Below are 102,642 nucleotides of genomic sequence, written 5' to 3' on the forward strand. Positions count from 1 at the left end.
TTTTATGCGGACAGTAAGTCAATTGCACACCACTTGTGCTTTTGTCACAGGATAACTATCATCTGTTCTGAAACAATATGCTGGTACAGTAGTTGGACAGGTTTAGATGATCCTTTCTTCCTGTTGGGATATGCTCGAATGACCAGTTTCTCTGAAACTTGTTAAGGGAAGACCATTTACATAAAGTCACATAAAGTCTTCATACAGGAAAACAGCACCCATCCAAAAAAAAAAAAAAATAGTTCATTTATTTTTAAACATCACAAAGATGCTTAGCACTTCAGACTGAACATAAACAAAGAGCAATATGAGAACTCCAAACCTGTTTTTTCGGGGTTGAATATTTTCACAGATAACCGGTAATCTAGTAATTCCACCACAAGAATAAGAAAATGACTGTTTATTTAAGTTAGAATGATTCTAAATACACAAGCATATAAAGTTAACAAACAGCATACATAGCTTATACATAGTAAAATACATAAACTGATTTTATTTTTATTTTTAAATGGTAATTACACTACCATTCAAAAGATTGAGGTCGCAAAGATTTTTTTCATGTTTTTGAAAGAAGTCTCTTATGTTTGCCAATTGCATTTTTTGATGACAAATGCAGTAATATTGTGAAATATTACATTTTAAAATTACTGTTTCCATTCCCCCCCCCGCCCCCAAATTAATTTATTCATGTTATGCAAAGCTGAATTCTCATCAACCATTACTCCAGTCTTCAGTGTCACATAATACTTTAAGAATCATTCTAATATGCTGATTTGATGCTAAAAAACATATTATTAATGTTGAAAAAGTTGTGCAGCTTAATATTTTGTAGAAGCCATGATACATATTTTTAAGAATATAGAAATTTCAAAACTACAGCTTCTATTTGACAGAAATCTTTTGTAACATTTTAATTGTCTTTACTGACACTTTTGATCAATTAAAAAAAAAAAAGAAAAAGAAATACTGACCCCAAACCTTTGAACAGCATTGTACATTGCTAAAATGGGAACTTTCCAGGAGTCTGATTATATTGTGAAAACTGTGTGTAATATTCATTTATGTACCTGGAACTCTACACAGTGTCACAACCTGGAATAAACTTGTTTCTTAGATGTTTCACAGTTAAGTGAAATTAAAAAAAAAAACATAGATTTACAGTTTACTTGTCTTGCACAATAACATTCTATGGCAGATTCATTTTTAGATATTTCACATTCAAAAGAGTCTCTGTTTATTATTTAAACAAACAAACAAAAATTATTCATCTAAACACCTCCTTAACTTATTCTTCCCTATGATGAAATACACAATAAATAACAATCCAGCTCTGTGTTCTGTATCATGTTTGGTGTTTGGATTTACAAATGTGTTCCCTGCATAACCTGTAAAAGTAGAAAGGCAAGAAATTAGGTTTATTCAGTCATGTTTGTTTCAAAATACTGTCTTGGCCACCAACACTCAACATATGTCTAATTAAGATTAGGAAACCTCTATGCGTGTATGTGTATATGAGATAAGAATGTACTGTACCTCCTCACTGTTTCCTTGTTGACAGTAAAGAACGGCATCATGTACCGATGAGAAGAGAATCGATTTAGTTACTTTCTCGTTGAAGAAATCGCCCTTCTCCATACTCTCTACAACACCTCCTGAAATAGAAAGAGAAATTACAAATATGATGACAAACAGGTCTGTTTTGACTGCATGCGCAAATGGAAATCCAGATGTCATCTAGACAACAAAAGGAATACACTCCTAAAAATAAACATCCTTTAACATCCATGCAACCTTTCCATTACATTCCATTCTTTATAGTGGAAAAGGTTTCTTTAGATCATTGAAATGTTTTTCACATGAAGAAATAAAGGTTCTTTTAAGCACTGTTCATAGAGAGATTGTTTAGGGAACCCAGAATGGTTCTACTATACTAGAATCAAACCCTTTTGAAACTACTGGTTTGTATTGGTCACTTACTCTGGCAGCCACATAAGTACACCTGTACACCAGCCTCTCCATAATCTTTATAGATCTGCCATTAAACAAAGGGTTTCAACAAGGTTAAAACATGTTACATATTTAATAAGTCGCTAATGTACAGTACGGATTGTGTCTCACATTGCGTAGAGTCTTCACACCAACTGTATCCAGGAAGTTGACAGGGCTCAGGTCAAGAATGATTGCCCGTGGCAGTGGGCTGTCAGTGTCAGGGTCAGGCCCCACCTCCACAGCAGTGACATCCTTTGGATCTTTGACTGACAACGTATGCACATCCCCATTTCCCTCTGCTTCTTCCCCACTTTCATCTGTGTCTGAAAACTGTGGTTCCTCACCCTGGTTAAAACAAGAGACCGCTGACTCAATCAGAAAACACAAACACTTATTTTCTCACTTATTGTCATGCATACACACAATGTCTTCAAATGCAAACCTTAGCAGCTTTAACAGCTTCTTTAGCTCTTTTCTTGGCTTCTTTCTTTGCTTTCTTTGCAGCTTTCTTTTCTTTTCTGAGTCTCTTTGCTTCCAGTTTTTTCTTGTGTGAGAGAAGTTTAGCCACGTCTACCCCAGTCTGCACACAAACATTTATTTTTACTGACCTATGCACGTGTTGTATGTAGCTTCTTTGGGCTAATCACACAGTGAATGTTTATGTTAGAGCTATGTTTGGGATAATTGCCTGTTGTGAGTAGTGTTTTGTAATTGCTCTTTATGTAGATGTGTATGAATGAATATGCTTGAGAGTATATGTGTGTATGGTGTTTGTGTGTGTCTACCTTCTCATAGAGTGCATCAATGTACATTTCAGCATTGGCAAAGTACAATGTTGCAGATGAACGGAAAATCATTATACCAGGAATCTCCTTCACCTGTAAGTGTGTAAAAAATGCAGAGAAATTATAATCAAAGTAACAAAATAATAAAAAAAAAAAAAACATTATTATGATGAAATCAAGAATTTGTAAATATTTTTTTCAAAATAATTGCACAAATTTTGTAAAGCAGTATTTGCAATTACAGTTTTCTCAGTGCTCAAATTATCAAAGTTATTCACAAATGCAAAAACAAATGAACTAAATTAAATGTAATGTGTTTTGACTAAGGCTCTAGAAGACAAATCCTGAAAATAGTAACCAAACTTCAAATTTATCAGAAGAAAGTTGTGAATAGTTGTCTATTAACTGAATGTTCATCATTTGAGTCATTTTTATACGTCTTGAACATGGTCATTACTAAAACATTTTGTTAAAGGTCAAAGGTCACAAATAGTGTGGCCAATTATATTTTTCAGGCCTAGATTCAGTACACTAGTTTCAACAGTACTACAACAAACTACTACTTTTTGCCTGATCACCTGCACACATATTAGATACTTCATAAATATAATTTACAACTAGCTCTCGCTTACAGCACAGTAAATGAAACTACAACACCCACTCATTCAAATGAACTCTCGAACTATAAAACAAATAGGAACCAACACAATAACACCAAAACAAGTAAAACACTCGTCATACCCTTGAAAAGCTACGTGACACTGATTCATCAGATTATCTAAATTTACACGAAGGTGTTTCTGGAAAAATGCTGTAATTCAGGTTTTTAACCATGAGAGACAGGCTGTTTCAACAGAAATTTAAAGAGGAATTATGCCTTTCAAGGCAATTTACTCATTTGATTCGGTCAATTGTGTAACACCTCTGATGTGCAAAATATAACTAGACCAACAAAACTAAAGAATCATTTAAGTACAGTGAACATAGTTGCATAAATTGCTATAATGGTGGTCATGGTCACCTGATTGTAGTCCTCTACTGGTTTGTAGATGTCAGTGCCAGGAACCTGGCCAAGAATAGAGTATTTTGGTCTGTTATAAAGAGAAAAAACAGGTAGAGAAGAAGAAAGGAGTCAACACACGGAGGGACAGATGGTGAATTCTTATGCAAACGGTTTATGATGCTGTCAATAACACCAATGGCACATATGGCCAATCTAAGGGAGCTCAGATCTGACGTTCATCAGCAGTGTAAAGTAAAACAGGAGACCGCATGCAGAACCAGCTTTACATTCTCATTTAAGTATGTAAACGGTGCACATGTATGTGGTTATCATTTAGGGCTCAAGCCTATGGAAACATGTTGCATGTGCCACAGTTTAATGTACATTTGTGGATTATTTAGTCTTGTGTATGTGGTTTCTGTCACTCACAGCTGAGTTCTGAAGACGACAGTGAGGATGGAGAAGGCAATAGATGCAGCAAGTCCCATATCAGGATTAAACAACACTGTCAAGATCATAGTCATCACCCACACTACCTAAACACAAACAACAGAGAGAATAACAGCTAAACTGTGTATTCAGATCTTTCCTTTTTACCTTTTTTTCTGTGTCACTCTATTCACTCCCCTCATTCTCAGTCATATTTTGTTTATGTATAAGTCTATTTTTAATGTGTTGCATAAGCTTTGCTTTTGAAACCCCTCCCCTCCTTCTTGTTCTCTCTCACCATATCCACTTTGTTGGTCCTCCAGAGAGAGCAGATGTCTCCAAACTGCTTCATCATGCCTTGAAGGTTTACATAGATTATAGCAGCCAGCACAGCCTAAAGAAACCAGCCCACACATGTACAATATGTCTGTATAAATGGACACATTATCATATTCATGAATTAAAGGGATAGTTCACCCAAAAATTTTAATTTTGTCATCATTTACATATCTTTCCAAACCTATCTTGTGTTTCTTTCTTATGTTGAACATAAAAGAAGATATTTTGAAGAATGCTCGTAAACAAACAGTTGATGGTCCCCGTTAACTTCCGTAGTATTTCTTACTCTTCAAAATCTCTTCTTTTGTGTTCAAGATAAGAAAGAAACAGGTTTGGAACAACATGAGGGTGAGTAAATGATGACAACATTTTCACTTTTGGGTGACCTATTCCTTTAAGCACAGATACTTTTGAATATTAATGCCAGGCCCACAAGAGGGCTGATTCAAGGTACTAACCTTTGGCAGCTCCTCAAATAGTTCGCCAATCTTTAACAAGATCACTAGAATAACCACAGCAGAAATCGCTCCAGCCACCTGAGAGAATGACAGAGACAGGTTTCAGTGTGAACTTTCACCCAAAAAACAGTCATCTAAAGAACTCACCATCTATCTCTCCAGCACTAGCTAGTCAAAGATATATAAAGTTATGTATGTCAGATCGCAGGTTGCTGAAGTTCTCACCTGTGACTTCCCCCCTGTGCTGACCTGCACCATGCTGCGAGACATAGAGCAGCTGATAGCAAAACAATTGAATAAGCCTCCAATGGAGTTAGACAGACCCAACGCTATGAGCTCCTGATCCAGAGAACAGACAATAGAAGAAAAACACAAGATGTTCAAACAAAAATGTTTTTCCAAACTTTTGGAATTCAGACTTTTTTGATTTGGATCAATGACTTTCAACAAAAAACATAAACTGCCAGATGTGCCTCAGTGGAAAAACTGGGTTTAACAGGCCTATTGTAAACCTTTAACCGTATTTTAAGTGCAGATTTACTGTGCAGTTTGTTTTATGTTGACACTAAATTTGTCATTAAAAGTGAAAAATATATTATATATTAGACATTACTCCAGTCTTCTATGTCGCATGATCCTTTAGAAATCATTCTAACATGGTACATTTGTGCTGCTTAATATTTTTGTGGAAACTATGATTTTTTTTCAGGATTTTTTGATGAATATAAAGAATGCCATTCATCTGAAATTCTTTCATATATACAGTCTTTTCTGGTAAATTACTGGTAAATTACCGTTAAGAGATCATGTGTGAACAGGACCTTTTCAAAAATGAGAAGTTGTAACATTACGAGTGAATTACCAGTATCTCTGTATGAATGCAGAACAAGATTAATGGTACAAGCAAGAACAAGTTCAGGACACGCTGACATAAGATGTTTACTCTGGGCCAATTATAACATTCTGACGCAGATGAAGTCGAAGAATCATCTAAATACGTCTAACACAATGTCTCTGGGCCAAAATCAGCTGCATAAATGTGAACGTTTGACACAAGAAAAAAAAATTAAACAAAACAAAAACATTGACCGCGTATACCTCTCCATGTTTACAAACACAACACCAGGAGGCGCAGCCATTTAGAGGTTAATGATGGCACAGAATTTACTGGTATTTTGAAACTGATGTGTGAATGGTGCTTTACCGGTAAAAAGAAGAAATGTTGTTGCATGTTTACTGTGTGAAAGGGGCTAGAACTGTCACTGTTGATCAATTTAATGTGTGCATATAAATTTGTGTGTATACAAATATATATATATATATATATATATATATATATATATACACACACACACACATTTAATACAAATAATCTTTTACAGGCATTTGAAGTCTATTACCTGGTTACTGTCGACTTTGTAGGCATATTTGAGGGCGAAAATTCTACCCAGTGAGATAGCAATACCATAACCAACAACAGCCAGTGCAAAAGCATCACCGACCATTGAACCCAACAGTGAGACAGCGGGCACCACAGGAGCCTGCAGACTAAAATGTCAAGAAGAGATGCATTTGAGCTTGAAGATGTACTATGATGCTGTTGGCTGTGTTTTATAGCTGTAACCATTTTATACACATACTATGCTGAACAGTTGTATTTGTGTTTCATACTTGTGTGTCGGACTCACCCTGATGGGATTTCTCCAACCACTTCAACACCATATTTAGTCTTCAAATTCATTTGCCACGACACCACAGTAGCGATAACAATCTATACACACAAATGAGATGAAAGCTTTAGGAAGCAATATGTTATTTTACCTCAGAAAGAGCAAGCAAAACTGATGACATTTTTGATAGAATAAAAAAATATAATTACATTTTATTGTAAATAAATAAAAAATATGAATATAAATAAGTCTATGTATGTCCACAGTTAGCTAAGTAAACGTGTATGTGCATGTGTGTGTTTCACTGAATGAAGTAACTCACAGTCATCAGCTCAACAGGAATCGGAATAGGGATTTTGCGTGCCGCCAAGGCACTAAGTTCCTTTGCACCAATCAGACCTATGATGGTTACAATGCTAACTACCAGAGTACCAATATTAGTCTGTCCAAGCAATGCACAAACCTCTATGACTGTCTGGAGAGAGAAAGAAAAATAAATAGAGAAAACAGTATTAAATGAGTGCAAATCATAACCCCAACCGCTAGGGGGCACTACACACAAATTACACATAGGTGTGTTTATTTGTCCTTGTCTGTGGGCTTTCGCATACCAGTTATGGATAGTCCTTAATTAAGTGTTTGGGACTGTGTATGTTCATACTCACATATATAAGAGACAAAGGTCCACTATACCGCTGTGGATTGATGCCAAAGGAATATTTGAGCTGGGAGACGATAACGTGAATGGCGGCCGCTGTTGTATAAGCTCTCACCAATGGCTCTGAGAGATACGTTACCACAAAACCAAACCGAACCAAGCCGAGGAGCAACTACACACACAGACACCACACAAACACTTAGTCACATACACAACTTCAAAGCCACAAACACTTACAACTGAGACTACCTGGAAAATGCCAGATAAGAAAGTCACAGTGGCCGCGATCTTGACCCTCTCTGCATCACGGCTGACAATGTCCAAGCTGGTGCCGTTGGTGTCATTGCCTGGTATCAGGAAGTCTGAGTCTGGAGCCAAACGCTCTGTCACGCTGCCAATCATGACACTCATAACTGCATATGTACCTGTAGACAGAGAGATTAGAAAATAGTCTATTTTTTGCTACAGTAGGGGCCAAATGTCTAGGGGGATTTAATTTGATAGTTTACTCAAAAATGAAAAATCTATCATTATTTTCTCACTCATCCTGTAACAACAAGGTGAGTTGTGAGAAAATGTTGTCAATCACTTAAAAAAGCTTTATACAAGCATCATAACAGTAGTCCATACAACTATACTGATCTATATTTCAAGTCATAAAACAGCTTCATTTGCAAAAAGACTGAAATGTATGTCATTATTTGCCCATAATGTTTACCAAACAGCTCTCAAATCAACACTGGTTTGAAGCATCCACGTGGCATTAAACTTGTACCATAAGTGCCATATTTGATTCAAATGGAAAGTCCACCAAAAAATTTAAATCCTGTCTTCCTTTACTCACCCGCATGTCATTCCGTATGCATTTTTGAGACTATTTTTATGGTGCTTTTTGGAGCATGAACTGCTGTTGTATAGAAAAGATTGATGTGAATATATATTTTTTTGTGTTCCAAGGAAACAGCATTCAGATTTAGAAAGAAATGAGGGTGAGTAAATGATGACAGAATTGTCATTTTTCGGTGAACTATGCCTTTAGGAAAAATAGAAATAAAAAAAGGTGTATGTACTTACCCACAGAAATGTGTTTAGATGTTCCAAATATGAAGTAGATGAGAATGGGGTAGAAGGAGGAATACAGACCAAAAACAGGAGGGACCGCAGCCAGCAAAGCATATGCCATACCTAGACACACAAAACACACTGCATGTTACATGTGTGTGTTTGTGTGTGTTTATGTTTATGTTTAGTTTTAAGTAAAAAATGTGCTTTGGTAATACAGGTGTGCATGTGCTTGTGTTGGACCTTGCGGCAGGTGCATGATTCCCACACTGATTCCTGAAATTAGATCTCCAATAGCATTTTCTCGAAATGGGTATCGTGGCAGCCAAGCCAGGAGAGGAACAAATGATAGAAAACAGCTCTTAAACCTTGGGCCTGTACACCTGAGAAAAAGAGAAAATTATGAAACACAGAGAAGAACAAGATAACTGCCTTAATTAATGCTACATTTTTTATAAAGACTGAGACTTCTCTGAGATGTTGTTGCATCCATTAAAGCACAAGATGCTATTTTCTCAATTCATGCTGGACAACATGATCATTAGATTTGACATAAAATTGTGGAGTTCATGTTTTTAAGTTCAAGATAATTGGAGTATGTTTTACAAGAAAATTTTGTTGTTTTTCTACAATAATTTCACATTTAATTTAGTTTTATTTGCCATTTCTTTGGAATAATTAGTGAAATTTACAAGCCAAAAACAAAATAAATTTGTTTCTTAGTAATTCCTTCACCATTTTTTCAGCTATAGCAACAGTACTGCTTCAATTAAAGCAAAATGAGGGCAAACAAAATACTGAGATTTTTTTTCAATTAACTCTTCTTTTAAACTATGAGGCACATACAAATTGTAAAAAAAAAAAAAAAAAGTTCTCACAGTGAAATATTCAAATCAAATAAAGGCCACACACCTGACAGCATCTTTGAGTTTTTCTTTTGCTGAAATTTTGAAATCCGATTTCTCAGCAACTTGGTCAACACCGAGCTCATCCAGTACCTCTCTCTGAATGTGATATGGCACCCTTTTCCTGAGATCTTTGTCTTTCATCTCTTCTTCCATTTCGAATCCTCTCTCTATCTTAAATGTGATCCTTAAAATCTTTCTTCTCAAAACCACTGTTCAGATCACATATAGTGAATAGATCCCAAAATGTATGTGCTCACAATGAAAATTAAATTCTTAATGTCCATGCAAACAGACCCAGAACAATTCTGATGGATGTTCTCCAGTGATTTTAAGTGAGAGATCCACAGGTCTGCTGCTCGTGCAGTGAAGCTCTGGACAGCAATGGATTGATTAACGTCCCTGGCCCCGCTCTTCTATCACAGTTTGTGTTAATGTGTATCCTGCCCTTTCTGATACCCGTCTGATCCATTCACACACACTGATAGAATTCTAATGTGTCCACATGGGGAGCAAAGTCCCAAAAAGAGAGAGAGAGGAGGGGTGGGGGTTCTACAGAGTCAGTGTTGGAAACTTCACACTAGAGACCTATACCACCTTATCACAGCCTGATTAGATAGAATACATGTTCATTCCGCAAAACCATGTGCTTTTGTATGAGTGAATTGTGAACAGTAGATCTTTGAAAACACATCTCTGCTATAAGAGGTGTTTGTTTTGATCCAGTGAAGTAGATATATCTTCATCTGAGAATACAGAGACTTGTATATGAAATTGCAATTATGTCACGTAAATATGGCTGTTTGTATTTTTAACATAGTATTAGGTAATAATACTGACAAAACATTCCTTTGGTGAAATTTGGGATGTCCTCAATTTGAGTACCATTTTATTTAACCAAAAATGCTTCTGTTTCTGTAGAGTTAGGGTTAGTCTGTCATTATGATCAGCTTTATAAAATAGAGGGTTATAGTATGTCTTTTGTAAACGCCTGAGGGAAATGAGCTTAATTAAATATTAATGTGGCCTCTCCCCAACACCTGCCCAGAGAACAAAGTCTATTCTAATAACAGTTATGGTTCAATTCACTGGGGGTACAAGAACATTTCAGCAATGCACATGTGTGGACTTCATGTACGCAGATATGATTCTGTTAAATTCTATGTTTGTTTGTGTTGACCAGAGTGTTAATAATTATTTTCCATACATGTTTCTATGTTGTTATTTGTACATATTTTATTTTACAGTCTTATTTATTTTACTACATATTTTATTTTACAATATCACCAAACCAAATTGGTCTGTAACATGAAATATATATTAAAAATCTAGGAGATTTCATATGCACAGACCTGCATTACAATGTTTTAAAGAAACTTTATATTTGAGCATTTTTTTAAACGATTTCAAGCATCCATCTAATCTAAAAGTAGAATAATGATGAAAATTTTGATTTAAAAGCAGAACAAATCAACAAGTAAATAAAAAAGCAAAACCAAAAAGGTAAATGCAAGTCAATAGCCATAAGAAAATTCTGACCACAGTGTTCCAACATTCAATAGCCGATAAATAAGCATCTGTTGCAGCACTTCACCTTAAATCCAGATAAATGCACACAGTTGCTCCAAATCATTAAATCAAAATCGGAAGTTCTTGTATTCCTTTTCCAATCTTTCTAGAAGTGTCACTTCTAAAGCTCAGTAGTGAGGGATTCTTTGAGGTTTGCAGGTTCGTGCATTAGCTGAGCTCATCGTTCAGGAAGGGAGGTCACTAAAGGTCACAGCTCTGTAACATCTGTGCCTGTGTTCTGTAAATAGATGCATAATTGAATCAGAACAGAAAAGGCTATTGAATTGCAGTGAACTCAACACCACACAAAGCAAAAATAGCGCGCACACACACACCTGTAGCCCCTGGTAGTGCAGGATTGCATGATGAACTGAAGGAAAAAATGAAGAAAGAGACAGAAAATCTGGAACAAAACCATGATTCTTCATCTGAGATAGTAAACCATCTAGAGACAAACACACAAAAAATACAGTAAATAAATGAATGCATTAAATGTATTAAATACCAGTTCTTGAGAATGAACTCTCTCTTTAAATGTCATGTTACATATTAATATAAAACACTCCATATCATGACACTATATTTGTGACTGAGACTGTGGCTGTACATGCGAGATGGGTAACCTGGACATGAAGCACAGAAAAACAAGGTCTGCGTGTTCTCAAAATCCTGAAGCACCTGTGACCCAGAGAGAGTGGTAAGACACGTAAGTTTGCATTTAAACACGGATCACAGTGACAAGCAGAATTTAAACTGAGATTTATTGGTTAGGAGTTAATGAGAGCCAGAAACAGGTAATCTATTTCTGTTCGTCCCTGGTAATATATCAACACTTCTACGTGTGGGTACATGTGTTACGTGTGTTCAGTGCCACTGACTGATTTGAATGAGCCAATGGCCACCGAGTCCATGAAGGTGACTCCACTGAGCTCCAGAATAACGCAGTGCTGTGCGCTCTGAGCCCCCTGCTGGTCTGGAGGTCTTACTTCAGGATTCTCATTAACGTCATTGCTAATTGTCTGCATATACAAAAAGAATAATTAAATTTTACTCAATGAATGGAAAGCAGACAGCTATAATATAGGTTGTACCTGTTTGAGTGATGTGAAGGTCTGGTCTGCATTGGCGTAGTAAAGTGGATTACAGCAGGAAAACACAGTCACTCCAGGGATCTGGTGTGCCTGAACCAACAAATTCAGGGATTTATATATATATATATATATATATATATATATATATTAGGGCTGCAACTAACGATTATTTTAATAATCGATTAATCTGACGATTATTTTTTCGATTAATCGATGAATCGGATTAAAAAAAAAAAAGCATTCATTTCCAACCCTTTATTCAAAAACAGAACTAAAATCTTTAGAAAGTGCACAAACATGTTGCTCCTTGAACATCCCTGAGCTGTTATAATAATAATAAAATAAAATAAAATGGACTAACACAAAAACATACACATGTATGCTTTACATCTGGGGAGAGCAAAAATTAAATAATTTAACAACACTGCGTCGTTAGCGTTGGTATTGTATCAGACACCTGCACTTAACATTATATGAAAATCAAGCTCAAATGGAGTTAATAATGTTTTTGACCAGAGAATGACGGAGATGGAGTGTTTTGTCTGTCGTTAGAACGGCTGTAACTGTTATGCAGTGCATAAGTGCATTAGGTGCATTATGCTTTCATCAACTTTTACAGGTTATATAACTTTGATTGTAGCTATATGGGCGCTTAGTTTTTTCTTGTTGTTTAATACACTTGGCCAAAATCTCAAATTAAGCGCTTATGCACATAATGCACAGGATATTTAAAACGTATATAGACAGCAAATAACTAATTCTTCTCCACTCTTCAAACACACAAAAACATTATCCTTTACTGACATAGTGTTTGAGTAAAGAAAACGCTGTACTATTCAAACACCAATTATTTATTCACCCTTGCATTGCGAAAAAGCAGAGATCTCATCTTCTCCAGGCTGTGCGCGGCGCGTCAATCTGAACGGAGGCGGGGTGAAGGAATGGCGTTACGAAGTTTTACTGACAAGTTATTTTAATGCTTATAATTGGTTTACTATTTTTAAAACTCTCTGATTTAAAGTAATAAAAACGAATTATAAGCGACTCAAATTTGGATAATTTTTCACAGCACCTGACTGGGCTAGGGTATGGCAACTGCCATACTCTGCCATACGCAAACGCCGCCCCTGCTCCCACACCTTGGATGACTTGGGTCGCACGGATTTCTCTGCCTCCGCCATGTATCTTTCCTCTACCTCCGCTCGTTTTTTTTTTTTTTTACTTTTTGTTTTTTATTTATGAGGCGCCAAACTCTGCTAGCATCCGTGCGCGAGAGACCGAGTGTGTTCACTCCGCTCCGCGCTCAACTAAAGTTTTTTTTTTTTTTTTTTTATAATCAAACGTCTCCGCGTCGCGCGACACAACGAATCGATTATGAAATTCGTTGCCAACGCTTTTAGTAATCGATTTTTATCGATTTAATCGATTCGTCGTTGCAGCCCTAATATATATTAGTGGTGGGCATAGATTAATTTTTTAAATCTAGATTAATCTCACTGTAATCTTGGAATTAATCTAGATTAATTCCTAAATCTAGATTAAAGGGCTTCTGTATGAGTAGTGAACAAACCCGTGCGTCTGCGCCATACATTAACACAGAGACACACAGAAGTCATATTTAGATAGACGTTTTGCGGCTTAATATTTACAAATAGGAGTGGGAGTGTGCTCACTTGTGTGTGCGTTTACGTTTGTTTGTGTGTGTGTGTGTGTGTGTGCGAACAGGGGCGGAACTCCGCTGTGCGCGCGATACAGAGAGCGCGACCATGTAACGTAGAGACAGAAATGACTTGCTGATTTCCATTGGGAAGCTTCTTAAAAATAAATTTTCCCTGAAGCAAACCCGGCGGCTTCATAGCTGCATCCATTTTAGCACGCATACACAGGTTCGAAGACTCGTTCTCGCCCCCTACAGTGCAATTCGGCTAGGTATACATCCGCGCTAAAATATCAAGGTGAAAGTCATCATAGTTTGCGTAGTATAGATCCAGCTCCCAGCCCAACTTTGAGAATAGATTAACGGCGATATTTTTTTTATCGCCCGATAAGAGTCTCACGTTAACGCAGCACGTTAACGTCGATAACGGCCCACCACTAATATATATATATATATATATATATATATATGATATATGTATATAGTAGAAGGAACGCTTCTACTATCTATGTAATATTAATAAATAATACAATTATCTTTAAAATATGTAATTGTTACATATAATTCATGTTGATTAATACATTAATAAATTAAGCTTCACCATCACAGGAAAAAAATACAATTCAAATTGTATTAAAATATAAAAATAGTTATTTTAAATGATCATATTTCACTATAGCTGTATTTTTGATCAAATAAATGCAGCCTTGGTGAACATAAGAGACTTTGGTTAAGCTACTGCTTAAGATGATTAACCACATTTCAAAACATAGCTTAGGCTGGTTTCTAGCTGGATTGTGTGTAAATATTACCTTTGAGTATTTCTCCAGATCCCTGTAACAGTCTGTGCCAGCAATATGCCCAAGAACAGCAGATCTGGGCCTGAGACATTTAGAAAGAGGACGAATAAGAGTTAATATAAGAAAGATGAAAAATCCAAAGGGAAATCGACAGAGATGCTGTAGAAAAATGTTAGACAATGCAGATGACTCACTGCTGTGTCCTGAAGACGATGGTAAACATAGAGAAAACAATTGCAATGCCAAGCCCCAGGTCCAGATTAAACACCAGGGCACTGAGCAGTGTCACTACCCACACTACCTGCAGTCTCAGTGGGAAACACACACAGGAAACACCCTGGATGAGAGGCCTACATGGAACTGGATTTTAGGTCAGTTGTGTTAGGATGAATGGACTGGTTGCCCTTACCAGGTCCAAGCGGTCTGTATTCCAAAGTTTAGGCACATCTTTGACTTGTGCAAAAACCCCTTGCAGATTCACTAAAATAACGACAGCCAAAACTGTCTGAAACGCACAAATGCAAACTTTATAAAACCACCTCATTATGCTATATCCATATAAAATTTACTTGGTTATTGAAGATTGTATAAGGACCTTTGGTAACTGCTGAAAAAGGGGGCCAAACTTTAACAAGATCAAAAGAATTATCAGAGCAGACACCAGACAAGAAACCTGAGAGAAAGAGAGAGGTCATGTCCATAGAGTAAAAACTGCAGTGCTTCCACACCGAAACATACATTATTTTGAAAAATAATTTTCTTTTGTGCATGTGGTTTACATTTGATCAGTTTGCTTTATCACTTTTATGATAAGAATGACAAAGATGTTAATGACCTGTGCCTTAATAACAGAGTCACATGTGGCATGTTCTTACAGCACAATTCAGTTTCAATTCAACCATAACAGCTGTTTTATTTGAAATAATTAATACAAATAGTTTATATATATACATATCTATATCATAGGCCGTTTTGAATTTCAGTATATACATGTAAATACATTTAAATGTATTGTACATGAAAATATTTTAGTTACTGTAAATGTCTTTTCTTCTTGTGGCCACTGCCTGAATAACAGTGTAACTATTTTCTGAGAAAACATTCACTGTAATCCTCCCAGGTTATGTGATTCACATGTAAACAGGGAGTGAATTGTTATGCATATACCACATGTTGTGCATGTACATATAACTGTAACATGAGATTGTTTTATTAACAAAAAATAGCAAGTGTTCACACTTGAGTTTGTCCGCCTGTACTCTCCTGTACTGTGCTGCGAGATATGGATCCGCTCACTGGAAAACACTGGAACATCCCACCGATGGAGTTACACAGACCCATAGCCAACAGCTCCTACAGGAAAGAGAGCCCATTTATGTTCAGATTAGTGCTGTCAAATGTGACCCTGGACCACAAAACCAGTCTTAAGTGTCAATTTTTTAATAAATCTGAATAAATAAGCTGAATAAATAAGCTTTCCATTGATGTATGGTTTGATAGGATCGGACAATATTTGACAGAGATACAACTATTTGAAAATCTGGAATCTGAGGGTCCAAATATTGAGAAAATTGCCTTTAAATTTGTCCAAATGAATTCTTAGCAATGCATATTACTAATCAAAAACGACGTTTTAATATATTTACAGTAGGAAATTTACAAAATATCTTCATGGAATATGATCTTTACTTAATATACTAATGATTTTTGGCATAAAAGAAAAATCTATAATTTTGACCCATACAGTGTATTTTTGGCTATTGCGACTTAAGACTGGTTTTGTGGTCCTGGGTCACAAATGATTAATTGTGATTAATCGCATCCAAAATAAAAGTTGTTGTTTACATAATATATGTGTGTGTGCTGTGTATATTTATTATATATTATATATATAAATAAATACAAACACATGAATGTATATATATTTAAGAAAAATGTTGTTGTACATAATAAATACACAGTACACACACACATACAGTATATTATGTGAACAAAAACTTTTATTTTAGATGCGATTAATCCCAATTAATCATTTGACAGCACTTGATCAGATGAAGGGAATGCTGCAAAATGGGTATTTATTGAGAACATATTGTTAAAGTTACAGAAATTGCTTGTTACCTGGTTGCTGTGAAAGGGGTACCCATGTTTATGAGCAAACATCATGCCCAGTGAAGCTTGGAAACCATAGCCCACCACTGCCAACGCAAGAGCTGTCAATAACAGCTCCTGAGAGACAGAAAACGATGGAAGGGAGGGAGGTGAGAGACTTGGAGGTAAACAAAGAGAGAGAAAATGAGACAAAAGGACAGAGAGAATTAGTTTTAGCACCTAAATACTTCCTGCTAATTGGTTTTGTAAAGAAAATCCAACACTCTGCTGACCCGGTTGGTATGGGCCCAACAATCTGTATTCCATACTGACCGGACAGATCAAACTGCACTGACGACACCGTGGCAAAGATAATCTACAAAGTTACATGAAGAATTTATTAGTTGCACAGAAATACCTTCAAAAACTGAAACCATGATTTATAAGTCAGCTAACACAACAGGCAAAACTAAACTAAATTACATTTTTAAACGACAAAACAAAAATTAAAATTGCTTAAAGAAATTAAATAAAAACACCACAAATGTTAGTTTTTGACCTGCCTGTATTAAATGTAACGTATCAAAATTTAATACACATAAATTAGAGCTAAATAAAAAAATAAAAACCCTTTGCGCACCAGTACCAACTCCCATGGAATAGGAAATCGAGTGCTCCAGCGTGAATTCACCATCTTTCCACCAACAAGTATCACCAGGGAGACAAGGGACACTACCAGTGTCGCCAGTAACACTCTCCTGATTCCAGTCACAATGTTTGAAAACATCTGGTGGACACAGATATGTACATTTAACATCTGAGATGAACACAGAGATAAAACACACAGTGCTTATTCTCACCCAGAACACAGCAAAGACACCTCTGTGTCTGACTATGGAGATGCCCATCAGTAAAGGCAGCTGGTGAACAGTCACATGGATAGCAGCTGCCATAGTGTAACCACTGACCAACGGCTGAGACAACCACCGACACACCCCTCCACAACGTAGCACATACAGCACAATCTATAGGGAGAGAGATTCATACACAACCACACACACCAATACAGAATTAATACATCTTGTGTGTGTATTACCTGTATCAATCCACACAGAATGGTCAACTGAGCTGCAAAGGCAACTCTTGCACTTTCAGCCTCAATCTCATCACTCTCTGCTCCGCTGCCTGCCAACACAACATCACCGGCCACCGTACCGACCATGATGGAAAGGACAGAAAAAGTACCTGTGGGTCAGAAAGATCATCAGCCAATCAGATTGAACTGAACGTCAAATCAAATAAGGACAAAGCCATTATCATATATTAAATAATGTTTAATATATGTTCTAAGTTTTCTATTGTTTTTTTGTATTATATATTTTAGCATTTTATTTTAATTATTTATTTTATATGTATATTTCATTTTATTATATATTTATTATTTATTATATAATTTATACTTTATTTTATGTAACTGTAGATTTTATTTTATAATTCAGTTTATTTTGATGATTTATTTATTTCATTTTATTATATACTTTATTTTAGAGTTACTGTATAATTGTATATATTATTTATTTTATACTTCATTTTGTTTTATATTTTATGCTATAAAACAAAATGAAGTATTAAATTATATATTTTATACACACACACACACACACACACACACACACACATACATATTGTTATATATTTTATACTTCATTCTATTTATATTTTAATTATTTATTTATTATTACATTGTATTTATTATACATATACATACATACATACATACATGTATATATACCTGCAGAGAGAGAGTTTGTGTGTGTACCTACCCACAGAGATGTGTCTGGATGTTCCAAACATGAAGTAGATGAGAACAGGGTAGAAGGATGAATACAGACCAAACACTGGAGGAACTGCAGCCAACAAAGCATTAGCCATCCCTACGGGAAGCAAAAAGTCAGAAAATGAGTAATTTGTGTGCAGAAGAGTGTGTGCAGTTCTGTACAATAGAATTAGTCATTACATCCACTGTATCTGCCTGGTTTGAATCACAGTGCATTGTGAAGAAAATGATCAGCTGCCAGCTGATAATACAGATCTGTAGGTGTCTAAGATGAGAAACAGGATGATGAAAATCATAACAGACCTCTCACATCACAGCCACTTCAAGTGTCTACTCTCTCAGGGAACCCTAAAAATCTATTTCGATCGATGTTGACACCAGCATCAACATAAATTCTTTATACTTTATAATACAGTTGTCATATAGCAGTTTGTAGCTCAAATAACACAGAAGAGTGTGTGCAAGTCTTAAACCTTGTGGCAGATGCATGATTCCCACACTGATTCCTGATATCAAATCTCCAATAGCATTTTTCCTGAGCGAGTACTGTGGCAGCCATGACAAGAGAGGTGCAATAGACAGGAAGCAGCTCTTCAGCCTTGGACCTGAACACCTGAAGCACAACAACAGAGACATATGGGGGTTAGCATGTATATTTAGCGTGGACAGTGTTTATTTTACGATCACAATTATGCTTCTTAAATAAGCTCCCACACTCACCAGCGCTCCTCCTTCAGCTTTGCCCAAATTGTCCGATGCGCCTTCCACCTGCGCTGTCCCAGGATATCTAGCTGTGCTTCATTCAAACCATAAACAGGATTGGGATTGAAATTCTCACTCTCTGAACATCTTTGATTGTCCATCTGTAAAAAAAAAAAAGAAGAAGAAGAAAAAAAAAGGAGAAAATGTGGCTAAAACAGGAACAAGTGTATGATATGATTATGTTTCCCAAATGTGAGGTTGTTGTGACTTGGCTTTGAACTCGGAGCTAACCTTATATTATCATCTCACAGTAGCTAAACCAATTAAACTGGACATTTATAACTGAATAGAGACAGATTCGTTATTCACTTTTCCTCCTACAGGCTACTAAAGGGTTATTTATTGTCTCAGATGTTCACCAACAACATTTATCGTCGGATCAGTGAAGGAAGTCTGTCATGGTTTTCGCTCTGACCAAAGGTTAGAAGACTTTAATCTACCACTCCTGAGAACAGAGATCATATTACACAACATCACATGAGTGACGGCTTGTACTGAACAGACCTGTGTCTATTTTTACTGTACATTTAATAATGTTCTCCAGATAACGATTAAGCAATTATGCAACTTTCTTATAGGAGGCAAGGCTGTTTTATCCAATGAGATGATGCGCTGCTTTATAACAAATAATACTAGAAACTGACCTTTGACCCTATATAGTACAAGCTGAAGCTATAGAAGACATACATCAGTCTATATGCAATGTTTTATTTATATATTTAACCTGTACATGAATAGAACTCAACACAAACAGATGGTAAAACACCACAATGTGTTTTCCACTATTTTTGAAGCCACATTTAAATATAAAGGACATACATTTTCTAACACACAGTAGTACACAAGTTAAAAAGTATACCAATTTCAACATTTGGTAAAACATCTGATCCAGACTAAAGGATTCAGTTTCTTAAGGGTGAAAATACATCAGCAGCCAAAACTAAACTGATAACACAATAAAGCTCATCTGCGTCTGTCAGCACTCTTTGATAGGAGCACACGTGAGGACAGGTGACTGCACAGGTGAGTGTGCAATAAAACTGGAAATAAGCTTATCATCAATTAGTTATCTTACCTTGTGTAGAGAATTCACCAACATCTGAAACGTGTGTCCAGAGGAAACCACTTTATTATCCCTGTGCACATGACATAAATAGTTCAACAAAACCGCAGGCCACCTGTGGGACGTTTCTCAGCTGAATTTCTCTCCTTAAATATTTTCATTGCTTTCTGTTGTTTAAAGGTCAGATTTATAATGTTACCTCATATATAATTCATCACAAATGCTGTCTCCATCCTACATAATAAACACCATGGCTTTTCTCTCCAACTCTGTGTTCCATTGGTTTATATAAGTGTCAAACGTGCTTAAGATCAGAAGGCAAAAAAGGTTGTACAATATCACACCCACACACACTCTAAATATACATTTAACAGCCTTAAAAAAAGTAACAAAAACAACAAACACAAGTTGGGGAATTTCCATTACTTCATTGGTCAGTATATATAGTATACAGTATATATATACGTTTTTACATTTTACATAATTACAAAAATGTGTGCAATTTGTTAAAAATATCACGGTTTGCACAAAAATATTAAGCAGAACAACTGTTTTCTACACTTATAATAAATGCTTCTTGTGCACCAAATCAGCCTATTAGAATGATTTCTGAAGGTTCATGTGACACTGAAGAGTAATTTAGCTTTGCAATCACAGATATAAAGTACATTTTAAAGTCTATCTCTCTATACATATCTATCTATCTATCTATCTATTTATCATTAATAAAACAAAAATAAAATTAAGCATATACATGAAACACTGATGTGAAGCCACAGACAATCTGATGTACTTGTGCTTACATTGTTTTTCCACATGATGCATTTCTGCCCTAGATGTGAACTCACAGTACCATGTTTTTCCTCAGTACTGAAACTGCCTCAGCAACACAGTGAGATCTCTGAGGCGCTCTGCTCTGCTCCGTGCAGACTGGTGAACCGGCAGCTCAAAAAACGAAAACGTGAAACTACGAGAGAAGCTAAGATTTGTGACTTGCCTCAGAGGGGGTAAACGGGGAGGTCTAGGGGGGTGTCTTGGTGGGAGCGGCTTGCGTTTTACCCTGGCACTCTGGCCATTCTCAGGTTCAGTCTTTGTGATTTGAGGAGGGGTGGTGGGGGTGGAGGATCTGGTGCTGTGATTGGCTTCGAGTGGGCAAGGGGAAGGGGTGAAACTGGAGGGGGAAAACTGGTAAAGGAGGACTCAGAGTGGGAGGAGCCTTCCCAGGGTGTCATGCTGTCAGGGGCCCCAGATGAGATGGGAGGATGGACACGTTTCCTCGCTTCGGCATGAGGAGTGGAAAGAGAGGGCCTCGCTAAAAATACAAGATATGAAAAATCTAAGAATCTGAATTTTTTTGAAGGTCTGTTTCTGCCATTGATTTAAAAAAAAAAAAAAAACTTTAATTCTCATTAAAATTAAAGTTATATTTTGTCTATTTCTCGTAATTGCAATGTGACTTTCTATTTTATTACTGTGATTTTATTTCCGCAACTGCAACCTTATGTCTTATAATTGCAACTATTTCTTATTATTGTGATTTAATATTTCACAACTATTTCTTTATTTTGTATTTGCGATTTTATATCTCATAATTAGTTAAAGATACAATATAGTGATTCTATATCTTGTTTTTGCAAATATTTCTCACAATTGCAACTTTCTTGGATTTGTGACTTTATATCTTCTATCTTTATAAACATAATCAATTACCTGTTTTGTTGTAGGAAACAGGATCTCATACATTTCTAAATCCCCCTGTAATTAACTTCATCTCACACACATGTTCAGTTCCCATTATTCTCTCGCCTAACAAGTCACATTACAAAGATGAATGTTTGGACAATAGCAGTTAATTAATTTAATACCTCCTAAATTTCTATTGTCTATTGATGAGCTCAGGTAACATTGTGTAGACAGGAGGAACAAAGATCAATGTAAACACACAGTTTATATGTCACACATCACATTGCTTCACATATAATGAGCCCTTAAGTCCGGTTTATGAAAACATCTGATTTCCAGTTAAATCAGCTAATATCTGACAACAACCTGTCATATAAGAATACACTATTGATTAGACAACTATAAAAGCACCTGCAGATTTATTTCTTGATGAACCAATCAGAGGGAGCCTATCCTTCGATATCACTGCATCGTCCTGTATAGTGAAACCACACACATTATTATGACTGTATAAACGATATATTAAATAATTTTCTGTATATTCACTTGTATATTCAATCCATTTACTGTAGGTAATTTTTGCGGAACAGCCATACCTTATTTTCAGCCTCTTTTTTCTTTTGTTTTTGAGGCATCTTAGGGTTCTTCTTTCCAGATTCATCCTCTTTAAGGGTTTCCCTGAATCGTGACATCTTTTTTCCCAAGATCAGGACACACACACTGTGCCTCCTTTCAAACAAAATGACACATCAGCCTCACAACACACAAATTCACACTTTTACAATTGCAGAAAAGTTTTTTATACTCACATTAATTTTTCATCCTCTTCTTTTCACATTTTGTCTCCTCTTTACATCACATAATACGATTTTAAAAAGAATATATTCTCATTCCTTTCTTTCACATTCTGCAAACCTTAATGGGGCTTTTATATCTGTCTCTCCTTCACGTGCTCTTCCTTTCCTCTCTCGCTTTCATTCGTTCAGCTGTGGATTAAAGGGGTTGGCCATCGAGCCACTGATGATGATGAACAAAAGGGAACTGGAGAAGGGGGTGAAATATTTATACTTAGTTGCACAGCCAAAGCCCCCCAACACACTGTGTACCCTCTCTCTCTCTCTCTCTCTCTCACTCACCCACCCACATACACCTGCTGGACTGTAGCCCAGGAAAACACTGATACATTATACGCTCATGACTCTATCTCAAGCCATGAGCCACTCGCACACATGCACGCATAAATAGCTGCAAAAAATTATACTTATAATATATATATATATATATATATACATAGAGTATTGAAGTTTACATCTATGCTGGGCACTTCACTATTTGACCCAACTAATCCATTTTATGATTTTCATTAAATTTTTTGTTTTGTAAAGAAATGTACAATTACTGTAGGTATATTTTGTATTTGATATATAATTTAGATTATTTTTAGCATTTAAAATAGTGTTATTCATTATTATCATATTTATTAATATTTTGAATGAGCTTTTATTATGATATTTTCAATTTTGGTACTTTCGTAATTTTTCTTATTTTTAAAAAATATTTCTATATAGTTTTACGCTATTTTTTATTTAAGTTTTAGTTTAAATCGTTTTAGTACTTCAGTTTTTTCAGTCAGCTGCCAGGGCAACATCTCAATTTTTCATTGACGATTTTATTTTATTTCAGCTTTTTTTCAATTACCTTAAATGATTAAACAATTTTTCATAGTTTTAATTTTAGTGAACTATAAAAACACTGGCCTTTATATCTAAAAAATCTCTAGGATCTAGGGGTGTGCGATATATATCGTCTGCGATAATATCGTAATTGTTGTTTTAACGATGTGTAATTTGACATTATCGAGTATTTTGCAAAAACCAAACAAAATACCTACGGAGTGCACGCATACATTACGTGATGAAGTCTAAACAGTGAACAGTGAGTCTAAACATGCGCATTTAGAGTGTGTTTTTTCCTTTTCACTGCATGATTCAGTCTATTAAAATGCATTAAGAATGATGATCACAAAATTCAAGATATGGGGGCAGAAAATTTATATATATCATTTCATATAGTTAAAATCACACGAAGAGTGCCGTTTTTTCTTAAAAAAAATAGGCATGATTACAAATGTGATATTGATTTTATACAACAGTTCAAAAACCAATACGTTTATATTAAGAGACTTACGTTTTAGACACCATATTGCCTGTTTTTGCTCCATTTCGCCAACAAAAAAATAATTCCAACAGCTACAGAACTGTTTTGTGTCTCTGTGCAACATGACGGTGTTTCGTTCCTGAATGAATCAACCATTTAAAATGATTTGGTTCATTCGCAATGACTCGCTTGTTAACAGTGACTTGCTGCCACCTACTGGCGATTTTAATTTCACATTTAAAGGTGCCATAGAATAGCCTGACTACGTCAGACTTCGTATTTCCGCTCAATTTCATTTCGCTTCTGTACTCAGTCTGATATAGCAGACCATCTTCCAGTTTATCTCCGGCTCCGCAGCAGCCGGGCCAACCAACGAACAGAGGGCGGGCTGAGAGCCGTTGACGTAGACGCTAAGCGCCGAATTTAAGATTGTAGTTTAGGTTTGAGGAAATCTAAAATGACAGCGGACATGGAGACACGGGATGCTATTTGCTCTGTTGTGGATAAAATTCCAGGGATTTGCCAACTGAAGCCCGAACAGGAAGAGTGTTTGGTTCACATTTTGAATGGAGGTGATGTTGTGGCCCTACTCCCGATAGGTTTTGGGAAAAGTTTAATTTATCAACTGTTACCGATCGTCAGCGAGAAACTGGGGAGGCCAAAGTTCGGCAAGGAGATAATTGTGGATGCGTAGATTTACTTCACATAATCTGCAAAAGTCGTTCACAGCCATCTTCACTCCGGTATTTCGCTCAATGGTTTTGTTTTCACCGCATACCTGTGTTTACAGCGGAAGTTCGAGGCGGTCGAGCCGGCGAATAACATACGTCATAACCAACCGCTATGTGATTGGCTTACGGGTACACCAATGATTTTAAACTTCAGACAAGCGTTATTTTATTAGAACGCGTTATTTGCTTTCCGTGCCTTTGTGAATACAGACACCAACCCATCCCCTGCACAGCCTGGAACATAACATTCAATTCCATGATCTGCCATTTTCGCTGTTGTCCTTGCTTGTTTCTTCACAATATCTGCAGAACTTCTGATGGTTCGGCTGGCGTCTGGCATAGGACATGGGCTGGTATACGTTATGCAAATGTTGGGCGCGTAACTATTAGTGATCCCGACTGTTACGTCACAGTCGGTGTTATGTTCTGATTCGCCTATTTTTCAGTGGTCTTTTTTATTCACGAGATTTACATAAGGAGGAGGAAACAATCGTGTTTGAGGCTCACGGTATGTCATTTCCATGTACAGAACTCTTATTAATCAACTATGCCAAGGTAAATACAGTTTTCCATTCTATGGCACCTTTAAAGTACCTTTTCATTTTTAAAATGTCAAATATCAGTATTCAGCATTTTGTTTAAATTATCAAAACATTATGCATTTGTAACTGGTTAAAGCACTCCATGTCCCTCTGAGCTGCATTAAAGAGTGTGTAAATGCATCTAAATGCCACTTCAGATGCAACTTCTGCAAAGATTAATTTTGTTGATACTGGTTTCATTTGTTTGGTAACAGCCTAAATGTCTTATTATTCTAATTGACTGATTAAATGTAACAATTTGACTCTTTATGCACATTTTTAGAAAAAAATGGCTTTATTAAAGGTAAAATTGCCCATAAAAGGTAAAAATCAATTTAAACTTATATGAAAAGATTAATTTCTATCACTGATGTGAACTGACCACACAGAATATGAAGAATATCAAAAACTGCAGCTGTCCGTCAGATATCAGCACAACACACCGGGCAAAATATCGTCTATTTATCGTTATTGAAAAAAAATCCCAAAAAATATCGAGATATACATTTTTTTTTCAATATCGCACACCCCTAGTAGGATCATAAGAAACATAAACATCAAAATGTCTAATGTGTTCAAACTTTTGATTGGTTCTGTAGATCTGTATTGACTTTCATTGTTAAGCCATACTGAAAATAAAGGTACTTTACCTGACACAGAAAAAAACGTTACATATTTGAAAATCTCAAACTTTACAACTAAAAATCTTAAGCATCCTAATTTAGAAATCACAAATTAAAGTCAGTGTTTTGTCCTTGAAACATGATGTGGAAATATCACTTTCTTTCTCTCTTCTTTTACTGTCCTGTTAACAGTTTCATGCAGTTCATCCATCTTTCTTTCCGTTAAATGAAACAACTGTAAGCCCTGCCCACAAACAACCACCCAGGCTCCTCCCTCGTGTCCAAACCACGCCCACAACCCAGCTGCATCAGCAGTGTGTGAGAACAGCACCTTCAGTGGGCGGAGTCCGTCACTGTTCACACTCCACAAACACAAGCGCTGGTCCGGTGAGGTGGACACCAGTAGTGTGGGGCTTAGTAAACATAACCCTGTGAGAGGGGAAGAGTGTGCCAAGGGCACTGACCAATGGGCAAGCAGCTGTAGAGACACGTCTCCATTTTCTTGCTTTTTCTGATCTATCTTAATATGTAGTAGAGACAGCTGTCCATCATCTCCACCACTGGCCAATGAGATTACATTTTCCTCCATTTGCCTCATTTCTCTCCTAGGTGATATGGTAAGCGCATTGATTCCACTTTGATGGACAGGTATGGAAAAGAACGGAGCTGATGGACCTGAAGCACAGACAGGGTAAATTGTTATTAGTATATACACATTTTAGAGTTCTATAACCAGATTAAAGCCCGATGGCATCTAGCATTGATTCAGTCAGTTTTTTATGCTCTTGGGCTTGTAATGAATGAAAAATTATACATTTTATACAGACGCACATACTCCAACTTTAAGTCAGAGCAAATGCACTGTAGACCTTAATAACTGTGGTCTCAATGAGATGTTGTATGAAGAACAACTGCAAGATTCTTAAATAAAATAATAAGCACATCTTTGGGGAAAGGTCTGGAACAATGTAAGTACATAAAGACAGATTTTTTTTTATTTATTTCTGATTGAACATTCCCTTTCAACATATATAACAAATGCACACAAATAACATAAATCATTTAAGTTCTTAACTACAGCATAACAAGCACACAGTTATTCAAACATAAAAAAAATCAGCACGTTATTAAGTGTTTATGTTCTGGTGTATGTATGACTCACCCTGCCAGCTGACACTAGCCTTACTGTTCAAAACTGCTGTTAAATCCCACACAGATATACAACCATCTGTAGTGGCACTGAACAGCAACAAAAGCCTGAGACAGAAAGACGACAAAGGAAAATAAGTTTAAGAAATTTTACAATATGGAATAAGTGTTTGAAATGTACATCATGTACTTACTTTCTGTCCTGGGAGTCCTCCAGCTTGTAGGTGGCGACGCTGAGCACACACCTCTGATGGTAAAAACACTCCCAAAGCATGTCAGCACTCCTACTGCTCTCAGTCACTCTGAAAAGCCTACAAATGGAACCAATACATTAATCATAGAATGTTAAAACATAAAACATTACATGAAACTCTTTTAAATTCATATGTTCATAATCTTTAATCAAGTTACCTTACTGCACCATCGCTACAGCCCAGGGCCAGTAGGACACATTCAGTCCCATTATGCACAACAGCCATAGACATGTACCTGAAAACATGAGAAAGCATTTGCACAACAAAATCATAATGTAATCTCTGACAATTACCCCCTGTACATTGTATTGTCCGCCCTCTGGTGGTTAGAAATCTTTATCTGCAACCAACCATTGAACAACATTGGACCCAATTGATTTTCATCGTATAGGCAAGAAAAAACAACACTGAAACATTTTCCAAATGATCTTCTTCTGTGTTCTACAGAAGTCATACAGATTTGGAACATCATCAAGGTGAGTAAATGATGACAGAATTTTTCTTTTTGGGTGAACTATCCCTTTAAGCTAATAGTAGTAGTGGTATATTTTTAGTTAATGCCATGTCAGCATCTTAGGCTATTTTCATGGCAAAAACCCCTTTAAGCCAATAAAAATGACTTGAACTATAGATCCAAACTTGGAAAGGATAGAGTATTTTAACATATACATTCACAAGCATGCACGCACCTTGTCTCTGGGTCCATTTTGACAGTCTTGTGTCGGTTCCGCTTCCGTTCCCACTGTTCATCCAATCGATGGCCAGCTATCTGAGTGACCTGACAGATTGGCTGGCCCTGCTGCTCATCCAAACGAATCAAGAGCCGGTAACACTGCAGCTGAGCCCGGCCACCCGCAGAAAACACCAAAGAAGAGACAGAGGAGTTATCCGTCTCGTCATCTCCCCATTTTTCATTAGTTTCTCTTCTTCTGATTGCAGCCAGCACACGAACATTTGAGATATGGTCTGTTAGAACTGAAAGCACTTTAACAGTTCCACTCTTTGGACTGATGGCGAGTACACCTACTGTGGTATCCTCCCCTCCGGTAGCAAAAACTTCCCAAAGTTCTGAAAATTGTCCAGTCTTGGTCAGACTACCAAGGTGACAAACACAGCTGATGCCTCGTCCATGTAGCCCCTCTTTCAGTGTGCGTCCATTCACATCGGTTTCTGTGGATGCTAATGAACGTGATGCCATGACGGCTCCGTGCTTGATGAACACAAGGGTACCTTGTCCAAGTGTATGTGCCTTAGGATCTGTGTCGGCGTATATCAGGCATTTATAGGCCCAGGATCGATGGCCGCCTCCACAGACAACTGAAAAAAGCTTCTCTTGTCTGTGAGGGTCCCATATAACGAAGTGGACCGAATGGAAGCCAACCATTACAAATCGAGTTTCGGCTATGCTTGCACTCTCTTGATCGATCGTCCTCTTCTCAATTCCCTCATTCAGCAACTTTCCCTGTACCTCAGGTCCATCCGAGCCCAGAAACAGAACTTTCTCTATCCACTCCATGCCTCTGCAGGCCCGTTGAACTCTACGCACCTTCAGGACGTTTTTTTCAACAGTTAGTATTCTTACAGATCCATCTCGACCTGTACTGTAACATAAGTCTTGATACTCACACACGGAAGTCACACCTTGCTTTCCATGCACTCCATAAAGGGTGCTAATGGGAGACAGAGGACTACCATGGTCTGTTTGCTTGTTTTCAGTTTCTTGGCCTTGTAAGTCCATTCTTCCTTCATTTCTTCTGTCATTCTCTTCTCTTTCAGTGTAGAGCAGTAGTGACCCTCTCCGATCACCACACAGGTACAACCCCTTTCTCTGGGACAAGGTAACTGCAGCAGTCAACCAGCGTTTGGCACAGGGTGGCAGCAGGAAAGGAAGAAGAGTTTTCTCTTGCATATGCAACCCTGATTCATCCTCTGTCACTTTTATTGTCCATCGGTAAACCAGTCCCTCGGAGCCTGATGCAAGAAGACACCAACTCCTGGACCCTTCAAACAGTCCTTTGACCCAAAGTACAGAGTGAACCTTACCCTCGCCAGCTCTTAGCAAGACTCCCACACCTGGCTGCCCTACAAGAAACACCTGGACACCTCCATTCAGATTACCCACTGCACAAACCCACACAATGCAATCTGAATTCTGGACTTGGATGCTTGTGATCTCCATCACACAATAGGACTGGAATTCTGCTCCCCCTCGCCAAATGACATCCCAGGAATCACCCTGACTAAGGCACACCTCTCCTTGATCAGTACAGACCAGAATTGTATTCGATTCACCCTCACCCACTAATCGGACCGCTTTGGGACAACCCTGTCCTTTAAACCCCAGATCCAACTGAGTCTCTGCCTGAGTTTCCTCACAGTCTTTCTTCTCCTCTGCCACTCTCCATACTCTTACCCCACCATCTGCACCTCCAGTAGCCATCCATCCTTCCTTACAGCCTATACTTCCCTCGCTGACAGCCAGAGCCCTCACTCCACCTAACCTATGCCCTCTAAACGTACGTCCCACCTTTCCTTCACCTCCCCATTCCCAGAGTAGGCACGCTCCATCTTCTCCTGCACTGAATACACGGTTTGGTGCAAGCCTGACACAGAAGACCCGTGCCTGGTGCCCATAAAGCACACGAAGACATGTTGGCGATTCCTCTCCACAGCCTGCATCTCCACCCAATGTGCCGACACTCCACAAACGAACACTGCGGTCATCTGAGGCAGATGCCAGCCACCCAGATTTCTGAAGGTAGCAAAGGCTGAAAATGACTCCAGTGTGGCCCAACAGGCGTCTCTCTACCTGGGACTGGCCATCAGGTTTGTTCCCTGTAGGCCTCCATAGCACAAGCTGATTGAAAACAGTCCCACCTACCAGCACTAAAGAATCCCAATTTGGACCAATCATAAGTGCTGAGTAGAGAAGACATGTCTCTACACAGGAGTAGAAGGAAAGAACGTTACCAGATTCTGCATCTAAAAGCAACACAGCATTGTGAGCCAAGGATATGCCTAACAGTGGGTGTGGTTGTTCTTTCAGCCAATGAATGTCCAGAACCCAGTCTTGAAGCTCCAAGAGAGGACCAATGAACTTTAGGCATCGTCTTCCAGTATTGAAGCTGACAAGCCGAACTCCTTTTCCTCCAAAAACAATGATGTCCTCCTTGTCGTTGTCCAAAACAGAACTTTCAGATGAGATTACATTGTTGAACTGTCTCTCTCCAAACTGATATGTTTTACTAGGTCGTATCCCATGTATACGGTTATTATGAAGAACATTTAAGGATGCACATTCTTTAGGAGATGCCTGAAGACTATACACAGAGAGGACAGGTCCCTCACCTACAAAATGACACAATAAATAAATTAAAAATTTATCCGGAAACGGATAAATACACACAATGGATATTGAGACACATTTGAGCACATTTTCCTATTAGTACAAGATGAAATTTAGCAGAGAAAGTAAAAAAGTAAGATCATCTTTGCCAGGATACAGAATTCAGCAGAAAAAGCACCTCAAAAATGCCCCATGAGTCATAGTCTGCATATTTTAATCCAATATGGATTTTTAGTGATGTTTTGCTACATGTTCATTAAATGAGTGAATGTCAGTCACCTGTCAGCAGGAAATTCTCCCCCAGGAATTCCAGTGCAGTCACTGGAGCAACAAGCACAGTGCTCTTCATCACAGCAGACTCTACAGGAGATGCCATCTCAAGCGGTGGGAACAGCAGGCTGAAGACTTCTGGAGCACAACAGAAACATTACAGCATTATTCACTATTGTCCAGTAAATGAAACTGAATTAAATGCATACTGTTTGCAATGGCTTTTACTATCCACTTTTTTCCTAATAAGCCTCCTGGGGATAAGTTCCACTCAAAAAGACTGAAATTAATCATAAAGTTGTGCTACAAATAATTAAATTACAAATAATCTCTTTCCAGGTTTGTTTTCACATGGATGGTTTAAAATGCAATTGTGTCCCCATTTTACTTCTAATAATGTTACTAAAGAAGGTAAATGCAATATTTGTTAGCTATCAAAAATATGAAAATCACTTTGAAATATTATCACTCAATGTTAATGTGAACGAACATTTTTGTATGTTGCATATAATATATACAGATATCACCACAGTGATTAGCATCTCTGTAATATTGCCACAGAAATAATTGCTTTTGAAGGTATTTGTGCTATGCTGAAAGTAAATTGTTAACGCTTTTACACTTTTAAATAGCCTCCTAATTTTCGATGCTAGGGTTCACAAAAGAACTGTTTGTGAGCTATTAATTAATTAAACATTAAAATGTCGTTAAAATAAAAGCATCCTAATAAATATATCAAATGCTGTGCACACCTGAATCATTTGTATTTCTGTGGGATGAAAATACAACATAAACTAGAAAAAATATTTTAGAAAAATAATCCCACACACTACTTAAACTTGAATTCATTAGTACTGTATTTGATTAAAATATATATTTGAAAAGTATATATTACATTTTTATATATTATATAAAATAAAACAAGAATATTTTGTGATTAAGTGCTGGGGATTAAAAACAACAATGAAAACAATAATAATTAAACCTTGAATAAAAAAAGATTACATTTTATTATGTTTACCAGCATGTCATTCATACACATGTGAATGTATGGTTAAAAAAAAAATCTCAAAAGGAACTTCAAATAAATACTTAGTTTTAGGTCAAACAACATTAATTGTATCATTTAGCCCAGGACTAATCTCACCCTGTTGGAAATTCATATTAAGCTGGTTGTTGTGTTTTGGAACATAACATAACAGGTTGGTTCCTAACTTTTCTGAGACAATTATAAAATGCCCCAATCTGGTCATTACCTGCTCTAAACACTATTGAAATAACCAGCTATCCAAAGGGCAACTACTATAAAGTGTGTTTTTCTACAAAGGATCGACCGAGGATCTACCCATTTACTGAAAGAATGAATGTCAGTCATCAGGACAGTTACCATAAAATGAATTTTCTAGCAGGGATCTGTCTGCATGTTTGTCATCTTAACAACAACCCTGTCGAGTTCAGTATGACTTACGCGTCCCCTGTAGAGATCGTGTCTTTATTTTGCGAGGAGATGAAATGGACAAGTGAGGTATTTTCTTTCATACTTATTCCAGCATATTTTGTGTTGTATGCATGTGTTCTCGCTTCCTCGTTGACATCGCGCAGCGTCCAATCGCGCTCTTCGATACTGCACAGACCGCTCCATGCTCGCCGTCAATTGGATGAAACGAGTCCTGCGCTTTCTACTGTTAAAACGCGTAGATTTGTGCATTTTGCCTGATGCACAAACCATATGTATTGAGTGGATCTCATGAGAATGGTATACAAATCATATAAAATGCACAAACCAGTGAACTGAACTGCCTTTTTTTTTTAATGCCCGGAGCGTCATTTTGCGCATGTGTCTCCAGTCTGTTGTTTAAATTTCTTACGGACCGCTTAAACCCAGGGGGTGGGGACAAAGTGTAATATTTTCGGGATAAAATCGTCAGACTGATGATTGCATGTAAGTAGGGTCAATATAAATAATATAAAATCAGTTTGTCATAAGCTATTGTGTGAATGCATGAGAGATTAATTAAGAACAGTGAGGTCTAGCTGTAGTCTTAAATCGCAGCTCAGGTTCACTTCTGTAACGTTAGTGCGATGCTCTGGTTTAGCGCTGTGGCTAACGAGACCAGCGGATCCATACTAATAGTAGTAATATTAAAATTCAGCCTGTTCCACCTGCTCCTGAATTATATGGCGAATCGGTGATTTTGAAGGCTTGTTTCTTCTTTGTTCATTCTTGCATTTAATAGCGATACGATTCCTGAACGAATTGTTGAGTCTGATCGTTGCAATGAGTCGGTTGAACTAGTTCACAAAAATGGACTGAACGATTCGTTTTCGAAACAACCTGAATGAGCCGAGGATACACGAGTGAGTTGATAATGAAAACATTTGGAGTGAACCGAACATTTTGGATAAATTACTTCAACAAGTAAATAGAATTGAATTGTAACAAATAAAATTAATTGGAAATGTATTTCGACAGTTTTTTCAACTTACAAAACAGTTGGTTTTAATAAATATAATTTATCAAGTGTAATAATTTATAATTTATATTTTATCAATCTTTTCACCAAGAGATGGAATGTTATAACAATGTAAATACACATTATATTTACATAATAAATACTTAAAAATATATATTAGCTGCATGGCTGTAAAACCGGAGACAAATTACAATAATCGCTTTTATCAACAAAACGACGACGTCGGTAGAATAATTGTTGAACTATTTTTTTTTTTTTCAACCGGCTCTTTGAAACGAACTGTTCAAAAGAACCGATTCTCAGAAATCAATTCTTGGAGCACATAAGGCTTTTTCCCCGAAGACCAAATGTTTAATTAATTCTTCAAAGAGGAGGAGCAGATATTAAGATTCTAAAACAGCAATTATTCCTTTTCATTTTGTTTTCTGTCTGCTGAATTACAGACTCCACATGTGTACCTGGTGACCCCTTGCGCATCAGGTGGATCCCGGATGCATTCCCGCTGAACACTGAAGCAGTTTACCTGTGGCATCCAGAGTTTAATATATCACTGCAACTGAAACTCTGGAAGTGTACTGCACATGACGACACCAAACCAACCTCACCTTCCTGTAATGCTGGAATGTAAAACTCAAAAACTGACACTGTGATACTGCAAATGTTACCATGTAAATGTTTTCAAACTAGAATGTTCTGTTGAAAATAAAACCAGTGCGATACTTTGTAGAATTTCTACAAATGAAGTAACACACAGTACCTCAATATAAGCCTTCTTACCCAGTTACACACAAATACACTCATGCTGACCACCATGACGTACCGTATGCCAAACTTCACTCTGGAGCAGAAGCTTTTCCTGCTTCGGAGAATCCATGCGGTGGTGGACACAGTCCAGGACTTTCGGAAAGACACCAACACTACTGTGCACCGGAACGCTGTATGGGCAGAGCTGGCTCAGGCCTTCAATGCGGCGTTCCCGAGTCGACCCCCCAGCAGCATCGGCTCTCTGAAGACGCTGTGGAAACGGCTGAAGGTGGAATGTCGTGTTGCACTGCAGAAGCGACAGGAACAGCAGGCAGCTGGGCTTCCTGTGTCTGCCCTCACTCAGGTAAATTGAAGTCTTATGTTTCTATAATTGAGTTACATGCTTTGGAAATTCTAGTAACACACAGTGTGGTTGTGTGTGGTTCTTGTCAGGTGCAGAGAGAAGTGATTGCTCTGGTGCCGAACCTCATCTCCTGTCTGGAGGAGGTAGACGGAGATGGCAGCTATGCTTCGGTTAGGGGTAGCTCACCTGGAGCAGGTAATTAATAGTCATGTCATCTCTATTACAGGATGAAATACTACCAGTCTTCCCAGCTGTCAGCTCTGTAATTATACAAGGAAGAAGATTAATTGAGTCATTCTCTCTCTTGTAGTGATGGGGCTTTCAGGCACTAATGGGAGTGAGCATGAAGATGCTGACCACAGTCAAAATGATGTAAGACTGAAATCAGCCTTGAAAGTATTACTAAAGTACCTCTTAAGCTAAGCGTTTTCTTTTATATTGCTGATTTTATTATAAAAATATGATTAACTCTCTTATGGCATGGAAAGTGTTCTTGCTTGCACCATTATTTTATAATGTGAAATGTTAACATTTTACATGGAGTAAACACAGGAAATGTGGTGAAAATGTAATATTAATGTATTTATTCATTTATAATTACATAAACTACATTCACTACCATTCAGAGGTTTTGGATAAGATTTTTTTAAAGGAATTGACAGTAAAGACATTTATAATAAATAAATACGGTTTTGTTGAACTTTCTATTCATCAAAGAATCCTGAAAAAAATGTAACAGTTTCCACAAAACATATTAATCTGCGCAACTGTTTCTAACATTGATACTAATAAGAGATGTTGCTTGAGCAGCGAATCAGCATATTAAAATGATTTTTGAAAGAACATATGACACTGGAATCTGAAGTAATACTGTAGCTGGTAAAAATTCAGATTTGCCATCACAGTAATAAATGACATTGTAAACTATATTAAAATAAAAAATATTATTTTAAATTGTAATAATATTTCACAATACCGTTTTACTGTATTTTTGCTCAAATAAATGCAGCTTTGGTGAACATAAATGACCTTTTTTTTTTAAAAACAAACATGAAAAATCTTGCTTTTTATTATAAAGCTGATATATACTATATATAAATAATTGTATATTATATGAATAAATATTAATATAACATTTTTAAAAGGGTAATTTTTGTAATATTCTGTGTTCCATACACTAGGCATATACATTTTCACCAGTGTTGCATTCATTGCAAATGTCCTGTGCTTACTACATGTACAATGCATGCATGTTATACTCTCAATATAGCATGCCGTTTTGAGCCTTGTTACATAAATGTACAGCAATTATGATGCTATTAAACTTCCTTTTTTACAGGAAGTAGACAGCAAGGAGAACTTAGCCATTGAGCTTGGATTGGTCTCACCCTCTCACCAACCTGTTAACTCTGGGATTCCTCCTGGCACTGCCTCCTCTCCTCTCCACTCACATTCAGTCTCTTCCAGGTCCAGCCGTCTCTCCCTCATCTACCCAACCCATGCAGGAAGCACCTCAGGGCTGGGATCAGGGACTAGGGGTGCAAACTTTGATACCCCACACAGAGAGTCGGTGGTGCCACGTGCTCCTGCTGGAGGAGCAGTTGAGAATTCATTACCGCCAATGGACTCTTATACCTCAAACTCGAAATGGGAGGCACGTCGACAGGAACTGTTTGAGCTGGAGCATCAGCAGACAATGAGTCTGTTACTGCTGCAGCAGTGTGTGTGGGAGGAGAAGAGGAAAGCAGTGAGACAAAAAGAGAAGGCTGCACGAGCCAAGAAGAGATATTATCAAGCCAAACTACGGAAGATCGGCGCAGATCCTCCACCTTCCAGTAGTGACAGCGAGGATAACGAATATCTACAGACTTGAACTCAGATGTTTATGACGTCTTAGCTATTTTTGCTTTCTTTTTGAAAGTCTTTTTTTTTATTCTAGCAATGCTGTTTATTTACAAAACAATATATTTTTTATTGTGGACTAAACTTACTTGGTGTTTAGGAAAGTACCATGTGTATCATATGGAGGGGGGAATTCACTCGAGCAGGCTTTGTTCCAATAGCCGATTCAAATCTGATTTCCTTTCATACTCTCTCTCGTCAACACTGATGCTGCATTCCATTCAATCAAAAGTGGGATAGTTAAAGGGATAATTCACCTGAAAAGTGAAATTCCTAATTTACTCACCCTCATATCACTTCAAACTCTTTCTTCTGTTATTTTGAAAAATGCCTCAGTGTTTATTTTGTCCATACAATAGAAGTAAATGAGTTCAGTGTTGTTAAAAACAGCTGAAATATTTCTCAAAATATCTTCTTTTGTGTTCTGCAGAAGAAAGGAAGTCATACATGTTTGGAGCGACATAAGGAGAAGTAAATGACAACAGAATTTTCTCTTTAAAGGCACTCCATAGTCCGACAGACTTAGATTATAACATATAAAGAATCAAATCATAATGTTAATGTTAGCTTCGCAATTGTCAACAAAGAAGCTTCTAGCATCTAATTTGCAGAGGATAAACAATGCTATGCAATGCTACCATTTGTTTTACATGGGTAAAATTATTAACATAAAATTAACATTTACCATTTTTTACAAGCCTGTAAGGTTTTAGTATAATGTAAATGTAATTACTTTGATCTGTTATTTAATTTAATTTGTTTAAGAGAGTGAATGTTTATCATGCACTGTGTCTCTGTGGGTCTCATGTTTAAGTGATATCATATAACAAAAACAACTGAAAATCTTATTTTAGGGAAGTATTCCAAATGGGAATTTGGAAATTGGAGTGCAATAGTCGAACACGTCCATCTAGTGCACGTTTACAATGGAAAAGCAGCGCGGTGGAATGCAAAAACATGTTCTTTGTGAACGGCCCAAAACCCTCGCACAGTCAGGCCAGAACTGAGCAGTGAGATGTTTAGTCCTGATACTTGTGCTTGATGAGAAGAGGAAATGAACTGAAATGAGATTTCTAATGTTACTGTATAGCATTTTAATTTAATGCTTGTGGATCAAACCAAGGATTGATTAAGGATTGATTCTCCAAGGCCCCTGTTTGATGCTCTATAGGATACATTACATTACAAACATTAAAAATGACTGTGGTAAGAAATTACACTGCAAGTATGAGGTGAGAAAACATCATTTTAAGATACAATATTGCAACATCCATTTGTGGAAAACATTTCAGGGGTCATTGCCAGTCCATAATCTATCCTTGGATACAACTCATCTGACTGTTTTAGGACAGCGTCTTCAGGACCAACCTTTAGATTCAGTTCACTGTAGCTCATTTATACTATGCAGGTTTTTTCAGGTAAATAAGTGCTTCTTTTAAAGTGACTTCCTACTCATGGAGTGCTTGAAGTTAATTCAGTGTTGTTGAATTACTTGTCTTAGTATACAGTGTTTGGGAACAGAGCCCTTTGTTCTTTTTCAAAATATGAAAACCTTAAAGGTCTGAAATGGAAATTCTGTCATCATTTTCTTACCCTCATTATGTTCCAAACCTTCATGTTCTATGTTGTATGAAAGTCACACAGGTTTGAAACAACATGAGGGTGAGTAAATGATACTTTCATTTTAGATGAGCTGTCTTTTAAGGAATGTTACAACAGTAGACTGGAAATTGAGTGTGTAAACCAGTGAAACAGAATGTTAGACTGAATTAAACTAGTGACAACCTTCCACTGTAAAAGCAGATATAAAATTTACATTTAGATGTAATTTCATTTGATTTGACTGAAATTCAGAAAAATGTGTAATGTGATAAACAAGTTACATTTTTTAACCATAGAAGTGTTTGTCTTGAATATTCAAAAAAACCCAAAAAAAAAACATACAGAAGCATGGTAGCAATAACTCTTTTATTGACGCCCAACGGGTCTCACTTTCATCTCCCATTGGTAGCAGATTTTTTTTCTGAAAACCCCTGTAAGTAAAAGGGATACAACATGTCCCACGATAAACATGTTGAGCCATTATACATTCCCCTTTTCTCTCTCCCACCCAATCATTGTCTTCTACCGCTCTCTCTCTCTCTGATGGACAGAGGATATTTCTTTTCCCAGAATGCATTGTGAACAGAAGAGAAGGGGGACATATCAGACGATACATGTACAAAAGTTTCACACATAAAACATTTGAAACAGATGAAATCGCTCTTATAAAAAAACAAAACTCCCATACGCACTTCTTTATAAACACTCCAGCAACGATTATGGTAGAGAAATGAATTTCAATAAATATTAATAAATAAAATAAATTAATTTAATGTCTGTACAAGATAAAGTTATGCAGTAATAAATAAAATATAAAACCATGAATAGAAAAAGTACTGGAGCACTTTATGACAGGTAAGAGGTATAAAAGGAATGATATAGGGCACTCTTTTTGGCAAAACTCAAGGTAATACTGCAAATGACTAAAGAGATAAAGTCATATGATGAATCACAATTTTCCTTTTAAACAGGAGCTTGATATTTTGAAGTCATCTCACCTTAATGACTGTATTTAGCTCATTTTACAATGTTCCTTCCTCTGAAGCACCAAGATTATTCAATACTCCACAGAGACAATAATGACTGATATCTAGATATGCTCTCTTTGTTAGAAAAGAATTAAATATCTTCTCCTGAATAGCTGACTTGGGATCTTTGAGTAACATTTCCTTAAGCGATGTTTGAATTATGATAATTCTGGATATGAAAGACGTCTTAATTATGCTACGAAGTCTTGTAGGCTAGTTATATGAATGATTAAAAGGTCTCTGCAACAAACTTCAACACATGCTTCAATATTATTTCAGAGCAGTTTGGCCAAAAATAGGCATTTCATACAAACATGAGTTTATTGGGGTTTGTTGAAGAAATGTGTTTAGATCGAGCTAAAATCTTCCAATCAAGTCACCTGTCTGAAAACAATCCATTGATTGACAATCATTACGGTCCAAACATATCTTCTGTTTCATAATTCTTTATAATTACAATCACTGTCTCTGGAGTTTTCCACCAATCCCATGTTTGGGCCAATAAGTTCTGCATTTACACGGACCAGTCCTTTTCTTCATAGACTCGCTCCGGTTTATCAGTGGGCGTGGCTTGTTGCATAAACACATGTTGGAGTGGAAAGATTGGAGTGGGAATGTTTGGGACTGTTTTGGCTTGGAATGGGTTTGAAAATGTTTTTTTTCGATCCTACCCACTTAAACACATATCCACACATCTTCAAAAACATCACTAGAGATTTTTCTTCTTTGATCTTTGATGAAAAAGATACAAAAAGTATAAAAATGTTCTGTACAGTTTTTTTCTCTCTCTCTTTGTCTCTGACCAGTCCTCTCAGCTGTTGGACTGAAATCTGAGGTTTGTAGTTTGGATTAATTGAAAATCATAGAAATCATCACCTTCTCTGGTCTGATTTCCTGTCTGTTCTCAGGAGGGTGATATCTCAAGCCCTTGATGAACAACTTCACTCTCACATCCTACGCTTTTCCCAGGGTGAAGTAGGAGTCCTGAACGCTCTGGTCGGCTATGTCCTGTGATTCTTGAGCCCATCTGCAGAGGTGCATTATGGGACTGTGAAGGAATCATCAAGATTGTCCATCACTTCTGTTAACTCTACAAAGAGAAAAAAGAAAAAGACAGAACAGGATAATGTCATCCTGTACATTTTTTTTGAAGGGGCACCAGTGGTAGCTCACTTAGTGCTATTTATATTACATATTTAAATCTTTCATTTATATACAGCGGTGGCCAAAATAATTAGGACACTAGGGTTTTCACCTGCTAAAAAATGGTTTTAAGTCAGTTATGTCTATTTATCCAGAAGAACTGTGGCAACGTCTCCAAGATGCTTCAAGTAAAATGTAAATAATATAAAATATTTTTTTATATTTTATAATGTTAAATAAAAATATAATTATTATTATTATCATTATTCATTAATTAGGACTATTTTAATAAAAACTTTTACATTTTTAATAACAACATTCATATTTTCTAATTTATATATTTAAATTGTTTAGGATATTTTTATTTTTAATAGAATTTTTCATATTTCATGTTTTTCACTTGTATTTATTTATTTTTTATTTTTTAAATAAAGAGCTGAAGAGTAAACCACACAAAATTTGTAACGGATCACCATGCATTTTTCTGTATGGAAAAGAGCAGTTTTGACATTTTGTAACTGAACAGAACCAAGGATGACCATGAAACAAATGAGGAACACAAAAGGAGACAAAACAGGGGCTGGACTTACTCAGAGTCAGGTGACACTTCAGAGACACTTTGAGAGGTTGCAGAGAGAGGAGGTGGGGAAGGGGAGGGGCCTGCCGAGGCAGCGACAGGGTTAGGGGGCGGGGTTAAGACAGAGGAGCTGAAGGAGGCAAGTATGGAGGAGAGGATATCCAGGTGTTCACTAGAGGGCGGGCGACTGGACGGAGCTCCGGGTGCAGCTGCAGATGGCGGGTACCTACATGGGGGAGCGGAGTCTAGGCGACCACGGCGAGAGGGCAGGGTTTCCTGGGGTTCCTCTGTGATTGGTGGAGGGGTGAGGAGGGTGGGTGTGGCTCAGGGTGTGAGAGCTGTCGGGGCGGCAGGGTTCTCAGCCACTCCCTGCAGGGCTGCGCTCCGCCGTTAGATTCCAACTGCTCCCGGGACCGACTGCTCATAAGAGCCCCTCCAAGGTGTTCCCGAGAGGCCTGTTGCCTTGTTAGAGTGTTAAGCTGCGTTCTCGAACCGCTTAACGAACCCTCTGCCCCCAATAATCCCACCATACCACCCCTGCCCACCAGATCCTCCCTGGAGGCATGGATACTGTGAACTGGGCCCAGCCTCTCTCTGGACCCACCCAGGTGTTCGGCACCAAGCTCGCGTCGTCTCGGCAACAGGTCGAGGTTATCACGAGAACGCTGGCGTCGTGCAAGTGAATCCAGGTGTTCGCGGGAAGAGTATCGGGAAGCAGGTTGGGACAGTGAGCCGGTGCCGGAGTACATACGACCATAGGAGGCGGCTGGGACGCCTCTGTGACCCAATGTGGAGGTCCTGTACCAAGACATCTCGCTGGGAGCGCGACCCACGGCAGACAGGCCCTGCAGAGCAGGAGGGCAGCCCAGACGATTCTTCAGGATTCCTGAGAAACGGATGCAGAGGGGTTTAGTATGGCTTCCTATGCTCCGATATTAAAATTCTGTCAATACATGAACATAGCAATAAGCCAATAACTATTTTCATGTAAAAGCAGATAACCAATTATATAAAGAATTATAATTTATTCTATTTTTATTAATATTTCATTTCTAAAATATTTTCTTAATAAAAGTTAAATGAAAATACAATCCTTATTTATTTATTTTTTTTTTTTAAAAATATTGTAAAATGCTACAATATAATAATGTACATATAAAGTACAGTATGCAAAATGGATACTGAGATTAAATTTTAAATACTAACTTAGTAAGTAAGTTGTAAGTGATAAATGATGGAAAGGTAATCTAAAAATAAAAATAGGGGAAATAAGTCAATAAATGAAAAAAATTATAACAATATTTAATATCAGCCAGTGTTATTTTAGCGTCATTGAGCTACTGTTATAGCTTTTATTCATATTTTGAATTAGGTTTTGTTTTTATATTCCCTGTTTTTATTTTAATTTTAATTAAAGTTTTAGTAATTGAGTTGTGTATTTTTGCCATTTTTATAATTTTTTTTTAACATGACAGCATAGTTTTATTAACAATTTTAGTTATTTTAGTACATCAAGCTAAACCAATGAAAATGAGAAACGTAGTCTTGGCAACTAGCTGAATAATAAGTTAGATGAAAAAATAAGTTTAATATTTTAAAATATTTTATTTTACTTCTGTTAATTTTAAGTTAATTATGTTAAATTAATATTTTATTTTATTTCAGTTAATTACTTACTATGACTTCAGTTTTAGTTAACTATAATAATATCAATAACAACCCAGATAACAGCCAGTAGCCAGTACAGTGTAGTGTTGGTGAAGTTGTTTTTAAGGTTCTTTAAGATTAACTTTACGTAAGCATTAGACGACAGCAGAGGTCATCTAAATTTTAAAAAAAAGAAGAAGGAATAAGTATCGTTATTGGCCAATATTGGATAATATGAATGTGTGCCTCACCCTTGCGGTGTCTGTGTGTGAGTCCGTTCTCATCTCCGCTGGTCAGTGCTGCTTCTGGCTGGTTGTTATTAGCTGCGTCCTTGCTGTAGTCGCCCCCTAGGCGGCGCTCTGAGCCCCATTTCTGCAGTGAATGTGCCTCGCAGCCTTCCAGCGCTGGCCAATAGGAGAGCAGGTCATTGCCATCCAGATCTGACACATAAACAATTCCATACACTAACAGTTGGGTATCACAAACTAAGTTTCTGCACTCCTTTGGCTTCAGTAACAATAACTCATAGACAACTGCAACAATAATATTGGTACCTTTTCCACCGTTGTGGGTGGGCTCTGTGAGTAAACGTTCGCCATGACCAGTCCGCTTGAAGCGTCGTTGGATGCGTCCACGCAGGCGCACATTGTCCTCGCTCTCTGATGATGGGATGGACAAACTCCGCTCCTCTTCCAGTGAGAGATCAGAATCTGAGTCTGAGTCCTCACCTGACAGACAAACAGAAAAATAGATAAACTAAATGACACTAATTCTGACATGACATGGTCACAAACACTAGAATTAAAGAATGATGAATAAAGAATAAAGAATGACCAGCGAGCAGTTAAGGAGTGTGTGTAAGTGTGAATACGTACATGCATGCAGGTTATTGTGTGTTAGTGTACCTCCGTTGCGGTGAAACATTGCCACGTCCAGGTCAGTGGCCCCTGTGTGACCAAGAGTGTGTTCTAGAGTCTGCCGTGCCAAGAGATTCTCCCTGAGAAAAACATATATGCCAACTTCACTCAGGCTTTCAGTTTGCTACATACAGATACATACAGTAGGTAGTCAACAAAAATGTTCAGCTTACAAATGATGTATAATGTACAATATTAAAATATGAAAGTGATATACAGTCTACAGTTATTTATTTTTATTTTGCATTTGTTTTATTACAAAATACACTGCACAAAAGTATGTGGTCTCTAGTTATTTATTTATTTATTTTAATGTTGTTGAAAGAACTCTTATGCTTATCAAGGCTGCATTTATTTGGTCAAAAATATGGTAAATACAGGAATATTGTAAAATATTATTACAACTGTTTTCTATTTGAACATATTTTAAAATGTAATTTTTTTCTTGTGATGCAACGCTGAATTTTCAGCAGCCATTGCTCCTGTCTTCAGTGTCACGTGATATATATATATATATATATATATATATATATATATATAATAGCATAGCATAGTAAAAAAAATACAGTACAATACATAGTTCATTGTTAGTTCATCACACACATTTATTTTAATATATCACCAATATTGTCAAATGTGCTTATTTTTTGGTATACATCATTTTAAGAATTGTGAATCTGAAATTGATGTGTTGATGTGTTGACAGACCTGGCACTGCTGACTGATGAGATGGTTGAAGTTCCGAGTGTGATCCGGTGTAATCCGCTCTGCTCCAGCAGGGAGGCGCTGTTGTATGGATTTTGGCCCTGCACACATACAGCAGGTTACAAATCCACATGCTTATTTTCACTCCATGAGGTCAAATACGGGTTTGTGTTAAAGATGCGTGTGTAAAGCTGTGAATGTGTTGGGGGTCATATGATAATATGTATGTTTGTGTTCACTAACTGTAATCTGTGGAGGTCTGGGAGGTTCTTCACTGGGGCTTTTCTTGCCCAGACAGGCCAGTTTCCAGGCCTCCTGCACCTCAGAGTTCAGGATAGTAAAAACCAACAGTACAGCCAATCCCTGAGACACAGGAGTAGGAGAATGACATTATACTACATTATGTAGAACACAACTGTCAAAGTGTACAGGGTAAATAATGCAAAAATGACAATGACAAATTCAAGCACACAAACACACAAAAGAAGAGATGAGTAAGAGCCAGTGCACACTTACCTGTACGCAACAGAGGACAATGAACAGGTAGTGGAACGCCAGGACACTGTTATTAACAGCCATAAGACCAAACAACCAAACACATGTACTCAATAATAACAGGAGGAAGGCACTGCGGATAGTAGAACTGAGAGATAGAGAGAGAGAAATAGAATAAAAGGAATTAATGTAGAATAAAGAGGCGAAAAGTCATAAATTCTGTGCAAGAAATTTAGCACATATGCAGGGAAGAAGCACCAGTATAACTTTCACAATTTTTGGAAAAAATGTATAATATAATATAATATAATAATTTTTGGTTGGGGTGTAAAGAAAAAAATGCTCACTTTGGTTTCAAACATCTTCTTTTGTTTTTAGCATAAGAAAGAAATTCATACAGGTTTCAATTTGAAGGTGAGTAAATGATGACAAAATTTTCATTTTTTGGGGTCACACAAATAATATTCATGATGATAAATTTATAAATTTCCCCTCCAACATTCCATATTGATTGTTCCTGAACACATGCATGTTGTACTCACATCACGGGCAGCTTCTTTATCTCCTTCTGAGTGGGGTTGCATGTCATACGCAGGACCATTAAAAACATTCCACCATTCATCTGCAAACAGAGAGATTTGTCAATATAGACGATCATTACAGTACTTCACACATCCAGAGGGAGAATTACAGAGACACATAAAAACCATTAAATGGCACAAACAACACAAACACACTGAAGAGCACAGTACCAGGATGACGACGCTAACTGGTCCTGCAAAGCTCCACATGAGCTTATCGTACATGGAGATCCAGCAGAAATCTGGGTTGCCATACCCCTCTGGATCCAACCCGACTGCCAGCCCTGCAGCACACACACATGTCACAGAGCATATCTGCATGAAAGTACACGTGTGTGTGTGTGTGTGTGTGTTTACACACCTGTAATGATAGCAGGGACTCCCCAGCCAATAGCATAGTAGAATCTCATGGCTCCATAGTTGATGTTTCTCGCTTCTGTTTGCATACGGTAAATATGAAGAGCTTCCACGAACAGCCATGCAAATGCCGACATAAAGAAGTAATGGAGCAGAATTGCAACCACCGTACACAGGAACTGCACCAATCAGAGAGAATCAGACAGAATAAACCAATTAGACCAGAGAAAAGACAATAACAGCATATTTCATGTGTAAAAAACATTAGTTTTATACTACATTAAAACATACATATTTCTTTCTATTGAGTTATTGGCCTGATAAAAGTGGGAGATGCTGTGGCTTTGTTGTTTGCACATAGGTTCTGACTTATTGAGATGTGGTGCTCAGTTGGGTGTTTTGAGTTCAAATCCAGCTTAAACCATTTCCGGATCTCATTCCCACCACTTCCTGAATGCTCTCTGCAGCACATGTCCAAAAAACAGAATCTAAGGTCTAAAATCAATATATGCCAGCAAAGTCGATGTTCGTGAGAGAAGATGAATTATGAATGAACACATACTCTATCACATACACACCCACATCCCAGTACAATGGTTGAAATTAATGAACTCAGCAGTAACAGGCTTTTAGTGTGAGTGGTTTGCACTCCTGAGAATAACGTCTGTTAAAAATGGTGTTAACCTGCTTTAGAAAGAGAACTAATGTGTGAGTGTCTGTCTGAGGACGAGAGAGATACAGAGAGAGCGTCTGTGTCAAGAAAAGTGTTAAATAATGTCTGGTTCCCAGCTCACTGTGTAGTGTAAGTGGCTTTTGTACCATATTGCTCTAATGGCTGAAATGTCAGTTTCTGAATGACAAATCATATTCAAGCTGCCAAGTGCTTTATCCTGACAATCAGCTTGCTTTCTACTGAACTATTCATGATGTTTAATACCTGCTGTTACACTCGCCTTTATAAAAGCTTTAAAACATAAAGTGGCTCTAAATGTCTGAGACCACGTTAAAAATCTGGGACTTTTTTTATTCAAAATGGAAAATAAACAAAGCTGAATGAAACAAAGAAAAATAACTGATCATATGATGAACTTTATTTACTATATATGTGTGTGTGTGTGTGTGTGTGTAATATTTACTGTATATATTTAACATCATATACATTATTTAAATATAAAAAATATATATATTTATTTAATTTTTTACAAATTTGTGATTTATATATTGTTTGAACCAACACTGTATTGTATCAACATAATATTGTGAAATATTATTACAATTTAAAATAACTGTTTTCTATTACAATATAATTAAAAATGTAATTTATTTCTGATGGCAAAGCTGAATTTTCAGCAGTCATTACTCCAGTCTTCAGCGTCACATATCAATAACAATGTACGTTCAGCACAAAGGAGACTACACAGATTGCGTTTGTCTCTTACAGTGTTCTTGTCTTCGAGCCCACCCAAACTTTCTTTGTCTGTCTCACTAACCCACATTTAGATTCAGACACACACAGACATCTCTCCTCTCTGACCTGTTGTTCCGTCTGGTTGATGCCCAGCAGGTATGTGAGGTGGGAGAGGAGCGTAGCGGCAGCCATGTTGGAATGAATGCTGCGTGTGTTTGATTTCAGTCCCCTCAGGCACGATAAAACCACCACTGTTAGCAACAACGCCGCCATGGAAACTGAGAGCGAGGAGTATGTTACTATGGCGAGGGTCTCCAGGTCACCCTCTAACTGCTGCTTAGCAAACAGAGAGAGAGAGAGAAGGGAAAAGATATCAGCAACGGTGCTTGTGCTGAAGGAGAAGTCACTATGGAACATCCTGTTGCTATGTAGTATTAGATTCTTGAAAAACATGAATATTTCTTGTAAAGAATAGTTTTTCAGTGACGTGGCCTTGATCGTTCTTTGTTCTGTGTGTGTGTGCGCATGTACATCACCTCTCTCTGTGAGCTGTCCATAAGGACTCCAAAAGTTCCCAGTCTGTGGCACTGACAGCGAACATGTGACGTGTTCCTATATACCACACTACAGTCCCTCACCGTCCAGCAGCCTCCTGCTGATACACTGAACACACATTCAGAGCATTTACTGGTTATTCCTTACAAGAAGAATACAGACTACCATTCAAAGGTCTGCCGTCTGTAAGATTTTTTAATGTTTTTGAACATTAGAAGTCAAATACACTCAACAAAGCTGCATTAATTTGATCAAATATAAAACAGTAATATTGTGAAATATTTTTTACAATTTAAAATAACTGTTTTCTGATTTAATATATTTTAAAAGACGACAAAGCTGAATTTTCAGCAGCCATTACTGCAGGCTTCAGTGTCACATGATCCTTCTTAATTGATTTTGCTGTTTAATATTTTGTGGAAACCATGACAGATGAATTATCATTAATGTATCATGGTAAGGGAGATTTAAAAGAAAGAAAGAAAGAAAGAAAGGCATGTTTATTCAGCAAGGACCCATTAAACTGATCAAAAGCGACAGTACAGATTTCAATGTCAAATAAATGCTGTTTTTTCTTCTTTATCAAAGAATCCTGAAAAAAGGTATCATGGTTTCAACGAAAACATTAAACAGTTGTATTAACTGTTTAAAAAAATTGGTAATAATAAGAACCATTTTTAATAATTGATGTTGTTCATGTCGTTCCAAACCTGTATATCTTTTTGTTATGTTGAACATAAAAGAAGATATTTTGAGGAATGATGGTAATCAAACAGTTGATGGTCCCCATTGACTTCCATAGTATTTCTTTCCATAGTATTTCTATTTAACTGTTTGATTACCAGCAAAATCTTCTTTTGTGTTCAGCATAAGAAAGAAACTTACACAGGTTTAGAACGACATGAGGGTGAGTAAATGATGACAGAATTTTCCATTTTTGAGGTGAACTATTCCTATAATAGTGGTTTTGTTTGTCCTTGAGACATGAAATTGAGTAAACAAAGACAGCGCACATAGACTTACGGGCTGCTGTGATTCCACTGCACACACAGTGGTTTGCTGCGGTTGCTGGTCTCCAGAAGACGAAACTCCAGCAGGACCGGAGTGTCCAGAAAACCCTCCACGAATGTCTGGTTATTGTACACAGAAACACTCACTACAGGCGAGTTCAACACAGGGTGTCTAGGTAACCTGCAGAGATGCACATGCATTGTTAGAAAGACAATCACACTCACAGATCACAGTGATCCGTGTGCTGTTTATCACTTTCTAACCTGACGCCGCGACGGTCTGTGTGGTATTTAGGGGGAAGTGCGGCCCCTAGGCTTCGATAAATGAGGAGGATGACAATGGAGACCGGTGCCTCTTGCAGTGACAAAGAACGGCGCGCTGCTGTTGCTTCTAACGTCTGATTGGCCAACAGGTTCACAGGGCCAGCAGGAGATGGAGCTGAAACTAAACACACAGATTTATTTCTCAATGCTTTTAAGCTTTGTAAATGGGTTTAAAGAGTGTGTATATGTGATACATACAGAAGTTGCGTTGTGACACTAGTGCAGTAGGGGGCAGCACAACATGTGTGTGAGCATCCCAAAGCGCTTGACCTCGGAACAGAGTACTGTGATACCGTGGAAAACGTCGCCGCACGTGTGTGTGGTTGTCAACGCGATCCAGAGTCATGACTGCAAAATACAAACACACACACACACTGTGTGAACTACAGGATTCTTTTAATAGATCTGTTCTCTGTAGTGCTGCAGTTTTTCTGCTGATCCTACCCGAGGTGTACACTGCAGGTGTTAGCCTCACATTGATCTTTCTCAACTTCACCTCACACTGCACATGACAGATTATTTCCAATATTTTACTTTTTCCCACCATCAGCTGACTAAGACATTCTCTCCTCCAGAGTGAAAGTGCTATGCTTGTCACAAACAAAATTAATATTTACTGGTTCGAAGCAACTTAATATGCCACACATTATTTTACAAAAAACATAAAAAATAAAATATATAAAATACAAGTAATATATTATAAGTAATATAATTATTAATAAGTATCATGCCCATCACAGTAAAAAAATGAAAAAAGAATTTAATGATTAAATTAAATTAATTAAATATATAACTTACTAAGATTTGTTTAAAGTCAGGATTGATATTTAAATATCCTTCATGAACAAAATATAAATAAATCAACAGAAATGCTTCAAAGACTGTTGCAATGAAAAGCATTTTATCTGAAATCAATTTTCAGAGCACAGTCAAGTTAATTTAGACTGACATGGATCTTTTCACTCCCATCAGAAATCATTCTAATATGCTGAACACTTTCTATTATGATCTGTATTTTCTTTGATAAAGAACAGCATTTATTTGAAACTGATTTTTCTTTTTTTTTTTTTATGAAAATAAGAATCTAAAAATCAATTGAATGCATCTTTGCTGAATAAAAGTAATTATTTCTTCTGTATGTTTGTTGTGTATTGATGCTGACCGATGTTTGGGGCGACGAGTGCCACAGGATTGAGGTAGGTCTGTTTCATGTTCTGGGCGAGTATGCGGACGTACTGCTCCAACAGATCGGCCAATCCCGCCGCTCCAGTCTGACCTGAACCTTGACCCCTCCACAATGCAGCACTGCCTGGACCCAACAAAACACTACAGCCTCGCAACACATTCTGCAGAGAGAGACAGACCAAAGCAAGACGTTAATCAACTAGTCTTGTCAAGTTCAATAAAATTTGAATGTCAAATTTCCAGCTATTCATCAGTTCCCTAAGGTAATACACACCTCATTGAAATGTGCATCCTGAGTAGCTGTCAAACCAAAGCCTGACTGGAGGCTCTCAAAGGTCAGGAGGCGAGACAGCAGCCGCTCGGCTATCTGAAGGTCATTGCCATAGAGACGGGTTGTTGCCTCTGTGACGTCACGAAGCTGATGGGCCAGTTTTTTCTCAATGATGGTGCTGAGTTCTGTCTCATTTCTTTCTAAAGCCTCCAGCTACACACACACATTGAAAAAATTATTATGTAATACAGACAAGCAGCTCCAAAACTGTGTAAAAGTTATGGATCTTAGGCCTGTTTCACACATCCTGTGTCAACATGAGCTATGCATAATGCACATTCAATTTATGACAATTAAGCAGTTTGTAACTTTTGTGTAGAATAATGATTTTTGGATGTTATATAAATATAATTAAGACACGAGTTATGTAATAATTTGCAAAGTCCAAATCCTAAGAAACACTTCATAATGTATGGGCTCTATTAAAATAAATATTATGGATGTTGAATGATATTGGATTTTTTTAATGTATTGGTCAATTCTGAATATTAACAATGTGCATGCTCATTTCTGCTATATTTACATTTTAAATAAGCTTCGCTGTAACAACACATCATACATACAAAATTAAATAAAATAAAAAAACACTAATAATTTAATAAGATTAAATCAATCCAAAATCAAATCAAAATGAATATGCATTTTAATACAGCACATTTTAATGCTGAAATGCCAAAATCCATTTTAAAATGACTCATTTTAATTTTATTTTAATAATATTAAAATATCATATATATATATATATATATATATATATATATATATATACACACACACACACGTGGTCAGAATTGTTGGTACCCTTGGTGAATATGATCAAAGAAGGCTGTGAAAATAAATGTGCAAAAGATCCTTTTGATCTTTTTTTTTTTTTTTATCACAAAAATCTAAGCTTTCATTGGAGAATAAGAATTTAAAATGGGGGGAAATATCATTATGAAATAAATGTTTTTTTTCTCAAATACATGTTGGACACAATTACTGGCACCCCTAGAAATTCTTATGAGTAAAATATATATCTGAAATATATTCCTATTCATATTCACAATTTTGAGCACACCATTATGTGATTATGAACATGAAATTATCCAGCCATGGCTTCCTGTTTCACAGAAATATAAATAGGAGGGAAAACAAAGGCCAAATTCCAAATTAATCATTCATCACAATGAGAAAAACCAAAGAATATATTTCTGATGTGCAGCAAAAGATAATTGAGCTTCACAAATTAGAAAGTGGCTTTAAGAAAAGCAGTGAAAATGTCCATTTCCACCATCAGGGCAATAATTAAGAATTTCCAATCAACAGAAATAGATATAAATAGAGATATGTCGTCAATATTGGGCATCATTTCTCCTCTGAGATGCATTTAAGATCTGGTGTACCTCAAGGATCGATTCTTGGTCCAGTATTGTTCTCACTTTATATGCTTCCTTTAGGGCTTATTTTTAACAAGCATGGGGTCTCTTTCCATCTTTATGCAGATGACACCCAAATTTACATGCCCTTAAAGCGTGGCAATAAACATGCCATTAAGCCCATTTTGGATTGCCTGGAAGAACTGAAACTTTGGCTTGCAACAAATTTTTTATGCCTCAATGAGAGTAAAACTGAATTCATTATGTTTGGTCCCAATGATAAAAGTGTATATGATCTCGAAACTACTTCTCTGTCACCATACAGTACTACTTGTGTCAGAAACTTGGGTGTTTGGTTTGACAATAACCTCAAATTTGATAAGCAGATAAATTCCGTTGTTAAGTCCTGTTTTTATCATATCCGGCTTCTCTCCAAAGTGAAATCGTTTCTATCATCAATTAGTCTAGGCTTGACTAATTCTCTGTACATTGGTGTTCCTCAGTCCTGTGTCTCTCGCCTGCAGTTAGTCCAGAATGCAGCAGCTCGGCTTCTTACTGGAAAGCGCAAATACGATAGTATTAAACCGGTTTTAATCTCACTTCATTGGCTTCCAGTAAAGTACAGAATTGATTTTAAAATTCTATTGTTTGTTTTTAAGTCTCTTAACAATCTGGCTCCATCGTACTTAACTGAGTTGTTACAGCCTCATACTTTGTCGAGATCGCTCAGATCTACTAATTCTGACCTATTGCATGTTCCTAGGACAAGGCTAAAAACGAGAGGTGGCCGTGCCTTTTCTGTTGTTTGCCCAAAACTTTGGAATAGTCTCCCCTCTCATATCAGAACTGCTCCAACCTTGTCTGTTTTAAATCCACACTAAAGACCTATTTTTTCTCGTTGGCATTTGATATTCCATGATGAATTGTCTCTGTCCTTGTGTTTGCAGCCACACATTCTTATAGCCTGTGTATATTTTGTGAATATCAGAGTTTTATAGCTGTATTTAATTTGCCTGTAGTCTGTACAGTGTTGTAAAGCACTTTGGTCAACTTTGGTTGTTTTTAAACTGTGCTATATAAATGAAATTGTATTGTATTGTATAGAAAATGTTATGAATCTGCCTGGAAGAGGACGTGTGTCTACATCGTCCTAATGCACGGTGAGAAGGAGAGTTTGAGTGGCTAAAGACTCTCCATGGACCACAGCTGGAGAATTGCAGGGTCAGGGTCAGAAAACCTTAAAAAAATTATCAAACAGCACCTACATCACCACATGTTGTTTGGGAGGGCTTCAAGAAAAAAAATCAAGAAAAGAAAATGCTTTCACCAAAAAACAATCTCCAGCATATTCAGTTATCAGACATGACTGGAACTTCAAATGGGACTGGCTTCTATGGTCAGATGTAACAAAAAAATGAGCTTTTTAGTAGCAAACACTCAAGATGGGTTTGGTGAACACAGGGATAAAAAGTACCCCATGTGTACAATGACATATACTGCTGTATTTTTTATGTTGTGGGCCTATATTTCTGCTGGAGGTCCTGGACATCTTGTTTAGACACATGGCATCACTGATTCTATCAAATCCCAACAGATAAAAAAATCAATAAGTGACTGACTCTGTTAGAAATCTTATAATGGGCCATGTTTGGATCTTCCAACTGTACAATAATCCAAACACAAACCTTAAAAACAACAAAAATGGGTCACTGGGCACAAAACCAAGCTTCTGCTGGCCATTCCAGTCCTCTGACCTGAACCCTGTAGAAAATGAGTGGGGTGAACTGAAGAGAAGAAGCACCGTCATGGAGCTGGGAATCTAAAGGGTCTGGAGTGATTCTGGATGAAGGAATGGTCTCTGATCTCTTGTCAGGTGTTCTCTAACCTCATCAGGCATTATAGGAGAACATTTAGAGCTGTTAAACTGGCAAATGGAGGTTTCAAAAAGTATTGAATAAAAGGGTATTGTCTCCAATATGTATTAGAGAAAATCATTTATTTCATAATGATATTTCCCCCCATTTTAAATTCTTATTCTCCAATGAAAAGTTAGATTTTTGTGATTTAAAAAAAATAATAGATCAAAAGGATTAACAATGCAGATTTATTTCCACAGCCTTCTTTGATCATATTTACCAAGGGCACCAACAATTCTGAGCACATGTGTGTATTTATATATATTTATATATATATATATATATATATATATACTGTATATATATACACTATAGAAAACATATATTATCTATTTATTTGTTATTTATCTTACAACCAATTCTATCCTATTGAGCTCTAACAGGAAAATACATTTTTGCCAATAGTACAGAATTTGAATATCTATCCATGCAAAATCTTCAGTGTAGGAACCCAGACAATGTTTCTGCCAAAAATGTATGCAATAGGCCTCATTATAGTAAATGTGGAGGTATAGATTCTCACAGCTGTGTTTAGCTCCACAAAAGGAGGAGAGGTGCAGTTGTACAGATCAGGGTCGAGCCATCCTCTCTCTCCATCACAGTGCCGAATCGCAGTTCCTTGGAAAAAGAGATGAAGAAATGCATTAGATGGACTTCAAAAAAAGACACATAAAAGACACAGATGTGAATCTACACACTCACTCACCTACTGATCCTTTGGGACAGGGGACAGCAGCAGGCAGGTTGAACTTTGTTCTAGGCCACCAGATTGCTGATGTTATGGTCTTCGGACAGCCATCATAGATTACTAAGAAAAGCGGGTGAGGAAATGATTAACAATTGTGGAGAGAACATGAAAGGATTAATGGTTGGATGAATGGGTATTTATTGTACCTTCACAGCCTGTTTGTGTGACCTCAGCAAATGGATTGTCACACATGTTACACTGTCTGCCAATCACTCCAGGTCGGCACTGGCACTGGCCGCTCTCGGGGTCACATGACCTTGAGAAGGAGCCCACTGGATAGCAGTCACATGGCAGGCAGACATCACTGCCCTGCCGTCGGTAATGAAACTCCTGACACACACAAAAACATCCATATTAACACATGCATTTACAACACAAACTGATGAAAATCACAAAGCATAGTGATTCTAATATAACAGCTAGAATAATAAACAAAATTCCTTCATATATTTCAAAAGCCTGATAAGATTGTGTGTGTTCATGTTTTCCTTTGGGATCGGAGTGTAATATACAGATAATCAAAAGCCTGATGTACAGCGTGAGGGTGAGTAAAGCTTTATTATAGCACCCCAGAGTGAAGAACACATTTCTCTAATCTCTTAATTACACTTAAACACACACACACACACAAACCAATTAAAACTTCCCAGACCAGCTATACTGTATGAACAATTATATGTGAACGTGGGCATTCACTCCTATAAATAGTACCAAATCAAAAGAACGTGTGAATTTGACTATATCCATTTAAAGACTGGAAGGTATTATCTGTACATACTGGCAAAATGCATACTGTATACAGGAAAGTGCAATATAACATGCTACTATTAAGAGAAATTTGTGCAACTTCATAACCTAAAATACCTGTAGATGTACAAATGATGATTTCAATTTAAAGCTGTGGTGCTTTGGCAGGAAATTCACAAAATCTCCAATTCCTATGCTCACTAGTTTCTCCATCATTTTGTATACTCTATATACCGTTTTAATAATAAAATTGAAAATAAAGTAAAGCTGGAACGTGCCTATTTAATGTAAAATGTGTGTCTAAAAAGCTCTAACTGCTAAAAATGCATTGTCGATTCACCACAGGCTGATCCTGAGAAACTGTTTTTACTCTCCTGAAACTCTGAGAAGGTCAGGAACATTAAGTTTTCTCTGAGGAGCATAACGCTCCGCATGTTTATGAAGCTGCTGGTTGTTGGAACAGCTTTTACTGTGACTGCTGATCCTTATACTGAAACAGTATGTTTGTGTTCTTATGGTATACAGAGTGTATGGAGTAGACTTGTGCTTGTCTTATGTTACAGGAACTTTAAGAGGGTTTAAGTATCAAAGCCAGCAGACAAATCAGTTCAAATACAGATTTAACATTGAAAATATGAAATGTTCTTGAGCACCAAGTCAACATATTAGAATGATTTCTGAGGGATCATGTGACACTGAAGACTGGAGTACTGCATGACGAAAATTCAGCTTTGTCATCATTAAAATAGAAAACAGCTTTAAATTGTAGTAATATTTCACAATATTACTGTTTTTGATCAAATAAATGCAGCCTTGGTGAGCATAAGAGATCCCAATTCCAAACTTTTAAACGGTAGTGCACATGTATAAGTGAATCTGTGATTTTCTTTCTTTATTTCATGTTTTTTGGATGTCCTACTTATTTAACATACAGTATAACAGCATGCATGCACCTTGCAGTGGCAGTGTCCAGTGGTCTTATTGCAGTCGGTGTTAAAGCCTTTACTGGCTTCACAGTGGCAGGGTCCACATGTCGGGCTGCCCCACCATCCACGAGGACATTGCTGCTCGACCCTACAAACACACACACACACACAGTTAGATTTGATCAAATACCTATGTATCTAGGGCAGATCTGACATGGAGAGCGAGACAGCGTGACACAGAGAGAGAGAGAGAGAGAGAGAGAGAGAGAGATGGAGCCAACAGATAAAAGAGAGCAGATGAGATTGTCGCTGTTGTGAAGGATTTGGTCGAGCGTGTGTTAGTTTGAGGTAGGGGTTGAATTAGGGTCACATGAGTCACAGTCTGTCGGTAAACTTAAGTCTACTTTCATCCATTCAAAGCCAGCAAACCTTAAGCACACATGCATACATACGGCTAAGCAGAACAAATGCATCATTAACATGAACACAAACTTATTCTCCATACACATCCAGTCTTTCGGATAAGCTTTGAACACTGGATTAGTGTGACAGGAAACTCTCACACATGCACACAAATTCAGCCGTAAATCTGAATGCACCAATAAAGTCTTTGTCCATCTCTCACTGATTATCTAACTGGTACATTTTGCTTCTCAACTTAGAGATTATAGTCAGAATAAAAACTGCCTTATAACTAAATTTTTTGTTTTGTATTTTTGAAAAGCAAAATTGTGTAAGATAAAAACACTTTTTTTCTGAGAATATAACTTCAAGTAAATTATTTTTGTACCATATTAGAATTTTTTGTCATGTATGAACCTGACTAAATTTAGTTGGATTTCTGATTAAAACAAGGGGGAAAATATAGGAAAATATATAAAGAAAAAAGAAAAAGAAAAAAATAACTATTTTTCCTACATTTATCTTCTTTTAAGTATGTTTAGATATTGCTACTGAGCGGGACAAAAACATTATATATTATATAATTAAGAAAACATCTTTTTTCAGCACATGTAATGATTCAGTAGTGATGTGTGTGTGTGATAATTTGTGCTCATGTAGTTGTGCATACATGTGGTGTATATTAATGTGTACCTGTGTTGGCAGTACTGTCCATAGTGATTGTCCTCACAATCACAAATATATCCATGTGAGGAGCTGGGTTTCCTGTGACACTTTGCTTGATTTTCACATGGGTTCAGCTGACATGCATCCATACAGCTTTTACCATAGAATCCTGCAAATGAAAAATGTAAACTGTAACAACAGAATATTTTTTCAATGTTAAAGTATTTTCTCAGCCATTCTTAGGTTAATTTCAGTGAAAAGTATAAACACTGTAACTGCTATCACAGAGTTGGCTCAACCAATATTGTGAGTTTGGGGCGGGGCTATGTGTATGAGCGACCAATGGCAGGGAGTGTTCAGTGAGCTGTTTGTATACCAGAAAGACTTGAAAAGAGTCATGAAAAATCAAGTTTTCTGTGATCTTTTGAGATTTCAGAGCCCAAAAAAGATTATCCACTGAATTTTTTTTAATTTTTATGACTGATCACATCAATTCAACTTCGACAGTCTGAGTGACACGTTTCAGTGTGAACTGTTTTGCAAACCTAAAACAATGTAATTCTGGATGAGGCAGTGCCGAATTTATTGGATATGGCAGCAAACCCTCAGCTTGTTACTCATTTCAGGTGGCTTAAAGGCACAGAAGCAAAAAAAAAACTGCCTGTTTAAACAGTCAAAAGGCAAAATAAAACATGACTAACATTATAGATGGATCTCAGGGAAAATAATGCAATAAAAATGTATGATACAAAGAAATTCATCATAGATAATAAAGGAAAAGATATACACGCCCCAATTAAATCTCCAACAATGAAATTCAATTGAGGGAAAAACATCAACATATTTATTGAATTAAAGGCATAAAACACACAGGAAATGAATGAACTGAAACTATTCCACTCTCTACACAAAACAGCATAGCCTTGATCTTTCCTTCACCAGAGTCATATAGAAAGCCTCCATCTGCACAACAAGTGATCAAAAGACACAATAACCCCCTTTCTCTGTCTCTCTCCTTCAGCAGGGAGATGTTTGAACTACTGTGCAAAAGTGTGTGCAACCCTATTAAAATGAATAAAGAAAATTAGAAATGGAATGCAGTAATACAACCATATGATCTTCTGATGAAGCCTTCCACTGCTTTGAATGCTATAGAAGTCACTACAGGTTTACAATAAAGTCCTCAGAAAAGGCAACTTTATTCAGCACAGACTCAGCTAGCACGCTGCAGTACTGAGACTCATTAAAACTTTTAAATTATGTATGGGAATCTAACAAACAACAGAGCAAGAGGGAGAGATATTTCTGCTCTTAAATTTAGGCACTCTGTGTGTGTGTCTGAGAGAGAGAGATGTGTGGGTTTACTCTACCAGGAGGAGGTCTGAGAAATTAATTCAGATTTTATGAGGGGAGTCTTTGATTTCTCTTTCTGCACAGCACTATTAATAACAGTGGGCTGATGCAACTTTAACGGCATGATAATGAAGTGAACGAGTCTGTATCTTCATTCAGATGTGATGGGAGCTCATACCAACACAAGCACTTGTAAATGTATATCATGTACTCTGTGTGGGTGAACTGTCAGGCTGTTAACAGAAACCACTGACATGCTCTATGTATTATTAATACACATATAGACTGTACAGATGTCTGACACCACACTGAAAACTGAAAAAATATATGTGGGATTCAATAACTAATTTAGAAATATGTAAAATCTTAGTATACTGAATGCTTTAAAACAAAAATAAAGAAGAAAGTATAATTTTGTGCTTCTAAGTCTAATCAAAAAAGGAAATTTGTGATTGATCATGTGAACTCCGTTGTGCTTAGATGTTCTTCTTTTACTAAAGCACAAGCTGCTCTTTGGATCTTTCTCAAATCATGCTGGAGAACACGATTATCAATTTTACAAAAACTTGTAGAGTTCATGCAGCTCGAGTAGTGATGCCATTAAAGCACACCTAACATTGAAATTTTCAATTCAACTCTTGATTAAAATTCTTATGCTGATAATAAATATTGTGATGAAAAATGCATTAAATTAGAAAAATGCAACATAGATTTTCACATAGACTTCTAAACTTTTGTACCCCATTGTATGTATACCAAACATTTTGATTCTGTACATTTTGTATCCAATCACAATCATAATTCACATCTTACCTGGTTCACAAACACAGGTGTGTCGATCCCATTCATCAGTGCATTGGCTGTGGGCGGGACAAGGGGAGGAGATACACGGGTTGCCAACATTACAGCCAGTCTCCACCTTGATGGTTCTGGAAGGGCGTGGCAACGCAGGGGAATCAGGACGCACCCCCAGACGCACCCCCTGAGGACACATACCGGAACATAGAACATATATATATATATGCACACATCAACAAAAATAAAAAATTGATCAAAGGTCTTGCTGAGCATCATAGACTTCTTTAAAAATACAACAAAAAAAGTATTCAATTAAAATACAAAAAAAATAAAATAAAAAAATTCACAAATAAAATTAATAATAATCAAATTAATTTTAAAATGTCTAATAAATTAAATGGAAATGATGAATGGGAATTTAGTTAGTAAATGCTTTGCTGACTGCACATTTGAAGGAACTTTTATATTATGTCTGTTCTCTAAGTTCTCATTAATTATTCAACTAATTGTCTGCTTGTTAAAAACTAATGACACCATTAGGAATTCAAAACTACCAATAATTCATACATTACAGAAGGCTGCTGAAGCAGAAATGCGGTGAGCACAGTTGAGTTCATATCAGGTTATTATAAAAAGAGAACACAAAAAATGACTGAAAGTTACAAAGACGCACCTGAACGCAGCCACGTATCCCATTTTGCACCTCTCCTGACCCTAAAACCCCACCAACATGCAGGTGCTTCACCTTTACACCATTAATCTCATTCCCAACAATGACTGTTCCCTGTGACAGAGAGAGATTTGAAGAGAGGCAGAGAAAGAAATGGAGAAAGTGAGGTTATATTAGTTTATCTAAGTTATATTGCATGTAAGTCAGTGTTTAATCACGAAACCAGTGATCTGTGTCTGACTTGTAGTTTAATCCAGAAAGATTAGAATCTGATATTACAATATTCCAGATTATGGATTACAACATGGGATTATAACAGTCAGTCAGCGACATAATAAGGGTTAGAAGACCACTTATGTGCGGGTGTATGTGTTTGTGTGTACCTGATACAGTCCAAAGTCCAGTCGGACTGTAGCAATATATCGAGTCTCTCTGCCACTCCTGACATCGCGGAGCTCGAGCTGTAGGTCATGCCAGCGTCCATCACATACCTGAACCTGATCCAGTCTCAACCTGACTGGCCGAGTCGAACCCCGTGCCACAGAAAACACCAACTGACCCGAAACCACCTGGAATCATAAACATACACACCAGGGTTTTTAATAATTAACCATTTCTCAATTTCAGTGAATGTTTGTATAGGATATGAGAGCTATACTTGATCATCTAAGCATCTGGGACCTTTGGAGTTCAGCGCAAAATTGTCAACTTCAAAGTGCTATGGGAAGTCAAGTTTTATTTAATTTACACTCTGCTTCTAGTGAAAATGTTTGTTTTCTACTCCAAAAGAGATCATGTTTTCCTTTCATCAGGCTCTTAATGATTTAAAACATTTCTTGGAATATTTGAAGGCAAACAAGCCCAGGTTTTTCCTTAATGCCAGAGAGCATTAGAATAGTACAGCTTTTACACAGGAGGAGAAACTTGGTTTATAATTTATGGAGGTTTCAATCCTTTGATTCTTGCTTTTAATGAAAATTTCTGTCATTTGTTTTATTTAAATGAAAATCAAATAGTTATGAAAAATAGTAATACATTTAGAAACTACAACTGAAATTAATTAAAATAATAAAATTAATTAAAAACCCTAGAAAATCTGTAAATCTTAACATTAATTTAAATTAAAATGTTAATAAAATTTAATCAAATTTAAACCTTATGTAAATGTAAACATAAATTAATTTTGCTTTGCTGGCCAAACATTTCACCTTTTTGGCTCCAGAAAATAAATAAATAAACAAACAAATAAATACATCAGTACAAGAAAGAAAGTCAAATAATTAAAAATGTCAATTTGAATTAATTTGAATTAGTAATCAGATAAAACATAGGCTACAAATTTGAAAGGGCTGAACACTGATTTCTTTTCCTTTCTGTGTGTGTAACATGTTAGTGTGTATACCTGAAAGATCAAGTTGGTGTACTGTCCAGCTTGAGCCTGCAGGAGAACCCCCTCTTTTGATCTGGTGCGGAACACCAGTCCCATGTACCAGGGTGTAGTGATGGTGACTTCATTCTTCAGGTCCCACCACAGCGCACTGTTTCCAAGGAAACGATGGGGGTGGGACATCACTGTGAAAGAATCATTCCAACAATACCGTCATCATGACATTAACATTTAGTAATAGTTCCTGTTTGATACTAGCATTCTGATTTAATATTCACTTAAAGATCAACAGAGAAATATTTTATGTATTTATGAGTTTTGTATTTTTATGTGGGTCTCACCTAAGCTGCAGTCCTTCCCTCCAAATCCAACAGGGCAGTCACAGGAGTACGTCTCCCAGCTCACCCTACATGTGCCGCCATTCTGGCACGGGTTTGATTTACAGAAAGGCAGTTTGGCACTGCAACCTAGTACAGACACAGAGCATTACCTCACAACTGCTGCAGCCAATCACAGAAACATCATGATCCCCATAATAACAGCCAATAATAGGCCCAAAACAACCACAAATGCTCTCAAAATTAGTATACAGTACACTACTATTCAAAAGTTTGTGGTCAGTAAGACTTTTTTAAAAAACTCTATTATGCTCTCTTAAAGTCTCTTATGCTCACCATTTATTTGATTAAAAATACAGTAAAAACAGTAAAATTGTGATCTATTTTAACCATTTCAAATGTATATATTTAAAAATAGAATTTATTCCTTTTATGGGAAAGCTGAATTTTCAGCAGCCATTACTCCAGTCTTCAGTGTCACATGATCCTTCAGAAATCATTCTAATATGCTGATTTGCTGCTCATGAAATATTTCTTCGTATTATAAATGTTTAAAACAGTTGCTCTACTTAATATTTTTGAGGAAACTGTGATTCTTGGATGAATAGAAAGTTTGAAAGAATTTTTTTTTTTTTTTTTTTTACAATGTCACTTTTGATTAATGATTTTTGATTAATTTCTTTCAAACTTCCAAACTTTTGAATGGTAGTGTATGTTGAAATCATCAGAGTCAATCACAAATACAGGATGTCACTATTATCACACTGTAAACAATCACACACACCAGGTAAAGTGCCATTATTAGCAATGAATCCTGCCATGTCCACTGGTCTGTTATCAATATGCAGGTCTTTCATGCAGCCAATAAATTCTCTTGTAGTAAACGGGAAGTTCTCAGGTAGGTTAGGAACTCCACCCAAAAACAACGGGCCTGTAAGATCCAGAGACCTGTGAGAAAAAAAATACAGAAGGAAAGAATGAAAAAGTTGCTTAATTTGTTTTCCTGAGCAAACTCTTTCCTGAGTACTTGAACACATGCAGCGAGTAAAATAAGTATTGAACGAACACATCACCATTTTTCTCAGTAAATATATTTCTAAAGGTGCTGTTGACAAGATATTTTCACCAGATGTCGGTAATAACCCAAGTTATCCGTACATACAAATGAAACAAAACAAGTATTTCAGAAATTAAGTTATGTGTTGTAAAATGGAATGACACAGAGAAAAAGTACTGAACTACTGAAATTGATTTAATACTTTGTACAAAAGCCTTTGTTAGTAATGACAGCTTCAAGACGCCACCTGTAGGAGAAACTAGTCGTATGCATTGCTCAGGTGTGATTTTGGCCCATTCTTCCACACAAACAGTCTTCAAATCTTGAAGGTTCTGTGGGCCTCTTCCATGAACTCTGATCTTTAGTTATTATTTTCTATTGGACACAACCCAGGTGATTGGCTGGCCATTCTAGCAGCTTAATTTTCTTTCTCTGAAACCATTTGAGAGTTTCCTTGGCTGTGTTTAGGATCATTATCTTACTGTCCACCCTTGTTTCATCTTCATCATCCTGGTACTGTAGGTGTTGCGGCTGAACCAACTAATATTAATTTCCACTGTAGGAGCAGGATTGCTTTCTAATTACTGATAGATTTCAGCTGGTGTCTTGGCTTCCCATGCCTTTTTGCACCTCCCTTTCTTCATGTGTTCAATACTTTTTCCCTGTGTCATTCCATTTTATAACACATAACTTGATTTCTGAACTTATTTGTTTTGTTTTCTTTGTATGTAAATGGATAACTTGGGTCATTACCGACATCTGGTGAAAAGTTCAAGTCGACAGCACCTTTAGAAATATATTTACTGAGAAAAATGGTGACGTGTTCAATACTTATGTTACCCGCTATAAATGTGTATATATTAGTTTGTGGATGCTCACTTTTTGCTGCTGGTCTGTCTTCCCTGTGCAGCACAGCTGTAGTTGCCGAGCTGAATGCCAAACCTCAGCGAAACAGCTGTGTCACAGTCATCTACACTCAAGACTGCGACCTTCTCATCAGACGGACCTTGAACATCACCGCTCACACTGCGCTTTGGCTAGATACAAGCACAAATGTGTCCTCATAAGTACACAAACACAAAGCACACGATTACATTCTGAATACATAAAAATGACTGTTACCAAATTAGGATGCAAACTGCTTCCTTAGAGGACTTTCTCACCTTGTTGTAGTAATGGATGTGAATGGTGTGCCAGTTGCCATCACTCACTCCGCCAGGCAGGTATGGACTCACCTGAGTAGACGATTCACCTGTGCAAAGGTCACACAGAGATCACAAGTCGATATCACAGAGACAAAATTTACACCACAACATAGACTGAATTATCAGAATTACCCATTACATTGTAGAACCATAGATTTGTCCAGGATTTATTTCAACTTTATGAACAAACGAATTCACTCTTATTTTTACCTGTGGAGTATTTAAGAACCATTTGTCCGTCCAGTATCTCCAAAGCAAGGAAGTCATGCTTCTCATTAAACCGACCGTTGTAGAAGAGCAAACCATTACTTTCCAATGTGGCAAACCTACAAAACACATTTAATTCTCAATCAAAGATCTGGAATGACTCAACAATTCCATTTAGAGTTAGAGTATAATGTGATGTCCGCAAACTGAGAAGAAGAGCACACTCAGCATAAAATGATCTCTAAAGTAATTCCACTTGATTTCCATTCAACCTTGGAAGTTTTCATGGCTGGGGTTCAGCAAACAGTATCCATTAAAACTTTCAAAGTCAAAAAGTATGCACACTTATAGTAATATCGATGGGTTCTTATATGTGTACTCCACATTTCTGTAGAGAAAATTATTATTCGTGCAAATCTTTCATTAAATTATGAACTTTCCACATTTCAGCAGCAAAGCACCCTCTTAAGATGCATAAGATGAAAGCCAGAATAACAATCTTTCTTTTTGCAACATAAATTTATAGCTGGCATGCCTCTGGATGTCCTCTCTGGAGACTCACTTTAAAACATCTTTTAGTTTGGTCCAGACAAAACACTGACAAAAGGCCTGAGCTGTGAGAGAGATGGACCTTGTTTACGCTCCACCGAGCAAAGACTTTTAGATTTAAAAGAGTTTTTTATAGGACATGGTCAGTCTGTAAATTGCACACTGTAGCACAATGGTTATCTTTCGGTGCAGAGAGGCAAGATTTTAACCGAGAGAAAGAGAAGGATTTAATATTCTGCCGTGTCTAGGGAGATGAGAGAAGGTTGTGCCCTTTCTGGGTGTGTTGATATTTGACCATGTTAATAAATAAAAAAGCTCTGTTTTAGTCGCCTGGAGATTACAACAAACAACCATTATATTACCTCTGTGCCACAGCAACCAAGCCCTGACCAATCGCATCAAACACATGACCAGAAAATAGCACTCACAAGGGGAAGTGGAAAAAAACAAAACAGGATGAAAAAAGAGAAAGAGAGTGCTAAGGAGCTTTTCTTATGAGAGTGCATGAAAGAGAGAGCAGAGAATATTAAAAAAAAAAAACAGATCACGGCAGAGAAAATAAGATTTATGATATTTGCACATTATAAAATATTTAAAAGTGTAGCTAAGAGTGGGTAATATTTTATATTATTACTCATTTAAAATAATTTCTACTATCTGAGAGAGAAAAAAAAACTCTTAAAATCCTAAATCTTATCCTAAATGGTCGTCTTTGCCATAATTTTGGCCTTGACATGACCTAAGAATAAGATCAGATAACAGGTGTGTCCTTGTGTGTACTCACGAGAGAGAGATGGAGAGGTGGAATCGTTGACGGAGCCCCCTGAACATCATGAATGATTTCGGCGGGAAGGATCTGGTGGTGACAGAGCAATATGGCTTCTCATAACCTCCTGCAGGACACTCACACCTGAATCCCCCTCCAGAGAGCTCACGACATGTACCGCCGTTACGACAAACGCCTGCCACACACTGGCCACCACGCCGGTCGAACTCACACCGCTCGCCTGAGACAGACAGAGAAAGCACATGAAATACACATGCACATGACAAAACAAATACACATGCACACTTCAATTCAATCGTACTCCATTACATTATTTAAAGGTGAAAATTGTACTGCACTGCAAAAAATGAGGTTCTGATATTTTTAAAGATAATAAAAAGACTAATTAATAACAGTGTTACATATCATTTTCAGCAAATCTCAAAATAAATATCCATTTTTCTTAATGTACATTAAAACTTGATTAATAAATTCACTTACAGCATTTAAAATGTTTGATTTTAGTTTTTAGTGTTTTTTTATTTTTTATTTATATAGACAAAATACATTTGAATTTTAGTATCAGACGTTTATCAGTTATCAGCCATAACGTGAAAATAATTCATGGCTTCTTGGTATTGGCCAGAATTTCAATATCAGTTGAGTAAATGCTTTGACTGAACCTAAAATGTAATGTTGTTATGACTCAAAATCTGTCAAATTTTTAGCAATTTCCTATTTTGATTACATTTAAAATGATTGATAGAGTTCAGCTGTTAAAGTCGGCATGAAATTGAAATCTATGGAATCTTCTGATCTTTCCTTTGCTTGAACCCCTTTCTCAAAAAGCTTACACTCAAATATTATTTTATTAAGACCACAATCAAGTGATTTTACAGGTTTAGAAATACAATTTACTAAATGTGACAACAAAACCAGCAACGAATATTTAAATAAAACTGGCAAACATTCCAAAATGCAAACCTAATAATTATTCATGCCCTGGTGCATGCTGGGAATAGGGAGTGAACAGGACCAAACCACAAAGCAATTTTTTCAAAGTGCTATTTTTACTTGATCCAAGAATTATTTCACACAGCTTTATGTAGAATATGAAGAGCTGAACATTCATGACTGTATTTTAATCAGTCACATTTGGATAAAAATCCTATAAATTGTACCATCACTGTATCAGCAGGGGTCTAGCTTACACACACACACACACACACACTTTGTTAGCAATGTGTAGAAGCTCTGTAAAAACCTGTAGACGGGAATGTCCCAGTGGACCAATAAAAGACACACACACACACACTACATAAAGCAGCTTGTTGTTTGGGTTTGGAAACATCGGCAGATCATGCCCTTAGGCTTTATGATGCTGAGCCAAATGTGAGCCAGATTCTGGCGCTGTGATGTTCCAGCATTGTGTTGGTGAGCCTCTGGCAATGGTTAAATAAAGCACATTAATGTGCATGCGTGTACAAACCTCTGGCACAGACACACATATAGACATCTCCGTCTCGCTTTAGTCGGAGTGTGAAAATACTGCTTTTAAAAGCACTTCAAACTTTGACCCACCACCACAGAAATACACACACATGCAACCAAATGCCTTAGGACACACATATGGACAGACACACACCACAAGCAAGCAAACCATTAATGTTTACACTACAGTAACTGCTCACTGCAAACCAGCCACAGATACACACACACACACACACCAAAACTCTCAAGACACATGGACTCCAGCCTTTATCCTACTGGCTACTTAGACTGAGAATTATTTGCATATTCAACAAGAGGTATTAGCATATTCATCATAGCTTACAAGCATATCACCTGCAAAGGAAAAAAGATTTTAGCACACATTCCTCTTGACAGCACAAGATTGAATATTCAAAAGCCATATAAAATAAGCTGCTGTGCCCAGAATAAAAATATATATAAGCAGGTCACAGGCCTCTAAATACCAAGTGAATTGAATTTTTCTAACTAAAATCATAAATTAAACAGGACTTTCTTCATAAGGAATAACTATTTCTTTTGATAAATTAATTTACTAAAAGTAAATTATTGAATTTACTAAAAGTTTATTATTATTTAGCATGTCACAGAACCCTCTTTTCAAAGTGTATGCCCCTGGCCCTTGTAAAACCATATGAACTGTCTGACACGAACACAAGCAATTCTGAGAAAACATTTCACACTGACTGCTCCTGCTCTCGGTGCACTTACTGACACACATTCAGAGACGTACAGCAATTTCTTCAAACTCCTCAACCAGAACTGCCAGAAACATACACACAAGCATAAACATAGCATGCTGAAACTCAAAAATACAAACAGCCCCTCTGTGTTCAATGAGGTATAAAAGTTTTCACCTTAAAGTCCAAAAACAAACTAAGAGAAATAAAACTGTCTTCACACATCCACAACAAACACAAAAAGTGATGGCACACAGAGATGTTCACCTACATAAGCATTTATCTCAGTTATCTCTACATGGACAAAAGATGAGCTTTTAGGTACACACATGCTCTCAAATACACACACTTACACACTTAAACAAATCTCCATTGATTCTCAGTTGACTCACTTAAAATCTAGCAGAGAAAGGCTTTAAAACCCTCTCTGCAAATATCTCTCCATCTTTAGTCTCTCTATCTTCAGTCTCTAGATACTTTTGTCCTTTTATATTTGTGTCAGGTGCTCGCTCTTTCTTTTTTCCAGCTGTTCACTTCCTGACTTACTATTAAGAGCACTTTCCCCTCTTTTTTTCTGTTTCACTCTCCTCCCCGGTACCTATCTACTCCATCCCCTCAGAATATTTGGTAATGTATTCTCTCCCCTTCGTTCAAATGATGTTTAATTCATCAAAGCTATTCTTCTCCTCTTGGGCTAAACCACCCTCTCTACCCAACCCCCACCACACACATGGTACGGCCCTCAGGGGATCCTGCATCTGCCCCTGCTTTCATCCTTCCGTTGGATTTCTTTTTCTCTCTTTCACTTTCTCTCATACTGCAGCGTTTGTATTACTAAGACTTGCTCATTTAACTTCAGACTGACTTCACTGCTGAGAGTTTATGTCTGTTTAACTCCCATGGCCACACATATACTCTGAAAAACAAACTGGTTAGCAGTTGCGCTACACCACCAGTAGCCACCGTCTAGTCTCAGCATCAGATGGTACGCCCACAGATCGCTCACAGCTCCTTCACTGGCCATCTGATGCATATTGCACAGAAAACTGGCATCGTTTGAGTGGCAGGATGCTGCATAATTTTCAAGTGCTTTTCTGGAAGAACTAGAACTGGATTTGGAGACACCGAAGACGCTTATAGCCAGGGCTGGGTTAAAATATTGATTTTCCCATTACTTGTGATACTCCTTTGAAAGATCTCAATATTGAGTCGAAAAATCCCAAAATTGATTGCTCACAGCAAGACCATTTATTTTTTTAGCAAGTCTGTTTTTAGGTGAGTCTATTTTACCCATATTTGCAGTCCAAATGCACGGAGGACTAGAAGTGATCATTTAGATATTAAGAAATAAGAAATTAATAATTTAAACATGAAAATAAATTAAATAAATTAATAAATCATGTTTAAATTGAGAAATAAATGGACATATTTACGGCCATTTGCTTTTCTTTGTCCATTTGCTGATTGCTTTTCTTTGTTGTTTTGTCAAAAGCTTTTCTTTATCCATTTGCTAATCAAGTAAAAAAAACAAAAAACATTTGGCAGTTCAATTATGGGGGCAACAAACCAACTTTTAACTCAGGCTTAAGAGCAACCCATGTGCCACTCAATTTTTAATAATTTTATACATCGTTATAAAAATGTTTTTCCATAAGAAACACAATTTAAGGTTTATATCCACAGAGCAGTTTTTGTTTATAGATTTTTATATTTGACAGTTTGACAAAAAATATTACATAAATTCACATTTTTGTAAAGTACCAAGCAAGAAGGATCCTTACATAATTTATAGCATTAGCTGAGAAATTTTAAAAAATGAGAAAAAAGAGAGACATTCAAAAATGAATCAGAAATGTATCCAATCAAATCAAATTTTGAATGGAATGGGTTTGTGAATTAGAATCTAACTGAATTGGGAATCTGTATCTATAACAAGTCCAACTCCTAGCGTCAAATCTTCAAAAGACATTCTGTGTTTTCTGTCTAACCACACAAGAAACGTCACATGCCAAGGGTTGTTGGGTTTGTTGGATCAGTGTGTCAACCTGTCTGTTGCTGTGTGTTGGGCAGCAGGAACATGACAGTTTTTATTTTCATCATTCTACTGTACATCCAACAGCCAACTTTAGTACACATTTGAAATGTTGCCGTTTGTTTTGGCAGTGTGAACCAGCCATAAGTGGGCGATTCTTGGCCAGAATAAACTGCAAAGTGCACCAGACGTTCTTTTGCAAGTCCCTGCAAGACTTCCCATCATCTAGAAAGACACAATAACACATCTCTTCCTGAAATACACAACCACACTCTCACCTGTGTAATCCTCTCGGCAGATGCAGGTGTAGCCTCCCTCTCTGCGAGCGCACACTCCTCCATTCATGCAGGGGTTTGAGTAACACAGGTTAATTTCAATCTCGCAGTAATCTCCCGTAAATCCGGCAGGGCAGCGGCAGCGCAGCCCTGTGATGGGATGGATGGGCCGGAACAGTGTGGATGGGGAGGCGATAAAGGGAGCGGAGCTGTTGAAGCGGAGAACGCTGATGCACTTCATGTAGTTCTGACATGGCTCGCGTAAACACACGTTATCATCAAATGGGAGAACCTGCCGGAATACAAAATACAGCGTCAGAGAAGTGTGAGTGTGTCTGTATGTCTTTGTGTTCTCTCACCACAAAAAGTACGGAGGACTAGGAGACTGCTTTTATTTAATTCATACAATTAAATTTTAGCCAAGCTGCGTTTTTCAATTTATAAATGCAATAAATGTGAATTGAATAAACAGCATTAAACTTTATTAAGTTTATTAGAGTTATGTGGGGTCAGCAAGTTTTTGTTGTTGTGTTTTTTTGTTTTTTTTGAGAGTTTTATTCAGCCAAAGTAAGGACATTTGTAATATTACAAAAGATTTCGGTAATACTTTACAATAAGGTTCATTACTTAACATTAGTTAACTACATTAGTTAACATGAACTAAGAATGAACAATACTTCTACAGCATTTATTAATCTTAGTTCATGTTAATTTCAGCATTTACTAATGCATTATTAAAATCACAAGTTGTGTTTGTTAACATTAGTTAATGCACTGTGAACTAACATGAATAAACAATGAACAACTGTATTTTTATTAACTAACATTAACAAAGATTAATAAATACTGTAATAAATGTGTTGATCATAGTTCGTTCATGTTAGTTAACACATTAACTAATGTTAACAAATGACACCTTATTGTAAAGTGTTACCAAGATTTCTTTTCAACTTTGTATTAATCAAATAATCCTGCAAGTAAACTTATGGTTTCCACAAAAATATTAAGCTGTACAACTGTTTTCAACATTGATAATAATAAGAAACGTTACTTAAGCATCAAATCAGCATGTTAGAATGATTTCCAGCTAAAGACCAGAAAAATGACTGCTGAAAATTCAGCTTTGACATCACAAGAACAAAATATTCTTGTGAATATATCTTAAGATATATATAAACAGAAGACAGTTATTATAAACTGTAATAATATTTCATATTATTACTGTTTTTTTTATCAAATAAATGCAGCCTTGGCCAGCATAAGAAACTTACAAAAACATCTTACACAAAATCTTGTATTTTCACTGACCCAGTGTAAGTTTGATTTATTCATTTCAATTGTATTTTAAAATAATTAAATTATAATTGATTGATTTATTTTATTTTAATGGCTTTCATGGTGCTTAAAAACACTTAAACAACACTTTAGAATGTATGAATGCCATTGTTTTATTTAACAAAATATCAAAACAAACAATCAATATTTGACATTTCTATTAGATTTTGTATTTTCTTACTGTATCTAATGCTCTTCACGAGGCAATTGAGTGTGTGACTATGTATTTTACCTCCATATGTGCAAGGGCGTTGAGTCTAGGTCTGCTGAGGTACAGCTGCTCCTCCAGAGCCTCCGATGGGAAAAACTGCCCTCCCGGCAATGCAGCGGAGAAACTAACGTTGAGCACCTTTCCTGCATCTGCATCCGGCTGCACGTTGAACACAAACACATCATCAGGAGAGACTGAAAGCACGGCTGACACCCCTTCCAGGAAGTGAGTGAGCAGCGGGGACAGGAAGTGCTCCTGGGACATGTTCTGGAGTCGCACAGTGATGCTGCTGCTGAGCATCTCCTCTGTAATGATGAGAACCCGCAACACACACTGAGCACTGATGCTGTGAATGCCATCTGAGAAACAGACAGAGACAAAGGAAGATGAAGTGAGTTAGAGAGCAATAATAAACTTGAAAACTACAAGCCTTGTCCTGTATCACAGTATGTGTAAAAGCAGTGTGTCAAATCACAAGTTAAGTGATAAGAACATGTCTGACAGCTCAGTCAAAACATCACACAGTCTGTGTTTTGCTCTATTGCGATCTGAAACACTTTAATGCTGTAGCTGTGAGAGTTGTACTCCTCCAGAGGTCCATCTGAACATGTGAACTGAGTCAGGTTGGTGTCAGTGCAGCCTGTGATATCATCTACAGCTCACTGACTGTGAAATTAGCAACATGCTGTGGAGTGAATCATGTGTGTCCATCAAATCCACACATACTTCATGCTCATACACACACAAATATGTAAAGGAAGGGATAAAGGAAGAAAAAAGAGAAGATTGAAGGGTTTCTGTGATTGAACAGATATTGTGTAAGTGAACCTAATGAAAACAAGCCTAGGTTACATTTCACCCCAAAATCAAAAGAGGACATTAGGTTTTGTATATAGAAAATTAAGTTGAATTTTAGAATTTTATTATTTTCATGATGTTGTGAACAAACACATTACCTACTGATCAGCCCTTTTGCTTTGTGAGCATTCATTCTAAATGGTGATTCTCAAGATGCTTATTTGTGTAAAGATACTGTAGCACAATGAAATTTCACAGGCAAAGTCTAGTAAATTCGATAGGAATCCATGCGATTGAAAAAATGTGCAAGAGCAACTCATTTCCTCACACAGATTAGCATTGGATTCAAGTTTTTCATGTAAATTTGCCACATTGACCAACTTAAATCTCATACTTCTTCAAGATATGACTGCGCTTTAAATAGATAGTCCACCCAAAAATGAAAATTCTGTCATCATTTACTCACATATGTAATTCCAATCATGTGTGACTTACTTTATTCTGTAAAACAGAAATGAAGATATTTTGAAAAATGTTGGTAACTAACTGACTTCCCATTATATAGACAAAAAAATATAATGGAAAGAGAACTAAAATGGTTTGGCTACCAAGATTCTTCAAAATATATTCTTTTTATTGTGCAAAGTTTGGGACAACATGAGCGTGAGTAAATGATGACAGAAGACTATCCCTTCAATACTTCAATACAATTTTTATTTACTGAAATACAATGTTTTTTAATTAGCATAAATTTAAGGCAAATACAATTATGATGCATAAATTATATTGAAATAAAATGTCATTGCCAAACAAATCTGAATGGTCCTAAAACTGGCCTTGCTTTTCCTTTGAGAGGATCAAATATTTACTTTTGGGGGTAAAACATGACCCAGACAAGTTCCTGACAAGCCTCCTGACATCCAGCTGCACACATTCATATTTGTTTGGGTTTAAATATTACAGCCACTGGCTGTGAATTTGGACCATTTACCACTTTTTGGGCGGTGAGTCTGAAAATACACACCATTGCACTATCATCATTAAAGTGACCACTGAAGCATGCAGGAGTGCTTTAATACTCCAGTACCACTAACACCAGTCCAAGCAATTCTAAATCATGTTATTCAGTATATCCATGCTGTTTGTACAACATTGATGACATTTTCACAGTTGCCTTTCCATTTTCTAAATGATTTTCTCCTGCATACATTAAAAATGTTTTGGCTATAAAGTGCATGAAAACAGTCTTGGCAGCAAGTCACTCTGAAGTCGATTTAAATTGAGTGAAAGAAAATTACACAGAGAAGAGGAAATGATTCAGCAGACAGTGAGAAGGAGAGAGAGATGGGGTGAGGGGTGAGGCTGCTTGAGGCTGGTAAGGAGGAGTCAGGGATGAGAAAGAATAAAAGCACAGAAGATAAAATGAATGGGGGAGGGGAGAAAGAGAGACGTTAGATCATAATGTCATCCCCTTAAAAGTCATACCTTTCATGCTGATAAGCATTTCTTATAAAATATACCATCCATCCCCCACTTATGTCTCTCTCACACACACACACACTAGACAGAAACAAGACGTTATTAAGATTCAACTACACCTGCCATTTTATTCCATTCGCTGTACAAATTACGGCAACAATGATTCAGGTGTTGCGGGATGGTATATTGGTGCTTGTGTATTTTATAACTTATCACCTTAAAATATTTTAATAATCACCATAATAATAAAGGTGGTAAAATAGATTCATTTTTTGTTTTTTTCAAAAACATGAAAAGACAAGAATTCGCCTTCATTTTTCGTTTTTACATTCAGGGGTAGAAAATGGATAAACAGCTTGAATGTTCGATTTCCACGTGTGGGAGGGAATTAAATGCCCCTTTTCACTGATTGGTCAAGTAAAAATTAAACGGTGCCGTCATCATGTCGTCTTCAGTTCTGTGTAACAGAATAAGAGTCCTCCACTGTTAAGGTGTTTATTACAACTCCTGCATTTCGTCTCTCTCTCATCAAACAACCAGACTAACAAATGGACAGGGTTTACTTCTGTGTAGGCATAGATTCTCTACGGCAATTATTAGGTGCTTATTGCAGAAATATGTATACCTCAGATCTGCAGCCACATTACCCTTTTAGTCTATTTCTTTGGCGCATCGCACATTTTATTTAGCTGTCCAGTTATCAAAATCTGTGTGGCAAGGCTACGTGACGCACTGGACAACACGGGGCGAATGCATTTAGATTACAGTGATGCGCAAACCAGTATTGATTTTAGTGTGAATACGCAGCAGTCATAACTATTATTTTAGACAGTACAGTTTCATTAATAATGAGTATAAATTGATTTAATTTTAGACACAAAACAGTGTGTTTTATTTGACTTAAAACACAGGCGTTTCTTTCTTGAATGAATCCGAGTCTTTGAATGAATCGTTTGAGTGAATGGTTCAATGAACAAATCAGCATTTTGAACGAATCGGTTGAATTGATGACTCTATGACTCATTCATCAACACAATGACTTGCTGCCACCTACTGGCGATGTAACCTTCATAATTCAAGTATCCAATTGTTTTATTTTGTCTCTTATTTCATATTTCTGTAGGCTATTCAATATGTTTTTGTTTAAAACATTAATCTCATTCCATAATGCAATTGCTGTGTTAATGCATTTACTGCCGTCTGAGCAGCATTAATTGTGTAAATACATCTAAATTCAACTTAAGATGCAGCTTCTGTGCCACAGTGCAAAGATGGCTTTGGTTGGTACTGATTTAATTGGTAAATTATACACCTATAATTTTTCAAATATTGACTAAATTCAGAAATTTAATAGTTAGAAAAATGCCATTTTCTATAAAAATAGGATGTATTATATACATGTGTAACATGCCGTTGGACAATGACAGTATCATATAGACTTCTCTATGAAAAAAAACTCGAAATAATAATCAAAACGGTAAGATAGCTTTATATTCACACTAAAATCGATATTGGTCTGCGCTTCACTATAATGTAAATGTCACGCAGCTTTGCCACACAGATTTTGATAACTGGACAGCTGAACAAAATGTGCGGTGCGCCAAAGAAATAGACTAAAAGGTACATACATATTTCTGCAATAAGCACCTAATATTTGCCATATAGAATCTATGCCTACATAGAAGTAAGCCCTGTCTAGGCGCTTCCCCAGTATGGTTTGTGTCAAGCCATTTGTTAATCTGGGCTGCGTTTCCCAAAAGCATCGTAAGCTTATGTTGATCGTAGCTCCATTGGTTTCAATGCTTTTGGGAAACGCAGCCCTGGTTGTTTGATGAGAGGGAGATGAACGCAAGAGTTGCAATAAACGCTTTAACAGCAGAGGACTCTTATTCTGTTGCACAAAACTGAGGACGACATGATGATGGCACCGTTTGATTCTTGCTTGACCAATCAGTGGAAAGGGGTGTTTCATTTCCAGTGTTGGGCAAGCTACTTGGAAAATGTAGTGAGCTAAGCTAACAGTTACTCTTCTTTAAATGAAGCTTAACTACACTAAAGCTACAGTCCTGGGAAATGTAGCAAGCAAAGCTACGGCAACATGGCAAAAGTAGTTTACTACATCCAAGCTATTTAAAAATAAAAAATAAAAAAATTCTATTGAACCAACATCATAGCAAGTCAATGCTCTCTCAGTGATCAATAAAACTGTCAGTCAAGCAGATAGACAGACATCAGTTTAACTGTTTATTCAACAGCTGTTCCAAACCAATTTGGCAACATAATCAGTATCAAATACAGGGCCGGATTTACCTCAAATTGTGACATAGGCAAAATAAATGTTTGCTGTCGGCCGGAAACCTCCTATTGGTAGTTGGTATTGTGGCTTTATTGTATACAGATACATGTATATAAATGGTAACACATCACAATAAGGTTCAGTAGTTAAGATTAGTTAACTAGTGTTAACATGAACTAAGAATGAACAATACTTCTGCAGCATTTATCTTAATGTTAATTTCAACATTTACTAACGCATTATTAAAATCAAAAGTTGTTTGTTAACATTTGTTAATGCACTGTGAACCAACATGAACTACTAATGAACGACTGTATTTTCATTAACTAACATTAACAAACATGTATTTTAATGAAATCGTATTGTATAGTGTTACCAGATGTTTAGGCCTACAGACAGGCTGTTTATTTGCATCGTTGCATGTATCATTAGATATTAATATAAACATTTCACCAAAATCAAGTTCAAATATGAAGCTTTGGACCAGCGAAGGTTTTTATTTGATTTTTATTTTTTCCTGACTCGTGTCCTGTTTTCCCCAGTTTTCTGTCATTATGTGGGCGTTCAGTTCTTTCTGTTATTTGGCCAAAGTATCATATTATGAAAGATTCAGCGCTTTGCACGAGCTATTTGGCTGTGACTCGACAACAAATGCTAGAGAAACTCTTCTCCGCTCCTCAAAAACAAAAAAACAAACAAAAAAATCATTAGCCTTTATAAATAGTATTTTTTTGAGTACAGAAAGCGATGTACTTATTCAGTCAACAGTTCTTTATTTAACTTCAGACTGAAAAAAAGCTGAGATGCTCCAAAATATGCGCCGCACTTCATTGATGAGGGAGGCGGGAGGAATAATGAGGTTTGACTGACAGTCTGAGGAGCCAATGGCGTTACGAGCTTTAGTGTCTGTGGCGTCACTTGCTGATCCAGGATCAGTGATCCGTAGCTGTTATATTTCTGATTTGAGCTTGAGTTTCAGAATGCTTTCTTTGGAAAATGTAAGGTTAGCTTTTGTTAACGCTACCGCGCTACTTGATCAAAAAAAGAGCTTAACTACCGTAAAGCTATTTGATTCAGAAAGCAGTGACGCTACCACCACGCTACTGAGAAATGTAGTTAAACTAGTAGCGTCACTACTTGTAGCGACGCTACTGCCCATCACTGTTCATTTCCACCCACACATGGAAATCGAACATTTAAACTGTTTATCCATTTTCTACCCCTGAACGGAAAAACGGAAAACCAGGTGATTTCTTGTTTTTTTCATTTTTTGAAAAAACGAAAAACAAAAAAGGTGCCCTTTTTGTCATGTTTCTGTTTTCAATAAAAAAAAAACCGAATGCACACGGACCCAAAACTGATCTAAATAATTCATTCACAAATTGGTGTGATGCAGTTCTCAAGTTCATTTCGCTAACTAAATAACGTTTGTTGCAACAGTTAACAGCTAGCTCACTAGAGGATAAATAGTTAGTGATTAAACAAGTCAATTTTGGTCCGTATATAATAAAGTTTGAAGTGAATTGGACAGAATTTCCTTTTTGGTTGAACTGTCCTTTAAAGAACATATAATCCTGATTGGCTCACCACACTAAATACTGTTTGCATGTACTGCTTGTAAATTACAGTTTAGCTCAAAATATTTAAACGGTTTTCCACTGCGCTTAAGTTGTTGACTCAAGTTGTGCTGTAATAACTGGAGAAATAAAGTCAAGCACAACGTGTGAGTGTCTACAAGAGGACGACAGCCGCGGCTTGAAGTTTTTAATGTCACTGGATGTCTCAGTGTCTAAGGAGATTATATCCTTCTTTGATGAAATGCCACCCTGTGTGTGCGAGAGAGAGAGAGAGAGAGAGAGAGAGTGTGTAATGGAAAGAGCGAAAGGGGTTAGAGGAGGAAGGGTGGAGGCAGAGAAGCAGGAGTGTTTACATAGATGCCAGAAAGATGAAGGCAATATCAAGCAGACAAGAGATCTGGGAAAGTGTGTTTGTGGGAAAGACTGAGATGAAGGGGTGGGGGGAAAGGGAGGTACAGGAGAAGTGGGGGAAGGGTGCGAGGAGGCAGCTGGTTTGATTACAGGATTATAAGGCAGTGACTCCCTATTGACCTCCCAAAACAGTCCCTGCTTCTCTCTAACACACCACAAAGCCATTAAACTAAAAAACGCATGGTGAAAAACACAGTGGAAGCAAATCAACAATATCTTGCATATCATTTTCTGTCATATTCCAATAATCACTGAGGCCTAACAAATCATAGCAATTACAGCAAAACGACAAGCAAATGATCTTAATTACTGTAAACAGCCACAACTAGTGCAGGGGCAACACACTATGGTTACTCAACATCTAAATAAAACTAAACAAAACATTGATTTAAATGATTAATGTAGCTTTCAGCAGAAAATATTATTAGTCATGCTGATTAAATCAACACATTCGGGCTCCCACAGAGGATAAGTCAAATCACCAGTGTATGTGTGTGTGTGTGTTTCTTTGTTGTTTGTTTAAAATTTGTGTCTATGATGTCTGACATTAGCAATAAGTGGAAGGAGTGGAATATGATTAGGCTTAGGATGACAGTAAATGTATTTATAACGTTGCGAAAGATTTCAACATAATAAATCATATAATTGTTTCTTGAACACCAAATCAGCATATTCGAATGATTTGTGAAGGATGTGACTGAAGTAATGGCTGCTAAAAATTTTAATTTGCATAACAGGAATAAATGTGGAATTTAAATCATATTTTACAATATTACCGGTTTTATATTTTACTTCAAAATATCCTTTAAATTTATTTGATAAACCAAGATATTAAGGCTTGTTTTAGAAAACATATTCTGAATTCTGAAACTTATTTTATAATGCCATAGACAAATTGTTTGTGCTTGTTTTGGGCATAAATCTATCAAAATGTATGAAATATATGCCTAAAACAAGCAATAAATAAATAAAACATATATTATTTTAATATATTAATATATTATATATTATTTTATTTTACATTTATATTTTAAGTAATTATCTTGTTTATAAAGATGTTCCATTATTTTACTGGAAAATCAAAATACTACTTATGAAGATGATTTTTAAGTGCAGGCACAAATACAAATAGAACCATTGCATATACATCTAACCAGTCTTTCAATAAAAAGCATATTAAGAGCTGTATGGTATGTTTCAAAGACGGCAATTTTCCATTTCTTTCATCTGAAATAATTTTCCTTTCAGCCATTCAAAGCCAAGACCCGAACTCAGCGAGTTTCTATTCCTCCTGTTCAATCACTCGCCTGTCATTCGCCGCCCTCCATTTCTCTTTTCCACTTGAGTGTTTTGTTATCTTCTCTTTCTCAATCTGTTTTCTTCTTTTTCTTCTTCCTCACATTCCCTAAGCCTATCCTTTCTTCATTGTATCTCTTTCTATTCCTCTCTCAGACCCTTTTAATCTTTTATAATCCAGCTCACTTAACCACTCTAAAGTGAACTTTATTTTAGGCTTGTTTTGCAGAGGGGGATTGTTAGACAAAAAACTCTGTGTGTTTGAAGCAGTTCTTGCTGGGGTCGCAGGAAAACATGCAAATAGCTTCTACCAGCTCACAAAAACATGAAATAAACAAATAGATCTCAGAGGTCCCTACAGTATAGGTTTTTCAAGTTTCTCAACCTGACACAACAAACCTGATACATACACATGCTCACAAATTCACACAACAGCAGCTCACATATTTGACACGCTTGTAAACATTGAAATTATAAATCTAGCATGACCACAACAGACCCCAGGTCTCAAGGGTCTCTGTTTGTGTGTTTTTGCACACAAAAACAGAGTGAAATGCTTAGATGTATTTGCCCTTCATAGCTGAAATTAGTCACCTGGAAATATATTTCTACTCCCATCAGCCAAGAGGCACTCAACTACAGACATTTGCACACACACGCACAAAAACACATGTGTATAAACACACAAACCTAATATATGCTCAAACAAACCCAGATGTAGGCATAAACATAGTAGATGCCTGCATGAACAAATATTAAACCATCTGATTACCCAAACACACACACAAAATCTTGGGCACTGGTTTGACAGCTGATTACTGTGCTCCGTTTGTTTCCAAAGCCAGGCTTCCCCTAAGGACGTCCTATTACACTCAAAGTAAAGTAGAACAGAGAGAGAGAGAGAGAGAGAGAGAGAGAATGCAAGAGAATGCATGCAAGATAAGAGGTCTGTCTGTAATCCTCTATTAAACTACATTTACCAGTATATACACACAATTTCATTCTGGTATGCATGCATTATTTCTGAGACCAATACAATTTTGACTACACCTAAAATGTGTATTTGTACATCACATCATAAAGGGAATAGCAAAATGAACTAATCACATAAATATAAAGCACATCTGCCTTGCTTGGAGAATAACAAGATAAAAGCGACAGTGAGTTCCAAACTATGTCATCTCATCTTACAGACAATGAGCTGTGCTCATTAGAAAACTGTAACTGCTGTTTCTCCTGAATACAAAGGAATTATTTAACAGGAAATTCCTTCAACTTAACCTTCCATTTTCCTCGGGACATCACGTTCTTAAGAAGAAAGCTGCTCAGCTTATTTAGAAACACATATTTACATGATTTAACCCAACAGAAAAATATGTTTTGAAAGAGGAAAATAGTGAGAGAATGAGATAGACAGAAAAGCAGGGAGGCAAAATGAATGAGAAATGAAGAGTAAAGGGGGGATGGAAACGGAAGTGTGCATCCTCAGAGGAGAGAGAGAGAATTTTACCAGAGGGTAGCTGAGCTGTCTAACACTGCAGTCTTACAAAATCCCCAACCTATATGCCTTACACACACATACACACACAAACTGCCAGATAAGGTAAAAAAAAAAAAAAAACACAGAACAAAATCAGCAATATTTAATATATTTAATAATATATAAGCAGGATTCTTTTCTAAGTGATAAATAAACACAAAGCAGCCACAAAACCCTACACATTATGTTAAATTCACCATTTTAGTCACCTTGTCTGTAAATAACAAATCACCATTTATAACCTTTCAAAAGCCACAATTATCTACACTTCCCAGCAATGCAATCAACAACATCAGCCATTGTGGCCGAGCAATGCTTTCCTCAGCACTTACACTCTCTCAAGTTACCACTGAGACTCCTGTTACGGCACCTGCTAATGCCAGTAGAAATCATTCCAGCGTAAAGTAATTTACATTGATCGCTAAATGTCTTTACAGAGAAAAATGCAAGTCAAGAGTCAGCTTTCTCTGAAGATATCTTCTGTTCTTTCTATTTTTCCTCTAACATGCACTCTCTACACTGACACATTGCCTTCAGCAATATTTCATAATAAAGCACTGCAGAAAAGAGTTAGCAAAACCAATTTGACCTGATTTGATTTCATCCTTATGACCTTAATAGCCCTTGCCTCATTTCCCCACTTCTTCCTCCCTCCCCCTCTTGGTCTTACCAGTGACGGTGACAAGCATCGGGGCCACCAGTGGTCGGTTGTTGTCCAGTTTCCGGCTGAGGCGGATCTCCCCGCTCGTGTGGTTCAACAGCAGCAGGTGCAGCTCATTCCCACGATCTATGGTGTAGTAGAGACGATCCGAAACATCTGGGTCATGGGCTGGAACTCGTCCAATAACCCCACTTGGGAAGGTGTTGGATCGATTGGATACAAAGTTGTTAAAGATGATTTGAAAGTCTTGCATTTGGGGCCCATTATCATTCTGGTCAACCAGTCGGATGCGCACTGTGGCACGACTGACCAGTGGAGCTGATGTGGCCTGGACAACTATTACGTACTCATTCCGTGTTTCATAATCAAGGTCAATTAAAGAAGTGAGCTCTCCTGAAAAAATGTCCATTTGGAAAATTTCAGGAATATTTCCTTCCACAATCTGATACATAATCTGAGCGTTTGGGCCCTCATCTGGATCAGTCGCTGTAATTTGAGCTACGACTGACCCAACGGCACTGTTCTCCTTCACTAGGACCTCAAAATCATCAGCAGGAAACACTGGAGCATTGTCATTGACATCCATGACACTGACTTGAATGTGTACAGGTGTACGCTGAGGTGGAACACCGCGATCCACAGCAAATGCAGTCAGCTCGTAGAAGGGAACACTTTCACGGTCAAGTCTCCTGACGGTCCGGACTATTCCCGAGGTTGGTTCTATGGTGAAATCGCCATCACCATCCTCTCCATTCTGGAATGTATACTGGACACGGCCATTGGCATGAGCATCACGGTCAGTAGCGGAGATTTGTAGCACACTAGTGAAAGGTGGAGCATCCTCACTGACTCCACCCTGATATCTGGGGCTCAAGAACTGGGGTGCGTTGTCATTTACATCATTAACATTGACCTCCACATAAGTGGTGTCAGATTTCTGAGGGATTCCATTGTCACGAGCAGTGATGGCAAGCGTGTAAGTCATTTGGTCTTCGTAGTCTAGTTCTGCTTGAAGTGTGATCGCTCCGCTTGCAGGATCGATGCGGAACTGTGGAATATTGTCCTCCAGGTAATAAGTGATGCGGGCATTTTCTCCAACATCATCATCTGTTGCGCTTATGACCACCACGGTGCTGCCAGGAGGCCGGTCCTCATTCACACTTACTGAATAATGAGCGCTCTGGAACACAGGGCGGTGAGTGTTGGCATCTGTGATGTTGATGTGCACCTGACAAGTATCGTGGAGAGTTCTGTCAGAGGCAGTGACTGTTAGCACATAGCGACGCTCCTGTTTGTAGTCCAAAGGTAGTGCTAGGGAGACAAGTCCTGCTCCACCAGCTGTGCTAATGGCAAAGCGATTACGTGTGTTTCCACCAGTGATCTGATACGTGACGGCGCTATTTACATCACGGTCAACTGCGGTTACGATGACCACACTTGTCCCAACAGCTGCATCTTCATTTAGTCTGACGTAATACTCTTTTTGCAGAAACTCTGGTCGGTTATCATTAACATCCATAACTGTGATTGTAACACTAGCTGTGGCAGAAAGAGGAGGGGCGCCATAATCTCGAGCTTCAACACCAAAGAAGTAATGCTCTACCGATTCACGGTCAAGTTCTGAGCTCACTGTGACCCAACCAGTGGCAGCGTTGATAACAAACGGTGTATCCGTGCCGGTTCCCGTTAAACGGTATTCCAGGCGTGCATTGTCACCATTATCTGTATCAATGGCTTGTATATGAAGAATGGAGTGACCAATAGGAGCGCTCTCCAGCACTGTAGCCTGGAAAGGTGTGGATACAAAGATTGGTGGATTATCGTTGACATCAGTGACCTGCACACTCACAATTCCAGTGTTGTTGGAGAGAGGTGGACGGCCGTTGTCCTGAGCCCGCAACCGTAGCGTGTACTCCCGTTCCGTCTCATAGTCCAGTGGTGCTACCACCTGGATTTCTCCAGTAACACTGTCAATTGCAAACTGTCCACGGCTGTTCCCGCTGATTATGTTGTAGTGCACAGCAGCATTCCCATCTTTATCCTGGTCCGAGGCACTGACTCTGAGGATTTCAGAATGTGGTCGGACGTCTTCTCTAACTGCCACCACATACCGCTTTTGACTGAACTGTGGAACATTGTCATTCTCATCCAACACAGTGATATGGACGCTAACAGTAGCCGACCGTGGGCCCGGCTCTCTTCCCTGGTCGCTTGCTTCCACCAACAATGTATAACGTTCATTTGCTTCTCTGTCAACAATACCTCGGGTTGTGATCAAGCCTGATCGAGGATCGATCTCAAATGCAGCGCGTGCAACAGCTGCACTTTCTCCAATAAATCTGTAGCGTATGTTAGCGTTCGCTGGCGAGTCGAGATCTGTTGCTCGCAGCTGCAGGATAGGATATCCCTCTTCCACATTCTCTCGAATGGTCTCGCGGTATTCTGTTTGCTCAAACACGGGTGAGTGATCATTACGATCAGCCACAGTGATGGTCACCATAGTTGTTCCAGAAAGGCGTGGTGAGCCATGGTCTGTGGCAGTAATTCGGAAGTAGTGCAGGTCCATGTGTTCTCGATCCAGAATGTGTGTGGTGGTGAGAAGGCCAGTAATTGGGTCAATTTGGAAGTAATCCATGGACCTGCTGTTCATTAAAGGGGCCATGCTGTAACTGAGTCTGCCTGCCTCAACAGCATCAGGGTCCTCAGCTGTCATAGTTATGACTGAGGTACCAGGAGGCTGGTTCTCAGCAACCTGAACCTGGTAGTTATACTGGGGGAAATGGGGCTGCCTATTAGCAGCTCTACGGGAGCGCCCAACAGGAGGGACACCTGTCTGCTCTTCGTTGGACTCTTGCTCTTCTCCTCTCTGAACTTCATCGCTCTCTTGCTTTTTGTTTCTCACCGTACAGAGCTTTTTGTGTGTTTCCCACCCCATCTAGACTCTCTTTAGACTCATTCTGTTCGATCCACATTCCCTCTTTGTTTTCATTGCTTTTTCTGTCTGACTGAGAGGTGCCATTGCCTTGACCTTTTTCTTTTTCTCTCAGTACATTTGTCTCTTCTAACACTACCTCTTCCTTTGTGTCTTCTGCAATCACCCACTCCATGCTTTCCTCCCTTTCTCCCTCTACAGGCTGTCTGTCACCCTCCCCCGTTCCCTCCCCTTTCACCCCGCCCTCTATCTGTCCCTCCCTCCTACCGCACTCAGTCGCGGCTTCCAGCTGCTCCTCTTGCTGACTGACACCCTCAGCTTGTAATGACACCCGTTTACCGGATTTTAATTGCGGCCGCGTGGCTCCCCCATCGGCGGTTAAGCTGTCGTAGTCGCCACACTCTGCACGCGTACTGGAGCAAGGATAACGTGCGCTTTCCTCTCTTATAAAGTCGCGCTCTTCACTGTCAGGAACATTTTGGGTTTCATTTGCATTTTGATCATCAGGACTGCTGTTGTTGTGGTGGTTATTATTACGATTCTTGGCGCAGTTATTGTTATTATTACTGTTCCAATTCCTCAGCAACAAACTTTGAGTAAAGCCATTCGAGTGAGCGAGCTCACACACAGAGACTGGCGCTGTCCACTGAGCGGGTGCTGAATCTTCTCGTGTGTGAATGTGTGAGTCACGAAAACGTTTAGGAAAGTTAATCTCGATTAAGAGGTAGATATGTGATGCATTATGACCCCTGGGAGAGCCAGTAGCAGATGAGTCAGAGCTGTGTACATCGCCGATATACAACTGAGCAGCGCTGATTCCAGTTGATCCATTATAATGAGCCTTTCTCTCATCAAAGCGAGTCTCAGTCCTGACCCAGACAGCCTGTGGCATTAAATCCAAAGCATCAGTCCGTTTGAGCACACTAGAAGACTTTTGTGAACTATTCCGATCAGACTTTGCATGCACAAATTCTACTTCTGAGTTCTTATTTGAAGATGTGGTGTTTGTATTTTCTCTTGCCTGCCTTACACAAACAGCGTAGCGCCTCAGAGAGATGTTGAACCGGCGCCAGTTACTGCTGTGCCAGTCTGGATGCCTTTCAGAACAACCTGTGATCCGGTGTGACTCGAGACAGCTGCTTGCTTCGCTTCCAAGCCCTAGAGAGAGCTGCCACGCGCACGGTCCAGAGCACCCGCGGGTATTCCTAATGCCTGACCCGTTCCAGCCCTCTCTGGTGAGATCGATAACATTCAGGGGGCCTGAGAGGGGACGGTCCGCTGTCGCTTTGCACAATTTATTGGCGCCCGAAACCACATTAGAATAAGAATAGGCTTTTAATAACGCCCGAGTTGGTGTCTTGGCAGCGGCAAACTCCCGTTTTGGGTGACATGGGCAGAGGTTGGGCCTGGATTGGCTATCCACGGTTCTACAGCTATCCAGCACGCTTTGTGCAATGACCCTGTCCGTGTCGAGGCGCGTCTGTGGCCGCGAGTGCGTTCTAGTCCTTTGTATAGTCCTCTTTTTGCCATACTGAACCGGAGAGGCGAGAACACGAGAAACAACGCCCTTCTCTCCACTGCCACCGTTACTCCAAACAGGCTGGTGATGACAGCGTCCGGTGTGCGCCGCCGGTTCTGATATCCATGCACTAGAATTCCGGTAATCCGGACTCAACGGAGATGAGGGGGTTCCCACTGCACAGGACCGTAAGCATTGCGATTCCCGTCCACGCGACCGTAGCTTCCGTGCAGGGTGGATCTTCCAATCGCCCCCAGCCAAAGCCCCCGTTACCGTTCCGTCGGGCAGGCTGGTGATTTGAGCGTCTCCGGGGGCTGGGTGGGTGCACAGGGAGCGGCAGAACGGCCCCGCTGCACTCCTCGGGATAACAGTGAACAAAGAGCTGAGGAGAAGGAGAAACAACAGCGGCGAAAGCGAGCCCAAGTCCAGTAGCAGTGCAGCCATTAGTCTGGTGAAATCCTTTCTCTCTCTCCCCCCTTTCTCCCCTCTCTCTGAACCCAAGTGTCTCTCTTTCTCTCTCCAAACGCCGGCTAAGTGGCCAGCTCATCCACCACCGCCCGACTCCTTCCGCCGTGCTCCCCGGTCGCTCGGTGATCCCGGGAAGCTCGCATCTACTCTCGGTGTTTGGTGGAGCTCCGGCTAGCAGCGGCACGAGCGCAGCATCTCTCATTCACATCCAACATGGCTCACAGCGAACCCGGTGCTACCCTCACTCCTCCCCCTCTCGCTTCTTTCTTTCTCTCTCTCTCTCTCTCTCTCTCTCTCTCTGAGACGGGAATGGTTCGTTCCGGTGTGCGCAAGGCTGTTTCCTCACTCGGATGACGCCATGTCCACCGCTGGAGAGGTACTAGCCCTACAACCTATCAGTATCAAAGTGAAAACAATAGCATTAATTCAATATGGAACATGGAAATGGAAAAGAATTTATATATTTAATAGATTTTCAATAAATCCATACATTTAATTCAAATTATGTTAATACCTTCTCGCATTGCTATGTATCTTAAAATATACTGATATCTTCCATAACAATACCTGTAACAGAAGGACACATGGTGTCTAAGTTTATCATTAGTGACTTTACATGAACAATGACTAAGACAAAATAATAAAACAGCATCTGTGTAACACATAGCCTATATGGAACTAATATACTCCAAAAACATTAAAACAAGAATACAACATTAACTTTATAACTCATAATTTTTTATTTAGCTACTTTTTTAGTAGGCCTATTTTATTGCAAAATGTCATTTAATATGCAGTTAAGTATTATAATATCCTCCAGCGTATGGTAAGGTAACTAAGCATTTTCATTTTTACCATTTATTTTATTCTGTTCTAAATATAATATATACAATATTTAACCAACAAGTGTCAAGCACAGCATATTTTTGTTGTGCGAAAAAAAAAAAACCCGTGTATTAACATCAGTGGGGGTTTTGTGTGGAGCTGTAACTATCAGTCGGTGTCCACCTGTGACGTCATGTCTTATTCACTGAACGATATCCTGAGGTGTTTTTTTATATATTATTTTATTCATTGCATTGAATTCATATCACATTTTCTTTCTTCTGCCATTTTTACCTCCCACTCGGTAGACACGGTCTCATTTTGAATGCATTGTTTGACACAGAGACATTTTTTAACTATGATTTTTCACCTGTTTTAAATCACACTGCATGTGGGTGAATTTCGGAGGCGCGTGTCACAGCCCCGCATGGCGGATGTGAAATCCACGCTTAGTCAGAAATAGACTTGCGCGTTACAAAAACCAATCTGTGTCTCGCACAGTCTGCCTGCCACTGACACGGTTGGAACGAATCCACGGATGTTGAAAAATTCATACGGCTCAATTATACTGCGCGCGCGCGCACACACGCCCTCGCGCTCTCTCTCTCTCTCTCTAGATAAGCTGCCCCTCGCGCCCCACTGTTCTCGTGCTCTAGTCTGAGCTGAGCAGGGCTGACTGTGGTAAAGGGCTTGTGCTTTCTGTGTGCAGTTACCAGTGATGTCTAAGCAGAAAAAGATGATTTGCGAATTTTCCTCGTTGACTGTGGAGGATGAGATTCAAGTTTAGTCTTTAGTGCTGCGGGTGTGAATGTGTGTGTCTAGACGCTTGATGGTATTATATCACACAGTCACGGCAGCCCTAAATCACATTAAGTGAGGAGGAGAGGAATTCCCATAACTGAGAGCTTCCTCTGTGAAACCTGACTGATAGACTGACGGGTAACTCCGATCAGCCCGCCTGCGATTTACCAGCTCGCCAAACAGCCTCTGGGAAGAGTTATCGCATTTAGTGTTACGTTACTCATCATTCCCCAAATAAAGTAGAGACCATAATTCAAATTCTTGCATGTCATGAAAACACATATGGCCTACATTTCTGCTCATTTCTCAATGCCTACACTGGTGGATGACGATAAGACTTAGTTTTTATTCACTAGTTTTATTAGGATTTATATTCTTGTGGCTTAAACAGTAGAGCATGACTCTAGCAACAGCAAGGTCTGATTATGAAATGTATGCATTGTAAGTCACTTTTGAGCATCTGCCAAATGGATCTACTGGGGGCGCAACAAAGTCAAAACACTTTTACAACAATAATGTCTTAAGCAGAAATATGTTGGATCAAATGTGAATGCAATTAAGTCGACTTAAAAAATCATCACAGGTGTATATTTTAAAAATATCTAAACCAGTTAACGTACAAATTATTATTATTACGCATGATCTAAAGTATATGTAGTGCTCTCTTAATAATAAATGAGAGAGACAGAGACAAGAGTTAGTGGTTGCCCAAGCGGTCCTCTTTGTTGTCTTTAATATACATTGTATTTCATTAAGACACTTTGAATCACAGTAGTCATCAACACATATAAATACTTAAATCAAATCACAGTAACAAATAAATAGATAATCATATATACAGAAATGTTGCAGATCTTCTACACATCTGGATTTACTCATAAATATCTCAGATCAACTACTCAGGTAAGTATTAAAGGTGACTTAGTACGCAAACGACTCAGATAAACTTCTCTATGAAACGGGTATGAAAATTACACAATTACACAAATGATCAATTGAAACAAATTATTAACACATTAAATCATGTAAACTGTAGTTTGGCATTACATTTTAATAAATTTAACTAACCTTAATAATAAATGAGAGAGACAAAGACAAGAGTTAGTGGTTGCACAAGCGGTCCTCTTTGTTGTCTGAGGATGCGCTGCAGTTGTCACGGTAACTCTACTCTCTCTCAACTGCCACCAGGAATTCGGAAAATGCAGCTGGACTGTCCAGTGCAAACTCATTATAACACATTAAAGTCATTTCAATTAAACTTATATACACATGTAAATAAAAATAGACATACATAAATACATAACAAAATATACACAAATAATTGAATATTTTTATGACACAAACGCTACGCAGCAGGGTGGTCACATATATATTGGGAAAAAAGTGAATGCAAATCAGTAATGCAATACAAATTAGTGTGATCTGGAGTGCGTTTCCCAAAAACAACTATGGTCGCAAGTTCCGTCGCTACCAATAGAGTTCAATGGAACTAACAACCATAGTTAGCTAACGATGGTTTTGGGAAATGCACCTCTGATGTGTAGGCTATGCTAAATCTAATGTGAATGAAATAAAGTCAGATAAATGATCCTAAATTTAAAAAAAAAACAACAACAACAACTGGTAACACATAAGTTACCAGTTAAGAGTTTCCCCTCAGTAAACTTCTAATTTGCTGCTTATTGATAATAAGTAGGTACAGTAGTTATTTGTAGTAATGTTTAGGTATTGGGTAGGGTTAAGGGATCTAGAATATCATGCAGAATAAGGTATTAACATGTACTTTATAAGTACTAATAAACAGCCAATATGTTAGTAATATGCATGCTAATAAGCTTATAATGAATAAGTTGATAATTAAATAGTGTTCCTTAATCTAAAGTGTTACCAAAAAGCTTACAACCATTGATCTGATGTATATCTTGGATCAAATATAACAATAAAAAAATCTCTACATCACTAACAAATTTGCAATCTGAATCAAATGTGAATGCACCAATGTGTAGAACCCAAAAAATGACCTCTTTTCAAAAAAATCCCTGAACCAATAAAAATATGAGTGCAACACCTGATCTGTTCAGAACCGCAGACAGCGCTCATGTCGGGCTCAGTTGGCGTGTTGCTGACTGCTGAGATCCATCACTTCAATCTCACAGGTGCTGGTATCTGTGGATTTTGAAGTTAAAATTCAAAGTGAGTGGAGGAAAAAAAAGAGTCACATGTATTTCTGTGGTCCAAAACCACGAGAATCGTGTTCAGTGTTGAAGGACTTTAATAGCAAGCGCAATCTTGTTTTATTCATGCCTGCATCGACGTTGACACTAAATATAGCATTGCACAAAATTATTAATAAGACACCTGTCTGCACAAGACTAAAAAGACAGTCTATTCTATACGGCCTTTATGGATGTAGGTTGTGAGATGAAAAGAGAGAAGCGAAAGAGCAAGAGCTCTAATGGTCTGATTTGTAATCCACAAAAATCCAGCCTGCGGATTACAGGGGCGCACACTTCACAGAGCGCACCTGGGGGCCCTTAACACACATGCACACACATACACATTCAGGTAAGCTGTCAGCTACAAGGCCGTAGCTATTCTATGAGTTACCATGGGAACGGCAAGAGTAGGGGGCATGTTCCATCAAGAAGAGGGGTTTGTGTTTGTGTCTCACCACCGCTGTTGATCTGTAATTGCCCTTCCTTCCCCCCCCAATCCCCAATCCCCCACACCACACAACCCAACCCTGCTGTCCTCTCTGCTCACCCCGCTAACCCCTCCCCTGTGGCCACAGCAGCAGGTGGCCTCGGCCCGGTGAGCATCTGTCACGGCTGGGCCTGAACGGGCAGGCGGCAATAATACATATTCACAAGAGAGAGGGACTGGCAGATAATCACACACATACTGTGATGGCCATTTTATATTCGCTATTGCCTATATATGCCTTTTTTTTAAGCATAGCTGCTTGTACCGACAATGCAAAGAAGTGAGGTTTAAATAATGCACAATCACTTTGTACATACCAACAGAGACAAATCTCAAGCATTCTCTTTCTCTGACACCTACACACACTTTAATCTGTCTCTCAAAATACTACCGCCTCCTCAAGACACAAACAGAGCCCTTGAGATCCGACTGAAGGCATATAGTGTCAATTGGGTGGAGAGTGAAGATTGTTACTCCACCAAATCTGTGCCTAGTGAGCGCGAATTAATTAAAATGATGTGCACGTAAGCTTAACCTGAATATTCAATGTGGCTTCCACACCCAGAATCCATAAAGGCTTAGGACACGCCTCCACCCTCGGACCCGTTCCCGGCCGTCTCGCCGCTGTTGCCCGGGTGCATAGTGATGTCATTAGCAATTTTAGAGGATTATGGGATTATGAACACTGTATGTTCGTTATCTGCCGCATGGTTATTGGATTTCGACATGGAGCTCTCGTAATTTAACTTCTGAATGACTCTTAGAGCAGACCGCGCTCTCTCTAGCTGACTCGTTAACATGGAATATGCGAAAAGTTGGAATTAGTCCATCCGCACGCGCACGCACACGTACCCTTCAAAACGTGTTATCATCGCATTACTGACGCATCACTCCCATTTCATAAACAAACACAGCAGTCTGCTCTTCGCAGTATATTCCGACAAAATGGTGAATCATAGCAAAGAGACATAAGTGCAAAGGGCTGAAAAATGAGCACACAAACACAGATTGATAATAAAGACCAGTTATCACGGTAATGATAAGCGTAATGTGATGAATTGAATTATAATGATAAAGTAAAACATGTTTCTGTATTTTTGGAAATGTAAAAAGGGAAGGTCATAATGGAATAAAAGGAAAATGTGGAATACAAAGTATTTTATATTTATAAAATAGTCTAGAGTAGTATAATTCTGACAAATTTCTTTTTTAATTATTACATACTTTATGCAAAATTTTATAATATTACATCTTACAAAATATTCAAGTAATAAAATAAAAAAATTAACAGTATTGCAAACCTAAACAGAAGAAGAAATCACAAAAGAAAACATGTAGGCACAAACTGCTTTGTCACTTTCTTCACCTTGACTCAATGATTGGTGGCTAATATATTGACTTGCTGAGTTTGCAAATACAGCAAAATCAAATTTAAATTATAAAGTGTCTGCGACAGTTGTGATTCGTTCAGGTGGTAAATACTCTGACATAAACATATTAAAGCTACATCTTTTTAAGCACTTTTTGCACACCTTTACCAGACTGAACTGTGTCACTTGGACAATCTCTAATTCTTTATACTGCAAGCTTAAGGCAAAACAGCATGGAAAAAATAAATATTTCTTGATATAAACACACAGAGGATAAGAGAGAGGTTCATAAAGCTCCTTTTAAAAGACCTAGTAAACAAATGATGCCAAATGATGTGAGAGATTTGTGTCGCTGAGTGCCGGAGTGAGAGGAGAGTGTGTGTGTGTGTGTGTGTATGTATGTGAGCTAATGCTGCTGAAAGGGGGAAGGTTGTTTATAGGCCAGCTGTGAGTTGTCTCTTAGTCAGCCAGTGACCCAAATCAGCAAATAAAAATATAGAGAGAATGAAAAAGAAAAAAAAACATAAAGGGAATGAGAGAGGAAAAGAGAAAAAGGCAGGGGAATGAACAAGTTAATAGTATGAAGGTAAGAGGGAAATAGAGAGATAGACAGGGAGGGGTGACATTTTAAAAAAAAAGCCAGAAAAATAGTTATTTTAATGCAGCTATAAATATTTTCTTGCTCTTTTATTACCTTCCCCCAGCATTCAAAGACACAGCGCAGACACAGCAGATTCTATATGTAGATATATACACTACATATATGAAATTGCATCTCTCATGCTAAACTACTACAGAGAATCAAAATGGAAAAATACAGATGACTAAAAACATGATAAACATGAAATATTTACACATAAAAAAAGAGAAGCACAAATCTACATTTTGCCTAATTCAAATAAAATGTCAAAAACACATTAATATTCAAAAAATATAAAATTCATTATTAAGATATTAATATCGATATCATCAGCACTACATAAACCACCAATAAAACTATACATATATATGTATGTATGTATGTATGTATACATACATACATACATCTGAAAACTGAAAAAGAGCCTCTTATGCCAGCTCTTAAAAAGGGTGTAATTTAATGAAAAAGAACTGGCTATGTGCCTTTATTACCCTGAAGATTATGTCGTCTTATATTAATGAGAACAAATCTTACTGGATCCTATTACATCTAAAGAGGAGGAGCACATTAATTTGTTCCAGCGTGGGATATAAATGCCTTTATAGAGCAGCCATGTTTTAAACATGCTTCAGTCATAAGCATCTGAGCTCATCTGAGTCTTCCCCAATATGAACTAGGCTAATCGTGTTTGAGTGTGAATAGAATGTTTGGACTGAATTCAGATCGACTGGAAGCCGCTCTAGTTGTGCTTGGAGTGAAAGTGAACTGGGATTAAAGTGGATTAGCATCAGATGAGAGAGGTATCTTGCTGTCTTATTCAGGATTTAGACCTGCTTAGACTTCAATCCAGCTAGTTTCTCACCAAGCTGCTGGATCTGAAGCCTGGCAGACCCATGCCTATTTAAGACACACACACACACACACACACACACACACATACACACAGAGAGCATTATTGCATGATAATACATTTTGGTTAATATACAGGTGCTGGTCATATAATTAGAATATCATCAAAAAGTTGATTTATTTCACTAATTCCATTCAAAAAGTGAAACTTGTATATTATATTCATTCATTACACACAGACTGATATATTTCAAATGTTTATTTCTTTTAATTTTGATGATTATAACTGACAACTAAGGAAAATCCCAAATTCAGTATCTCAGAAAATTTGAATATTTACATTTGAGTTTCAATTAATGACTATCCCTACAGTATAAATTCCGGGTATCTCTTGTTCTTTGAAACCACATTAATGGAGAAGACTGCTGACTTGGCAATGATCCAGAAGACGAACATTGACGCCCTCCACAAAGAGGGTAATCACAGAGGGTCATTACTGAAAGGTGTGGCTGTTTACAGAGTGCTGTATCAAAGCATATTAAATGCAAAGTTGACTGGAAGGAAGAATTTGGGTAGGAAAAGGTGCACAAGCAACAGGGATGACTGCAAGCTTGAGAATACAGTCAAGCATAGCTGATTCAAACACTTGTGAAAGCTTCACAAGGAGTGAACTGAAGCTGGAGTCAGTGCATCAAGAGTCACCACGCTCAGACGTCTTCAGGAAAAGGGCTACCAAGCCACTTCTGAACCAGAGACAACGTCAGAAGCATCTTACCTGGGCTGTGGAGAAAAAGAACTGGACTGTTGCTCAGTGGTCCAAAGTCCTCTTTTCAGATAAAGTAAATTTTGCATTTCATTTGGAAATCAAGGTCCCAGAGTCTGAAGGAAGAGTGGAGAGGCATAGAATCCATGTTGCTTGAAGTCCAGTGTGAAGTTTCCACAGTCAGTGATGATTTGGGCTGCCATGTCATCTGCTGGTGTTGGTCCACTGTGTTTTCTGATGTCCACAGTCAACACAGCCATCTACCAGGAAATTTTAGAGCACTTCATGCTTCCTTCTGCTGACAAGCTTTATGGAGATGCTGATTTCATTTTCCAGCAGGACTTGGCACCTGCCCACACTGCCAAAGGTACCAAAAGCTGGTTTAATGACCATAGTGTTACTGTGCTTGATTGGCCAGCAAATTCGCCTGACCTTAACCCCATAGAAAATCTATGGGGTATTGTGAAGAGGAAGATGCGATATGCCAGACCCAACAATGCAGAAGAGCTGAAGGCCACTATCAGAGCAACCTGGGCTCTCATAACACCTGAGCGACTCCATGCCACGCCGCATTGCTGCAGTAATTCAGGCAAAAGGAGCCCCAACTAAGTATCGAGTGCTGTACATGCTCATACTTTTCAGTTGGCCAAGATTTCTAAAAATCCTTTCTTTGTATTGGTCTTAAGTAATATTCAAATTTTCTGAGATACTGAATTTGGGATTTTCCTTAGTTGTCAGTTATAATCATCAAAATTAAAAGAAATAAACATTTGAAATATATCAGTCTGTGTGTAATGAATGAATATAATATACAAGTTTCACTTTTTGAATGGAATTAGTGAAATAAATCAACTTTTTGATGATATTCTAATTATATGACCAGCACCTGTATATACAGGTGCATCTCAATAAATTAGAATGTCGTGGAAAAGTTCATTTATTTCAGTAATTCTCGTGTATTAAATAAATTCAATGCACACAGACTGAAGTAGTTTAAGTCTTTGGTTCTTTAAATTGTGATGATTTTGGCTCACATTTATCAAAAACCCACCAATTCATTATCTCAACAAATTAGAATACTTCATAAGACCAATAAAAAAAACATTTTTAGTGAATTGTTGGCCTTCTGGAAAGTATGTTCATTTACTGTATATGTACTCAATACTTGGTTGGGGCTCCTTTTGCTTTAATTACTGCCTCAATTCGGCGTGGCATGGAGGTGATCGGTTTGTGGCACTGCTGAGGTGGTATGGAAGCCCAGGTTTCTTTAACAGTGGCCTTCAGCTCATCTGCATTTTTTGGTCTCTTGTTTCTTATTTTCCTCTTGACAATACCCCATAAATTCTCTATGGGGTTCAGGTCTGGTGAGTTTGCAGGCCAGTCAAGTACACCAACACCATGGTCATTTAACCAACTTTTGGTGCTTTTGGCAGTGTGGGCAAGTGCCAAATCCTGCTGGAAAATGAAATCAGCATCTTTAAAAAGCTGGTCAGCAGAAGGAAGCTTGAAGTGCTCCAAAATTTCTTGGTAAACGGGTGCAGCGACTTTGGTTTTCAAAAAACACAATGGACCAACGGCAGCAGATGACATTGCACCCCAAATCATCACAGACTGTGGAAACTTAACACTGGACTTCAAGCAACTTGGGCTATGAGCTTCTCCACCCTTCCTCCAGACTCTAGGACCTTGGTTTCCAAATGAAATACAAAACTTGCTCTCATCTGAAAAGAGGACTTTGGACCACTGGGCAACAGTCCAGTTGTTCTTCTCCTTAGCCCAGGTAAGACGCCTCTGACGTCGTCTGTGGTTCAGGAGTGGATTAACAAGAGGAATACGACAACTGTAGCCAAATTCCTTGACACGTCTGTGTGGTGGTTCTTGATGCCTTGACCCCAGTCTCACTCCATTCCTTGTGAAGTTCACCCAAATTCTTGAATCGATTTTGCTCGACAATCCTCATAAGGCTGCGGTTCTCTCGGTTGGTTGTGCATCTTTTTCTTCCACACTTTTTCCTTCCACTCAACTTTCTGTTAACATGCTTGGATACAGCGCTCTGCTTCTTTGGTAATGAATGTTTGTGGCTTACCCTCCTTGTGAAGGGTGTCAATGATTGTCTTTTGGACAGCTGTCAGATCAGCAGTCTTCCCCATGATTGTGCAGTCTAGTGAACCAAACTGAGAGACCATTTTGAAGGCTCAGGAAACCTTTGCAAGAGTTGATTAGCTGATTGGCATGTCACCATATTCTAATTTGTTGAGATAGTGAATTGGTGGGTTTTTGTTAAATGTGAGCCAAAATCATCACAATTAAAAGAACAAAAGACTTAAACTACTTCAGTCTGTGTGCATTGAATTTATTTAATACACGAGTTTCACAATTTGAGTTGAATTGCTGAAATAAATTAACTTTTCCACAACATTCTAATTTATTGAGATGCACCTGTATATATATATATATATATATATATATATATATATATATATAAAACAAATAAAACCACAATATAATGGTAAAACTGAATTTTTAAATCAAATAAATGGTACCTTGGTGGCTTCTTTCAAAAACAAAACAAAAAAATCGAAACTTTTGAATGCCCCAAATTTTTCAACATAGCATGTAAAAAAAGAAACCAACAAAATATCTTTACATTTTTTCTCTGTGACATACAACCATGAATTCTCCAGGCCTCAAACAAACAAATTAGCATCAACAAACATATCATGGTGGTCAGAAGAACACATGTTGCTTATTATTCACATAAATGGCATTTTATTTATTTTTTTATTCACATTTTTGGGGTCTTGTGGGGACAACACTCACATTTTAAGACTTGTTATCTTCAGAAGACCAGGGAGATTGGCCTCTCTGAAGGAAGGTCTGTGAACAGACATATCTAACTAAAAGTCAGGAAATGGTTAGTAGGTAATTCAAACCACTTTTTATCAGCAGAGTTACAGAAAAAGCGAGAGAGGAGGAAACAGAAAGAAAGAGGAAGCTGTTACACTAGGTTCTTATCTGTTAACGCACACATACACAAGCCTGGATGGGTGTGAAATACACTACTGACTGTCCTATCATCTGTACTCCTGTTTCCTCAGCAGAACTTGCTCTCAATCTAAAACTCATTTTAAGCATCTCTGTTCGCAACACTATACCAAAGTAACACATTCAAAGTATGACACAGATTCATAAAGCAGACAATTTTTCCATAAACAGCCTACTACTATTTTGTTTTTTAAAAGAAGCCCCCCCTCCCCTTTTTTTTTTTTGATGGTTAAAGATCACATGAGGTTGTTCTGACACAGTTTTAAATGACAGATTTGTGCAGTCTCAAAGACCTCAACCCATCAAAAATGATTTCAGCTCTAGTCTAAATTTGTCAAACTATCAAAAGTTTCAGCTGAGAGATCTACATCAAATACGGTGCCGCAATCTCTAAGCTTCAGTTTGATAGAGGGAACCCAAAGGCTTTGAGAAAGATTTTTTTCCAGCATGTTGTTGGGACACACACAGACTCTCTCTTTCTCTCTCACACACGCACGCACACACACACACACACACAAAGGACTTCACTTGGAACCACCAGAAGCTTGACAGACTCTAGTTTTGTTTTAATTAGATGCTGCGGTGAGGCAGACTGTTCTGGCAACACTGCAGTCTCGGCTGATATTTGATAGGATTAAACAAGGAATATAAAAAATGAAGTGTGAAAATGGCGATGTAATTTATCACCTTTAGATTGCATTGTGTGCTAAGGCAATAATATCAAAAGGCATATAATAAGAGTAAAACAATTTGCTATGCAACACCTGCCAATATTATTAGCTTTATATTAACAGTATGTTTCTTGAGCACCAAATCAGCATATTAGAATGATTTCTAAACGATTATGTGACACTGAAGACTGGAGTAATGATGCTGAAAATTCTGCTTTACCATCACATGGATAATTATATTAAATTGTTATAATATTAATGATCAAATAAATTCAGCCTTTTAAAAAAAAAAGTTAATACATTTTCCACTGAGGTAATGCGAGTCTTTGATTTGACTCATTCCCATCAGCGTTCAGAGTATAATTCTTAGAATTCAACACAAGCCATGTTTTGAATACACTTCAGTCAACAGCTCAAGGGCACGAGTCGACTCGATCCTGATATGAATCACAACTAATCCTGTTCGAGTGTGAACAGAATGTTTGAACTGAATTCAGATTTTCTGGAAGCCTGTTAGTTGTGCTCAGACTGAAAATGAACGGGGATTACAGTGGATTAGCACCTCCTAATAAAATGATCGGCCGGCTGGCAAGATGCCCCCTTTTATTTACTCGACAACGCCAATTTATACTTATATATGGTGCTTGGTGAGTGTTAATTTTGTACCCTGAACAGGCTTGATATCAGACCTTTCTAGCTAATACTGCAAAAGAAAATGATCGCTTGCTAGAGTGACACTTATTGATATAGCAACAATCTGTCTCCAGGTGTCATTTCCCAACACTCCACAAACCACGCCCACCTCACTCTGTTATTTCCTGTCTAGGGTTCGACGCCAGTCAACAAGAACAACATTCATCAATATCACTCTCCTCTATCATCTCCACCCACCTTTTCTCCCTCTCTCTCCTCCTATCCCTGGCAACTACAAAAATCATTCAATTCCCATGGGCACCTCTGACCTCATTCATTCATCTCGTACTCGAAAAGACAGCAGTTTTGCTTGTAGCGATTACACAGCGTGCTCTCCTTCATCCTTTGAACTCCTTTCACGCACTAGTCTCCTTTTTTCTCTCTCTGTCTCCTCTCATCTCTTCTCCCTCTTTTGTCTTCAAGGTAGAGATGCCCGGCAGTGATGAGTGACAGCCTAACCAGCCCTAAACCACATAAGACTGCGAGAGAGCGAACGAGATTTAGCAGAAAGAAAATGAGTCATGATTGCCCTCTAATGGCTGAACAATGATATTACACTTTCTTAAACCTGTCATGTCCACATCTACATGTGCGTTCTCAGTATGCAGACATCTGCGGTTACTACTGGACAGATTGACTGGCAGTATTCTAGAGTTTAAACCAACAGTCACAGCACTGAAAACTGGAACCATTTTCTAGCAATGTGGCTGCTATTAATGTTCAGTCCTGAAACTGAGCATTACAAACTCAAGCTGCTTATTTAAAGTGATAGTTCACCCAAAAATGAATATTCTGTCATTAATTAATTAATCACCCTCATGTTGTTCCAAACCCACCAGATCTTCGTTTATCTTTAGAACACAAATTAAGATATTTTTGAGGAAATCCGAGAGCTTTCTGATCCTGCATAGACAGCAATGCAACTACCACGTTCAAAGCCCAACAAGGTTGTAAGGACATCGATCAAATAGTCCATGTGACATCAGTGGTTCAACCGTGGACACACATCGAAGACTGACGGAAGAGAAGAAATTGTTGAATAAAGTCATTATTTTTGTCTTTTTTGCACACAAAAATTATTCTCCTAGCTTCATAAAATTAAGGTTGAACCACTGATGTCACATGGACTATTTTAGTGAACCTTTCTGGACCTTGAACATGTCAGTTGCGTTGCCGTCTATGCAGAAAAGCTCTCAGATTTAATACAAAATATCTTCATTTGTGTTCTGAAGATAAACGTAGGTCTAATGGGTTTAGATAAATATGAGGGTGAGTAATTAATTATAGAATTTTCATTTTTGGGTGAACTATCCCTTTAACACATACTTCATTAAAAAGATGAGCTTCTGCCAGGCCATTCATAACTATTATGAGATGTTTAGTCATGCCTGTCTGGGTCATAATTCTGGTTCCACCTTAAATTGAATTAATATTAAAACCACACAATGCACTTACGAGTTTGGATGCAGTATCATTTAGGATTAGAAATTAATGAGATATTAACTGGGAATGACAAAAAGCCCAAGACATTAAAATATGACGGAATATATGCCCCTGTATTTTTTTTTTTTTTAAGGTTTGGAGACAGTGTTTTGTTTTTATTTTTTAACAAGTTGTATTTAATAAAAAATACATTAACCCCCATGTGGTGTTCGGGTCATTTTTGTCCGGAGAAGATTTTCTTTTTCTTAATGTAATCACATTGGACTGAAATTTAGTGACTTTGTTCACAAAGGGTATAACTACTTTTTTTTATTTTTACTTTTATTTTTTTTTATTATAATTTTCGTACTTTTTTGGGAGATTTTTCGCCTTGTTTGTGGTGTTCCTGGACAAAAATGACCTGGCCTCAAAAAATGGCTTATAAATCACACATAATGCTATATTATCACCAAAGATTGGATTCAATCTTTTTGTCAATTTGTTTTCTTTCATTTAGGACTGGTTTTTTATTTATATTTGCATCTGATTAATCGTAGGCCTCATTTATCTGAGAGTAGGCACCTAATTTTTTGAGTGAAAAAAGCATTATTTATGAACAATTTTCACAATATTAAATAAAAACTCATGATAATTTGCACTGTTTATCACACTGGTGTGCTTTAATGTTTAATCAGGGAGTTTACTTTGAAAGGCTTTTATTTTGTAAAAAATGGCACAAAGTCACACTTGTCAAAAATGGCCAGCCATTGAAAGTGAATGGGGAAGAATGAAAGTAAGAAAAACAACTAGTGTTCAGGAGCATGTTGTGCTTGCAGACATAAAGGCCTTGGACCTGTGCGTGTGTGGATGCATGTATACTCACGCTATCACACACACACACACACACAAACTATTGTGAGTTTTACACCTATTTCATCCTAACCTGAACTGCATGCAATATGCTTTTATGAATCTGATATTATAACTCTCTCTCTCTCTCACACACACACACACACACACGCATGCGTTCAAACTGTCTTGTCTTTAGCCTGAATTGACTTCAAAAGAATCTTTTCTTTCACCACATATTCTGGACAAAACATTATGACAATAGGTTTTAAGGCTTTCATGTTCTCACAGAGTAGACAAAGGTTTACAAATAAATGCTTTAGCACAGAGAGAGAGCAAACAAATGCCTCACTTGTCATTCAGTCAGCGCAATGGTGAAGAAGCTGTCTTTACAAGAGATTCTTGATCATATTACAGATCAAGAAAATAGCGAGGGAGAGACAACTGAAGATGCATTGCAAGATATATTGGAAGAGGAAAACATCATTGAACAAGCTGAAAACCTTGCAACAACTGAAAAGCAGCAATCTTTTGATTTTGAGGGCCCAGCTGAAGTTGATGTAACATTCTGGTCGAAGGATGGAAAAAAAGATTCTTTTGAAGTCAATGCAGGCTAAAGACAAGGCAGTTTGAGTATGTGTATGTTTGTGTGAGAGATAGAGAGACAGTTATAATATCAGATTCATAAAAGCATATTGCATGCAGTTCAGGTTAGGATGAAATAGGTGTAAAACTCACAATAATTTGTGTGTGTGTGCGAGTGATAGCGTGAGTATACATGCATCCACACACGCACAGGTCCAAGGCCTTTATGTTTGCAAGCACAACATGCTCCTGAACACTAGTTGTTTCTCTTACTTTCATTCTTCCCCATTCACTTTCAATGGCTGGCCATTTTTGACAAGTGCGACTTTGTGGAATTTTGTACAAAATAAAAGACTTTCAAAACAAACTTCCTGATTAAACATTAAAGCACTGTTGTGATAAACAGTGCAGATTTTCACTCCAAAAAATTTGCCTACTTTTGGATAAATGAGGCCTATGATTAATCCGATGAAAATATAAATACAAAACCAGTCCTAAATGAAAGAAAACAAGTTGACAAAAAGATTGAATCCAATATTTGGTGATAATATAGCAAAATGAGAGATTTATAAGCAGTTGTTTGGAGTCCGGTCATTTTTGACCAGGAACACCACAAGTGTGACAGGAATCCGAACACAACCAGAGGGTTAAAATAGTAATATTGTGATATATTTTTACAAATGAAATGAACTCTATTTTAATATATTTTAAAATGAAATTTATTCCATGATTGCAAAGCTGAATTTCTTAAGTGTCATTCTTCAGAAATCATTCTAATATGCTGATTTTCTGATTGTCAAGAATCCTTTATTATTATCAATGTGGCAAACAGCTGCGCTGCCTATTTTTGTGGAAAGCGTAATCATTTTTTTTTAGGATTGTGATGAACAGAAAGTTAAAATAACAGCATTCATTTGAATTAGAAATATTCTGTAACATTACAAATACCTTCACTATCACTTTTGATCAATTTAAAGTCCTG

General features: G+C 37.6%; 5 protein-coding genes across 10 annotated transcripts; 1 reads left to right on the forward strand and 4 right to left on the reverse strand.

Annotated features, from left to right (window-relative positions):
* Window positions 1-385: 385 nt before the first annotated feature.
* slc26a6 (solute carrier family 26 member 6) lies at window positions 386-9,710 on the reverse strand. The gene is made up of 19 exons (XM_058784179.1): window positions 9,306-9,710; window positions 8,637-8,776; window positions 8,406-8,516; window positions 7,581-7,756; window positions 7,339-7,503; window positions 6,996-7,148; window positions 6,692-6,774; window positions 6,404-6,551; window positions 5,229-5,342; window positions 5,004-5,081; window positions 4,505-4,600; window positions 4,207-4,313; window positions 3,796-3,865; window positions 2,775-2,867; window positions 2,432-2,569; window positions 2,119-2,334; window positions 1,978-2,032; window positions 1,534-1,652; window positions 386-1,385 (listed from the first exon to the last, which is right to left on the reverse strand). The coding sequence occupies exons 1-19, from the start codon at window positions 9,452-9,454 to the stop codon at window positions 1,362-1,364; spliced, it is 2,235 nt and encodes a 744-aa protein (XP_058640162.1). The 5' UTR covers window positions 9,455-9,710; the 3' UTR covers window positions 386-1,361.
* Window positions 9,711-9,990: 280 nt separating this feature from the next.
* Window positions 9,991-22,800, reverse strand: LOC131545396 (solute carrier family 26 member 6). Of its 4 annotated transcripts, none has more exons than XM_058784182.1 (23): window positions 22,661-22,800; window positions 22,448-22,580; window positions 22,263-22,326; window positions 20,972-21,480; window positions 20,181-20,241; window positions 19,064-19,206; window positions 18,817-18,956; window positions 18,330-18,440; window positions 17,603-17,751; window positions 17,367-17,531; window positions 17,147-17,293; window positions 16,800-16,882; window positions 16,537-16,684; window positions 15,655-15,768; window positions 15,011-15,088; window positions 14,825-14,920; window positions 14,610-14,716; window positions 14,428-14,497; window positions 11,959-12,048; window positions 11,746-11,886; window positions 11,491-11,545; window positions 11,203-11,312; window positions 9,991-11,105 (listed from the first exon to the last, which is right to left on the reverse strand). In XM_058784182.1, coding segments are annotated over exons 4-23 (2,040 nt in total). In that variant the 5' UTR covers window positions 20,974-21,480; window positions 22,263-22,326; window positions 22,448-22,580; window positions 22,661-22,800; the 3' UTR covers window positions 9,991-11,075. The 4 variants fall into 4 exon arrangements, with proteins under 4 accessions (XP_058640165.1, XP_058640163.1, XP_058640166.1 ...); XM_058784180.1 differs by having other exon boundaries at window positions 20,368-21,480; XM_058784183.1 differs by lacking the exon at window positions 20,972-21,480.
* Window positions 22,773-32,566, reverse strand: wdr6 (WD repeat domain 6). 3 transcript variants are annotated; one of them, XM_058784145.1, is made up of 8 exons: window positions 32,431-32,566; window positions 30,972-31,100; window positions 28,036-30,694; window positions 27,504-27,581; window positions 27,287-27,403; window positions 27,106-27,200; window positions 26,275-26,618; window positions 22,773-22,892 (listed from the first exon to the last, which is right to left on the reverse strand). In XM_058784145.1, the coding sequence occupies exons 2-8, from the start codon at window positions 31,066-31,068 to the stop codon at window positions 22,845-22,847; spliced, it is 3,438 nt and encodes a 1,145-aa protein (XP_058640128.1). In that variant the 5' UTR covers window positions 31,069-31,100; window positions 32,431-32,566; the 3' UTR covers window positions 22,773-22,844. The 3 variants fall into 3 exon arrangements, with proteins under 3 accessions (XP_058640128.1, XP_058640125.1, XP_058640127.1); XM_058784142.1 differs by lacking the exon at window positions 22,773-22,892 and having other exon boundaries at window positions 22,918-26,618; XM_058784144.1 differs by lacking the exon at window positions 22,773-22,892 and having other exon boundaries at window positions 22,918-26,618; window positions 32,350-32,474.
* Window positions 32,567-32,776: 210 nt separating this feature from the next.
* LOC131545412 (fibrinogen silencer-binding protein) lies at window positions 32,777-38,358 on the forward strand. Its single transcript, XM_058784207.1, has 5 exons — window positions 32,777-32,904; window positions 33,880-34,544; window positions 34,634-34,739; window positions 34,855-34,916; window positions 35,884-38,358. Exons 2-5 carry the CDS (start codon window positions 34,236-34,238, stop codon window positions 36,415-36,417), a joined length of 1,011 nt encoding a protein of 336 aa, XP_058640190.1. The 5' UTR covers window positions 32,777-32,904; window positions 33,880-34,235; the 3' UTR covers window positions 36,418-38,358.
* A 59-nt stretch (window positions 38,359-38,417) lies between these two features.
* celsr3 (cadherin, EGF LAG seven-pass G-type receptor 3) lies at window positions 38,418-84,585 on the reverse strand. Its single transcript, XM_058784139.1, is given in 37 exon segments — window positions 38,418-40,166; window positions 40,810-41,101; window positions 41,104-41,682; window positions 42,695-42,883; window positions 42,998-43,171; window positions 43,349-43,440; window positions 44,069-44,166; window positions 44,309-44,428; window positions 44,582-44,708; window positions 45,103-45,182; window positions 45,313-45,425; window positions 45,503-45,677; window positions 47,033-47,239; window positions 47,443-47,569; window positions 48,485-48,652; window positions 48,736-48,916; window positions 48,994-49,143; window positions 49,958-50,141; window positions 50,255-50,464; window positions 54,109-54,203; window positions 54,292-54,393; window positions 54,480-54,663; window positions 56,034-56,154; window positions 57,102-57,243; window positions 59,241-59,409; window positions 59,899-60,009; window positions 60,279-60,464; window positions 61,298-61,467; window positions 61,624-61,749; window positions 62,405-62,568; window positions 63,557-63,714; window positions 63,841-63,929; window positions 64,093-64,208; window positions 65,423-65,645; window positions 69,925-70,213; window positions 71,489-71,826; window positions 81,535-84,585. Coding segments are annotated over 37 exon segments (9,003 nt in total). The 5' UTR covers window positions 84,461-84,585; the 3' UTR covers window positions 38,418-40,138.
* Between the last annotated feature and the right edge of the window lie 18,057 nt (window positions 84,586-102,642).

This window comes from Onychostoma macrolepis, chromosome 08 (assembly GCF_012432095.1).
Source record: "Onychostoma macrolepis isolate SWU-2019 chromosome 08, ASM1243209v1, whole genome shotgun sequence".
In the NCBI taxonomy this organism is placed as follows: domain Eukaryota; kingdom Metazoa; phylum Chordata; class Actinopteri; order Cypriniformes; family Cyprinidae; genus Onychostoma; species Onychostoma macrolepis.

What these genes read in the sequence shown, in the direction of transcription:
- LOC131545396 (XM_058784180.1), bottom strand. An exon ending in TTCCATGGGAGTTGGTACTG is followed by an intron (nt 16,883 to 17,146) that starts GTGCGCAAAGGG and finishes GTAACTTTGTAG; the next exon opens with ATTATCTTTGCCACGGTGTC. An exon ending in ACCCCTTTCACAGCAACCAG is followed by an intron (nt 15,769 to 16,536) that starts GTAACAAGCAAT and finishes TCTTTCCTGTAG; the next exon opens with GAGCTGTTGGCTATGGGTCT.
- LOC131545412 (XM_058784207.1), top strand. Translation starts at nt 34,236, where the DNA reads ATGCTGACCACCATGACGTACCGTATGCCAAACTTCACTCTGGAGCAG. An exon ending in GGGTAGCTCACCTGGAGCAG is followed by an intron (nt 34,740 to 34,854) that starts GTAATTAATAGT and finishes TCTCTCTTGTAG; the next exon opens with TGATGGGGCTTTCAGGCACT. An exon ending in CTGACCACAGTCAAAATGAT is followed by an intron (nt 34,917 to 35,883) that starts GTAAGACTGAAA and finishes CCTTTTTTACAG; the next exon opens with GAAGTAGACAGCAAGGAGAA.
- wdr6 (XM_058784142.1), bottom strand. Translation starts at nt 31,068, where the DNA reads ATGGCATCTCCTGTAGAGTCTGCTGTGATGAAGAGCACTGTGCTTGTT. An exon ending in GGAGAATTTCCTGCTGACAG is followed by an intron (nt 30,695 to 30,971) that starts GTGACTGACATT and finishes GTCATTTTGTAG; the next exon opens with GTGAGGGACCTGTCCTCTCT. An exon ending in AAAATGGACCCAGAGACAAG is followed by an intron (nt 27,582 to 28,035) that starts GTGCGTGCATGC and finishes TCATGTTTTCAG; the next exon opens with GTACATGTCTATGGCTGTTG.
- slc26a6 (XM_058784179.1), bottom strand. Translation starts at nt 9,454, where the DNA reads ATGGAAGAAGAGATGAAAGACAAAGATCTCAGGAAAAGGGTGCCATAT. An exon ending in TCTTATCTGGCATTTTCCAG is followed by an intron (nt 7,504 to 7,580) that starts GTAGTCTCAGTT and finishes CTGTGTGTGTAG; the next exon opens with TTGCTCCTCGGCTTGGTTCG. An exon ending in TTCCTGTTGAGCTGATGACT is followed by an intron (nt 6,775 to 6,995) that starts GTGAGTTACTTC and finishes TTGTGTGTATAG; the next exon opens with ATTGTTATCGCTACTGTGGT.